The 144,179-nt window shown below is 37.0% G+C and overlaps 4 protein-coding genes and 2 long non-coding RNA genes across 8 annotated transcripts; 5 read left to right on the forward strand and 1 right to left on the reverse strand.

Annotated features, from left to right (window-relative positions):
• Positions 1-1,746: 1,746 nt before the first annotated feature.
• LOC145793901 (uncharacterized) lies at positions 1,747-2,211 on the forward strand. Its single transcript, XM_082876794.1, has one exon. The coding sequence runs from the start codon at positions 1,747-1,749 to the stop codon at positions 2,209-2,211; it is 465 nt and encodes a 154-aa protein (XP_082732920.1).
• Positions 2,212-34,409: 32,198 nt separating this feature from the next.
• LOC114316476 (uncharacterized) lies at positions 34,410-40,798 on the forward strand. 3 transcript variants are annotated; one of them, XR_014333645.1, is made up of 5 exons: positions 34,410-34,795; positions 34,947-35,083; positions 35,927-35,969; positions 37,530-37,704; positions 40,572-40,798. It is a non-coding gene; the product is annotated as an uncharacterized LOC114316476 (long non-coding RNA). The 3 variants fall into 3 exon arrangements; XR_014333646.1 differs by having other exon boundaries at positions 34,424-34,795; positions 35,004-35,083; positions 37,530-37,587; XR_014333644.1 differs by having other exon boundaries at positions 34,447-34,795; positions 35,004-35,083.
• A 1,306-nt stretch (positions 40,799-42,104) lies between these two features.
• LOC145793105 (putative calcium-transporting ATPase 13, plasma membrane-type) lies at positions 42,105-50,578 on the forward strand. Its single transcript, XM_082875641.1, has 2 exons — positions 42,105-43,143; positions 48,249-50,578. Exons 1-2 carry the CDS (start codon positions 42,268-42,270, stop codon positions 50,451-50,453), a joined length of 3,081 nt encoding a protein of 1,026 aa, XP_082731767.1. The 5' UTR covers positions 42,105-42,267; the 3' UTR covers positions 50,454-50,578.
• On the reverse strand, positions 49,365-105,192 carry LOC145793106 (uncharacterized). The gene is made up of 2 exons (XR_014333647.1): positions 104,870-105,192; positions 49,365-50,388 (listed from the first exon to the last, which is right to left on the reverse strand). It is a non-coding gene; the product is annotated as an uncharacterized LOC145793106 (long non-coding RNA).
• LOC145792484 (granule-bound starch synthase 1, chloroplastic/amyloplastic-like) lies at positions 64,105-66,710 on the forward strand. The gene is made up of 6 exons (XM_082873167.1): positions 64,105-64,814; positions 64,892-64,990; positions 65,106-65,195; positions 65,731-65,794; positions 65,889-65,989; positions 66,115-66,710. The coding sequence occupies exons 2-5, from the start codon at positions 64,976-64,978 to the stop codon at positions 65,987-65,989; spliced, it is 270 nt and encodes an 89-aa protein (XP_082729293.1). The 5' UTR covers positions 64,105-64,814; positions 64,892-64,975; the 3' UTR covers positions 66,115-66,710.
• A 35,300-nt stretch (positions 105,193-140,492) lies between the features above and the next one.
• Positions 140,493-141,443, forward strand: LOC114316451 (calcium-transporting ATPase 12, plasma membrane-type). The gene has a single exon (XM_082876795.1). It carries the CDS (start codon positions 140,493-140,495, stop codon positions 141,441-141,443), a length of 951 nt encoding a protein of 316 aa, XP_082732921.1.
• Positions 141,444-144,179: the final 2,736 nt, after the last annotated feature.

The raw sequence follows: 144,179 nt of genomic DNA on the forward strand, positions 1-144,179 counted from the left end.
TTTGTAATAATTAGTCTAATTAGTTTAATTAGATTAGTTAGTTAGCTTAGCTTAGTGTAGCTTAGCTAAATTCATTTGGACCCTCCGTCGAGAGGGCGAATTTTGTAATAAGTGTGCGTGTGTGTGATGCATGTCTTCCAACTCCCATTTCTTTCTCTCTCTTACTTACCTGCTTTCAGTGGTTAGTTTTAGGGCATGTTTCAATTAGCATCCTTATGCTTGCATGCACCGGGCTCGACGCATCATACTAACTGCATTGTATTTCAATTCCGATTTGAATACATGATTATCAAGTTGCATCTCACATGCCATCTTAGAATAGCCGAGCCTATTTCTAGTTGCATTTTGCATGTGTTGCATTAGCCATCTCAACATGAACTAGGATCATGCATTGATTTCTAACTGGTTCTTTATTTTGGCTCGGAGTACACTGTGAGTGTTTACGCTTTAGCATACTGCATGTGTGTTATTGATTGCCATAAAAGCATGCTTGCCATAAGGCTATTTGCATAAGTGTTTAACTGCCTGAATGCCTGTGGGTGAAGGTTGGATTACCTAAATTGGAATAATTCATTGAAATCCTCGATTTAGCCTACTTGCGAGTAGCAAACTTCAAACCATTTTTCAAACAAACGGATATATGATGCTTTGTTCCATAGTAAGCTAGCTAATAAACCGGAATAAGAGCACATGTGTTTTCAAAAACAAGATATCATGCTTAGTACAGGCCGATCTTTGATCGGGCGAGCGGGGGTGCTCATTAAATGACCTTCCCCAATCATACCCAAGGTCTCGAGCCGAGGCAACTTTGGTGATGACGGACACGTGGCCTTAGGCACGAGTTAGGGTTTCCTAAATTTCCCCCAAAATAAAATATTTAGGTGACGACTCTGTATCTGGCAAAGCAGTCCATGTTTGGCACTTCTTTACAAAAATCAGTTTTCCAAAACGATTTGCCGAATTTGGACTCTTTGGTGATTTATCGGTCTTGCATTGCACTTTGCGAGATTAGATTCAGAACCGTGACATTTGAGTCCGAACTGTAGTAACGATGCCTGATTCGGGCGAGTCTACAATGATATCCTAGTGTATTCTAAGAATGAGGAAGAACAAGGAGAACAGTTGAAAGTTGTGTTACAGACTTTGAGGAAGCAATAGTTATACGCTAAATTCAATAAGTGTCACTTTTGGGAGAAAGAAGTTCGGTTTTTAGGACATATTGTATCCAATCAGGGGATAACAGTAGATCTTGAGAAAATTGTTGCAGTCAAAGAATAGAAGCAGCCCATAAACCCTTCAGAGGTGAGGAGTCTTTTAGGACTAGCTGGTTATTACAGAAGATTTATAGAGAAGTTTTCCACTATTGCAGCACCCATAACCAAGTTGACCCGTAAGAATGTGAACTTCTTATGGACAGATGATTGTGAGAGAGCTTTTAAGGAGTTAAAGCAACGTTTGACTACAGCTCTAGTGTTAACTATACTAGTACAATGGGAAAATTTAGTAGTGTTCACTGATGCGAGTGGAATTGGGTTGGTATGTATGTTAATGCAGCATCAGAAGGTTGTATCTTATGCTTCTCGACAGTTAAAACCTCATGAGAGACGATACTTTACTCATGACTTAGAGCTGGCAACAGTTGTTTTTGCATTGAAAATGTGGCGACACTACTTGTTTGAGGAGCTCTTTGAGTTATATACAAATCACAAGAGCCTCAAATATCTATTTTCTCAAAAAGAGTTGAACATGAGGCAACAGAGGTGGGTTGAATTCATCAGTAGTTATGATTTTGAGATCCTTTACCACTCGGGGAAAGGAAATGTGGTCGCAAATGCACTTAGTCGACAATATGGGATTATAGCTTCTTTGATGATTCAAGAATGGAAGTCCTTGGAGTTAGTTTTGATGCATAATGTTCAACCAATAGAGAGTTTCGAGAGGGCATACATTGGTAGTTTGACTGTGCAGTCGACGTTACTGGGTAAAGTTCGTCAGATGCAGTATTTAGATGGAATCCTCGTTAGCAAGCTCAATGACCTTGTAGTGGATTTGATCGATGATTGTCCTACTGATTGGTCTGGAGACTCAGATGGAGGGTTGCGATTCAGGGACAGGTTGTGTGCACCGAACATTGTTGAATTGAGGAAAGAGATTATGGATGATGCCCATAGGTCTCGATATACCCTTCACCCTGGTGAGACTAAGATGTAACATGACCTGAAGAGGACGTTTTGGTGGGAAGGTATGGAGAAGGACGTGGGAGAGTATGTTTCTCGATGTTATGTGTGCCAACAGGTTAAGGCAGAACACCAACGACCATTTGGACTTTTGCAACCTCTCAAGATCCCTACTTGGAAATGGGACTACATCTCTATGGACTTCATGGATGGATTGCTGCGGTCTAAGCAAGGCAATGAATCTATTTGGGTGATAGTGGATCGACTCATCAAGTCTGCTCATTTTATTCTTATCAGTGTTCACAGAACTGCGAATAAACTAGCTAGGCTATATATTCAAGAGGTGGTGCGACTTCATGGTGCATCAGTTTCTATAGTTTTGGATCATGATCCGTGTTTGTGGCAGAGTTTTGGGAGAGTTTTTAGCATGCTTTGAGTGCTAGGTTAGACTTTAGCACGGCTTATCATCCTTAGACTGATAGGCAAACTGAACAAGTAAATCAGATCTTGGAGGATATGTTGAGAGATTGTGTCCTTGATCTTGGCGGTGGTTGGGAAGAACACTTGCCATTGATGGAGTTTGCTCATAATATAGCTATCACTCAAGTATTGGGATGGCACCTTTTGACGCTTTGTATGGAAGGCCATGTCGATCACTTGCTCATTGGATGGAGGTAGGAGATGCGTCGTTGTTAGGGCCGAAGTTGGTAAGAGAGACCACAGAGAATGTGAACATTATTCAAGAACATATTAATACTGCACAGAGTCGTCAGAAGAGTTACGTTGTTAGAAAACATAAGCGGGTTGAGTTGAATGTTGGAGATTTTGTGTTTTTGAAGGTTTCGCCGATGAAATGTATCATGCGGTTTGGAAAGAAGGGAAAGTTGGCATCTAGATTTGTAGGACCATATGTGATCACTGAGAGGATTGGTAATGTGGCTTACAAATTAGCCCTACCACCTGCTTTATCTATGATTCACAACGTGTTCCATGTATCTTTATTGCGGAAGTATGTACAAGACCCTTCCTAGGTAATATCCCCAGAAGTATTGAAGATTAGTGACGATCTAACGTATGTGGTGCAACTGGTTACTATTCTAGACCGGGATGTAAAGCAATTGCAGCACAAGAAAATTAACTTGGTGAAAGTGCAATAGAGTGAGGATGAGAACGATATCACTTGGGAATTGGAAGAGAAAGTTCGGCGTATGCACCCTGAACTTTTTGCTTAGTACTCTCTTATCGAATCTCGGAACGAGATTCTTTTGAGGTGTGTATATTGTAGCGACCCTGATTTTTCGTAAGTCATTATTTATTATTATTACTTTATTTTATTTTTGGCTTTATTAATTATGTGGTTACATGAGAATTTAATGTGATATTTAATTAATTTAATGTGTTATTTAATTATATATAATTAATTTGAATATTTATAAATTTATATTTGTTATATATATATATATAATAACCAAAAATAGGTGTTTTATATATTGATAAAATATATATCATATTTACATATATGTTGAATTTATGTTATATTTGTAAGATATAAATATAAAGTAAATTAGGTATATATAATGTACTATACCTAGGTTTAATCACAAAAGTGAAGTTCCTAGAGGAGAAGTAGCCACAGAGAGAGATTGAAAGAAAAAGAAACAAAACGAGAGTGCAGCTGAGAGAGAGAGAGAGAGAGAGAGAGAGAGAGAGGTAAAGAAAAAAAAAGAATTAGGATTTTATTTTGGTGGTTTCATTAATTTTCCAAATATTTCTTTGATCTTCAAAAAAATATTGTGAGTGCAAAACCCACTTTCCTTAACTTATGTTTAATTCGTTATTTTTATTTATTTATTTTTATTTATTTGATGTTGATGTTGATTTTGTATTTGTACGTAGATGATGAATTGATTTTAATTATTTTAGTTAGTTGTGTATGCAAGGTTTAGGGTTTTTGTTTATATTTATTTTGTAATTGTAACCAAACTTATGGATATATGAAATTAAAATAAATTAGGAACCCATAGATAAATTCTGAATACTCCACCATGACTCTATGGATTGTTGTTTTATTTGAGTGTTGGTGAGAAAGAGTGTATATTAAAAAAATGTGAGGATTATGAGATTTATTTGAATGCCTTAGGCTTGTCATTTTTATGTTTATTCTTATGAGTAGATGAGGGATTGTGTATATATATATTGTTGTCTCGTTCTTTGGAGTAGACAAGTACTTTGATTTATGCGCGTACATATATGCTAACCATCTGGGGAGTGTGGATCAAACTCGGGACGATATCCCCATACAAGTTTGGCTTCGGAGCAGTGTTAGGTATATGGGAGGCACATGGGATATATGTGTAGGTCGGAAGTGAAGGGCCGAAGTGGTGGAGTTAAGGTACAAAATATTAAATATAAACTTATTGGTATAGTTTGAATTGCTTTGATTTGTACATCTCGAAAAATAGTAAACGACCTTGATAAATTATGAAATTTAGGCAGAGGCATGTATACGTAATTTTAGACAATTTTTGTATTTTAACTTTGTGCTAAAAAGATCAATTAGAATTTGTAATCAGATGATCTTGGTTATAATTGTTTTTATTCATTTTAGCAATGCAGATTTTAGATGCTGTTTTAACCCACGAAACGAGCTCATTTTTATTGATTTTGCATAAATTAAAGTAAAACATTATTCTGAACATTTTTCGTGTTATGAACTTTTCCGAAAAAAAATCATCTTAGGGCAGTTTCTTTTCATTTTCAGCTTCAGATTTTTCGGTTGAATTTCGTCTAGGTTCTTCTATCAAGTTTTTCTCTCAACCTGTTCAGTTTCTACTAAATTCATTCGCATTACCTTTTAGGAAATTTGATTCTGTACAACTTTTATTCTTTGAGTTTTGGTCAATTCGAATGATTTCAGCATGAAACATTGTTTTTTTATACTTCTTCAACAATTTACTTATGATTAAATGATACTAATTTTAATTTTTTTTTGCAAAATGGTGGATCTCACTAACTTTTTATGCAGGGCTGACCCACCATATTTTTTTTTATGTTTATTTTGTTATTTTATACTCAATTTATATTTAGTTGTGTATGGGCAAGAAACTAAATGCCACCGTATCTTAGGAAACTACTTCTTCGTCTCCGTACGGATGGAACTACTTATCTTGTCCCGTAACGAGAATTAAATGTATTTTTATTTGTGTCCGGTGGGACACGTGGGTGTCAAATATTTGTACTCATACCAATATACTTGTATACTGACCCGTTTTGTCTCTTGGCATCTCGGGTACATTCTGTTTGATCGCATCCGAGCTTCTTTTGCAGGATTAATTGGGACTATAGTGGAGACGTGGAATAACTATAGTTGTTGGACATGTCGCTTGGACTTCTTTTGTTTTCTTGAGCTTAGGGTTGATATTAGTTTTTCTATTTATCATTTTTTTTATGACCTTAGTATTTTGACAATTTGACATTATGGGTTATTTTTTAACTTTACATTATTTAAGTTGTTTTAACTAGTTGTTGTTACTTTAATGTTGGATGTATTAGATAATTATGAATCTATGATTGATAGTTTAGTTGGCGTTTATTTTTTATTTTTTTATCCCTTTTTTTTTTAGCATTGAAATTTACTTAAACCTTATGGAGACGAGAATATTTAAATTTTGCTTCATCTCTAAGATTTGGATGACACAGGTTAAGATTTGGAGACGAGAATATTAAGAATATTTAGTCCTAATTTAATATTTAATTATCCAAATTTTGGGGTGTGACACAGGTTAGGCTCGGACCCGAATCCAAACGAGCCTAAACAAGTCCGGCCTATCCTAGACCATGGATCATTTTTACACTCCTACCTTCGACCATCATTTCATACAGTCGCCAAGCACTTTTGGTTACCACTTACGACAGTCGACAATGACGTCTGATTGTCGACAACAGCTTACGGTCATGTCGGTTGCTGATGATGTGTTTCAATTGTGTATACACCGTGTGCTTTTGCGACGGCGCCAAATTCATTTAATGGTCATATTTTTTTCTCATTGTCATTATTATTTTTTCTTTTAATGACCCTCATCGTCATATTTCTTTCTTTCTTTCTTTCTTTCTTTGGCCCCGTTTGGTAGAGCTGTGAAAAAGTGATTATAGATTGTAACTTAACAGATTATGGCTTATAGTTGTAAATATAAGTTGTTAACCTATTTGGTGTAGCTGTGAGATTATGGATTTAAGTAGCAGAGTAATGTTTAGTTAATAAGTTGTAAAATAACTTTTCATTGTGTAATTGTCATTTTTGCCCTTATATGATATAAAAATGATTATTTTGTCATTTTTTTCAATTTTAATTTTAAAAAATTATTTCATTAATAAAAGTTAATATAATTAGTATTACAAAAATTATCATTTCATTAATAGTATCAATTAATATAAAATTATTTCACGTTTTCATTATAAATTAATTAGTGTCAATTAATGGCTTAATTAGCATCAATTAATAATAAAATTATTAATAGTATCAATTAGTATAAAATTATTTCAGTTTTTCATTATAAATTAATTAGTGTCAATTAATGGCTTAATTATTATTATTATTATTATTATTATTATTATTATTATTATTATTATTATTATTATTATTATTATTATTATTTTATTAGAAAAACACTGAAAACCTCCACACACACACAAAAAAAAAAAAAAAACAGAAAACCCTAGCTTCAGTAGTCATAGTGGCGACGTAGCGGCGCTAGGGTTTGAGATCGCCTCGTACGGTCGATTGTAATGGGCCACAGAGATAGAACAATAATGTAAATCGCGAAGGAAAAGAGCTAGGGTTTTGTCACGCCGACAACCCCTTCTTCTTCTCCTCCTCATCTCGCCGTCGACGTCGATCGCGAAGAGGGAGAGAGAGCTAGGGTTTGTCACGCTGTCGATCGCGAAGAGAGAGAGAGAGAGCTAGGATTTTGTCACGCGATCGTCACCGTCAAGGTCTCTAGTTCAGATCGCGATGGAGAGATCGCGATGGTTAGGGTCTCTGGTTTAGATCACTCACTGTGAGCGATCGAAAAACACCGAAGAGAGAGAGAGAGAGAGAGAGAGAGAGAGAGAGAGAAAATGAGAAAGAAGAGACAGAGCTTTGGTGGCCGAAAATCGCCCTGGTTCGCCGGAAATCGCCTCTCCCCGTTTGTGTGAGAGAGAAAGAATGAGTATTCTTGGTTTGTATACATGGCACACTTGTAATAACTAGAAATTGTAAAGGGCATTTAAGTCATTTTACGCCCACATTTCAGTTATGCGCATAAGCTCAAATTAAGAAGCACTCCCAGAGCTGCTTACAAATTTAAGCTGAAAATGGCTTAATCAAAACTATAATCTATCCCTTTAAGTTTTACCAAACACACCAAAACAACTCAATTTAAGCTAAAAGTTGATTTAAGCTGCTTTTAAGTGCTACCAAACAGGCACTTTGTCTTGTCAGTGTCATTATCTTTGTATGGTTTTCTTTTAATAATTTTTTTTAAAAAAAACTTTTTGAAAGAATTTTTTAAAAAAAATTGACATTTTATATGTAAATTTCATTATTTTGTGTCTAAAAATAAGATAAAAAAATAAGATAAAAAAATAAAATTATGTATAATATTATTCATATCATTTACCCATCATATTGGCAGTAAAAATCAAACATTTTGCAGTAAGAAAAACATAGTTACAAATGTTAGTTTTACACTTTATTTTTATTTTTTAATTTTCACTGTCTATTGGTTTTTTTCTTTTCAATCAAATTGAGAGTTTGTTGAGAGAGATTAATGTGTAAAATAGGAACTGAGAAGGTAATTTATATGCTTAAGTTGGGCCGAGCTAGGTCCATGTGTTTTTAGAGTTGGACCGAGCTAAGTAAACTCAGTTCGTTGGGGCACACTTTCGGCCGAGCGAGGAGCTTCAGTAGTTCGGTCTTAAGGTGTACAAACATTAGGCCGAGGTCTAGAACAGATGAGCTAGATGTAATCAGCAGCTCGGACCGGGGTATGATTTGTATCGTACCAGACTGGGGTTTATCTCGGTCTAGTACCATCTTGGTTTTGTCCAACGTAGGGTAGGGCCATGCTAGCTCGGTTGAGTGTACTACCGAGCCGAGGTAAAAGGTTTGAGCCATCTCGCTTGGTTGGCAGTGAGTAGGGTGTTATCCTTGGGAGTGTGATTCCTAGCAGGACTCTGCTTAGGAGAGTTGAAGTCCTAGTAGGATTTGTGTCAAGTGGGAATTTATAAAAGCTCATAACAGGACCTACGTACAGGTATCACAATTCTTATTCTCAAATACATAGAGCTTTTGTGTCTATTGTCTATTTGCTGACTTATGCATCGGAGAGGTTTCCGGCACACACCTGCCAGCTAGCTCACGTTTGTGTTTTTGGGTGACAAAGCGACGACGTTTGAAGGAGATCAAACTTGATCAACAAGATTATATGAGAAGATTATTTCGTGCTCGTACAATTGGTGTCATCTGTGGGAATAATTTAAAAAGAGCAAACCTTTTGATTGAGTTCTCCTTCAATCAATGTCAATGGCGCATAACGAAGACTTACCACACTCTGCTATTGATGGGTAGACCCCGGAAGGGGGCGCAAGGCATGAAGGCTTGCCTTATGTACCACCCATGACGGAATTAGATCCTCAACGACAGAATCTGCGAAGAGAAGCGCGAGAAAGAGGGGGCTCAAGTCCACACTGCTTTCAAAGCCCTGATAGACAGAGGCGGAGGATGAATCCTCAGGTTCTGGAAGATCGCATAAGGGAGAAAGACGAAATAATAAGAAGTATGGCGGCTGACATGGAGACCATGAAATGCCAGATAAAAGGCAAAGAGGTGGCAACAGAAGAAGGGCACAAAGGCAACACGCGCTCTTACCACTCAGAAGATGGTGACAGGTAAGTCACATCGTCATAAGTTGAAAGTAGAAGCCTCGGGACAAGCGATACACAATTGAGGACTTCCAGGACTCGTTACTCCAGGTCTGAGAGAACGAGGACCAAACAACTTCTAGGCACACAGAGTTTCCTAGGTCGACAGACCTGCGGACAGTACTAGAGAAAAGGGCTCGGAAGAGAGAAGAAACTCAGGCTTGCGACCCCCCCCAGAGTCTCTGCACTACAACAGTTAGCTCCTAGGACACATGGAAGTGTCGAGATTGGAATGCCAATACCACGCCTTGCCTACGAACCAACAGACAAAGCGTTAGCAAGGTTGCAGAGATCATCGTTCGTTCCGACAATAGAGAACGTACCATTACCCTCAGGCTTCCACCAGTCCAAATTCACTACCTATGAGGGGAAGTCGAACCCCTACATGCACTTTCACCACTTTCGCCAGATTATGGCCGTATATCGGTGAAACGAGGCTCTAATGTGCATCATGTTTCCTTCTAGCCTTGGTGACCTAGGTTTAACATGGTTTGAAAGGTTGCCAAAAGGTAGTATAGCTTCATGGGCATAACTAGCGGAGGCATTTGTGACCAGATTCAGAACGAACATCAAGACGCCAGTGGAGATAGACCAGCTTCTCTCCATTAACATGGGCGAGAAGGAAACATTGAGGTCTTACAATAACCGGTATTAGGAGACTTTTAATCAAATTGGAGATTGCCCCACAAACCTAGCTATCGCACAGTACAAACAAGGTTTGTCGGCTGGCAATAAATTGAGGGATTCAGTTGGGTGTCGACCATTCTTCCAGGCACTGAAGGCCAAGTTTGAGTGGGATGATGAGTGCGACCGCGCCCTGGAAAGCTTGAAAGACTACATGGCCTCTCCTCCGTTGTTAGTGACCCCAGTACTAGGAGATGAGCTCTTTTTGTACTTAACAGTTTCCCAGCATGCAGTTAGTGCAGTGTTGGCAAGAGCTGAGAGAATACAACACCTACCCATCTTTTATGTGAGCAAGACATTGCTGGGAGCTGAAACAAGATACCTAGAAAAGTTGGCCTTAGCTTTGATGAAGGCTTCAAGAAAATTGTCGCACTACTTCTATATCCACATCGTGATTGTCTTAACGGCCTTCTCTTTAAAAGCCTTGTTTAAGCGGGCGGATTTTTTGGGACGAATTCTGAAGTGGGCAGTGGAGCTGGGACAGTTCAACATTAAGTTTCAACTAAGAACCGTAGTAAAGGCCCAAGTTTTGGTAGACTTCGTGACCGAGTTCGCACCAGGTATTCATTATGTTTACCCGATCAACTTGACCGAGGCAACTGAAAGAATGAAGGGAAAGTGCTGCAGGAATAGCGCATCCCTCAAGGAAGGACACTCAACTGCATAGCAAGCCATATAGTCTTGAAGAAAGGGGAGAAAGAACAGATCGCATCATTGCTAGCAAGGACTCACCCAAATGTGTAGTCTTAAGACAGCCTGACAGTGAGGATCAGAACCCAACAGCAGACATTAACCTGGAAGAAGACATCGGCAACGCCCCTGATCCCAAGACATCATCAGATCCCTCCACTTGCTAGAAGCTATATGTCAGAGAGATGTGGAAACTCTTCGTGGACGATCTAACAGGTACGGTGCAGGACTAGGCATAGTCCTTATCTCATCGGATGGCTTAACAATTGAACAGGCAATCAACCTTGGGTTTCCAGCATCTAACAATGAGGCGGAGTATGAAGCATTGTTAGTAGGTTTGAAATCAGCACTTCACATAAAGGCCACCGAGCTGATGGTGTACAGTGACTCTCAACTAGTAGTCAACCAAATTTCAGATAACTACGAAGCAAAGGATGATAGAATGGCTAAGTACCAAGAGTTGGTCAGAAAGGAGATCATGAAGTTTGAAGTAGTTTGGATAGAACAAATCGGTCGAAAGGAAAATAGTAAAGTAGATGAGCTGGCCGGTTTCGCGTCAATGGCAAATACATCTATCCCACACCCATTATTGATTGACTTCCTACCCAGACCAAGTATTGAAGAGCCCGAAGCAACCGATGCATGTTGTGCCGAGCTAGGCCCTTCCTGGATGGATCCCATCATAGTGTTTTTAAAAGATGACATTTTACTTGGAGAAAAGAAAAAAGCCAACAAAATTAAAGCAAAGTCACAGCGATTTTGGCTCTTCCTATCACTAGCATTATACAAAAAATCCTTCACAGGACCTTACTTGAAGTGTGTCCATCCTAGTAAGGTCGAGACATTCTTGTTCGAAATACACGAAGGCATTTGCGGAAGCCACTAAGGGGAAAGATCGCTGGCCTACCGAGCAATTTCACAAGGGTATTAGTGGCCATACATACAAGCAGATTCAGAGAAATATGTCAAGAAGTGTGAGAAATGTCAGAAATTCGCACACCAAATACATCAACCAGCCAGAGAGCTTCTGCCATTGACCAGCCCGTGGCCCTTTGCAATGTGGGGCCTAGATATAGTAGGACCACTCCCAACTGTTCCCGGCAACAGAAAGTTCTTCCTTATAGCAACAGACTATTTCACAAAGTGGGTGAAGGCAGAAACACTCGTATCCATAAAAAAAAAGATGTCAAGAAGTTCATCGAGCAGAACATCACAACTCGATTTGGCATACCCAAGGCTTTAATATTCGACAACAACACTCAGTTTGATGGAAAAATCTTTAGGGGCTTTTGCGAAGAATATAAAGTAGAATTCTACAACTCCACACCAGGGTACCCCCAAGCTAATGGCCAGGCTGAGGCTTCCAACAAAGTAGTCTTAGACAGTCTGAAGAAGAGGTTGGAAAGAGCAAAAGGCAAGTGGGCTAAGGAGCTTTCCCATGTCTAATGGGCCTACCGTACCACACCTCAACTGGCGAAACACCTTGTTCATTGGCCTATGGCATGGAGGTAGTAATCCCACTGGAAGTGGGCTTTCCCACTATTAGAAGCGAGAATTTTGATCCAAACTTGAATGGTGAGGCCATAGTCCTCGAACTCGACTTTGCAGAAGAAAGAAGAACAAGGGCATTGGTGTACGTTACATCTTATCAACAAGAGTTGTACAAAAAGTACAACAAAACAGTGCACCCAAGGCAATTCAAGATTGGAGATTGGGTACTACGCAAAATAATGGATAACACTTTGGTACCGAAAGATCGCAAGTTAGGACCTAACTGGAAATGACCTTACAAAGTGATTGGTCTAGCAGGAAAAGGGACATATCACTTAGAAGATATGGACAACAAAGCTATTCCCAGGCCATGGAACACAGCCAATCTCAAAGTATTTTATTTTTAGCTTTTTCTTAAAACGCTTGTAATTTTTTTTAATAAAACAATTAAATTTTTTTTTATATATAGTAAAATTCTTTCCTCTGTTTGTAAAAGTTGTTCATATTTATTGCCGACTGGAGGAAATCAAGAAAGTTGACAGGTTTGACCAACACTATTCTTCTTCAGCCAAGATAAGGATCTAGGCTCAAGAAGGTTAGCAGGTTTGACCAACACCTTTTTTCTTCTTCAGTCGAGATAAGGATCTAGGCTCAAGAAGGTTGGCAGGTTTGACCAACACTCTTTTTCTTCTTCAGCCGAGATAAGGATCTAGGCTCAAGAAGGTTGGCAGGTTTGACCAACACCTTTTTTCTTCTTCAGCCGAGATAAGGATCTAGGCTCAAGAAGGTTGGCAAGTTTGACCAATACCTTTTTCTTCTTCAGCCGAGATAAGGATCTAGGCTCAAGAAGGTTGGCAAGTTTGACCAATACCTTTTTCTTCTTCAGCCGAGATAAGGATCTAAGTTCAAGAAGGTTCGTAGGTTTGATCAGCAACTTTTTCTACTTCAGCTGAGATAAGGATCTAGGCTCAAGAAGGTTGGCAAGATTTGACCAATACTTAGTACGTTCTTCAGCCGAGATAGGGATCTACGCACAAGTAAGTGGACAGGTCTAATCAATACCTTTTTAGCCGAGATAAGGATCAAGGCAAAAATCTTGGTTACAAAAGCTTTGCGATTTCCCAAGTTATTTTTTAGCCGAGATAAGTATCTCGATCGAAAAAGGTAGGCAGGATGAGGAACGGCCGAGCCAACCAGGCCGGCTAGGCTTGCATTAAAGATTATACACTATAAAGAGGAAAAAGTGTTGTAACCGAACAAAAAAATGTGGAAAAATAAAGATTTCATTTGTAGGAGCCGAATATCTTTTATGTATAAGAGCCGAATGTATTTGGGGAAAATCATGATATAGGTTATTCGGCTCTGCCAAGGGAGATCATCAAGCCGAATAGATAAGTTGGCCATAGAATCAGTTGAACAAGTGGCCGTGTGGGAATTGGCGTACAACAGAAGGGCTGAAGGAGAAATCATACGATGGACTAAGAGTGGGCCCGACCCTAGGGCCCAAAAGCGAATATAAATAAAGGAACATCAACCAAAGAGAGGTAAGTGAGAACAGACTCAAGAAACTTAATACATAAGCAAACGAGAGATATATACTAACTTGTCCGTCGGAGTGCTAATTCCAGCACCCCCGACCGGAGTGTTAATCCCTTTTTCAGGTGGCAATCAGAGGATCAAGAACGTCCGTCAGGATCCAAGAGTATTTCCAAACCACTATCACCACATCATTCATTAGTAAGCAATTACAAAATGTGGGGCATTTTAGCCCAGTTACATTGCAAACAAGAACGGGAAAAAAAAAAAAAAGCCTTAAGCAAAAAGGTTGTCAAGATCAGTATCCAGACTTCACCGCTAGGTAGGCCGGTTTCTGCGGCTGCTTCCTTGGGTAGGTCGATCATAGGCACTCCTTCAACTGTACTTGGCACCGATTGGCTGAGCGAATCAACCCGAGTTGGCGGAGAAGGCTGAAGACTGAGGTCAGTATTAGCAGGGGGCATTATTTGGATCAGGGGTTTCTTTCTCCTCCCCCTCTTGAAGAAAGCTCTGTTGGACCACATTGGCGTAGTCTATCATGTAGCTCGGTATGAAGTGAGGGGAGGGTTTAGAAAGATCTCAGTGTCTTACCCCTGATCGAGCTTGACAGCCGTGGCCTTCCACCTGTATTTGAAGAAAATATCTTTAGCAGCTTCACACTGTAGGACGTAGGCTTCCTCCCCCTCTTTAAAGCCTTGGTCCTCAGTATCTTCCATCTTCTTCCTCAGCTCGGTGACCTTGGCATTCTTCTTTCTTTCCAACTTGGCCAGTTCATGTAGGTAACGGTCTTTTTTCTCGGCCAACGCTTTTTGCTTATTGGTTTCTGTCGCATTGACTAGTTCGGTCAGTTGCAAGTTTTTGGATCCCAGCTCGGCCAACTTCAGCTTGGCCTCCTTCAGTTTAGCCGCCTTGGCATTTGCATCTACTACGACCGACCGCGCTGTCTTACAGAGTTCAAGCACACGCTTGTGGGCCACATGGTTTTTCTGCAGGGCCTACGGATAGGAAAGGTAGCGGTTAGGATAAACCGAGCAAATAGATGGTTAATATGGATACAAATAGATGGGAGAAAACTTACAAGCACCATCGACTTGGTCGCCAAGCAAATGGCTTTGAGCTCGATCAGGTGGTCATGATGCTCCATGTTTGGTGGCAGACAGACACTCTTGGAGAGATTAAAAGCGAGCATATGGTCCTTGTCAGCAACCACTGAATCCGTGATGGATACAACACAGTTCTTGTAGGACATAGAAGGTGCCCATTCAGAAGGGCTTGCTCGATTGAAGCACGCAGGCTCTAGGCTCGGCAGCATAGATTCAGGAAGCGCAATTTCCTCTTCATCCACCAAGTGTTGCAGTTTGGTCGATGAGGTACGCGCACACTTGCTCGACCGAGACGTGGTGGCCCTAGTAGTTGGAAGGGCGACCATTGTCTCGTGCGGTTGACCAGATGGCGCTAGCTTGGTTTGAACTTCACCGGAGGTCTACTCGGTGATAAGAGCTTGCACGACCTTCCTTTTTGGCATTTGTTGTTCTTCTGTAAGGGGAATTAGGTTAATTTGGAGAAAAGTGGGATCTGGCTCAAGGGAAGGCTCCAAAAGGAAGTCAGTTACTCTGGTCTTTCTCTTACCACTATAATGGTAGGTCAGTTGTACGTCGAGTAGCTCGGTCTAATCGCGATGCCGGTATCGTAGCGTGTCTCGGAGTGCGTCTTGATTCTAGGTGGTTCAAATCTGCATAAAGAACAAAGAACACAAGGGTTAGTACGGTAGCTGTTTTGTTAACAAAGAAGATAGAACCGAGTTGTCCTTACCAGCTGTTCCCTTGTTCCAGTTGATGTTATAGCCCGGTATCTGGGCTTCGTGGTCTTCAAAGTTTCCAGACACCCAGAGAAAATCATCGTCATTCAAGTCTTTATCAGGTGTGTTCTTGACGATTTTTTCTTGGGCCCTTCTTACTCTAAGGTAGTAAGCCCAACCGTCGTCATTTTGGCCAAGCAAGTACTGGTGAAGTAGCTCGGCCAATCCAAGGTTGAGGCCAAGACGATGATTTAGCTCAACTATTCTGTTTATAATCCTGTAAGTATTGGTGGATAATTTGGTGGGGGCACAATCTGGTTTGCCTAAGGAATTCGCAAATAAGTGGTTGGACAGGGAACCGAAGTCCCCCCTCTACGAATGAATATCATGGTAAAGGGAACAAAATCGGATTTTCCCCATGGGGTGGTGTCTAGCTCGACTAAGGAAAGATGGATGTCGTCTGGAATGTAATAGTCTCTTCAAAATTCGGCCATGGCTCCTAGGGAGTCCACCAGAAACCAATATTTTCCCATTTAATTAAAAACAAAATTGCTGTGTTAAAGTGTTCATGGTGGCCTAGGTCAGCGTTGTTGTGGCTTTGGTTGGCTCGGTTGAGCAAAGTCGTCCAGAGGCAGAGTACAAGGGTGTGCTTGGCTAACCTAGTCAAGTCTGCAAAGTGGAAATAGAGAGGGGGGTTATGCCCAAGTGATAAACTGAGCTGAATAAAAAATTATTAAATAAATTAAAGACTAGCTCGGCAGAAGGTAGGCATGTACTAGGCAGCGAAAACGGTTAAAGTTTAAAGAAGGGGCTTCTAAGAACCGAGGAAAATTTAGTTCGGGTCATGGGCATTGACAGCATTGTAGCTCGGTTTGATGATCGTGGGATTTCTAGTCCGGTCGGAGGTGGGCCCAAAGTCGTGGAACAGGTTCTTATTCTGGTTGCAGTTTTATTTTCGATCAAAAAAACTGTTCTAGATTGATTGTAGTCCTAGTGAGTGTGCTTCCAGGTTTTTGGGTGGAGTTTTCAAAGGTTCTTGATGTTGGCTCAATATTTAGTGTATATAAACAGGCATAACTATTGCCAAATCGCTATTTTTTAAGCAAATAAGCAAAAGCATATCATTAAAAAAGGAGAAAAAGGCATGAGGAACTTGCAGATTAAAGGCGTGAAGATAGAATCCAATAGAACGAGCTGCTGCGACTGAGAGGAGCAAAACAAGCGATTTAGGTACTGGGATGGAGACTTGGCAGTAAAAGGTGAGGATTTGGAGTCCAAAATGCGAGAGGTTTTCTAGAGAGAAGATGAATAGTAACAATGGGTGTTTTATGTAAAATGGAGGTAAAAAGGCGGGACTGTTCAAATTTTAGAGTTATGTTTGACGGCTGTCGCAGCGGTAGGGGCAATCAAGAGGAGCCACCTGTCCCAGTAAGGACGTGGTGTCAGCGGCGTGGGAAAGCGGGCTGTACTATGTCAAAGATGAGGCAACTAAGTGGGTTTTTTAGCTCGACTAGCAGAAGTACTTCACTTCATGTGATATTTAGCACGACTTGAAGGTAATAATCCCAATCATGCTTCACAGATGAATTAAGAGGCAATTGAGAGGGTAATTTATATGCTTAAGTTTGGCCGAGCTAGGTTCATTTGTTTTTAGAGTTGGGCCGAGCTAAGTAAACTCAGTTCGTTGGGGCACACTTCCGGCCGAGCTAGGAGCTTCAGTAGCTTGGTCTTAAGGTGTACAAACATTAGACTGAGGTCTGGAACAAATGAACTAGATGTAATCAGCAGCTCGGACTGGAGTATGATTTGTATCGTATCAGACTGGGGTTTATCTTGGTCTAGTACCATCTTGGTTTTGTCCAGCGTAAGGCAGGGCCATGCTAGCTTGGTTGAGTGTACTACCAAGCCGAGGTAGGAGGTTTGAGCCATCTCACTTGGTTGGTAGTGAGTAGGGTGTTATCCTTGGGAGTGTGATTCCTAGCAGGACTCGGCTAAGGAAAGTTGAAGTCCTACTAGGATTTGTGCCAGGTGGGAATCTATAAAAGCTCATAACATGACCTATGTACAGGTATCACAATTCTTATTCTCAAATACACATGGCTTTTGTGTCTATTGTCTATTTGCTGACATAGGCATCGGAGAGGTTTCTGGCACACACCCGCAGGCTAGCTCACGTTTGTGTTTTCAGGTGACAAAGCGACGACGTTTGAAGGAGAGCAAACTTGATTAACATAATTATACGAGAAGATTATTTCGTGTTCGTACAAGAACAACAAAGAAAGAGATAATCCAATGCCAATGTGTAAGTGCATCTTCTCTTTTATCTTTCTTTTTCCAGTGAAGATATACACAAAATTGGTACGCATAAAAACACTTAAAAAATTATTATAATTCCGATTAAACTCATATATTGTTAGATTTATAAGTAAAATAAATCTGAGCCACACAACAATTTTCTTGAAATATTTTCTTGTATACCTAGCATTGTTAAAGTATCAAACTCAAAACTAATTGACAATAAGTGGAAAGACCCTTATATTATATTAATCAAGTTTGGGTAACTTAGATTGGCAATATGGATTAAGTCTAACACTCCTCCTCTCCTCCTCACATGCAGCGTGGAGGCGATTAAAAGATAGACCCGATGAAAGAAACAAAATCGGGCCAATACTACCACAGGGATGCAGCCACTCAAGACCAAACTCTAATACCATATTAAAATATCTAATTGAAAATCAATTAATAATGAGTAGAGAGACATTTATATTATATTAACAAAATTTGGATATTTAGATTTGCGATGTGCAATTAAACCTAGCAAGGAAAAAGTTTTTTCTTGCGTGAGAAGCACATTTTATGGAAACACATTTAATGGAAAGTAAATAAAAATTCTCTTTATAAGAAAAAGTTTGTAGTTTATAGGGTACTTTATTTATTTATTGGCTATCCTACGTTATTTACAAGTCATTCTTTAGTATTTTTAGTGAACTGAGTCAGCATATTACTGGAAATTGTAGCATTTCGTTTTCCCCTTACCCTAAGTAAATCGAGGTACTATTTGACATAAATTAAATAAGTATATTTATTTAGATAAGTATATTTATTTTGATAATATCATCTCTTTACTTTTTTACATATTTTTTCATAAAAAATTAGAAAGTACACTTATTTGAATCATCTCAAACAATTTCTTAATTCTAAAAGTTTTCTTCTTCCTCTTTTTTTCCCAACAATTTTTTATTTTTATCTACAAAAAATAAAAACAAAAAACATGTTTTACACACGTGTTTTAAATTTTTGTTTTGAAAACAAATAAAAGGGTTGATCGGCAGAAGGTGATGGTTGAAGGTGATTGTTAACTATCGGAGATGATTTGTTATGTGAAATCTACCTTATTAAAATTAATAAATTAGAGAATAAATAAATAGTAAATGAGGAAATACACATTTGTGGATATTGTAAATTTAATTAACTACAGCATGTGAATTCCAAATTTAATAAAAAAAATTGCTTGGTTACTATTAATTTTTTTAAAAAAAATAAGTTAAAAAATTCATTTTCTCTATTTTTTACACTTTTTTTTTTGTGTAAAAAATTAAAAAAAAAATCACTAAAAAAGTTTTTTCCCAAAACAATCTGACTATCTTAAATGATAGCTACATGAATTACTGAACCAACTATCATATCCTAAATGGACGTTTCACCATACAAAAATTGTATTTCAATCAAACATTATTGTTTTTTTTGAATATTTTTTTGTTACCGAGTTCTTAATATCTGAAAAATAAAAATAAAATAAAAAATAAAAACAGTTCTATTTTGAATTTTAAAAAAAAAAAAAAAAATCCGTGGTAGCAGTGATTTGAATACTATTTTCCTTTTCATAGTCGGCAAGGTGGCGACAAGCGTAAAGACTTTCAAAGTGATTTAAAAGGTTTCCCCTGAACCCAACTCCGCGTTGGAAGCAGTGAGTAAGTGGCATGAATGAACTCTAGTCTCTATTTCTCTGAGGTGTGTTTCTTTGAACCTTAGATTTCTAGTGGTTCGTGGTATAGGCCCACGAAACACGACTAACATTAAGGATAATTTGGAAAGTTAGCTAAAACTTAACATTTAGCTTTTAATTTATTTTAGGTCATATTATCTTTTATATTTTTTACATATAAAAGGATAAAAAAAAATCAAAAAATCAACTTTTAATTAATTTTCCAAATCACCCCTAAAAGTCTTAGACCACTGTTTCTTTGGTTGAGTTTGGATGTTTTCGTATTTTTTGAATGTCTAGTATAATAGAAAATGAAAGTCAACATAAAATATTTTCTATGATTAACAAAAAAAAAGTCGATTTAAATAGAAAATATTTTTTACTTCTAAAGTTATTCAAATTAAAGTCTTTCTAACGTCACCATATTACCACTGCTACTTTTACCTTCACCACCACACTACCATCACTATCACCATCACCGTCGATAACACCTTCACCGTTGTCCCACCATCACTGCCATCAAACATAGAAAAATATTTTATCCAAAAATTATTTTTTCAATTTTTTTTTTTTTTTTTTTTTTTTGCGCCCAATCAATAGAGCGTAAGAATTTGATTTTGTTCATATATTTAAAGAGTGTGATACTTAAAAAAGTGTATGAACAATACATAATTTTTAATAAATGCAAAATAGTGAGATTTATAATTTTGAGTAGGATGAATACACTAAAAAGGGGGTGGTTTAAACCCAAAACACAATTAATTAAGTAATTGAATGGTTTAAACTTTGGAATATAAAAAAGAAACCCAATTTATTTATCCCTCCACGTGTTGTTCGGCCTTGTTGGCCACTACAGGTTCTGTTTAATGATTCAAACAATTCATTGAATAGAGTTCCTTATGTGTATCATTTATAGAAAAAAATTAAATCAATCTAATAATTTTAAATATTTTTATTTTTATTGTATTTGGCGCAAAAAAATAAAAATAGTTGATTTATTTTTTAAAAGACACACTTGTTCTCTATTTATTTATTTATTTATTTTGAGAAAAATGTGATAAATTGAATTGATTATGATTATTGGATCGATCTCACAAAAGACTTTTATAACATAAGCAGTTTAAATTATCGAAATATGATCTGTGATGAAGTATGAACAATATCCTTTAGTCCAAATCTGAAATTGAAGGAAAGGCCAGCCTAATTTTTTTTTATTTTTTTTATTTATATAGTGCCACTCTGTCTAAAGTCATCATCATTTTAAGGTTTCTTCATCAACTTGAACATGATTCTCTATAAATAGCACCTATAGACGCATCTTTATCTACAAGTAATTAACTTCTTCTTTTTTTTATCAACAAAAGACTTTATTGATGAAATAGAGCATACAAAGTATGTGGATAGAGCATACAAAGTATGTGGATACATCAATAACGGGGAAGGAAAGAGCTAACAGCATCACGAGACTACAACTTGGTCCCAACAAGGTGGACACCAAGAGAGGAACCGAAACAAATGCTAGCTCAAGTCACAGATGTTGGTGATGAACCAACAAGAGGCAAAGGCCAAAAGCCAAGGACACACAAGACCAAACCACCCCTGCATAATTGGAACCTCAAAAGACAGCCTAATCTGGTGAAGATTGGACACAATGTCATGAACTGAATAATCAACCTCCAAGTGCCATTTGGTCCACAAAGCAATCTGCACTTTAATTTTTTCACATAATTCTTGAATATCAAGATGAGCCCCCTTAAACAAACATGCATTCCTCAATTTCCAAACAGACCATATAATAATAGAGGGGACAATCTGCCAGACTTTGAATACCCAAGACTTGAACTTAACTCCAGACCACCAATGCAACAGGCCCGTTACTGAACCTGGTATAGCCCAAGTCTGATCCCACCAATTTACCATATGAGACCAGCACTTCCAAACCAGAGGGTAAAACAGAAGCACATGATCAACAGATTCCGCCTCAGTTTGATAGAAGACACACAAATTATTAGCACTTACATCAAAAGCCCTAATCTTTTGTAGGAAGGTTGAGGTTTTAACCTTGCCTCGCCAAGCCAACCAACAAAAAAACTACACTTTTGGAGGAGCCAAACTCACCCACACCCCTGCTGGTACTGACAAACCAGGCCCTCTAGCTGCATCCCACCACTTCCACACAAAAGATACTGTGAACTGCCCTGAACTCTCTGCTAACCAAGAGCAAGAGTCCTCAAGACCAAATTTGAGATTAGGGGATAACTCCAACATGCCAATCAGCCTCTGCAACTCCTCTTCTTCCCAAGCTAATAGATGCCTTCTAAATTGAAGCTGCCACCCTCTGAGATACTTTTCTTTGCACTGATTTGCTATAGAGACTCCTTCTTCCCTGTGGATAAGTTGAATAATCCGGGAAATTCAGACTTCAAACCTCTGTTACTTAGCTAGGCATCATACCATAACTATATTCTCCTCTCATTGCCAACAATGATTTTAATCTGGCCACCATAAAACTCACCTAGTTGTTGATTAGCCACAGTAAGCTGCGTCATATCCTTTCGAACTATAGAGGCCCCTACTGACTGATTCACTGCAGGAATCCAACCCCCACCAACTCTGCCATACCTAAAACACACCACAGATTTCCACAGAGCCTTATTATCATTACCATACCTCCACCACCACTTTAGTAGCAAGCATTCATTTACCTCACCTAAGTCTCTCACTCCCAAGCATCATTGACTCTTGCTTTTAGTGACCTTCGTTCATTTGACCAGGTGCACTTTCTAGTTGATTGCGTTCCCTTCCCACAGAAAATTCGACTGAAGTTTAATTATAGTCTTGACAACCCCCTTAGGCATTTTAAAGATAGAAAGAAAATAGATTGGCAAATTGGACAGGGCTGATTTAATCAAAGTCAATCTTCCAGCAAAAGACAACAACTTTCTCTTCCAAGAAGAGAGCTTCTTCTGAACTTTATCCATAACTGGAAGCCATGTGCTCTTCCTTTTGGGATTGGCCCCTAAAGGCAGGCCTAAAAAATTAAAAGGCAATTTCTTTGATAGGTAGTTCAAAACCTTAACAAAGTCCTTAGTTTGGTCTTCTTGGAAGCCCACCTCACAAACAATACTTTTGTGATAATTGATCTTTAATCCAGACATCACCTTATAGCACCTCAATACCCTCTTTATGATCAGAACTTCCTCCTTGCCACCTTCACAAAAAATGATAGTGCCATCTGCAAATTGGAGATGTGAAATTCCTAACTAATTAGAGCCAACTGTAGCACCTTTAAGCAGACCCTTCTATATGGCCCTTTCCAATAAGAGATTAAGACATTTAGCTGCAATAATGAACAAAAATGGAAATAAAGGGTCCCCTTGCCTTAACCCTTTCTGTGGCTGAAACTCCTCAGTGGGTGCACCATTGACCAATATAGACACCATAACTGTAGTAATGCAGGTCTTCACCCACCTAATCCATCTTGCACCAAAACCAAAATTACCCAACATTAATAGCAAAAATTCCCAATTTAATGAATCATAGGCTTTCTCAAAATCCAATTTCAAGATTATACCTTTCTTCTTAGCTCTGTGCCACCCGTCTACAACTTCATTAGCTATTAACACACCATCTAGGATGTTCCTGCCACTGACAAAAGCTGACAACACCTCACTAATCATAGCTGGAAGCACCTGCTTCAGTCTTCTGGATAATACCTTGGCCAAGATCTTATAGATGGAGCTAACCAAGCTAATTGGCCTATAGTCTCCCAAACCTAAATGATTATCCTTCTAAGGTATAAGCACAATGAAAGAGCTATAACCCCTCTTGATAGTTTAGCATTTGTATGAAAATCATGAATCATTTGAACTATCTCACCTTTCATTACTGGCCAACACTTTTGAATGCATGCAAGATTAAAGCCATCTAGTCCAGGGGCCTTGTTCTCATCACAGTCTTGAAAAGCTGCCCAAATCTCATCTTCAGAGAACATTGCTTCCAAACTGACTACTACCTCGGAGTTAATAACAACAAAAGGACCTAAAATCATTGGCCTAACAGTCCAATTCTCTGAGAACAGCTACTTAAAATGCCTAACCACAGTTTGTTTAACCTGAACAGGGTCCTCAAAGCTCACCCCCTCCACAAGGACTGAATCTAACAAATTCTTTCTCTACCTCCTGCTGGCCATAATGTGGAAAAACCTAGTATTTTTATCACCATTTCGAGCCCACAGCATTCTGGACTTTTGATGCCACAACCTCTCCTTATTCCTACTTAGTTTCCATACCAAACTTCTGGCTTCTCTTCTTCTTTTGAGTTTCACATCAGCCAGAGGCCTAGATTCTACCTTCAAATTCCAATCATGCAACTCCTCTTCTACTGACTCTAGGAGAGAATCAATATTACCAAACACCTCTTTGTTCCACATCCTTAAATGAGCTCTTAAGACTTTCAATTTTCTCATTAGTCTATACCCTGCCCACTCTAACACTTGTGTGTTCTCCCAAATCTGTTTTACTTCAGGCATGAAAGTAGAGTGTGAAAGCCAAGGATTTAAGAACTTAAAAGGTTTAGGGCCCCAATCCCTTTCATCCTCCTTCAACAAAATTAGGCAATGATTTGATATGGTTCTAGATAAACCCTATTGCTTGAGAGAAAACTTTTCCAACCACCTTGAATCCACCAGAAATCTATTTAACCTACTCTATCTTTTCCCATCAAATGCATTACACCAGGTAAACTGTCTTCCTAGCATAGGCAGGTCAGACAATTCCAACTTATTAATAAGCTCATTAAAGTCCTTCATCCCCCTCTTTCTTCTTGAGCACCTTTTCCTCTCACATATGAACTTGATTTCATTGAAATCCCCACCCACACACCAAGGATTTGGATAATAAGGATATACATTTAGCTGAGCATCCCATAATTGTCTCCTTCTCAAAACCTCATTTGGAGCATGTATATTGACAATGACACACTCAAAAGAAAAGCATGAGGAACTTGATAGGAGAATAAAGTTCTTGCTGCAACAGCAATCTTTGAGCTTAAAGACATTTGGCCTCAAAATGCACAAAAGGCCACCTGCAGTACCTTCTGAGTCCACTCCCAAAAAATCCATCTCTTCATGAGGCCAAATGGTTTTCACAAAACAGTCATCCATAGAGCTTCTTTCTGTTTCTTGTAATAATAAAACATCCACATTCCTATCCTTTACCAGGTGCTTAATTTTCCCCATTTTTTCTAGCCTTCTCAGCCCTCTAACATTCTAAGATAAAATCTTCATAATTAAACTGACATTTAACCCCCACTACCCCTGCTAGCAAACAGTTAGGTTTTGTTTGCCCCTTCTACACCTACAAGTCTTGCCAAGTCATTCTCTTCTAATTCCACTATCTTGCTCACAACCTCTTCTTCTTGTCCATGGTATTGCATCCCCAGAATTGTACCCACATTTAGCGTTGTTTGTGCCTCTTCTATTAGATTTCTCCTTTTAATCCTCAAATGACTCTGAGAGGATGACAAAGAGGAGGCTACTACTGCTGTTGTAGCTCTGAAGATGGCTCATCTTTGGAAGCCAAGGCTGCTAACCACACCTTTCTGTCTGATATGGCCTCTAGCTAACCCGATACCCCTCTTTGAAACAGAGCCTTTTTTCCAAGTATTGTGAACTTTTTGAACTGTTACTTCCTTACCTTTTCTATTTACATCAACCCTCTTCCCCAAATTCCTTTGGATAGTTTGGACCAGATTGGGCCTGAGTCTAGGCTGGGCCACACTGTCACCCAAGTTCAAACCCACCATGTTATTTGATTCACTGGGCTCAAGCCTAACCTACACACCCTCAAGTAAGACTTCCAGGTTAGTGTTGGATCTTTCACCCTCTGGTCTACTCAACTCCCTTAAAAGCCCTAAATTTCCTATAGCCCCATCGAGAGTTTGAATTTTGTTCATCATTACCTTTTATGAGTTGACTGCCTGAATTGAACCTTCTTCCTTGTAGCATGCACCTACATTACCATTCCCCATATAGCCCTGTATATCAACTTGGTTGGTGCATCCTTGCCATCATTTCCCTTACCCAGCTCATCTAATCTGACTAGCACTGTCTCCAACACCCTACTTACCCCACCAGAGCCTTCCCCCACCTTCTCATTCCTTGCTGAAGTAGCTTGCTGAGCACTTCTTCTAAAACCACCATTGCTAGACAGTTGATCCATCTTTTCTTTGTCATTGGATTGAAGTTGAACATGGTCCTTTCCTCTGCTGGTACTGGGACTAAGACATTAACATCTTGGAAATTCCTCACAGTCTCTCATTAGAATAAGCTTGCCTATATACTCCAGATAAACAGTCGAATTAATCATCTACATACACCTCGTAAGCACTCTAACTCTGCCTTGCTGAAAGGTTTGAGGATTATTAATGTCTTCTTCAAATTGAACTACCAACCCCCAATGACTAGTTATACTACGGAAGGTTGTGACACTTCAGAGATTGATTGGAATGCCAAAACAATATAACCATACACACCTCTCTTGCTCTACAAATTGACCTTCCTCCTATTCTTCAACTGAGTTACACCACTTCTAACTCCACTTTCCTAACTGAACCTTCCCTTCCTTCATATGCTGAATTGAGCTGAAAGTTAGCAGCACTATTCTACCTCCACACTCCCTTGCAACCACATCCTTCATCCCTCTGTTACATAGCTCAGCTCTAAAGTCCTTGAAAGCTAGAAAACTACTCAGTTGCATTACTAAGCTTTCGTAGTCCCACCCATTACCTTCCTTATAAGCCTTGATCACCACTTTCTCACTTTCTTTGGATCCACCACTTACTAGTGCCTCTGCAAATGATTTCTTATCTCCATGACTCTGTCTGTGCTGCGAGTGTAGCCGCTGTTTTATCATCATCCCATCTACATCTCTACGTAGTCCCCTATGCTCCATTGGACCAAGACTTTGGAATTTTTGATACTCTGCTCTTTTCACCATCAATGCCTTATTATCGCACCATAGGCCATCTGCCTTCTGGATCGTCATCTCTATAATTAACTTTTCACCTATAGACACGTCATTCTCGATTGTTGATTCTGCATTACATTGTGCTATTGAAAACCCATCATTTCCCATCTCTGTTCCACCTATTTTCATTCTTTTTTACTAACCATGTCTACCATAATAAAAGCAAGCATGCAGTGTATCGACCATTTACACAACGTGCCAATCACCACCCTTAGCATACCCATCAAGAGATGGCGCTTGGCTTTCTAATCTATCTATTGTTCAAAAGCCATGTACTCTCATTTCAAACAAATCCTAGCAAACAAACACTCCAAATACCAACGTTCACCATCCTACACTGCCCTTAATGTCAACCTAGACCCACCCAACTCCTACAAGATTAATCAAAACAGCCTCACGCAACTCATGAAGCAAAAGAATGTAGAAGATCGTGCTCAACTTAGAGGACTTAAAGGCATAGCTTTGGCTCTTGACACTGACTTGGAAAATGGGATTCATTGTGATGATAAGGACATTGCATATAGACATGAAACTTTTGGCTCAAACACTTATTACAAGCCACCCACGAAGAGCTTGTTTCATTTTGTGTGGGAGGCTTTGAAGGACCCAACCATTCTCATCCTTTTAGTTTGTGCAGCAACGTCTCTTGGTTTTGGCATCAAACAACATGGCCCAAAAGAGGGGTGGTATGATGGTGGAAGCATATTTATTGTTGTCTTTCTTGTCATCACTGTCTCAGCCGGAAGCAACTTCAAACAGAACAAACGGTTTGACAAATTATCTGAAGCGAGCGATAATGGATATGCTGGAATGCTTGTGATTTTAGTGGGAATCAACACATGGGGAAACCGAATTAGATTAGTTACAAGAAAACCTGATGGATTATTGGTTAAAAGGGTTCGGATTATTAAGATAACTGAATTTTTAGACAAGATTTTTCCTGCAATAGCTTTCTTGATTGGAATCATGCTTAACAGATAACCTCTTGTCTATGTATCTGTTAGATACAGATTTTGAATTCAAATTGTTCACGTTACCCTTATTTTTTTTCTTTTTACTGGTTACATTTGAAGGTGCTTTCGGGGTTATGAAGTTCACCGGTCCACTTTGATAATTTGAATAATCCATTTTATAAGATTATTTATGTATATCATTCATAAACTTTTGGCTTAATAACTTTAAGGTTACGGATTCAAGTCACAGGACAACTACTTTGTACACTATGCCAAAGGTTAGATATACAATATTTTCTCTCTCAAATACACATTAATGTGCACTAATTGAGCATTGTTATTTATGTATATCATCCATACAGAAAGTTAGATCGTTCTGATAATCGTAACCTATTCAATTTATCATGTTTGCCACACACAAAAAATAAACAAATAAATAAATGGTCTATTTTTAAAAATATGTTTGTTGTCTATTTTTTTTTGGAAATAAATCTGATAAATTGAATAAATTATAATTATCAAATCGAGTTAATTTTTTGTGTAGATGGTATACACAAACGACTTCACAAAATGAACAATTCTAATTATCGAAATATGACCCATAATAGATCTCATGACCCGAACATCTCGACTGGAGGAAAGCTAACTCTTTTTTTTTGGGGAAACTTCCAGTAAGTCCCATATACAAAGTTCAAAACCCATCTAGTTCCAAAACAAAATACTTGCACCAATTAGTTTTACATATTTTTAATTGTTACCAAAAATTCTATTTAAAAAAAAAAAAAAATTCATAGATGCTGTTACATTCAACTACTATCAAACTTCCGTTAGATGGTCACTGGAGACTCGTCAGAATGTTCAACATTATTGAAAAGTCACCAGAGTATTGCTGGAAGTTCTCTGAAGTTTTCTAAACGTCATTGGAAGTCGCTTGAATGTCTAGAATGTTCGCTGGACGTTAAGAATATCGTCGAAAACTCACCAAAATGTCCAGAGTATTTTCGAAAAAAATAAATAAATGGAGAAATTAAAGAAAAAAAATATAACAAAATGTGCTAAATATTGATGAAAAAAAAAAAAACATAACAACAAAAAAACAACAATGAAAAGAAAAAAAAAAAAAAAAAACATATGTTATTTTTTTAATTTTTATAGGGTTTAAACAAATAATCTCCAATATTGATCAAATTAAAAAGTAAGTTTTGAAATTGTAAAATGTCACAATTTTAAAGTAAAAATCTATTAGGGTAAATTACACTGACACCCCATGAGGTTTATGTTTATTCCAGTTCCCTCCCTCACCTTTTGGAAATTGCATCTCCCATTCTGAAGTTTAAAGTTTCATTACAGATTCCCCTCTCAGCAATTTAATTTTTTTAAATATCAATTTTGCCCTCATTGGGTAAATTACATTGACACCCCTCACATTTTAGAAATTATAATCCCCTCCCTAAGGTTTAAAGTAGCATTACCAATTGACCATTCGGTTAGTATTAGTTGGAAAAAAAAAATTCATTGAAAAAAAAATTAATTGGAAAAAAAATTATTTAAAAAAAAATTAATAGAAAAAAAAAATTGTTAGTAAAATTTTTAAATTTTTGTTTAAAAATCAACGTGAACTCATTTTTTGAATTTAAGTTTTTTTTTTCTCAAATTTACAAACTGTGACAATCATTTATAAACCAAAAAAACTATCAAACAAGGTTTTATGACAATTTTTTAAATTTTTGTAAATATAAATTGAAAACTGAAAACGAAATAGTTACCAAACAGGCCTCAGATGATAAAAATGTCGTAAAATTAACAAATAATTAAATAAGTTACCAACGTAAAAAATAACTTATCAAAAGATTCTTAGGCTATGTATGGTTTGATTTTTAAATTTTTTTTTTTAAAATTAAAAATTAATTTGGTTAAGAAATAAAAAATATAAAATAATTATCATTTAAGGGTAAAAAATAATTATCATTTTAACTTTTGGGTAGGTTATATACATACGTATAACTATTTCAATTTAATTTGTAAAAAATTATTTCTAACCACTCGAAAGATAAAAATTATATAAAAATGATAATTATTTTTTATTTTTTATTTCTTAACTAAATTAATTTTTAATTTTAAAATTTTTTTTCTAAAAATCAAACTATACATAGCCTAAGAATCTTTTGATAAGTCATTTCTTATGTTGGTAAGTTATTTACTTAATTGTTAATTTTATGACATTTTTACCATCTGAAGCCAGTTTGGTAATTATTTCGTTTTTAGTTTTCAATTTATATTTACAAAAATTTTAAAAACTACCATAAAAACTTCTTTGATATTTTTTTTGGTTTATAAATGGTTGTCACAGTTTGTAAATTTGACAAAAAAATGTAAATTCAAAAAATGAGCTTACGTTGGTTTTTAAACAGAAATTTAAAAATTTTACTAACAAATTTTTTTTTAATTAATTTTTTGTTTCAAGTAATTTTTTTTCCAATTAATTTTTTTTTCAATGAATTTTTTTCCAACTAATACTACCCGATGGGGCAATTGGTAATGCTATTTTAAACCTTTGGGAGGAGATTGTAATTTCTAAAATGTGAGAGGTGTCAATGTAATTTACCCAATGAGGGCAAAATTGGTATTTAAAAAAATTAAATTGTTGAGGAAGAGAATTTGTAATGAAACTTTAAACCTCAAGGGAGAGATGTAATTTCCAAAATGTGAGAGGGGAACTATAATAAACCTAAACTTCAGGGGGTGTCAGTGTAATTTACCCAATCTATTAAGCATTTATCCTTAATAATCAAACTGAAAAACATGTTATGAAACTATAAAATTTTATAATTCTAAAAAATGTTATGAAATTACAAAAAATTTTAGTTTTAAACCATGATTCATTTCAGTACCAAACAAATTGAAACTGCAAAGTTTTACAATTTTCACTACTTGTAATTAAAACTTGAAGACAACTTGTTCAAAATTTGAAAATTCTTTCTATTAAAACAAGAAAAGAGAAGTGTATAGTAGAGAAAATGTAAAAAAATTAAAAGATCAAAGAAGAGAGACAGATATAGAGAGATGATCATACTCTAACAAATATTTTTTATTTAGATCTAGTCAGATTTGATGTAGATCTACATCAGATTTGAGTAGATCTACTTATCTTCTTTGTCGGAAACATATCCTTTTCACCGTCGGTGAAGGTGAATGTGAAGGTGAAGCAAGGAATCAATGGTTGGTGGTTGCCCATGAACCCTAATCGATAGTGGTCGTCGATCCCTGGTGACAATATATCAGAAATAAAAAGGGAAGAAGTAAGACTTGGTTGTCGGTCGCCGATCACCGGAAATCAAGAAGAGAAAGAGGTAGAGAAGAAGAAAAACATTACTTTGAATATAAACAAAAAGTTATGGGACTAAATAAACCACACCTCTTACAAAGAGGATTTTTTTGGTAATTTCCCCTTTTTTTCCATCTACAGATTTATATAAGGAACTAGGCCCATAGGTTTAAGGTCCATGTTGGACCATAGAGAAACATGAATACTACTATACTACTTTTCCCTCTTTGATTTTAAAAATTTTTAAAATAGTTTTTGAATTTTTAATATATATATTTTTAGTTTTTAGTGATTTTTAAAATTTAAATTATTATTTTTCTTTTTAGATTTACTTATTTTAGATTCACTGAAAAAGCACAAAATTTGTTTAAAAATATTTTAAAAATTCACTAAATATAAAAAAAACATACAAATATATATATACAAAATTTCAATACAATTTGTTAATTATTTTTAAATATCTTCACAAATATTTTAATTTTTTAATATGTTTAGATTTGGTTAGGTGCATCTAAAAAATAAAAATTTTGATTAAATATAATTAAAAAAAATTCACTAAAGTCCAAAAAAAAAATCAAACACTCAAAAATTATTTTTGAAAACTCAAAATCAAACAAAGTATTCTTTCACTTCTTATAATTTAAGAAGTGTAAAAAAACTATTTAGTAAATTGGACTCAAATATGTATTTACTAATAATCTGGATATACTTTAAACTCGTAATAATTTGCTTTGGATCTATCTAATAACGTTTATATTTATAATTTATACAAAATTATAAATTATAAATAAAACTTGTTTTGTATTTATTTCATTTTAAAAAAATTATAAACAGTTTGTAAAATTTATTAAAAAAATTTAACATAAAAAAATTACTTTTACTTGTTTAATTTATTTTTTTCACTCCTTCCTTCTCATCCCACCCCTTCCAACTACCACCCCCCACTCATCATCATTACCACTAGCTATCTTTACCTCTAGCTATCATTACCACTGACCCCCTTCCTCGTATCATACCTCCTTCAATCATCATCTCACATACAGTCGTCAAACACTTTCGGTCATCACTTTCGACAGTTGACAACGATATCTAGTGGTTGGCAATAACCTCTTATCACCACCTCCACATGACAATACAACTATAGTCTCTAGTAGTTGACTATCACCTTCAATTATCACTCCACCCCCCTCCCCCTCCGGCGGCCGCCAATCAACTCTTTTATTTGTTTTCCAAACAAATATTTAAAACACGTGTATTAAACATATTTTTTGTTTTAATTTTTTTTTTCGTAAATAAAAATAAAAAAATCGTTGAGAGAGAAAAAAAAAGAAAAGAAAACTTTAGAACTAAGTTCGATTTACCTAGGGAAGGGGGAAAATAAAATGCGACACTTTCCTGCAATATGCTGACTCAGTTCACTAAAAATTCGAAAGAATGACTTGTAAATAACGTAGGATAGCAAATAAATCAATAAAGTACCCTATAAACTGCAAACTTTTTTACTTTTCCTTGTAAAGAGAATTTTTAATTACTTTCCATAAAATGTGCTTCGCATGCAAGAAAAAACTTTTTCCTTGTTATAATCACACATTGCAAATTTAGGTTTCGTTTGAAAAATGGGTTAGTTTTTTGATTTTTTAACTTTTTTAACTATTTTAGCCTGAGGCTAAAAAATCTGGTTTAGGAAGGATTTTTAGCTTTTTTGACTTTTTTAATTTTTTTGTGAAAGAAATAATGTAATGATTATGGGTTAGATATGATATTTTGTCTTATTAGGCTAAAAAGCCTATTTTGTTTTTTGTGGCTATTTTAGCCAAAAAATCCCCAAAATCCACTTCCCAAACATAGGCTGGGGTGGTTTAGGATAATCTAAATAAATGCATTTTTTAACTTTTTATGAAATATGGGTTGGGTATGGGTTGAGTTTGAAGTAATGTGGTAGATAGGTGATGTGACTTAAATATGATAGTGACTTTTTGACTTTTGAACTTTTTTAAGTTATGAAAAACAATGCCTAAATATCCAAATTTTGTTAATATAATATAAGAGTTTCTATACTCATTATTAATTGGTTTTCAATTAGATACTTTAACATGATATCAGAGTTCGGTTTTGGATAGCCTCACACCAGTGATGGTATTGGCCTGAGTCTTTTTCTTTTGTCCAGGCTATCTCTCAATCGCCTCCATGTTGCATGTGGTGAGGAGAGGAGTGTTAGACTTAATCCACATCACCAATCTAAGTTACTTAGTTTTGAGTTTGATACTTTAACAATGTTTAGTACACAAGAAAATATTTCAAGAAAATTATTGTGTGACTCAGATTTATTTTACTTATAAATCTCACAATATATAAGTTAAATCGGAATTATAATAAATTTTTAAGTATTTTTATGTGTACTAATTTTGTGTACATCTTCACTTGGAAAAAAGAAAGATTAAAGAGAAGATGCACTTACACATATGCTTTGGTTTTTCTCTTTCTTCGCTATTCCTATTTGACACATTAATCTCTCTCAACAAACTCTCAATTTGATTAAAAATAATAGAAGGTGAAAATAGAGTGTAAAACTAACATTTGTAACTATGTTTTTCTTACTGCGAAAATGTTCGATTTTTATTGCCAACATGATGGGTAAAAGATATAAATAATGAAGGGGGCATAATTACTCAAAACCATTTTTATAGGACCAAGTCTGGCAAGAGGAAGGTCCCCACTCTGAAATGGGCTCCTTTCCCCACTCCGAAGCAGGCCGAGTTAAGAGCCAACCCTGGTCCATTCCCCACTCCGAATAGGGCAAGTCCATGGACCCAACCCAAGCTTAGTTTCTCACTCTAGTATGGGCCGAGATAGAGGCCTAACCTTGGCCTTTTCCCCACTCCGAAGTGGGCAAGGCCATGGGCCTAACTCTAGTACCCATCCCCCCTCCGAAGTGAGTAAGTCCATGACTTAGGCCCCATGGTCCCCACTCACTCTGAAGTGAGTCAAGCCGAGTTAAGCTAAAACAGAACAAGCAACACCATGTGAGTGAGGACGCGTGGTGCCCGCGAATAACGGAATCGCTCAACAGAGTCTTTCCTCTCCTCCAATGAAGAGCAATCTAGCATAATGACTGAGTATCAGGTGGCGGAGAGAGGAACTTGGTGAGCAAGTGAAACATTCCCTATAAAAGGTAATCTTACTCTCCCATGCAAGGGATCGATCTCTCTAAACTCTATACATACTCATCTTCTCTACCTCCTCTCCACCAGACTTCGGCACTGACTTGATCGTCAGAGGGGTTTCAACCAAACCCTGGTCGGGCAACCTAACCATCTGTTCCTTGTGTAGGCCTTCACCCAACAGTATTCCACACTACAAGAAAACAGTCCAAATAACACGGAGCTTTTTGTGACGACGCTTTCAAACCGTCGCCAAAAATGGTCTTTTGCGACGGCATTTTCAAACCGTCGCAAAAAATGGCCTTTTGCGACGGCATTTTCAAACCGTCGCAAAAAATGGCCTTTTGCGACGGTAGTGACCCCGTCACTAATGAATATACAAGAAAAATACATAAACATTTGCGACGTCTGGTGTACCGTCGCAATTTATTTTTTTGAGATGGTAAACATTTAATGTCGCAAATAGTGGACCATTTGTGACGGCAAAAATCCATCGCAAACTAACTCTTGTTAAAACAACATCGTTTTATTTGTTAGAATTTATCATTTGTGACGGTTTAAATATGCCGTCGCAAAAATTAATGAAATTTTTTCAAACCCGCTCAGTTTAGCCCATTCGCGGTCAATTTTCCCCCAAATCCCCTCAAACCTTTCTGAAACCAACCCAAAATCCCTAACACCTTTCTGAAACCGAAATCCCCAAAACTTTTTGAAGCAAAATCCCCAAAACCCTTGAGCCAAAATTCAACGATGGTGAAGGACGACGACGGCTAGCAGCGAGTGACGATGGGTGAACGACGACGACGGGCAGCAAGTGAGCAACGAGTGACGACGATGAACAACGACGACGAGCAACAACGAGTGACGGCTAGCAGCGAGCGACGACGAGCAGCGGTGAAGACGGCGACGACGAGTGATGACTATATGCCCTCTCTCTCTCTCTCTAATTACATCCAAAGACTTCTGTTTTCGTGGGCTAAGGTTCAATTTGAAGTTCGGAAATGGTACGAGTGTTATATTGCAGAAAACTATGGCATGCCTTCTCTTTTCATTTGATTCTTTCTTCTGGTCATAATATTTCCTTAATTGTCACATTTTTTTTGTCGTTCTCATGGTAGCTAGTTTTTGTATTATTGTCATGTATGATGTATGAAGACTTCATCTGCTTTTTGATGCAATGAGTTTGTGATGACATCCCTTCTCTCTCATAAGGAAAATTGGCAAAATTTCGAATAAAGGAGCTCAAAGATGTTCTCAATCAACTGGGTCTTTCAAAGCAAGGAAAGAAGCAGGTTTGATATCTGGAATATTTCCTATATTGCTTGTGGGTTTAGTTTCATGAATGACCTACTAGTTGTTGATATCTTGTGAACTTAAAAGAGTATTGGCTGTAAGCCTAATGATTCCAGCACATTGTTTTATGTTTGTCTTCTATTCATTTGACTACATTTGCATTTTGTTAAAAAAAAAAATACACTTGAAAAGAGATGACTTTTGGATTCCATTGTTGATGTAAGCATGTCAGAGAACCTGAAGTTTGCCCTCTAGTTTTAGGAAAATCTCACGTCCCAGTTTTCTTATTTGTCAACCATTCTAGGGGTTACATATGTGTGTGCTTGCAATTTATCTTCTGTAATTTAGTTAGCCATTTGTTCAGTGTTGAAAATTGTTTGTCAATAACATTCAAGCTTTCATTTGGTAAATCCCCTCCTCCCTTTGTCCTGTTAACCTCCTCACCCTGTCTCTTTGCCATTTTCAGCTCCACGAATGTAACTTCGCATTTCTTAAGCTTGCAACAGCTTGTATGGGTATTTGTTCATATGCCAATGTGACTAGAATTTGTTGATTTTGCATTATGCTTGCTTGGAGTTGAGTAAAACTGGCCATCTCTTGTATGTGTTTATCGTGAGGCAAGCTGCCAGAATATTATTTGATTATTTGTATAAAAAACTTAGCTTTAGGCTTATTTGTCCTTTCATTAGCAAAATTGAAGTTCTAACCCTCATCATATGAGTTGATTTTTGTCTGTGTGTTGAGCATCTCTCTTATAATCTTCATTAAATCTTTATTGGGCTTTTGAATTGGATTATGAAAAAAGCATATTAGGTCTGATTTGTGTATAATTGATTATGTAGGCCCTTGTAGACCGGATATTATCCATTCTCTCTGATGAATGAGGTAACTAACTGGTTCTATTTCTCTCTTTTTCTTTTTTTCCCTCCCTTCAAATATGATGGATACATTCTTGTTACAAGTCCTCTGTGTTAATCAAGTATGATTGTTTGGGCAGTGGAAGTGGTACAAGACTTTGGGGTTTGGCCAATGATGATGGCTTTGCTGGTAGCCATGGTGGGTGGTTGTTTGGGGCTATAGAGGAGGGATTCTTGGTGGGGGTTGAAGGGACTGGTGGTTTGGGCCAGTGGAGGTGGTTCAAAGCAATGTGGTTGGAGGGAGTGGTGACGATACAGTTTGGTAGGGTGTATAATTGTTTGATTGAATGATGATGTGGCAAAATATTATTGGTTATAACAATTTTGTTGTGGATTATGTTGACTTTGGAGAAAAACATTTTTAATAAATTGAAAGGGTAATATAGTGAAAAGCCACTCTATTAACAACATTTGCTCCACAAATCTAACAACAGTTATACACACAAAAAATGAAGTGTATAGTCTAGATTAAAATCTGATATGATGTAGACTACACATTTTATTATTTATATATTTTATTTTTCCATATTTGCAGCATTGTTGTTCGATGATATCCACTTTAGATAGACTAGTGTTAATTGTTTTTCGAGTTTATAGCCATTTGAATTGTTCTTTGTAATCTGATAAAATTCATCTCCGATAAAGTACTGGTTGTTATAGAGTTCAGATTTGCAGATTGTTTCTTTAGAAGAATTACCAACAATTTGATTGGCTAGTATCTAACCAACTAGGTAAGAGACCATTTTCTTTTCTTGCATTGTTGTATAATCTATGAGGTTCCATAAGTCAAAAGGATGGGAGGGGGATTTTATCATTTTAGAAGATTGTATGTTCTTCATATGGGATGTGAATTAATACTTTGGTTTGATTATGTATTTTTTATTTATTGTAAATGATAGATCAGCACTTCATCTGTAAAACAGTATCATGACAGATCATTATAGATCTGTCCTAGCAAATCATAATTCTCAAAGAAATCAGATCAAGATAGTAGAAGAAGCTGTGAAGCATGGGTATTTTGTAAAACATGTCGTACAATAGTCATACAAAAACTATTGTTGTTCTAAATGCATTGTATTTATGGGGTGAGCCATTCAAAGTAAGTACTACTAGATCTTCATCATCCATAGGTGAAGAAGCAAGAGCTAACTGATCACAAATTTCCAAATTGACGAAGATATTCTTCCACTGTATTGGATTTCTTTGTGGTAGAGTGAAGTTTATTCTTTTGTTGGTTGGTGTAAATGAGAGAATGAGACGTAAATCTCTTGCTAAAAGTGGACCATACCTCATGAGCATGTTTGAGATTGACAATAGAGGAGTAGATTACATCAATTATGGAGTACACTAAGATGGGCTTAATGTATAAATAAGCTATAATAAAACAATCTAGAAGTCTTGAAGACAGTGACAACAGTTATACAGAAACTAATCCCAACAAACTATCTTGATCTTTTAAGTTCTCACTAACTTGAGTTGAGGTGTTACTATTTTGAGACTAATGGTTTCATGTGCTACTATTTTGCAGATTGAGTGATGATGATCTATTATTCACAAGAAATCAGACCAAAGTAACTCCTGTTTTGGTGAGGACACACATATTGCATGTTAATAAACATATTTGTGGCACAAAGTTGGTAGACATATTGTTGTGGCGAGGACTCATCTTGGACTGTATTCAAATCATCAGAACACACATTTACGTAAGTTTTGTACAATATCCAAGAAGCTTGACTTTTAGCAATGACTAGGGATCCTTTTGTCAAATTCTAGGTGTCACTAGTTCCTTAAGAAACTTGAATTCGAAGTGTTGACGCCCTAAAATCACCAAACGGCGTAGGTTTAGCACGAAACTTGGCACACATGACCGCCTAGGCACGAAAGACTTGTGGGAGAAGACGGGACTCCAATCGGGTTCCTGGTTTGGGAGTTAGAGTCGTATTTCATTCTAGGCAAACTAGTTTCCTTAAGAAACTTGAATTTGAGGTGTTAACGCTCCAAAATCACCAAACGACGTCAGTTTAGCACGAAACTTGGCACACACGACCGCCTAGGCACGAGAGACTTGTGGGAGAAGACGGAACTCCTATCGGGTTCTCGGTTTGGGAGTTAGAGTCATATTTCAGTCTAGGCAAATTAGTTCCTTAAGAAACTTGAATTCGAGGTGTTGACGCCCCAAAATCACCAAACGACGTTGGTTTAGCACGAAACTTGACACATAGGACCGCCTAGGCACGAGAGACTTGTGGGAGAAGATGGGACTCGAATCGGGTTCCCGGTTTGGGAGTTAGAGTCGGATATCACTCTAGGCAAACTAGTTCCTTAAGAAACTTGAATTCGCGGTGTTGACGCCCCAAAATCACCAAACCGGGTTGGATTGGCATGAAACTTGGCACACACGACCGCCTAGGCACGAGAGACTTGTGGGAGATGACGGAACTCCTATCGGGTTCTCGGTTTGGAAGTTAGAGTCGTATTTCAGTTTAGGCAAATTAGTTCCTTAAAAAACTTGAATTCGAGGAGTTGACGCCCCAAAATCACCAAACCGGGTCGAATTGGCACGAAACTTGGCACACACGACTACCTAGGCATGAGAGACTTGTGGGAGAAGACGGGGCTAGAATCGGGTTCTCGATTTGGGAGTTAGAGTCGGATATCACTCTAGGCAAACTAGTTCCTTAAGAAACTTGAATTCGCGATGTTGACGCCCCAAAATCACCAAACCGGGTCGGATTGGCATGAAACTTGGCACACACGACCGCCTAGGCACGAGAGACTTGTGGGAGAAGACGGAACTCCTATCGGGTTCTCGGTTTGGGAGTTAGAGTCGTATTTTAGTCTAGGCAAATTAGTTCCTTAAGAAATTTGAATTTGAGGTGTTGACGCCCCAAAATCACCAAACGATGTCGGTTTAGCACGAAACTTGACACATAGGACCACCTAGGCACGAGAGACTTGTGCGAGAAGATGGGGCTCGAATCGGGTTCCCGGTTTGGGAGTTAGAGTCGGATATCACTCTAAGCAAACTAGTTCTTTAAAAAACTTGAATTTGAGATGTTGACGCCCCAAAATCATCAAACGACGTAGGTTTAGCACGAAACTTGGCACACACGACCGTCTAGGCACGAGAGACTTGTGGGAGAAGACGAGACTCCAATCGGGTTCCCGGTTTGGGAGTTAGAGTCGTATTTCGGTCGAGACAAACTAGTTTCCTTAAGAAATTTGAATTTGAGGTGTTGACGCCCCAAAATCACCAAACGACGTCGGTTTAGCACGAAACTTGGCATACATGACCGTTTAGGCACGAGAGACTTGTGGGAGAAGACGGGATTCCAATCGGGTTCCCAGTTTGGGAGTTAGAGTCATATTTCGGTCTAGGCAAACTAGTTCTTTAAGAAACTTAAATTCGAGGTGTTGACGCCCCCAAATCACCAAACCGCGTCGGTTTAGCACAAAACTTGGCACACACGACTGCCTAGGCACGAGAGACTTTTGGGAAAAAATAGGGCTCGAATCAGGTTCTCGGTTTGGGAGTTAGAGTCGGATATCACTTTAGGCAAACTAGTTCCTTAAGAAACTTGAATTCGAGGTGTTGACGCCCCAAAATCACCAAACCGGGTCGAATTGGCACGAAATTTGGCACACACGATTGCCTAGGCACGAGAGACTTGTGGGAGAAGACGGGGCTAGAATCGGGTTCTCGGTTTGGGAGTTAGAGTCGGATATCACTCTAGGCAAACTAGTTCCTTAAGAAACTTGAATTCGCGGTGTTGACGCCCCAAAATCACCAAACCGGGTCGAATTGGCATGAAACTTGGCACACACGACCGCCTAGGCACAAGAGACTTGTGGGAGAAGACCGGGCTCGAATCGGGTTCCCGGTTTGGGAGTTAGAGTCGGATATCACTATAGGCAAACTAATTCCTTAAAAAACTTAAATTCAAGGTGTTGACGCCCCAAAATCACCAAACGGCGTCGGTTTAGCACGAAACTTGGCACACATGACCGCCTAGCCACGAGAGACTTGTGGGAGAAGACGAGACTCCAATCGGGTTCCCGGTTTGGAAGTTAGAGTCATATTTCGGTCTAGGTAAACTAATTTCCTTAAGAAACTTGAATTCGAGGGGTTGACGCCCCAAAATGACCAAACGACGTCGATTTAGCACGAAACTTGGCATACACGATCGCCTAGGCACGAGAGACTTGTGGGAGAAGACGGGACTCCAATCGGGTTCCCGGTTTGGGAGTTAGAGTCGTATTTCGGTCTAGGCAAACTAATTCCTTAAGAAATTTGAATTCGAAGTGTTGACACCCCAAAATCATCAAACGACGTCGATTTAGCACGAAACTTGGCACACATGACCGCCTAGGCACGAGAGACTTGTGGGAGAAGACGGGGCCTCAAATCGGGTTCCCGGTTTGGGAGTTATGGTTGGATTTCTGTCTAGCTAAAATTATTTACTCAACTATCTTTGTAATTATATAGTAGTTAATTTTTTATGTTTTTTTGTAATTAAAATATTAACACATAATTATATTGTCATTAATTATTTTTATTTTTTATTTTTAGATATTTCCTGAGTAGCAGTTTGCTTTTTGTGGAATGCAGGCGTGTGAAGATTGCGACTAATTTTTGTTTTTGTAACCCACAGACGAATCATGACGAAAACTTTTATTTTTGATTTACGTTATTTAGATTTGTAAACATCATTATGTATGTATTATATAACATTATGTGGTGGGATAATTTTGCTGATGTGTTGTTATGAATAAAAGAATATTTTAATTGTGGATGAATTTCTATTTATATACTGGAATTTTTATATTATTATGTAATTATCAATTTCTTTTTTAGTTATTTTTCATTTAATACAGGTAATTTTTATATTTCTAAAAAATTTATTGCAATTTTTTTTTTTTTTTTTTTTTTTTGAGACGGCACGATGCTGTCTCAAAAAAATTAGAACCAGGTTTTTTGCGACGGTAGTATAGCCGTCGCAAAAGATATTGGCATTAGTTTAAACAAAAAACCTTTAGCGACTGTATTCTTTACCGTCGCAAATAATATTTTTAGAGATATTTGCCGTCTCAAATAATCCTTTTAGCGACGGCAACACAGTGCTGTCTCAAAAAATTCAAATTTCCATGCATTAATGCCGACAGCATTGTGCCGTCGCTAAAACCCTTTAGCAATCCCTTTTGTTGCGACTCCTCACCTACCGTCGCTAAAAGCTAGTTGCCATCGCAAAAAAGTTTTTGAGACTGCGTTTTGGGTAGTTACGACGGCATTTTGCCGTCATAAAAAAGCAAATTTTTTGTAGTGTCTCCAAGGTTCATCTACAAAGTTTCATCTTTCTCTATTGCGGAAATCAGTCCGCACAAATAATATTATACATAATTTTATTTTTTTTATCTTATTTTCTTAAAGTATTGAAATTTACATGTAAAATGTCAATTTTTTTTAAAAAATTTCTTCAAATATATAGAATAGGTAATTTCTTCTAAGAGATCAACTTTCAAAAAGTTTAAAAAAAAAAACAAAAAATTATTAAAAGAAAGCCATACCTTGACTAGACAAAGAAAGAAACATGACAATGAGGGTCGGTAAAAAAAAAAAATAATGACACTGAAAAAGAAATATGACCGTTAATTTGATGCCGTTACAAAAGGCACACGGTGTATACACAATTGAAACACATCATCAGAGCGACCGACACTACAGTATCATTGACTCCCGGTGTGGATATTATTTGTGTATCATTCATAAATATAAAAAAAATTAAATCATCTAATAATTGTAATATTTTTATTTTTATTATATTTATCATAAAAAAATAGATGATTTATTTTTAAAAAACACACTTATTCTTTATTTTTTTTTAAGACAAATGTGATAGATTAAATTAATTATGATTATTAGATTGATCTCACGAAAAATTCCTATAAAATAAATAGTTTGAACCATTAAAATAAGATATGTGGTAAAGTCTGGGCAATATCCTTTAGTCCAAATCTGAATTTAAAAGAAAGCCCAGCCTGAGATTTTTTATTTTTTTTAATTTATATAGTGCTACTCTGTCCACAGTCATCATCATTTTAAGGTTTCTCTATAAATAGCACCTATAGACGCATCTTTATCTGCAAGTAATTAACTTTTCACCTATAGACACATCATTCTCGATTGTTGATTCTGCGTTTCATTGTGCTATTGAAAACCCACCATTTCCCATCTCTGTTCCATCTATTTTCGTTCTTTTTTACTAACCATGTCTACCATAATACAAGCAAACATGCAGTGCATCGACCCTTTACACAACGTGCCAATCACCACCCTTAGCATACCCATCAAGAGATGGCGCTTGGCTTTCTCAACTATCTACTGTTCAAGAGCCTTGTACTCTCATTTCAAACAAATCCTAGCAAACAAACACTCCAAATACCAACGTTCACCATCCTACACTGCCCTCAATGTCAACCTAGACCCACCCAACTCCTACAAGATTAATCAAAACAGCCTCACGCAACTCATGAAGCAAAAGAATGTAGAAGATCTTGCTCAACTTGGAGGACTTGAAGGCATAGCCTTGGCTCTTGACACTGACTTGGAAAATGGGATTCATTGTGATGATGAGGACATTGCATGTAGACATGAAGCTTTTGGCTCAAACACTTATTGCAAGCCACCCACAAAGAGCTTGTTTCATTTTGTGTGGGAGGCTTTGAAGGACCCAACCATTCTCATCCTTTTAGTTTGTGCTGCAATGTCTCTTGGTTTTGGCATCAAACAACATGGCCCAAAAGAGGGGTGGTATGATGGTGGAAGCATATTTATTGCTGTCTTTCTTGTCATCACTGTCTCGGCCGGAAGCAACTTCAAACAGAACAAGCGGTTTGACAAATTATCTGAAGCGAGCAATAATGTCCAGGTTGATGTTGTGAGAGGAGGGAGAAGGCAACAGGTTTCAGTGTTTCAAATTGTGGTCGGAGATGTGGTTTTCTTGAAGATCGGCGACCGAGTTCCTGCTGATGGGTTGTTCATAGATGGGCAGTCGTTTGAAGTCGATGAATCGAGCATGACAGGGGAAAGTGATCTTGTAGAAGTGAATCGAAGCATCAATCCATTCTTGTTCTCTGGAATCAAGGTAATGTTGGAATTAATTTAGAATTTAGTAATTAAATCAAATATACTTAAAAAACAATCCAATTCTTGTATTAGAGTCTTCAAAAGTTTAGTCACAAGGGTATGTTCAAATTGTTAGAAATTGTTTTAGAAAAATCAGATTTTTCCTCAACTTTGGTCTAATTTTTAGGTGGAACCCATGTGCAAAAGTTAGCGGGTCTAAGTGGTAACGCGTTCTATGCCGCATTGTGATTCACGTGGTATATATGGTTGCTCGAAACCATTATTGGGTGAATGAGAAATTGAAACCAAAGAGAGCTCCATGGAAATGGTATACTGATGAAGTTTCCTTAAAAGTTTGAACTAAAGGTTTGTCCCACATTGGTTTGGTGGGCAAATTTTTGAGGGTTTATAAGGCTTGAGTTTACAACTTAGGGAGGACCCCAAGAGGCACCCTAAGTTTGTAGAAGGGAGAGGTTTTGTGCAAAGTGAGTTAGGCCCATTGGTCCCAAAAATAAACACAAGTGCGGCATCGCCACAAGTTAGGCTGGCCTGCGCATGGGCGCGGGTATGAGGTTAGGTAGTATGAGGTTGGGTTGGGCTTGTTCGGCCCAATACTAATTATTTTTTGTTCTAAAATTAAATTCGAATTTTTTGGAATTTGAATTTCGAAAATTAAATTCAAAAATTGGCTGCCACACCTGTCTAGTTTTTTCCTCACCCGAACAGATGTATATCTGTTTGAATTTAAACCAAACAGATTCATATCTGTTTGAAATTTAAACCCAACGGGTTCCTTACTTGTTCATTCAAACCGAACAGGTATAATACCTATGCAAACAGGTTTGCACCTGTTTAATTCAAACCAAACAACCACAAATTCTCCTATAAATAGATAGACTCTTATTTGGATTTTACATTGAGAAAAATTCGTTCTTCCCTCTGTAATTACTCTCTCCATTTTGCTGCATTTAATTTTCCTGAGAAAGAGTGTATACACAAAGTGTGTTCGTTGTGCGGATAATTTGTAGTGCTGCAATTATTCGTTGTTTGATTATTTTATCATGGGAGATAGAAGTCCACAATATGAAAGCACCGTGGAGAGGACGAATCTGTATTAAGGACATAGTGTTAAATACTGGACTTGATCAAAATTTTGTTCAATATATACGTAAGGTTAGTAATTAATTTACTTTCAATTTATTTATTTATATCAGATTTTGATTTTGTTTTTGTAACAAAATAAAAATCTGTTTTGTTTTATTTTATTTTATCTTTTTTACTGTTTTGATTTTTGTAATCAAACAGTCTTTCTTCTTTCTTTATTTCTTCTATTTGTTGTTAAGTACACAAACTTTAATATAGTGAAGAGTATCCAACACAAAGTAGACCTCTACATACACGGTTGACCAGCTAAGGCAAACAAGACTTGTGTCTTGGGTCTCAAAAATTGGCCCAAATAAGTCTCCCAATTTTTGGGAGAATTCTAATTGTACTCAAAAAATTATTAAGCACGTCTAATTTTTCATTACAATTATTCCTTTTATTCACATACAAAAACAATTGGTGTGAGTTATTCTATATAATATCATATTTATTTATATGTCTTCCTACTAATAACACATGAAACTCTTGATTCGAATAAAGGCCATAAAAACTCGTACTGAGGAAGGTTCTTTACCTCATACCAGGAGTTGAAAACAGACTCGTGCTCGTCGATGCCGAAGAATGGCAGTTGTATCCCGAGGCTACAATCTACAGAACTGCCACTATTTGCCTTTCCCCTTTCTTGAAACGTTTACTTTACCCTTTCTTTAAAAATAAAAATAAAAAATTGATTTAGCTGATTCAAAAAATTTATAAAAAAAGGAAAAAAATCTTGTAAAGCAAATTCACTGTGAAATGTTAACATATCTTTAGTTTTGTTCTACCCTAATATAATCATTGGTTTTTAATGAAAAATCAAGAGGCTTTTAATGAAAAAATAATGATACATATTGTGTTTTTATTTTCTTCTATTTGTAGGTAATAATACAATAAAAAACAATGATATTGATAATGATGAATTTTGATGGAATGGATTGGAGTTTTGAAGTGAGAAAGAAGATGAAGAGAAAATAATTAAAACTTGGATAAGAATGAAGAAAATTAAATATGAAGAATAAGTATAAGTGGTTTGGGTATACCATAAGAAAAAAATAATATTTTTTTATGATTTATTGTGTATTGTCCTTATTAGTAAATTTACATTAAATATAATAAGAACTAAAATTTTAAAATTTTAATTAAATTTATTGAGTTATTATTTGGGTACAAATAGAATCACCCCAATTTTAACGTTGCAGTATAATTAAAATTCAAATAAGGCCAATATCTTTTATTAATGGGCAAATTACTTGGAAATCCTATTTAAAATAAGATAAGTCTATTTAGTCTTACAATCTTTTGAATACTCTGAAAAGTTCACTACGTATTTTTCTTTTTTCTTTTTCTTTGTGTTCGTTTTTCTCTACCTCTTTCTCTTCTTGATTTTTGGTGACGGGCGACCATGCTTTACTTCTTCTCTTTCTTTTTCTAATATATAATCACCGGTAACCGACGACCATCATTGCTTGGGGTTCACTGGTAACCACCGATCATCGACTCCTTACTTTACCCTCAACGATGATGAAAGAGGTGAATTTCTGACAAAGAATATGAGTAGATCTATTTCTCTCAGATCTCATATCTGACTAGATCTAAACCAAAAATAATTGCCGGAGTACAATATTCTCTCTATATTTATTTCTCTCATTTGATTTCTCAATTTTTCTATCTTTTTTATGCTACACACTTCTATTTTTCTATTTCAGTGGAGAAAATTTTCAAATTCTGAACAAGTTGTTTTTAAATTTTAGTTATTGGCAATGAAAACTATAAAATTTTACAGTTTCAATTTTTTTGGTATTGAAATGAATCATGCTTTAAAACTTTAAAATTTTACGGTTTCATAACATTCTTTAGAACTGTAAAATTTTGAAATTTCATAACAGTTTTTCCAATTTGATTAATAAGAATAAATACTTAATAGAATCATATTTTGAAACTATAACATTTTACAGTTTCAAAGCTTACTTTCAGTTTGATCAATATTAGAGATTATTTGCTTAAACCCTACAAAAATTGAAAAATAATATATATTTTTTCCCATTATTGTTCGTTGTTGTTATGTTTTTTTTTCCCCCTTTCAATTTTATTAATATTTAGCACATTTTGCTATGTTTTTCATTATAATTTCTCTATTTTTTTGGGATAATATTCTGGGCATTCCGGTGAGTCTCTAATGATGTTCTTGACGTTTCAACGAACATTTTGGACATTCCGACAACTTTCAGTGACGTTTAGAACACTCTAGCGATACTTCGATGAACCTCCGGCGATATTCTAGCAACTTCTTGGTGATGTTAAATATTCCAACAACTCTTCGGCGACTGTTTAATGGAAGTCCTACGGTGGTGAGACATGATAGAGTTTTTAAAGTTATAAAAAAAATAAAAATTTTTTTTTGATAACAATTAAAAATATGTAGGACTAATTAGTGAAAATATTTTGTTTTGGAACTAGATGAATTTTGAACTTTGTATATGACACTTACTGGTAAAGAGTAATGCTAGAGATCCTAAAAGTTTTACCAAATGTCTTACATGGGTGTGAGACCCACACGGGACCCACATAGTGTAGGTCTCACACCCATGTAAAACATTTGATAAGAAATTTGATAAAATTTTTAGGATCTCTAATATTATTGTACTAGTAAATGCCCCTTTATTAATTGAGAAGGGTAAATTATAAATACACCCTTTGATATTTGCTTAAAATACAAATTGCCTCCTGTAGTTTAGAAAATTACAAATATCTTCCTGTCAGAATTTTTTATTTAACAGAATTAATTTAAAAAGTGAAATTTCTAACTATTCACTTATACAATAATAAAATTATCTGAATTATTAATTGAAATAATATTTTAACATTATTAAAACTGTTAATTAACTTGATGATTTATTAATAAAATGATCTATTTGTTATGAAATTAGTAACATTAAGGGATATAATATAATTTTTATAACCACATAAATAATTTGTAATTTAAAAATCTCATGAGGTGTGCTTGTAATTTATCCAATGGAAACCCAGTCAAGGGCCCAAAAAATAATGCTGGACTCAATTAAAAAAATAATTTATTTGTATGCTTTGTTGAGCCCAATCTGATTTATATGAGTTATTTAAAACAGTTAATAGGTCCTATTTAAATCAGCGTCCATACTCTACCATCAAAATAGTTTCTATTATATTCACCGATTGATCTATCAATTAGTATATCATATATATGTTATAATATTATTACTGATCTCATCTATTATATAAATTATAAATATTTAAAATCTCTAAAATTATGACATAACATCTGTTAATACACTAATTAATTTTTGCTATTATTATTATTATAATAATAATAATAATTATTATTATTTTTGCTTTGTATTTCTAAATCCGTTAAAGTTTTACTCTCTGTGTTATTATGCTTTGTTATCTTTATAAGTTTGGTTCAATCATTACTATGTTTTAATGTGCCTTGAAATATAATCTTTGCAAATATGTGGAATTTTTTCATTACATAATTTGCATTTGTAAGTTGATTTTTATGAATTGTGGATTGAAATATGAATGATTATATAATTATGCTTATTAGAAATTGTGGTTTTGCATATAAAAAAAGAAAAGAAAAAAGAAGTAAAAAATAGAAAAATTAAAGAACATGACTAGATTTTTATCTTTTTAAAGTTATTCTTATCTTAATCTATGTAACTAAATTTTAGTAATTATATATGTAAATAATTTTTGTGTGCATTAGCAAATATATATATATACAAATTGTAAGGGCTTAATATTTTATCTACAAATTCTTATTTTTGATAAAAGGACTCAATTTTATAAATCCGCCTAAGACTCGTAATACTCAAGGCCGACCCTTTATGTGTATACAAAGAGATATGTGGTCATTTTTTGTGATGTATAAAGAAGTAGAACAAAATTTGAAAAATAAAGAATACAAATTGCTTGCAGAGAATAAATGATTATTTTCAACAGGTAGCTGATGGGTTTGCTCGGATGCTTGTCGCTTCGGTTGGAACCAACACCACATGGGGTAAGATGATGATCAAAATCAGCCACAATTCCAGCGAGGAAACGCCATTACAGACCCGTCTCAACAAGCTGGCCTCAGCAATCGGCAAGGTTGGTTTGGCAGTGGCTTTCCTAGTTCTCTCAGTGCTCTTGCTTCGCTACTTTACTGGGAAAACAAAAAATGGTAGTGGCAAAACAGAGTTCAATGGAAGCAAGACAAAAGTCGATGATGTGATCGATGCCATGGTGAGAATGATTACTGCTGCGATCACCATTATAGTCGTCGCAATTCCTGAAGGCTTGCCATTGGCTGTCACACTTACTCTTGCATATTCGATGAAGAGAATGATGGCTGATCAAGCCATGTTTCGAAAGCTTTCTGCTTGCGAAACAATGGGCTCTGCCACTGCTATATGTACTGACAAAACAGGCACACTTACACTGAATGAAATGACAGTCACAAAGTTTTGGCTAGGCCAAGATTGCATAGAAGGAAGAGGTTCAAGTACCTCAATTGCAGCCAATGTTCTTGAATTGCTCTGCCAAGGAATAGCCTTGAACACAACTGGCAGTGTCTACAAGTCCACTTCAGGATCCGAATTTGAGTTCTCAGGTAGTCCCACTGAAAAAGCAATTCTTTCTTGGGGAATCCTAGAATTGAACATGGACATGGCAGTGTTGAAAAATAATTGTATGGTTCTCCATGTTGAGGCCTTCAATTCGGAGAAGAAACGAAGTGGGGTTTTAATGAAAAGAAAATTTGACAACACGGTCCATGTGCACTGGAAAGGAGCTGCAGAAATGGTACTCTCTATGTGCTCTCATTACTATGATTGTTCTGGAAACATGAAAGTTCTGGGTGATAGTGAAAGAATGAGATTTGATCAAATAATTCAAGGCATGGCTGCTAATAGTCTCCGGTGCATCTCTTTTGCTCATAAGAAAATCTCAGAAGCAGAGCATGCAGCAGGACAAGATGATCAGAAGCTAAGTGAAACCTGCTTAGCCCTATTGGGGATGGTGGGTCTGAAAGACCCATGTCGGGCCGGTGTGAAGAAAGCTGTGGAAGATTGTCAATTAGCTGGAGTAAGCGTCAAAATGATCACTGGCGATAATATTTTCACTGCAAGAGCAATTGCCACCGAATGTGGGATACTCAGGCCAAATCAGGACATAGGTAATGAAGCAGTAATAGAAGGTGTGAAATTTCGAAACTACACACCCGAAGAGCGAATGGAAAGAGTTGAAAAAATTTGTGTCATGGCCAGATCTTCCCCCTTGGACAAGCTTCTAATGGTGCAATGCTTGAAACAGAAAGGTCATGTTGTTGCGGTCACTGGGGATGGCACGAATGATGCACCGGCCTTGAAGGAAGCAGACATAGGCCTTTCTATGGGGACTCAGGGGACTGAAGTGGCGAAAGAGAGCTCGGACATTGTCATATTGGATGATAACTTCGCTTCTGTCACCACGGTGTTGTGTTGGGGTAGATGTGTTTATAACAACATCCAAAAATTCATCCAGTTTCAACTCACTGTGAATGTAGCTGCACTTGTCATTAATTTTGTGGCAGTTGTTTCAGCCGGTGAAGTCCCTCTAACCGCGGTCCAGCTTCTGTGGGTGAATTTGATCATGGACACATTAGGTGCTCTGGCTCTAGCCACAGAGAAGCCCACAAAGGAGCTCATGACAAAGCCGCCGGTGGGTCGAACCGAGCCACTTATCACCAACATCATGTGGAGGAACCTGCTAGCTCAAGCTCTGTACCAAATAGCAGTCCTACTGGCCTTGCAGTTCAGAGGCGAATCAATATTGGGGGTGAATCAGAGTGTGAACAATACTTTGATCTTCAATACTTTTGTGCTTTGCCAAGTCTTCAATGAATTCAATGCACGAAAGCTTGAGAAGAAGGATGTGTTTGAAGGGATATTGAGGAACAGGTTGTTTGTGGGGATCATTGGGATAACCATTGTTCTTCAAGTGGTGATGGTGGAGTTTCTGAAGAAGTTTGCAGGTACAGAGAGGTTGAGCTGGGGGCAATGGGGAGTGTGTGTTGGAATTGCTTCTGTGTCTTGGCCCATTGGTTGGGTTTTCAAGTGCATTCCTGTGCCAGAGAAGCCATTTTTCAGCTATCTCAAATGGCAGAACTTGAAATGCGTTTGCAAATAATCAGCTGGAGATTTCAGTGCTTAATTTGTAGGATGTGTAACTAGCTCTCTATCAATAAATTAAAATATTTATAGAAAACCACTGTTGATTATCCGAGCAGAAGGTTACTGCTTGATATTTTCAAACTTTGCTTGTATTGTATCTATATTTTGATATGTATCAGATGAGAATCTTTTGTTTAGCTCTTCACCATAAATTGTTCTATTTTATGTGTCCAAGACTCTGCATGGCTATAGATTCTCAAATTCAGGTCTTAACACTGTTTTCTTTCAGACCAAATTTGTGTTTTCTAAAAAATGAAAACAGAAACAAAAACACAGCCAAACAGGCCCTAAATACTTTCTGTGCACCACTGACCCCAACCCCAACCCCAAAAAAGAGGGCAGCCAAATGTACGAGGTGCACGCCATTGTGGGATTTAGGACTTACCACAATCCCAAAAAAATAAAAACAAAAATGGAGGAAGTCTATTAAAATGCAACACACAGTAAAATGTTTTCCATTTTTAAAAACCAAATCACAATATGGTACAGAATGCACACAAGTAGTGTGCAATTTCAAGCTGCCATGTTGGAGCTCTAATTACAGGTTGAGGCTGAGCCTTTCTGTCACTGTACCAGTGCTCCTCATATGAGTTATTAGAGAGTTGGACAATCTTTACAACATCTGGACAATCACAAATTGGAGATGAATAGAGTTCCAGTTTCTCCCAAACAGATGTGTCATTATTTATTGACACACCAAATCCATCTAAGCAGCCATAGGTTGAGTAGCTTTGCCATTGTCAGTGGGAACCAAACTGTCATAGTATTCGACCAACACTTACCAACAAGGTTCTGAAAAGCGGTTGCGGTAACCGGACCCGTGAATTTTTTTATTTTTCGCACAATTTGAAAAAACTTACCAATAAGCATATTTTTTTTTTCTATGGTCATATTTATTGGGTTTAAAATAAATATTGATCAATTTTTGTAAATTTTTAAGTATGATCCAATATATTTCATATTTTTAAATCACTATAAACTGAGTTTTTTACATTTTATTTTAATAATTAATGACTTTATATTATACAAAAAATCAATCACTAACTATTATATATAAGATAAACAATGACAAAAGTAAGAGAATAAATAAGAGCCTAAATTTATATATATACATATTTTAACCAAGCCAAATAAATAATGACCACACGTATTATTAGGGGTGAGCATGGTCCTGATTGGACCGGATTGAGATAAAACCAAGATCAATCCGTTATCTACGGTTCCTGAAAAATTGGAACCAATCCAATTCGTTTAGATCGTGGAACCAATCCGAACCAATTTATTTAAATACGGATTGGATCGGTTTAGGACCACGGATTTACATAATTAAATAACAAAAAAATATATATAACACATTAATTTCATAAAAATATAAATATAACACCATATTAGTTTCACAATAGCAACATGTTTTTTCATAATAGCGACATACTGTTCTAGAATTTATAGGAAAACTAGTTTCACCATAAGTATTTAGACCATTACAAATTAACACTAAAAACTAGCAAACAAAAGTAATAAAAAAAAGATAGGAGTATTATGCGAGTTTAGGTTTGAATTTAAGTTTTATATGAAATAAGAGAAGATACTATGCAGGAGGGTGTATAATAAAAATATAGACTATTTTTATACGGTCTGGATCGGTTCCAATCCGGAACTGTGGGATTTAATCTGGAACCAATCCGTGAACTACGGATTTTTAATTTTTCAATTCGGAACAGAACCACGGGTTCAAAAAACCAATCCAAACCTACTGGATTGGACTGGACTGGATCAGATTACGAATTTCACGGATTCCTTGCTCAGCCCTACTTATTATTATTATTATTATTATTATTATTATTATTATTATTATTATTTTCAAACAATATATAGATAGACGCACACAAATAAAATGGTTAAGTGATAGCAGCTGAATAGAATAGTATACGTCTTATAATTTCAACAAATCAATAACATGTTCTTCATCTTCCCTCTTCTCTCTCTTTATCTCTTGTTCCTCCATCTTCTCTCTTTATCTTCCCTCTTCTCTCTATCCCTCTTCCCCCTATTTTCAGCTTTTTTTTTGTGTGCTTTTTCGAAGAAACAATTTGGAACCGTTACGTAACGGTGCATAACAGGCTGTTACGACTGTTACGGAACCGTTACGACCGCTATGGCCGACACACATGTGAATCTCAATCATATTGCAAAAGCGGCCGTAACGGGTAGCCGTAACCACCAAAACCGTTACGTAATGGCATTACGTAACGGTTGTGGCCACTTTTTAAAACCTTGCTTCCCAACCACCTGGGCAAATAAATCCATCCGGATGATTTTCCTTGTTCTTTGCAAGCGTTCGCATCCAAAAAATTCAAGTGAATAATTAGATCAGTTATACCTCACTTCTTTTCTAGTTCAGTTATATTCATTCACTAAAACGTAATGAATTTCCCTCCTCGCTTCTTGGTAGTGAGATGAAACTATTGCCTAGCCTCTCGGGTTGTGAGAGGTTTATTTCCATCTGGGGAATCTTTTTTTTTTTTTTTTTTTTTTTTTAAATTCTCACAGTTCTCCTCCTTTTTTCTTTTTAATACCTATTTTAGCCAACTATCAGATAAAAGTGAAAAGTTTGCACTGCTTTTTTGAGAAAAGGTACCTTGGTGCCTGAAATGAAGACGAAATCCTGAGGCCTTGTAGGGTCAAAAAATGCCATCTTACCCTGAGTCTTATCGTATGCAGCCACCTGCAGTTGCGCATAATAATAATGAACAATTGGGGTAGTGTAACGCCCTCAAAATAATAACGTTAATCCCATCAATTTAGACATGCATTGATGTAAGAGATAAACATCATTCTATTCATCAGAGTAATTCTTTACAAAAGCATTACATGTTAACAACAAAAGCAAATGCCCTACGGGCTTACAGTTTTCCAAGTTAACACTTGGTTAAACCCTTAGCTTGAAATTACATGTAATACAACAAAAGATAACACAACCACAAACGTCTGCCTGCCTCTAGCCTCTCAAGCTATGTCCTTGGAGGTGGCATGCTTCTTGTACCTGAAAATGGTGTCCCATAAAGGGTGAGCCATAGCCCAGTAGAAATACACTAAACCAATTATAAACAATGACTAAAAGATTAGCAGTTGATAGATGGTCAACACTTGTACACTCGTTCACCTAACATTACTGTTCCATGACATTCGTGTCCGTGTTACAATTCACTTTCCATTTCTTATTCAACTTAGAGTTTGAAAACAAGGCTCAGTGCCCTGGCCAAATCATTTGATGAGATCATAATTCCCCACTAGAACACTATCAAAATTTATGATGGATATACATGTTGGTGTCATATCTAAGTCAAACAAAACATTTCCATATTTCTCAACGATATACATTTTAGTGTTATATCAAATCAAACAAACAATTCCATATTTCACGAATGATAATGATATATATTTTAGTGCTATATCAAATCAAAGCAAACAATTCCATATTTCACGAATGATAATGATATACATTTTAGTGCTATATCAAATCAAAACAAACAATTCCATATTTCACGAATGATAATGATATACATTTTAGTGCTATATCAAATCAAAACAAAAACTTCCATAAGTCTCAAATAATACACATGGTAGTGCTGTATTAATGAAACAAAAACACTTCTAATTCGCAGCCTGATACACATTGTAGTGCTGTATCACTGTCACACAAAATTCGGTTTAGAAGTCCAGCCCCATTCTTCCAATAAACTGTGGAGTACAGCCCCTTTCTCCTCCCACACAATACAATGTATATAAACAATTATCATATACAAATTCAACCTATCAATACAACATTTTGATGTATTAAACCAATTGCCATGTTCATTAGCATACTTAATAGATTAGCTTTAGTTTGCCTAATCATCATACATTGCCTACAACAATCAAGACTATCCTCCACCGATAGTGCAATACAGTTATTTCTAAATAGGAAATAAATGCACCAATTTGATCTATTATCAACAGTTTAACTAGGTGAGCGATAAGTGAGTCCAACTACACCCTTTAACCCCATATCTTTCTAATTTGAATATTTCCTATTCAATTTCTCAATTCCCTCAATTTCTTGTATAAATTAATTTATCAATGTAATTAGGGCTTTACCCATAATCTACATAACAACACTAAGGTTCCATTTTCTTCAATAGTTCAACATTAGCCTCATTTCTCTATATCAAACATGCATATAGGTTTATATATAACAAACCCCCATCTTTTTGTAAAATTACACAAAGACCCAAACTTTCTAAAAAATACCCAACAACCCCCAACATATCAAAATGCTAAAATTCAAAGACAAAGTTCATAAGGAGGAGTAGGATATCCCTACCTCAAATTCAGAGCTCAAAGGGAGAAGATGACGAAACTCAAAGTGCTCCAAAACTCAATATGCTCGGATCAAAACGTAGCCTTCGACGATCAACACAACTTTTGTAAAGGCTAAAGGTGAGAAAATCACTCCTACTAGATCAATACTTAGAGAGCAGTTGAGTTTTAGTGAGAGAAGCTCTCAAATGGCTTTTTCGAAAAAGTAAGAGAGAGAAAGGATGTTAAAATGTGATTAAAAAATGCACAGCTGTAAACTGATATATGCATGATCCGCTCGAGCGGAGAATAGAACGCTCGAGCGTCAAGCACAAAAACTGGACCCGCTCAAGCGCAAGAAGGCCCACTCGAGCGCCAAGACACAAGAACAAAATACATCCGCTCGAGCGCGAAAACCAGTTCGCTCGAGCGTAGATTACCCCCTCTTAGAACTTTCGCAGACAATGAACACCCCGCTCGAGCGCCAACAGACCCGCTTGAACGTGACCTGCTCGAGCTTAAGGAAACCCGCTCGAGCGTGAAAAACACATCTGCAGAAGTTTTGCAGAGGCACAGATACTGGAAGTGTGAAAACTCCGCTCGAGCGCAAGAATACCCGCTCGAGCGTACCACTAAAGAAACGAACTCCGCTCGAGCGCAGAATCATCCGCTCGAGCGTAACACCAAAAACCTGGGCAACAACACTAGAGACCAAAACTCATCCTACCAATTCGAAACACGCTCAACACATCCTAAAACTCAAACATAGAGAATTAAAGGATGTCAACAAGATATATAACTATCAATCCCACGGAACCTAAGTCTGGAACACTGTAAATAAAGAGAGGAAAACCGGGATCGCTATAGATAGGGGCTAGGAAGTATAGATACGGATACAAGATATGGATACGACACGATACGGGTACAGCGATACGACAAAACCAAAAAAAATAAGATACTGGTACGGTTAGGATACGTTTGTGAAAAATATATTTTTAAAATTATTAATAGTGAGTTACACATAAGCTAAAAAACGTTGAGAAACCATAATGTAATTTTATAATGCAAAATATTAACCTTTAAGAATTTTGTATTAATTTAAGCTAGTAGCTTATTTACTTCTTAAATTTTTAATAAGCCTTGCAAATATTTCATTTCAATATCAAGTTTAATATATTTATATTACAATAATAGAACAATTCACAACTTGTCCCTATGCTTTTTTCTTTGACACTAGTGAAAAATATTATATTCAAGTTTACTTGCTTATTTATTTATTGATAATTAATTTTACCATTGTTATATTCTCTTGTTAATTCTTACTTTCTATGTAGTTATAGGGGACATGCATGAAATAATTAGGATACATCAATTAGATAAATTCTATTATTTAACTCACTATGCTCTTCTTATCGAAAAACTTAACAAAGTATTAGAAAAATATTCTTATATTTATACTTGCAATTATATTATATTATATTATATTACTATGCAAGAAATGTTACAATTCTAATTTCATAAAACAAGTAAACATAACTTGGAGTATCCGATACTTCAAAATTAAGTATCCGATACTCCAAAATTAATGAAAAAATATTTAAGAAGTATCTGACACGTATCTCCGAGTATCTAAGGAGTATCGGCATCCGATACGGATATGATATGGATACGTCACCCTATTTGAAGTATCCGTGCTTCATAGGGTAGGGGTGCTTAGATATTTTGTCCCATTCAAATCGGTCTACCTGAACCAATTCGTCGTATTTTGGATGAATGCGTGATAACGAATGGACAGTTGCGGATTGATTATTTTTCAATTCGCTTAGTTTGAGACGGATGACGAATTTGAGATTCCTTTGACCGCAACCGAACTGTCAAACAGAGAGCACCCCTAATAATTTGTAAGATTTTGTATTTTCAATTCATTTAAATATTCTATTTGTGTTTTCAATTAAAAAAAACTTAGATATTTTGTTGTGTTTTTAATTTATTTTCAATTTGGAAATCTTTTTATCAAATGACAAGTGTTGATATTTGGTATTTTTGTGTAGAAAATATAACACTTAATTTTGTCATTTTTTAAAAAAATCATACTAAATAGTTGTTGAATAAAAAAAAAAAAAGAAGCAATGAAATAGTTTTTATAATGCATGATTTTCTTATATGTATTTATTATTAGTATTTGACAATTTACTTGATGATCTTTTGATTATGTTGAGTTGGATTGTTATCCAAAAAAACGTTGACAAAGTGTTGTATTATGTTCAAAATTTATAATAGTTTAAATTGACAAACCGATTTGAATCAATCCGTCAATCCGCTCAATCCACATCTGTCAATCCGACGGGCAGATGTGAATTAATTTTTTCTAATCCATCGATCTGATAGACAAATGGCGGATTAAAAATTCTTCAACCACAACAGAACTGCGAACTTCCTATTGAAAATGTCAAAATAGCAAAAGTCAAAATAGGACACTTGTAATATAATATATTTTTTTAAAATCATCATGATCCATTTCCTTGGACTGACGACGATTTCAAAAAAATAAAATAAAATAAAAATTCGAGCATTGAAGAAATCGAAGATTGTTTTCAACCCTCCTTTTTTTTTCTTTTCTTTAAGAGGGGCGAATTTCTTTATATGATCAAATTTTGTCAACTTCATTTATATTTCTTAAAAAATTTAATTTAGGGTTGGTTTGGGATGTTCTAAAAAAATATACTTTTTGACTTATTGGCTTATATGAGTTGGATTTGGATTGAGTTTGATGTGATGTGTTAGAGAGGTAATGTGATTTAAATAAGATGATGTTACTTAAATAGGATAATGACTTTTTATTCCAAACCAAGCCTTAATTTCTCGTCTACACCAAGTAATAGCACACAGATTAACCCAACAAAACCCCCTAAAAAAGATTTAAAACAATGTGGTCAATCCCTTGTCATTGGTGTTAGCAACAACATGTTGTGTATTGTCGATACAGTATTTTATATCAAATCACTGGCGGCCAAACCTCATCTAACAAGGTTAGTGCACACATTTAGAAACAAAGATCTGGAATATCTGAATCGCAAGTGTGGAGGCATCACTACAGGAAATATGGGGTTGGGTAGCGTTTTTTTAACGACGTTTTTTAAAATGCTATTGTTTTTAATATTTAACGATGTTTTATAAACGTCTTATTTATCTATAATTAAAACGATGCCTTTTCAGGAATCAAAGACGTTTTTAAACGCCATGGTTCTTGTTCAACACCCTCCTTCTCTCCTGTTTCACTTTTTTTTTTGAATCTGATAAAGCAAGTATAAGCGAAAATCTCACTCTCGCGCTCTCACTCTCACTTTCGCGCTCTGTGATTCAAAGATTCAGAGCCATTTCGAAGTTCTCTCTCAAAATCGAAGTCAGAGCCATTTCGAAGTTCTCTCTCAAAATCGATTCAGATCGGTGAATCGATTCAGATCGGTGAGCTACTCTCTCTCTCCCCCCCTCTCTCTCTCTCTCTCTGTGCTATCTAAACCCTAGTTATCTTTGTCAGTTCAGCTCTGTGATTCAGAGATTCATAGATTCAGCTCGGTCTCAGCGAAACAGATCGGTGATTCATCAGAGCCATGTCAAAGTTCTCTCTCGAAATCGAAATCGAATTCGAATTTCATCTCAGCGATTCAGATCGGTGAGCTCCATTGTCTTTGTCTCTCTCTCTCTCTCTCTCTCTCTCAAGCTGAACTGATATTGTGCTTGATTTGTGTATGTCATAACTTTGATTTATAGCTTGCTCTGCACCCTTTGATTTCAATTTTACTCACAATTCACTTGAATTTGTTATTGCTTTGGTTTTACAAGCTGATTTGTGCTTTTTTCATTTCAATTTCTTGACAAGTTTAGAGTAAAATTTAGTTTTCGTTGGACAGTTGTTACCTTACCTCCACACACTAGTTCAATTGGAATTGTTCTGGAAACACAGTTATTATGGCTTCTGCTAGGATTGTTTTGAGTGCTTTATTATGCATTTCCTTGATGTTTCGGATATGAAATGTAGCATGTTCTTTTGATAAGTAACATAGCATGCATTAAATTCATTAACATATGTTCAAAGATGTTACAGAAGTTAGCAGGTAAAAGCACATCTTCAAGTCAATATTTGTCTCCCATTCTCATACGTTTGTCTTCTTTGAAAAATCTATCATTTCTAGTAGTCAATGAAACTAAATTTGGCAGTGAGGTTTGTGCTTGTGTATAGAATCAATTTGGATCCATCTCCTAATCCGAATTGTTCATTTCACCTGATAAGTTCAAAAAGCATGCATGCTAAAAATTATAATAATCAAATATAAATATTCTCATGATCAAATCACATATATATTATAACAAATGAACAATCAATTTTTTAAAATATATACACTGTATAGATAAAAATGAGTTGATGGTATAACAATCTATGTTGATTGAATTTGATATTTTGTATAGATAATTTTCTCAGTTAATTATATAAGACAAGCCATTTAAATTACTAAAGTAAATCAAAACCAGTCCCATAATACTTAAACTTTCACAATCAAATTGACATTCTCAACTATAACATCTGTAGTTGTTACTGTTCCACGTCCTCAATGCAACTTGTATTCCCATAATATGTATGGCTCTCATATTTCCACAACCACCCTCTGAGATGTGTATTATATGTCTCGGTTAACACATTTACACTTGACAAATTTTGATGCTCTCCATTGATAAAAACAGTTCTAACCTCTATAGTATTCGTTTCATATTATTTTAGTCTCTTGTGGCAGCTTCAGTTTTGCTTGAGGGTGATCATCAGTTCTGCTTTAGCTCTGCTTTCGTTCTGCTTTAGTTCTGCTGGTGTTTTTGGAGTTGGTGTTCTGCTTGAGGGTGATCTGCTGTTCTGCTGCTGTTTTTAATTTGGCTAGTCTTTGGGTTGTCTGTTATGCTTTAAGTTTGGTTAGCCTTTTCTTAGGTGAGGTTGTTTTGGGTGTTTGTGGTTGGATCCTCACCAACCCTTGATGCTTTACACTCATCCTCTTTTTCTTATTGATGTAATAGTTTTCTTCTTTAACATAGTTCTCTTCTTTGCTGTTCAAAAAAAAAAAGTTTCAATTTTATCATTTTGGTTCTTAAAGTTGTCAATTTAAGTTAATTTGATCATATCTCTAATGTCCGTTTACATTGATAACGGGAAACGTATTTTATCCTTGGATAAAAGACAATTTTGGTCTCTAAAGTATGCACTTCTTGTCATTTTAGTTCCTTAAGAATTAATTTTATTATTTTGGTTCTTAGAGTTGTTAGTTTGAGCTACAAGTGGCCATTGACCCGTTGGCCCGCTCAGCTTGACTCTATTGTTTTTAGGGTTTGGGAAGGTTGTTTTAGCTTATAGTGTCTGGCTAGACCAATATTTTTAGCCCAATATATTAATGTGATGAGTTAAGAATTTTTACTTTCAATCCAGCTTGGCCCAGCTCAGCCAGCTATTAAATTAATTAATTATAATATATTAAAAAATATATATTTTTTTGTTGGGATGTAGACTTTATCTTTATTAATTTTATTGAAACTCACATTTGTAGTGATGTTTAATTCAATTTATTTAAGAAATCCTTCAATTTATAATGAAATTCTTCAATTTATAATGATGTCAGTATATTTATTTGAGAAAATATAATGAGTGATTAAATTTAATTATGAAATGTTTTAATTTTTGTTTTTAACATATAGGCCGATGGGTGGACTTAGGATTTGTAATTATTTTTTGGTCGACTTGGACAGATGTAAAGGCCTGATATTAGGACCGGGTCGGACTTGGGAAGATATAAAATCCCTTATTATGTAGTGACGGTCCAACCCGACAAATGCTCACCTCTAGTTTGAGCAAAGACCAAATTAACACAAATTGACAACCAAATAACAAAATCAAAATTTAAGGGACTAAATTAACAAGGAATACATACTTTGAGGACTAAAATTATCTTTTATCTATATTCCTGTTATCAATGTAGATGGACGTTAGACCTAAAACTAAATTGACTTAAATTGACAATTTTGAGGACCAAAATAACAAAATTGAAGCTTAAAGGACTAAAATGACAAGAGCGCATACTTTAGGGACTAAAGTTGTCTTTTATCCTTTTTCTAGATTGGTGAATAGTGATTTTATTTGCAATACACATTCCTTTCTTTTTTACCGAACCGATGGAATAATCAATACCATTCCAACATGTGTTTTAATCAAATACTAACTTAGAAGCCAAATGGTATGTAAAGCTCCAAGTGCTTGCTGGTTTTATATTTAGGGCATGTTTGTTTGGACGAACTTGGCCATAGGATTGGTCTAATAATCTAATAAAATGCATAAATACATAGTATCCCTCGTACAAAATAAAAGATTAATGAGAGGTTTGGACTATCAATCTCATTGTATAATCCCATATCAATCCAAATATAAGATATGATACACAATCCAAAAGAATTAATAATCCCAAACCATCCTAATAATGTTAATTCCATAAATCCAATCCACTCAAACAAACATATTACTGATTTTAAGGGAAAAACCATTGGATTCAAGCTATCCACCAATCTATAATGTGTATTTGTAAGTCATAATAGCAATTTGCATGCCACGTTTAACTAACTGCATGACAAATATAACTGTAATACTTTGGTTTAATACAAAGTAGAAATACAACTGTAATACTTTAGTTTATTACAAATATAACTGTAATATAACTGCATGACAAATAAATAAAAGTTATTGTAGTGAATTTTGCGACCTGCAGTTAAATACAAAGTAGAAATACAAAAACCTCATTTCATGACCCTATTTGAATATTGGCCAATGATAATTTGTGGATTGACATGGTGATTATGGTTTATAACTATGACTCTCATTATGTATTTCGTTTGCACTGACTAATTTATTAAAGGCTCTCTATTGTTTTATTAACTTTTAAATATTTTTTCAAATTTAAAATTTAAATACAACCTCAATTCACTACAGGAAATATAGGATTTAACGGCGTTCATTTAACGGCGCTTTTTTTAAACGTCACTGTTTATCATATTGGTGATTTGAGTGTTTTCCTTTCATATTGTTTTTCTTTTTTCAATGCTTTTTGGGTTGAATTGAATTTCTTTTGCCTTAGGCACCATGGTTGCAACGGTTGGACTCTTTGTTCTTTTCGTTTTGGGCACTAGCTGGGCATGTGATGCCAGAGAATTAACGACAACCGAACTTTCTAGTACAGAAACGGTGATATCTGATGTTTCAGGTAGTTCTCTTTTTTCTTTTTTCCTCTTCCAAATTTATGTAATTTTAAGATTTTAATGTTCGCAATGACTAATCTGGTAATGATAGCTAATTATTTCCATTACCAGATTTAATGATTTTAATCTAGCGACGTTTAATGTTCACATTACCAGATTTAATGTGAGCTTTAAATCTCTAATCTTTCCAATGTGTTTACTTTCTTATCAAAAGCTATAGTATACAACTTCAACTCCAAAGTATTTATTATGGTGGTACTTTCATTGGTCTATGACTATATATGTATATATGTAACTGTTAGCACAAACATGCCTTAGAAAAGGATTTTATGTTACTAGAGATGAGGTCCTTTCATCGTGTATGTTGATTCCCTCACATGTTGTTGCTTGCTTCTCCATATTTGAGCAACTAGAAAATGGGAGATTCAAGATTTGAACATTCTTGTTTTCTCCTTTAAATGTTCTCCAGCTCAACTATGAGGAAAAAGAAAGAAAAAAAAAAAAAAAACTGGAACAATGTTATTTACCTGCATTTGCATATCTTTTCCACTTTTGAGGCAATATAATGGGACATTGAATTACCTTCAGTTTGATAATTGTGAATGGTGGCAGTGTCTTTGTTGGAAAGTGTGAAAAAAAAAATTAAAAATTGTAATTTAGGATTTTAGGATCTGTGTTTGAAGCAGCAGTTGTAACGCATGCTAAGAAAACACAGTGAGTGATTTAACTTAAGACCACTTGTTTCTGCAGTATGCTTTTGAGAAGGGTCATTTTGATAGCATGAAAAAAACGTAATTGTGAGTTAAATGATTGTAATTTGTATGCCACTAAATAGATGCATCTGGCCATCCTGTTCTCATCCATCTTGTCCACTTCATCCCTTTTTCTTATTTTATATGCTTGAACTGTTACGACATTGCAATCTTTTTGAATAATTAAACAACTGTGCTTCTTTCTGGATTGTGCTAAATTTGCCTGTGAACTGCACTTGCAGTGCATGACCAACAATTGGTAGATGATATTCCAGTTGAGAAGCTATTAATCTATGATGTACCGGTTGACATCATATGCACTCCAACACAAGTAATTTTCACCAACACGCCAATCCCAAAGCCTCAAGGTTAGCGATATTCTATTTTGCCACTTCATTGCATCCCGAAATCATAATTTTCCCTTTAGTGGGTTGATCGCACAGCCTTAAACCCATACCATGTATGATTAGTTTTTGCTCGTGCTGTCTTCTTACCTTCACTTTGGTATTATTATATGTTCTTTTACAGTTATATGAATCGATATTTTTCTTGGCTATTTATGTTGATTGAGTTATTCCCCACTTTGTTTCTTTCTTTCTTTATTTTTAAATAAATGCATACTAGAATCTCTCACATGTGTAGTTTTTTGTCCTAGGTTTCCAACACCATCTATTTGGATTCCCCAGACAGTGTAGGCTTTTCTTACTCTGAAAACATGACATTTTATTCGACTGGTGATTTACAAACAGCCTTTGAAACAAACATTTTCCTACTCAAGGTAATTTAAATTAAGAATTAATTAATGACAACTTTTGACAATATTGTTAGGAATAACTCGATAATTTTGTGGAAGCAAGTTTGGAAATTTAGAATCTATTTAGAGAAAAAAAAATTGTTAATTAGTGAATGATGGTATTTTTGATGGGTCTCATCTTTGATGGTATTTTTGAGGTAGTCGAAAAGCGTATGCTGCCTAGGAAAAAGGAAAGAGACATGAAAAGTTACTCTTGGAATAAAAATATTTTGGCACCAGTGTTTATAGTAGCGAAAAGATTGGGTAGGGAAAAACCCTTTTCTCTATTGTTCCTTGTATTTAAACCTTTATTGTGTTCTTTGTTTGATATGCTTGCTTTTGTTTTATTCTTGCATGTAATTAATGTTGGTTTCTGTTGCAGGTCGCCACCTTGAGTTGCAAATATGGCAGATGGATCACAGCATCCATCAATTTCCCAGAAGATACATGGGCAATCTTATTTCTTATCTCGAGTTTCTCCTAACTTGCGCTCCAAGAATACTGGTTTACACTATATGACTGGTGCATATGTAAATGGAGGTCTGCAGAGTCCTCTGCCACCAACATTCCAAGGCATTGGCCTGGAATTTGCATCACCACTATCCTCTGTTTTTGTACAAGCTCCCGCAGAAAAAGGTTTTCGTAGTTTTATGATAGACTTCCTCATGGGAGGAGTTTCTGCTGCTGTATCCAAGACTGCTGCTGCTCCGATAGAGCGAGTTAAGCTATTGATTCAGAACCAGGATGAGATGATCAAAGCTGGTCGGCTGTCTGAACCATACAAAGGAATTTCTGACTGCTTTGCCCCGAACAATTAAGGATGAAGGCATTATTGCTTTGTGGAGAAGCAACACTACCACTACAGGAAATCATTAAATGCAGGTTTTGGAGTTGGGAATGAATTTTCAGACTGCAGATGATATGAGTGCAATACTTGCTGAAGAGACAAACCATAACTCACAATGGATTAGGATGATGAATTTTTAACTGATCTGATTTCTATGCCAAATCATCATCTAGGGCAATGGGCATCGTGTTATGACAGTTTCCCCACATTACGACCAGTACAAAGATGCATGGGATACTCATGTTCTTCTTCAGTTAAATTCTATTCTGTGCTTGTTTTGCCAAATTCCAACCATTTCAATGCAAGGTTAGGTTTTACTATATACTAGTCTAGCGAATGATTGTTGGGATTAGTTTCTTCAAAGATAAGTTTCTATATTGCAGATAAAAATTGGAGACCGAATAGAGACAGTTCGCTTCTTCCACTGCTACAAACGTGGAGTTGATCGTGTTTTTGTGGATCACCCAATGTTCCTGGAAAAGGTTTATTTCTGTCCTCAATCAACTGTTCTCGTATTTAGGGGTGAACTATATATACTTTAGCTGTAATAGTCAGCTTGATCTTAGTTCTGATGCTTGAATTTCTGAACTTTCAAAGGTTTGGGGTAAAACTGGATCTAAGATCTATATGGGCCTAAGACGGGAGGATTACCAGGACAACCAAATTCGATTTAGTATATTGTGCCAAGTAAGTTATTTGATTCAACCTGTAGTTTCAAGCCCGTAATTCCATGAATGATTTTCATTCTTTGAACACTTGATTCAAAATAAAAAGTGCAGTTGTTTTGTCGTAACTTCCTACTATATTATATATGGAAAATGATTGTCAAGTAGAAATTTTATACTGAAAACTCACTAAAAATGCTGTGGCAGTGAAATTTTTTGAAATTATAAACCACAGTGCTTGGTAGGAAAATATATATATATATATATATATTTTTGTATATCATTGCTCATTATATATTAGAGAAGTAATCGGTCGATGGGCTGTCAAGGCAAAAGGTTGGCATTGTGCTCCAAATTTACATGGTTTTGCATTCAACACGAGTCAATCATCCATGTTCTTTTTTGTTTTACATAATGACCACCTGTGGTATATCATTGTTTTATTTCCTCTTACTACCTACTCAAGATTTTTTTTAGCCTACGCCTGATCATGTATGCAGTTCTACACTATTGCTTATATAGTATATAGCTGCATTCATTTATTATGTTGAACTCAGGCTGCTTTGGAGGCACCAAGGATTTTGAATCTAAACAACAATAAATATTTCTCTGGACCTTATGGTATGTTCCATTCTCAAAGTTTGTACCTTTATTTATCTATTTATTTTGCATTCTATTATAAATGGTATAACATATCTGTCTCGTACAAATGCAGGGGAGGATGTTGTCTTCATTGCCAATGATTGGCACACTGCTCTTCTTCCATGTTATCTGAAGACCAAGTACAAACCTATGGGGATCTACAAGAATGCCTGAGTAAGATTGCTCAATTACGTCGTTAAGAATTTCAGGCAAAGAATAAAATTAAAACAGAAGAATTTTAGCCAAATGGCAAGGACTATTTGTTGGGATTTAACACTAGTGCTGACAAATGATGGCAGGTTGTTTTCTGCATCCATAACATTGCCTACCAAGGGAGATTTCCTTTTGCAAACTTCTCTCTTCTCAATCTTCCGGAACAATTTAAGTGCTCTTTTGATTTTATTGATGGGTATGTATGCAGATTTGAGTGTTTGAAATTGCTATTACCCGAGATGTCTTAACATCGGGTAACTCTTGATAACTCTTGGTCTTCATTCCTCTGATTTCTCTCAAAAGTAATTATAATTCAAGCTAAATTCCATCCGTTAAATTTCTCCCCTATTTATGTGATCACTTATGCATAAAATCTTCTTATTAGTGCTTCTTGGTATGTAATAAAATCTTATTGTTAGCGCTTCTTCAAGTACTGTTTATAAGTATTGGGTACAAATTTTTTAATGTGTGTTTATTTTGGTGAATCTGATTGCAGTTTATGTTTTGATGCAGGCATGTAGACCAGTGAAGACTACAAATTTAATGTTAAGACATGATTTTTGGATATATGTTAGTTTGTGGTTAATGTTAAAACATGATTTTTGGATTTTGGATATGTTAATTTTGTGGGTAATGGTGATTGGATATTAATTGAATGAGAAAGTGAATTAATGCTTTATTACAGGTATTTTTTTAGTTCAATCAAATAAAATTAGCACAATTTCAAAAAAAAAAAAAAAAAAAAGGGTATATGACGGCGTTTCTACAAACGCCTCTTAAACCTTACTGACTAACAGTTATATTTTTTAAAAAAGATATGACGGCGTTTTTCCCAAAACGTCGCTAAATATCGTCAGTGATGTTAGCGTGTGTTTAGTAGGATATTTTGCGACGTTTTTAAAACGCCACAAAGCTATAGCGACGGCCGTGTCCTCGGCGTTTGGTACTAAGCGTCGCAAAAGGAATTTGCGGCATTTTTGGAACTTATAGCGGCGTTCTTTAAATGCCATTAAAAGTCTGTTTTCCAACAGTGCATTGAAGAAGGAATCAACTCCTTGGGGCTATGTTAGTGAGTTTTGCTCGAGATGTACTCGACTCATGTGAAAGGGTGTTTTGAGTGAGTTTCAAGATTAGTCAAGATACATGTAAATTGATTCGGACACTTTGTTATCAAAATTGAACAAGGTATTGTTTTAGGACTCAACTCAAATATGCAACCACTGGAATTCGAGGACACACTCACGCTGTGTTTGATTTGGGGATTTGGGAAAGAATTTGGAAAGAAAAATAGAAAAAGACACTACAAAAAATAACATTTTTAGCAACAAACTTTTTGGTCGCATAAAGATAATATATGGTTGTTAATAGTATTTAGCAACCATCAAAATTTGGTCGCCATGTAGTTGTAAAAAGCCCGTTAGAGAATGTTTTTGGCGATCAAGAATTAAAATGGTCGCTGAAATTTAACATTAGCGACCATATTGTTTGGTCACGAAAAGGATTTAAATTTGTTGAAGATAGAGCATTTGCGACAAAAAAATTGGTCGTGGGAATGAAGGTTTTCGAGCAACCAAGAATTAAGTTAGTCGCGGAAAGTTACCATTAGCGACCACATAGTTTTGTCGCTAAAAGGATTTAAATTTGTTAAGAATGTTCATTTGTGACAAAATAATAGTCGCGAAAACGAAGGTTTTTGGCAATCAAGAATTAAGTTGGTCGCGGAAAGTTTATGGTTTAGTAATTACATTAGTGGTCACCAATAGTTATTCCTAGAACCTTACTGCGACTAAAATTTTATTGGTCGCATAAAAGCTTTTAATTTCAAAAATGAATTTTTTTAAATATAATGCTAATTTTTCTTAATACCTATAATACATTTGCAATTAACACATAATTCATGTCCATCCAATCAATTTCAATATACCAATCCATCAACAATCTAATCTAAAAACAAAAAACCATCAATTATAAAATCAAAATAGTAGTTAATGTGTGTAATTACAACCACTTGTCAACATGAACACATTACGCGTCCAAAATAACCATCAATCCTTATAACCCTCCAAAATAACCATCCATCCTTACAACAAATTCACCACATCAAAAAAATATTTAACAAAACCTTCAAAGATTTCAAATGCATGTCATATTTGTCCGATGCAAAGTATCTCAAAAACTCCACATATAAGCACAACGTAGAATTAATGAACCGGCAAACTCAGGTCCATAAACACGCATGACTACGCCTCTAGCTACTTGCAATAAAAAAATTGAAGAAAGCATTGTTAATTGTTTACATTTCTATTTTAATTTTGTAAAAATCTATGGATCTAACTCCACTCCCAAAACTAACAATCACACACAGCCTTATTACCCAATTCAAAAAAAAATAAAAAATACACACACATTAGTTTGTTGTGTATGATAGGGATGTCACTATAATCCTGAAGATATAGTTTTCAACTATTAAACGATAGTAAATAAATTAATGAAGTGCTACAAAATGCCCAAAGGAATAGAGTCCATGGACATATTCACTTTCCAACACATTAGATTGTTAGCATTTGGTTTTGCTCAACTGTTCTTTAAATATTGAGGAAGTTGACAAGATTACCTAATAGGGACTTGAAGCCCCGAGTTAAAACATATTTTTCCATTGAAAAGCAATTGGTTGAATATATGTCATGGTTATAGAGTGACACCCATATCACAATGTTAAAAGTGTTGCCTTACGAATAACATGAATAAAAAATGAGTACGCAAGTTTTTATTTTATTTTTTAAATTCTTGACATATCTAAAGTAAATTTAAAGGAAAATTTGACTTCTACAAATCACTATCTGATATGGCTTTGCTTCTTATCCATAGATTGTTTTACTGTATTCAAGACTTGTTTAACATGATTGAATGATTAAAATACAAAGGACAAAAAAGGAAAAAAAGAAAAAGAAAAATGAGAACAACTTGGTTTATCTCATGTTTTTTAGAAGTGATAGCAAATGTCAGTCCATTCAAATTTCAATATAAATTCAACATAATAACTAAAATCGTCTAGCATGCATCATCTCTGGTTCATCTTACCCAGCAATTTGGGGTTAAATAGAATACAACACATACATGTACATATCTAAAAATTCAATTCGAGGAATTAATTGTTTAAATAGTGAATAAATACTGAAATCCTCTATTCTTTCTATTCAAAAAATATTGATCGTAGTTACAGCGTAGGATATATATACAATGCAACAACTTGCCTAACAACTTGTAACTAACTCCAACAAATATCTAATAGCTAACTAATATCTAACTAACAACTATATGAGTTAAGATTGGATATGGTGGTGTAGATGGCATAAACTGCAGCAACATGAGCTGGTGCTGGTGCTGCTGCTGCTGTTGTTGTATATCTTTATCAGGCCCTGCAAGCTGATGAAGGGTTGAAACACCATAAGCTTGTCTTTAAGATAGAGAAATTGAGCCACTGGTAAAGGCTTAGTAAAGATGTCAACAAGTTGATCCATGGTAGGAATGTACTGCAAAATGAGTCTCTTGGTAAGGACTTGATCTCGTACAAAATGGCAATCAACCTCGATATGTTTAGACCTCGAGTGAAACACAGGATTGGAGGCTAAAGCAATGACAGAGACATTATCGCTCCATAAAATAGAAATGATGGAAGGAAAGATGGACAAATCAGTGAGAAGCATGCTAAGCCAAGAGAGTTCAATTGCAGTATGAGCTAAAGACCGATACTCAACTTCGGTAGAAGAACGAGAAACAGTGGGCTATTTCTTGGCTAACCAAGAGATGAGATTAGAGCCTAAGAAAATACAATATCCAAAGGTAGATTTGCGATCAAAAGAATCGCCAGCCCAATTAGAGTCAAAGAAGGCTTGAATATCAAAAGAGCTGGATGTGTATGAGTGACCATGACAGATGGTGCCTTTGATAAATCGAAGTAACCTTTTTACCGTAGAAAAATAACTCACAATAGGAGTATGCATATATTGACACAATTGATTGACAGTAAAAGCAATGTCAGATCGTGTGATGGTTAAGTACTGCAAAGCCCCAACTATACTGTGATAAAGAGAAGGATTGTCAAACAATTCAGCAGAAGAACTAGTAAGACTGGACTTGACAAACATAAGGGAAGAACATGGCTTGCACTTAGAGAGCCCAGCTCGCACAAGAATGTCATGAGCATACTTTTGTTGAGAAATAGTATAACCAGCAGTAGTAGATTGAATGGAAACCCCCAAGAAATAGGACATGGGACCCTACTCTTTCATAGAAAAGACTTCATGCATATGATCAGCAAGAGACTTAATATGGGCATCATTATTCCCTGTCAGCAAAATGTCATCAACATAGACGAGAAGAACTGTGATAGTGCGAGCAGTCTTCTGAATGAAAAGAGAAGAATCACATTTATTATTCTGAAACCCTTGAGAAATAAGAAAGGCAGAAAATGTGGAGTACCAAGCTCTAGGAGCCTGTTTGAGCCCATATAAAGCTTTGTGGAGTTTACAAACATGAGTGGACGACTGAGTAGGATGAACAAACCCAGGAGGTTGTAATATATAAATTTCTTCCTCAAGAACTCTATGGAGGAAAGCATTAGATATCTCAAGCTACTTGATAGACTAATTGTGATGAAGAGCAAGACAAAGAAGGATCTGAATTGTAGGCAATTTTGCAACAAGACTAAATGTCTTTTGATAATCAATACCCTCCTGTTGAAGGTATCCCTTAGCAACCAATCGAGCTTTGTGTCGTGCTATGGTGCCATCAGAATTTCTTTTTACCTTAAACACCCATTTATATCCAATAGCAGTTTTCCCAAATGGTAAGGGAACAAGAGTCAGGTATGCTGTTTATGAAGAGCATGAAGTTCTTCGATCATGGCCTGATGCTATATAAGAGCAAGAAAAGCCTCTTTGTGAGAGGGAGGCTCAATGTCAACAAAGGAGAGGGGTGAGTTAGTGGTGGAAGCAACTAGTGCAGCAACTTTAGACCTGGTGGTCATAGAATGAATATTGGAAGAAGGAATGGTAAGAATGGTGGATTGAGAAATAGGTAATTGGATGGAAATGGACTGAATTGGTGATGTAGGACAAGATTGTAAGAATTTTTATATTTTTAGTTTTAATATTTTTGATATATTATTTTATTAGGATTCTTGTAATTTAGTATAAATAATTTAGAGAATTTTTATATTTTTAGTTTTAATATTTTTGATATATTATTTTATTAGGATTCTTGTAATTTAGTATAAATAATTTAGAATTATTAGGTTTCTTAATTTTATTATTTTGGAATTAGATTTTGACTAGGATTTTAAATAGTTTAGAATTTTAGTTTCCTATTGTAAACACCTCATTTTTGACCGACCTTAAGACTCAGACGTCATTGATTGAGCGCTCGGTGATGGTGCATGTTGTGCTCGTCTTGAGGTTTCGGAGTTTCGGCTGAGAGCTTTACCCCCGGACCTCGGGACCCTTTTGTGCTTTTCCTCGGTTTACGAACCAGGTCTTGTTTTCTCTTCCTGAAGGGAGGGAGAGGTCTCTTAGACCATCTCTTAGTGGCCGTAGGCTACTTTTCGTGGTTGTAGGCCACTTTTCCTGTTTGGAGATCAGTTTCTGGTTTTCGGAGCCGTCGGCCGCGCGCTTCGATTCGAGACCGCTTAACCTTCTCCGTTTGGCACGATTTTTGGCACACACCTTGTTTCCTTTGTCTAGAGGGACACTGTGGCCTGGGAGACCACCTTTGTGGTCGCACGCCACTTTCGATGCTTAATAGCTTGTTTTTGGGGCACCCGACTGCGCGTTTTGACCCCCGAACCCTTGTTTTGCATCCGTTTTGGTTCATTGTTGGCATGGACCTTGTTTTCATTGTTTGGGAGGTGGTACAAGGGTGGGAGACCACCTTTTCTCCTTAGAGACCATTTTTCTCCCGCCAGCCGATTTTCTTGTTAGGAAGTTGGTCTCCTTGGTTTTTAAGCCACATTTGTTGGCCTCCCACCATACCACTAGCTTGCATTCAGTTGGGAGACCACCAAATGGGCTGGCCGACCACCTTTCTTTGACTTGACCCTTTTGAACTGGTCGGTCGACCACCTGAACTGGTCGGCGTACTCCCTCCAGTTCTGTCTCTGTGAGTTGTTGCCAGCTGTGCCAGCTGGAAGGCACAGAATGGATCCTTCATACATGTGTATAGAGGATCTTTAACCTTGGTTTTTAGTTTCTTTGAGAAGCTTGGGTCCCTTTTGGCTATAAAAGAGAGCCTCCCTCTCATTTGTAAAGGTTGAGATTTTGTTTGAAGGCAAAACATATATATCTCTCTATACCTCTCTACTTTGGTCTCAAGTGTGCCTTATTCTTGCACCTTTGCACACTACCTCATAGCCTAACACCCCCACCATTGCTTTGAGGTCCTTAGAGGTCATTTTTAGAGGTTGAAGGTCTGGGTTTTTGGTCTCAAAGTTGCTGTCTTGCTGAGCTTCAAGGGTAACATACTCTTTCCCTCTTTCTATCATCATTTTGATCCTTCTTTTAGCTATATTTGCATGCATATTTGAGCTTTGTTGTCAACTGGAAAAAGTCTTGTTTTGAGGTCTTTTTCATGTTTGTTTAAGGTCATTTTGTTGTTGGGGGTCATCTACCCCCTCGCATGCTTCATTTTGCCTTGTTTTGGGCCATGCCCTAAGGCTTTTGTATTGAGCTTTGCTTGGCCCTTTAACCACTGAAATCCAGCAGATTTTCAGTGGTTGGGATGTGGTTTTGAGGGCCAAAATCAGAGAGGGGCGACCCTCTCTCTTGTTGTCTTGTTTACTAGCATTTTTGGCCTTACAAAGGAGCCTTCATTTGCACACCTCCAAGCCTTGTTTCAGGCCTTTTTTAGTGACTTTTAGGGCCTGCCTAGGCTCTGTCCAGAGTTGGTTTTGTCACCTTGGGCGTGTCTCTTGCATGTGTAGAATAACCCCTCTTATAGCCTATCAAAGGTGCATGACATTCTTGCATGCATTGATCATGTTTCAGTAGGTTTTTGACTTTATTTGGCATGTCATGATTTTGTTTTTGGCTGGTTTGGTAGCCTCTCATGTGCTTCATATGGTTGTAGTGTAAATTATAGTTCACTAGCTTATAATGCATGTTGTCTTGGCCCTCCATTCTAGCATATTTTGGCCATGGTCCAAACTAATTTTATTCATATTTTGGGCTGCCTTAGCTCTGTTTGAAGTGTTTTGGGCCATGCATGCATTGTTGTATATGGTCATGGTTCAATCAAGCTTACTAGCTTTGTATATTGGGTCCACTAGCATGCGTTGTTTGGGCCTTTGACATGATTTAGCATCATTCCTACCATGATTTCAGTGCATATTACTTGGCCATATTCTCATGTTTGTCACTCTTTCAATGTGTTTGAGAATTGCATCATTATACCCTATTTATGAGCCTTTGCATTGAGCTTCATTCTTATGCCTTTCAAGCAACCATCTTGGCTCATTTTGCCACTATTTTGGGCCTGCATAGGGACTGTTTGGAGTTGGTTTGGCCATTTGGGCATTGCTTTGCATGCCTATAGTGTAATACACTTCACTAGTTTCGGCGTTTGGGTCATCCAACATGTATTGTGTGAGTTGTTTGCATGATTCAGAGCCATTTTGTATGTCATTTCAGAGCTGGAACATGTGTCATTGTATGCCATATTTCATTCATTCAATGCTTTTGTAAAGTTGCATTTTGTGCCTTAGGCTTGGAGCCCTCGCATTGTGCATGCTTGTGTGTTTCTCGGGGCCTTGTTTTCATCATGTTTGGCCACTGATTTGGGTGTGGCCAAGGCCCATCCATCTTGGTTTAAATCCATCTCACATTGTGTATGCCCTATAGTCCATGTTATCACATGTTTGATCATTGCATTGCGTATGCCTCGTTCATAACATTGCGTATGTTAGTGCATTGTGTATGCATGCCATATAATCCATGTGCATTGAGTATGCCATTGATTAGTTCATAGCATTATGTATGCCATTTGCATGCTTGCATGTCATTCCGTGCATCTTCGCATCACTTAGTTGCATTGCATTTAGACCGCATGCTAGAGTTGCATTTGTCCATACATTGTTTGTTGTATTGTGTTTGGAGTAGGGTTTAGTCCAAACACGGGAAATGAGGAACGTTTCATACTCCAAGTGATGAAACGTGCCTTGATTCTCGGTCACCGACACTCTTGACCATCCATGATGGAGTTGTTGGTTTTAGTTGCTTATATGTGCATTCATATCCCATTGAGTCGTGCAATTTGACTCCTCGGCCATCATGTATCGGGATGCGTGATAGGTGGCCCGAGGATCGAGGACTACAGTCCCTAGAGCTTATGCAATGATGGGGGGAATGGTCGAGCACACATATGTTGAAAATACCTTGCCTTCTCTCTCCCTTACCTTTGTTGCAGAAAAAGCAGAAACCAAGAGAATGAACTGTCGGCCGACCAGGTTTTCTGGCAGGCTGATCACCTTTTCTGGTCTACACCACCAAGGGTGGTCGGCAGGTGGTCTCCCTTGTCCATGGCTTGGTCGGCAGCCTTCCCACAGCTTCCTGGGGTGGAGTTTCATCTCTTTGGTGCCTCGTGAAACTTTCTGAAATCAATTGCAAACAAAGGCGAGCCGGGGCATCGCTATGGATTTCCCGACAAGACGACTCGAGCATGCATGCATCCTTTATCATTCGGAACAGAGCTGAGGCAGTCCATTTCATGTAGCTTGCATGCTAATTTATTTGCTTCCGTAGTTTAATTTGTTAATTAATTAATGTTGTGTAATATTTAGCTGTAATTCGTTATTCATTTCGGTTGTGTAATAGGTAGTTTAATTAGCTTAGATTAGCTAGTTGGTTCTGTATTATTTATTCGGACCCTCCGCGAGAGGGCGAACTTTGTAATAAGTGTGCGTGTGTATGATGTATGTCTTCCAACCCCACGTCTTTCTCCCTTTTATTTACCAGCTTATGATGGTTAGTTTTAGGACACGTTTCAATTAGCATCCTTATGCTCGTATGTTTGCATCCATTCATCTGTTTTGCATGCACCGGGCTCGGCGCATCATACTAACTGAATTGTATTTCAATTCCAAGTTGAATACATGTATCGATTGTTGCATCTCATATGCCATCTTAGAATAGTCGAGCCTATTGTAGTTGCATTTTTGCATGTGTTACATTAGGCATTCTTAGCATAGTTAGGATTCATACATGATTTCTAATTAGCTTCTTTCTTTGGCTCGAAGTACTCGGTAAGTGTTTATGCTTTAGCATCCTTGCATGTGTGTGAGTGATTGCCATGATAGCATGCTTACCATGAGGCTATGTGCTTATGTGATATAACTGCCTGAATGCCTGTGGGTGAAGGTTAGGTTGCTTGAGTTGGAATAATTCGTCGAAACCCGTGTTTTAGCCTACTTGTGAGTAGCAAACTTCAATCCATTTTCAAAACAAACGGATATGCGATGCTTTGTTCCAACTTAGGCGATCCAGTCTATACTTGTATACTGTGCGCATCACATAGTAATTCTAGGCTAATAAACTGGAATAAGAGCACATGTGTTTTCAAAAACTCGATTTCATGCTTAATAGTGGCCGATCTTCGATCGGGCGAGCGGGGGTGCTCATGAAATGACCTTCCCCAATCATACCCAAGTTCCCGAGCTAAGGCAACTTTGGTGATGACGGACACGTGGGCTTACGCACGAGTCAGGGTTTCCTAAATTTCCCCAAAACAAAATATTTAGGTGGCGACTCTGTATCTGGCAAAGTAGTCCATGTTTGACACTTCTTTCTAAAATTAGTTTTTCAAAACGATTTGCCGGATTTGGACTTTTTGGTAATTTATCGATCTTGCATTGCACTTTGCGAGATTAGATTCAGAACCGTGACATCAAGTCTGAACTATAGTGAGCCCAATGAACAAAACAGGATTTTCCCTAGACGTTCGGGGACGTCTACACCTATTCTCTTAGGTTCCTAATTTGTGTTGATTTAAATTTCCTAATTTATTTTAGAATTACTTTTCCTACAAATATTAGATTTAGTTTATTATAAATAGCTATGTAAGCCTCATGGCAAAGGGAAATTTTATTCATTCAATCAATAATATTAAGATATTTTCTCTTCTTTGTGGATTCAAGGTTTGATTTTTCTCATGGATTTGAGAGCCTTTTTCGTCTATTAGAACGATATCTAGTCCCCGTATATTCTGCTACGTCAATTGGAATATGAGGAGCAAGAGGAGAAAAAAGTAGAGGAAGAGAAGAAGCTATAAGAGATAAGGTTGCTGATTCTGATAGGGTAGGAGAAAAATGAGAGGGGGAAGAAGAAGAAGGAACTGAAAGGGAAACAGTAGGTGGGGAAATAGTAGACCAGAAAAAAGACTAAAGACAAGACAGGTTAGGAAGAAGAAGCTTCAGAGGGCTTAAGAGCAAGAGGAAACACTTGTACATTGAAGACCACATGTCTAGACAAATAAACCTTTCCAGAAAGAGGATCCAAGTATCTGCATCCTTTAGCAAAGGAATGGTAACCCAGAAAAACGCAAGGAACAAATTTAGGCTGTAATTTGTGAGAGGTATAAGGTTAAAGCCATGGAAAACATTGGCAACCAAACACTCTAAGCAGAGAAAAATCTGGAAAAGTTTAAAACAAAACTTCATATGGGGTTTTATGAGCTAGCTAAGAGGAAGGTAACCTATTTATCAAGAAAGTGGCACGGGCACTAGCTTCAAACCAAAATTTTAGAGGAACAGAAGAATGATGCATTAAAGCAATTGCCATTTCAGTAAGATGTTTGTGCTTTCTCTTAACCACACCATTTTGTGGTGGTGTATAAGGACATGAATGTTGATGAACAATTCCTTGTGTGGATAACAAATCTTTCATTTTATTATTCATAAATTCTTTCCCCCCATCAATGCGAAGAATCTTGAGCTGAGTACAAAATTGTTTCTCAACATATGCCTTAAACTCCAAAAATTTATTATAAACCTCACTCTTGTAGGTTAAGGGATACAACTAGGTAAACCTACTGAAATCATCGACAAAAAGCACATAATACTTGTAAGAAGAAGAAGACTCAAAAGGTCCCCATTGTAGACACCCCATTTTTGACTGTCCTCAAGACTTGGACGTCACCATTGGAACACTTGGTGATTACCCTTGTTTGTGTTCGTCTTGAGTTCCCGGAGGTCTCGGTTGCGCGCCTTGCCTCAGGATCTCTCGACTCGATCGTGTTGTGTCTGGTTTTGCACCAAACACTTGTGTTTTGCCTTGGAGGGGCAGGGAATGCCTTGTGAGGCATCCCCACACATCACCGGCCATGGCTCGAGGCCACCGGCCAGTGATTTTATGCCATCGGCAATGTATATTGCCGGTCGGCACTCTTCGTTGCCGGTCGGCCATTTATTTTGCCCAAATGGCAATTTTGAATGGCCGATCACTGTTCATCTTCTTTTAGTAGATATTTTGTGCCAGCTGTGATAGCTGGCACCCACTCTGCTCCCCTCCATACACGTATATGGAGGGATTTCCCTCTTGGATGGCTTGTTTTGGAAGCCTTACAAGAGGGAGTTGCCTATAAGAAGAGGCTTGCTCCCTTGGCATTAGGGTTACAAAAAATTTCAGAGGGAGTTCTGGATTAGGGTTAGAGTTGATACATATTTCCTATCTCTATATCTCTCTCTTGTGTGTGTCTAGTGTGTGTTTGTCCATACTATTGCACACAAACACATAGTGTTACACCTTCTCTTGGTTGTTGAGGGACCAGAGGGTTGTTCTTGGTGTTCTTGACTGGATTTGAGCTCAAGGAGGCAACAAGATCATCATTTGTGAAGGAGGACTTCAAGGGTAAGAAACTAGTCCCTTTTTACCCCATTTTTGCACACTACTTTTACCTATCTTGCAACTATTTTTTGGCTTTGCATATAATACATAAAAGTTCTGTTTTTAAGGCCTCTAAATAGTTTGTTAAGAGTGTTTTAAGCTTTGGGGTTGTTTGACCCCTCTTAAACCTTGTTTGGCCCTTGTTTTGTGCTATTTTGTGTGAGCTCCGGGACTTTGGTGTTTGGGCCTCCTCACCACTGAAATCTTGAGGGATTTCAGTGGTAAGGATGGTGCCTTGAGGTCCCAAGAAGGAGAGGGCCACCCCCTCTCCTTGTTGTCCTTGAAAAGGACCATTTTTGCCTCTTGAGGGAGCACCTAGCTTAGGCTCTTGTTGACCATGCCTTAGCTGTTATTTATGCTTATTTTTCCATGAAATAGCATTGTTTTAAGTTGGTTTTGGTACACCATGCTTGCTTAGCATACATGCCTTGTAATGCCATTTTGTTGCCTTAACATGCCTTAGGTTGTAAACCATTGTTCTAGCATGTTTTAGGCTTGGCTTTGTGAAGCTTTCATGTTTATTTTGCCATGATTAAGGTCTGTCCTTAGTTGTTTGGGTCGACTTTGGCATGCATTGTATAGCCCCTTTGCATTTTGGCTTGTTGGCCTTAAGGGTGTGAGTGTACAGCATACATTACTTGCTTTGATTTAGTGGGTTGGGACCATTTTCCATGTCATTTCAGTCCACTTAGTATGCTTGTATGCTTGCATTTCATGGTCCCTTTGATGTGTCAAAGGCTTGTGTTGCATGCTCCATGTTTTGGTCATTGTGCATGCTTTTGAATTCAAGTCATTTAGATGCCATCTAAGTAATCTTTTGGGCTTTGTTTTATGCGCTAAAACTCTATTTTGGGTCATTGAATTCATGCCATGTTTGGTCTTGTTAAGTGTGGTTCAATACCCCTTTAGCTTGCTTTGAATCTTGGACTTTGCTTGCATACCTTGATTGCATTGTTTGGGTTGGTTTGACACCATGTTCTTGCATGATTTTCAAAGCTTAATTTACATGCTAATTGTCCATGTTATGCCTCTTTCAAGTATGCTTGAGAGTTGCCCTTTTGTGCTTAAGTATTAGCCCTTTAACATGTGCATGTGTGTGCGTGTGTTGGCCTCCATGTTTGAGCACTTTGGCCACTGATTTAGGCTTGTTTGAGAATTGCCTAATCATGTTTAAGTCCATCTCTTTGCTTGTTTGCATGCTCACCTCGCATGGTTGCTTCCATACTTGCATGTACACATTGCATTGCCATGTTGCATCCTTAGCTCGCATGCCTAGGTTGCATTGCATTGTGCATGCATTGCCTCACCTCTTGAAGTGAGTCATGATAGAGGTAGAAGCCCCTTGGTTTGACTACGTGCATTGCATTACATTTGAAATGAAAAATGCACAACTTGGTCTCTTGGGCTATCACGCATTGAAATGTGCGCTTGATGGTCCGAGAACCAAGGACCATGTCCCTTTGAGTCATAAACATGATAAGGGATATGGTCGGTGCATACATTGCTTGAAATGCATTGCCATGCTGTGCCTTGCCCTCTGCTGCTGTCAATTGCAGGTTCTGCAGACATTCTTGGCCGACCGGCAGTGTTTAGTGCCGACCGACCATAAATCCGTGGCCGATAGCTTCATCAACAGCCGATGATCACATCTTACTGCCGGTGGCCATTCTCCTCAGCCGGTGGTGTCTCCCAATGTCCAGGGAAGCAATTCTGAGACTTTGGCAGTTTTTAGAGGGATAGAGCAAGGAAAACAGAGGCAGCCTACGCATGGCAGTGGACTTCCGAGCAAGACCCGAGCACGCGTGCATTGAGCCCTCTTCCCGAGGCCCTTTTTCTTGCTTTCTTAAATTAATTAATTTGTTTAATTAATTTAGTTGGTCTGTAATAATTAATTAGCTAGGATAGTTAATTCATTATTCGAATTGTATTATTCTTTTGGTCCCTCCGAGCGAGGGCGAATTTGTAATAAGTGTGGGTGAGTGTGTGCATGTCTTCCAACCCCCACTTCTTTCTCCCTTTTACTTACCTGCTTTGATGGTTAGTAATAGGTCATGTTTAATTTAGCATACCTTATGCTATGCATGCGTGCATCATTCATCAGTATTGAATGCACCGGGCTCGACGCATCATGCTAACTGCATTAGTATTTTAAATCTAACTTGAATACATGCTACTTGTGCATTTTCACATGTCATTCATAGACTAGCCGAGCCTACTCTAGTGACATTCCGTATGCGTTGCATTAGACATTTAAACATGGACTTGGATCATGCATTGATTGCTAACGAGTTCTTTGTTTTGGCACGGAGTACGATGTAAGTATTTATGCTTTAGCATCCTTGCATGCGTGTGAGTGCTGCCATGATAGCATGATTACCATGAGGCTAGCTGCTTATGTGATACAACTGCTTGAATGCCTATGGGTGAAGGTTGGATTATCTGAGTTGGAATAGCTCATCGAAATCCGTGTTTTAGCCTACTTGCGAGAAGCAAATTCCAAAATATTTTTCCAAAACAAACGGATATGCAATGCTTATTCCCAAATTAGGCAATCTAGTCTATACTTTTGTGCTGTGCGCATAACATAGTAATTCTAGGCTAATAATCGGGATAAGAACACATAACGTTTTCAAAATTGGATATCATGGTTAGTAGAGGCCGATCTTCGGATCGGGCGAGAGGGGGTGCTCATAGATGACCTTCCCCAATTGTACCCAAGTTCCCGAGCCGAGGCAACTTTGGTGATGAAGGACACGTGGCCTTTGGCACCGAGTCAGGGTTTCCTAAATTCCCCCAAAATAAAATATTTAGGTGGCGACTCTGTATCTGGCAAAGCAGTCCATGTTTGGCACTTCTTTCCTAAAAATCTGTTTTCTCAAAACAATTTGCCGGATTTGGACTCTTTGGTTCAGATTAAGAACCGTGACAAAAAATCGAGTCCGAACTGTAGCACGAGGGCCTCACGCGGGTGCGTCTACACCCATACATCACTATGAATCAAAGACAAAGGTTTATTAATAGTAGAATTAGAAAGATGAAATGGAAGTCTGTGATTCTTAGCAACTGAATAATCTATACAATCCAGTGATTTGTGCTTTGAAAGCTTAACTCCTAGAAGATGTGTGAGATGTTGCAATTTCAATGGAGATGGATGGCCTAATCTATGGTGCCAAAGAGAACTGGAAGTAGTGGAAGCGGAAAATGAAGTTGGTGTAGATGAAGTAATGTGTGTGTGTGGTGAAGTAACATGAGAATCAGAAGCAGCAAGAGGCAAAAAATGATAGAGGCCGTGAATGTTAGTGCCCTTGTGAAGCACTTTCCTCGTAATTTTGTCCTGAATCACAAAACCATGATCATCAAGAATAACAACACAGTTATTATCTCGGGCCAATTTTTGAATAGAAACAAGATTGGAAAACATGAAATCAGAGTGCAAAACATTTTGTAATAGAAATGAATGATGAGGTGTAGGTAAGAGACCATTATCAGTATGGTGGATGGGAATAGAGTTACCATTACCAATGGTAATTTGTTCTGAACCATGATATGGTTGATAGTAGCTGATGGTGTTTAGATCATTAGTGATATGATCTGTTGCAGCTGAGTCAAGATACCAAGGTACCTGAGATGAGGTAGATGAAGAAGGCACTGATGCAGAAGCTGCTGTCATGACCCAAACCCGCCCCTACAGGTTTAACGTCGTAACTGGCCAGTAATCCTTGGATTACCAAAGGCCTTTGAATAATCTAACACATATTGAGGGGCTGCGGAAGCAAATAAACATCAAACATACATAGTTCTGTAGACGCGCTCCCGGAGAACTCCCAAGGGAAATCTCATTTTGTTCTCTGAGCTACTACAGTTCAGACTCAAATGTCACGGTTCTGAATCTAATCTTACAATGTGCGATGTAAGACCAATAAATCACCAAAGAGTCCAAATCCGGCAAATTGTTTTGGAAAACTCATTTTTATAAAGAAGTGCCAAACATGGATTGCTTAGCCAGATACAGAGTCGCCACCTAAATATTTTATTTTAGGGGAATTTAGGAAACCCTGACCCGTGCCTAAGGCCACGTGTCCGTCATCACCAAAGTTGCCTCGGCTCGAGAACTTGGGTACGATTGGGGAAGGTCATTTAATGAGCACCCCCGCTCGCCCGATCAAAGATCGGCCACTACTAAGCATGATATTTTGTTTTTGAAAACACATGTGCTCTTATTCCGGTTAATTAGCTAGAATTACTATGTGATGCGCACAACACATAAGTATAGACTAGATCGCCTAATTTGGAACAATGCATTGCATATCCGTTTGTTTGGAAAATAGTTTAAAGTTTGCTACTCGCAAGTAGGCTAAAATGCGGATTTCGATGAATTGTCCCAATTCAGGTAATCCAACCTTCACCCACAGGCATTCAGGCAGTTATAACAAATAAGCAATTAGCCTCATGGCAAGCATGCTGTCATGGCAACAATAACACACATGCAGTATGCTAAAGCGTAAACGCTCACAGTGTACTCCAAGCCAAAACAAAGAACTAGTTAGAAATCGATGCATGATCCTAGTTCATGTTAAGATGGCTAATGCAACACATGCGAAAATGCAACTAAGAAAATAGGCTCGGCTATTCTAGAATGTCATGTGAAATGCAACTTGATAACATGCTGTAGAACACATATTCAAGTAAATGTATTGAAAATACAATGCAGATAGTATGATGCACCGAGCCCGGTGCATGCAATATAGATGAATGGATGCAAACATGCAAGCATGAGGTATGCTAAATGAAATATGCCCTAAAACTAACCATCGTAAGCGGTTATGTAAAAAGGAGAAAGAAATGGGGATTGGAAGACATGCATCACAAACATGCACGCTTATTACAATAATGCGCCCTCTCGAGGCAGGGACCGAATAAGAAGCTAACTAGCTAATCTAAGCTAATTGAACTAATTATTACACAACAAATTAATTAACTAATCCTAGTTAACTAATTATTACAAAACGAATTGAATAGCTAACGCATTAACTAATTAAAGGTACAGACCAAAGCAAAACCAAGCTATCTAAGCATGGTAGCTAAGGAAAGCAGTAAATCAGGAGCCTCAGAGGTAGAGGAATGCATGCATGTCTGGTCGCCTCGTTCGAAAATCTAATGCAATGCCCCGATTTGCCTCTGTTTTCATTTGTTCTCGGAACACTGCACCAAGCTCCTGAAAGCTGAAAATCTACCTTGGGAATCCTGTGGGAGGGTGGCTGTGATAACCCTGTTCTGTATTATGCTAATGGGTCCTTATTATGAATTTGATTATGTGTCTGATATGATTTTGTGTGCCAATTATGTGAATATATGTGGTTTTGAATTTCTATCTATTCACCGTAGGAATACCTGTTTGATTATCTGCTTTGGAAATTAAATTGAAGGCCTTATCGGCCGTAGAAACCGAAATTGACCGTGCCATTGTGATTGGCGTAATTTTTAAAGCCTACGGTGAAATTTGATTGAAAATTGATTTGGACCAGATTAAATGGATTAAATTAATGTTATGGTGCCCAATTATTTTATATTAAAAGAATGTATTTGAGGGAGCTTTTAAAAAGGGCCATTATACATACTCAATTCCTCTTTTTGTCCATTTTGGCTGATTTAACTCTCTAGAGATTGTCCATTTTGGCTGATTTAACTCTCTAGAGAGAGAGAGAGACCGGAAATTAGAGAGAGAGAAAAGGGAGATCATCTAAGTTTTGCTCTTGAATCTTGGAAGTCTTGAAGATTACTCAAGAATTTGCTATAGATTGTGAGAATTAAAGCTGCTAGGTGAGTATTTCATGGATTCTAGTTTGTAATTTTGTAAAATTAAAGTTGATTAATGATCAAGAGCAAAAATTGTGCCATAAGTGAAGGAATTGTGTAGTATTTGATGAATTTGAAGTCAATTGATGCATGCATGTAGGAAACTGCTATGAATTTCCATAATTGAGCACAATGTGTGTAATCCATATAGGGTTTTGGTTAAAGCTCATGTTTGTAATCACCATTTGCACCATATAAGTTGAAATGGGAGTTATATTCGACATGCATGTACAATTTATGGAAATATGAGTTGAAATACACGAAATTGTTATGTTGAAAATGAGTTTGGTGTTGATTGGGACATGCATGTGATTATATCATGAAATTGAGCTTCAAAATGTTGTAATTGGGTGTTTATACCATGTTAGTATATGTATATGTGAAGATTGAGCCAAAAACAGGCATTTTGAACCTTTGAATATCAAGTTGAAGCTCAAGAACACATTCTGGAAAACCCAGAAAATTTGGTGCCCGCTCGAGCGGAGAAACTGCCTCTCGAGCGTGAAAAACGGGCTCCCAGCATTTTCTGCAGACATGGTGTCCGCTCGAGCGGGGGAAGTTGACGCTCGAGCGAGGAGCCATGTAGAGAGGCATTCCGCTCAAGCGCCAGAGTGGACGATCGAGCGTAAATTTGAACTAACCAGAACTTTTGCAGACCTATTGGATTCACTCGAGCGGGGAAGTTGACGCTCGAGCGGGGACCCTGTTTTCTAAAATTTTGAAAAGACATTTTGTGTTTCATTTTCTGTTCTCTTTCACTTCCAAGTACTCTTAGGCATGCATTGAGCATTGTAATTGAATTAAAGACATAAGAATGAAGCCTAAAGAGGAAAATGTGAATTTAGAACGGATTCAATTGTTTGTGACCCTTTTTGTGTTCATGGAATATGTAGGGTCGAGCTCCAGGGCAAACCAACCAACCGATCACTGTGAGTAATATCTTAACAAAGATATACGAAATATGTTGTTGTCCAAATTTCTTACTTCTATGTAAGTTTTATAAGTTCATTGATTCGATTGGTGGACAATGGTTGTTATACTAAATGATTGGGCCAGAGGCCGTTTTGATAAGAATGAATGAATGGGCCAGAGGCCGTTTTGAGAAGAATGAATGGATGGGCCAGAGGCTGTTTTGACAAGAACGAATGAATGGGCCGAAGGCCGTTTTGACAGGAATGGATGGGCCGAAGGCCGTTTTGACATGAATGAATGGGCTGAAGGCCGTTTTGACAGGAATGGATGGGCCGAAGGTCATTTTGACAGGAATGGATGGGCCGAAGGCCGTTTTGACATGAATGAATGGGCCAGAGGCCGTTTTGACATGAATGAATGGGTCGGAGGCCGTTTTGACATGAATGAATGGGTCAGAGGCCAGTTTGACATAAATGAATGGGCCAGAGGCCAGTTTAACACGAACGAATAACAGTTTGGCACGAATAACAGTTTGACACGAATGATAGTTTGTCATGAATAACAATTTGACATAAATGATAGTTTGACATGAGTAACAGTTTGACCTGAAAGTATGAATGGGCCAAAGGCCAGTTTGACATGAATGACACGACTGGATTGGGCTCGAGGCCGTATGATGTGTTTGGAACCGCAGTTACTTAACTTACATATATCTATGTCTGTATGTTTTAATTAGAAATATAAATTGGGCCCAAGGTCGTTTGATACATATTGTTCCAATGTATATTCCTTATTTGATATTATTCACTGGGCTATCGCTCACGTTCATTCATGTGTTTGTAGGTGAGCCAGGAGAAGTCCAAACCCAGCCCCAGTGAAGTCTGTATGGAACAACTAAGGTTTTGAAGTGTCAGCCCTTGCATCTCACGCACGAGACATGTCTTCGCCCTTCTGCCATTCTATGTTGTTTTGTCATGTTGGCGAGGACTTTGGTGTACGTCTATATATAGCTTTGTTTTGGCTGACTTAGAATTGAATGATCCTGTCGGTATAGAACTTTATGTTACTATACTTTCTGTTGTGAGTTATTAACATATGTATGTATGGAATGTTATGATGTATTGCTTCCGTTTGGCCCCCGTTAACTCTGTTAAAATACGTCTGGTTTGGTTTGGGGCCGTAGGTAAGCTCATAATTGCTGGCCGGTTATGTCCTTAACCCACGGGGCCAGGTTCGGATCGTGACAGAGTGGTATCAGAGCACGGGTTAATAATTCACACACTTGTCCAAAAGAGCAATACGCATCTAGAGAAGATCTAGGATGCATTCATATGATAAGTATGAATTTGGAAGCATCGAGAATATGCCTAATTGTTTTGATATGAATAGTTATGTGTTATAAGCTGTGATCTGCTTACATTGTAAATTATTTAAATATGTATGCTCTTTAGTATATGCATACCTGTGAATCTTCTGTATAAAGTATAATGCAAGTTTAATCAGGTGGTGAGAACATGTGATTATATGAGATGCGAATTGTTACACTAATGTGTACAACAAGTTGTTTTGTTATAATGCACATACATGAACATATGAGTCATGAGAAGTTGCTTATGTGCATTCGATTTTGCAAATGGGGGTCTATGTGAAATATGAACATGATTTTAGTATATAACTACTTAGTAAATGTTCAGCATGCAATATCTGATAAGTATGCAATCATCTGTTACGTATGTGATTAATTGTGTCTTATCAATACATAAAATGAGAAAATAACAATGTGCCTATGTGCGAATGTACGCATGTGTATCGGTGTTTATCTTTGTATTGGGCATCCCGGTATTTGGCAAGGCTTAATAAGAATTGGTGTAGAACACGGATAAAGTAAGGGCATACGAGTTGGCAGACTCTTCTATAGCCCGATTTGATAGACTGGAAAGAATAGTACAAGAAATGACAGAGATTTTGAGACAACAACGTCAGTTACCACTACGGTGAGAACCTTTGCCACCATTAGTGTAAGAAACGCCGAGGGGTTTGTTATCGAACTTCTGGGCTCGTTATAGCTGTGGTAAAATGGACCATATGGTAAGGAACTATCCCTGAACTGGACAAAATGTGGATAAATCTTCTGCCTCAGCTAGATTCGTACCAATGGTAGGAATTGCTAATCAGGATAGAGTAATTACACTCATCCCAGAAAGCACTCAGAATACTGCGACTGTTATCCCAGGTATCTATATTGTTTATAAACGTATGCTTATGTGATGATTGATTATGAATTAGTACATATGCACATCTTTGCTTGTGATATTAATTGGTTAAGATTGGCATCTTCTTTTTTTTTTCGTATCTGCTGCATGTGTATCTAGATTGGTTGGACCCACAAGATCGAGACCGTATTCATTGAATGTATTGGGATATCGATTGACTTTGTACATGCACATGTACATCTGGACCCATGCTCGGGGTAATTTATTATATTACTATCTTTAAAGACTGAACCACTGGAATTATGACTCTGTGATTGTGTGACCGGGCTGAGCACCCCAAATAATGAACTCTATAAATTGCGAGATCACGTATTCTGATTGGTAAAAAATTGACTGGACTATGTGACTATATTAAGCTTGACTCGTCAACCTATGCTTTGTGACTGATTTGGAACCTCTGCGTGACAAATCCTATATTATGTGTAATCGAAGAACTTTTTTTAAGGTGTTACTGTGTACCATGTGCTTGCATCTAAGACTTATTTGAGAACTGCTATATTGATTATGATGCATACCTCCTGATATGAACAACTGCATGCATATGCAACTACACCTGAACTTATGTGGACAATGCTATATTGTACATGACTTGAAACACTTTGATATGAACAGTTGTGATGAATGACTCCGATATGACTTTGAGGACTGATGAACTTAGAACAGTTGTGAAACTATCAACCATGTACCTAAGCAAACGAAATATGCCTTACAGAACCAAATGTACTCTATTTGAGAAAATTTCTATCTGATTTGATACGATAGAACCTTTGTCTGATTTGGCCCGGTAAAACCCTCATTGGATGTAATTTGATGGGGCCTTTGTTTGACTTAATTTGGCAAGACCTTTGCTTGGATTGATCGATAAGACCCTCTATCTAATCTGATTTTGTAAAAAGGGGATTAAGAATCGTGTATAAATAAATGGCCAGATTATTCTTGGCCGAAAAACTGATAGACCCAAAACTTGAATCCGTTTGGAGTACTTGACTTACTTGAAAGACCTTTTGTGGGCTATCAACAGACCGATCTAACCATGAACACTATGAAGAACCGACCTATAGTTGTTGGAGACATACGTGTTACAAGTGAACGGGATTGAGCAAATCCTGTAATTGGGAGTTTTATGGAACAATGCTTGTGTATTGTCACATTCTTGTTTGTTTGACGCTATGGAAGCCAATGAAAATAGATTGATTTGACTGTAAACAGTAATGAATAATTATCCTCGACTAATCAGAATATGTTTCATATGTCGGCTTCAGTGTTATCGGATTTTGGGAAATCAGGTTATGGTGAGTGGTATTATGTTTGTTTTGATGACATTCTTGGGGCGTCCTTTCGTGCTAGGGGACGTTAAGCCTATGTAGCACGTTTGTTGAGATATCTCTTTTGCCACCGACGGTTTTGTACGGGTGGGTTTGTTTAATCGGTCTCGAGTCGGCCACCGACGGTCATGAGTGAGTGTGCTTTGATTCCGAGATGATTATTCCGTTGTTTTGTCTGGAATGTCATCCTTTGGTATTATGTGGATGTTATTAGCATCAAAAGAGTTTTTAAAAACCCTGATTGTCCGAAAGTATGTGAATTCAATACGCCTTGCGTAAATAACTGCTCAGTGCCATTATATTCTGTAATTGGGTCTCTGAGGATGTGTAAATTGTGATTAACATGTGATTAACTGTTTTGATATCATCTTTGACATCATGGGGATTAATAGACGAATTGCCTTCTGCTTTTGGCGACTATGAGATAGCGTGGAAAGACTCGAAAGAATAGGGAATTGAATATTGAGCCGAATTGTAAACTGTAAACTGTTGAATGAATTGAGAACACGTGTATAGGGGTAGAAATCGACTGCTTCGATGTTAGTGTGCTTTATAATTGGTACTATGGGGATATATGAGTTACGTATGTCATGTGATTGATTGTTTCGTTGTTATCTTTGTTGACTCGGGAATCAGTGTCTAGATCCACTTTATGTTCCTGAAGACTTTTGATTGATCTTGGATAACCGTGATGAGTCCCTAAACTAAGTACTGAATTGGATTGTGAATTGCGAAATTATTGAAGAACGAATTGAACTTCTGTGACAAGGATATGGACCGAACTTCTGTGGGAAAGTTAGTGGGCGTTTGAAGTAAATATGTTGGCGACCTGTTGTGAAAAACAAAATTATTGAATTGTGTCTAAATGTTTTCAGTGCCAACAAGTCAAAGTTGAATATCAGATATTGGCGAAACTACTTCAATCTCTCTCTATTTCGGAATGGAAATTGGGATATGTGACTACGAAGTTCATTGTGGGGCTACCTTGAGCACCCAGGGTATAAGTCCCGTTTGGGTTGTTGTATATAGGATTACTAAGTTTGCTAATTTCCTCCCTGTGAAATTTTCGTATGATGCTTATAGACTAGCCGTTGTTTACATCAATAAGATTGATTGGTTGCATGGGATCCTAGTGTCCATTGTAGCAGACCGGAATCCTAAAATGTGTCTGAATTCTGACAAGCCTTCGAGAGGCAATGGGAACTGAATTGTGAGTCAGCGCTACTTTCCATTTGCAAATTGATGTATAATTAGAAAGAAATTTTGGGAGAAATGTTCCAAATATATGCAGTAGATTTTTCAGGGAATTTGGAAGATCTATCCGTTGTTGGCAGACCTTGCTTACAACCACAGCCTACACTCTAGTTTTGGTGTGACGCCATACAGACCTTGTATGGGGGAAAAAGTAAGTCTCTGACCAATTAAGAACAGAGTGTCGCTTGATTTTGAGACTAAGTAATGGCTATAAAAAAGGATTGGAACCGTTGAACGAAAAGTGTTCTGAATTGCGTTCGACTAAAGGTGAAATAAGTTTGGAGGACCAAACTTCCTAAAGGGGGGAAGACTGCGATAACCCTGTTCCGTATTATGCTAAAGGGTCCTTATTATGAATTTGATTATGCGTCTGATATGATTTTCTGTGCCAATTATGTGAATATATGTGGTTTTGAATTTCTATATGTTCACCGTAGGAATACCTGTTTGATTATCTGCTTTGTTAATTAAATTGAAGGCCTTATCGGCTGTAGAAACCGAAATTGACCGCGCCATTGTGATTGGCATAATTTTTAAAGCCTATGGTGAAATTTGATTGAAAATTGATTTGGACCAGATTAAATGGATTAAATTAATGTTATGGTGCCCAATTATTTTATATTAAAAGAATGAATTTGAGGGAGCTTTAAAAAATGGCCATTATACACACTCAATTCCTCTTTTTGTCCATTTTGGCTGATTTAACTCTCTAGAGAGAGAGAGACCCGAAATTAGAGAGAGAAAAGGGAGATCATCTAAGTTTTGCTCTTGAATCTTGGAAGTCTTGAAGATTACTCAAGAATTTGCTATAGATTGTGAGGATTAAAGATCCTAAGTGAGTATTTCATGGATTCTAGTTTGTAATTTTGTAAAATTAAAGTTGATTAATGATCAAGAGCAAAAATTGTGCCATAAGTGAAGGAATTGTGTAGTATTTGATGAATTTGAAGACAATTGATGCATGCATGTAGGAAATTGCTATGAATTTTCATAATTGAGCACAATGTGTGTAATCCATGTAGGGTTTTGGTTAAAGCTCATGTTTGTAATCACCATTTGTACCATATAAGTTGAAATGGGAGTTATATTCCACATACATGTACAATTTATGGAAATATGAGTTGAAATACATGAAATTGTTATGTTGAAAATGAGTTTGGTGTTGATTGGGACATGCATGTGATTATATTGTGAAATTGAGCTTCAAAATGTTGTAATTGGGTGTTTATACCATGTTAGTATATGTATATGTGAAGATTGAGCCAAAAACATGCATTTTGAACCTTTGAATATCAAGTTGAAGCTCAAGAACACATTCTGGAAAACCTAGAAAATTTGGTGCCCGCTCGAGCGGAGAAACCGCCGCTCGAGCGTGAAAAACGGGCTCCCAGCATTTTCTGCAGACATGGTGTCTGCTCGAGCGGGAGAAGTTGACGCTCGAGCGAGGAGCCATGTAGAGAGGCCTTCCGCTCGAGCGCCAGAGTGGACGATCGAGCGTAAATTTGACTTAACCAGAACTTTTGCAGACCTATTGGGTTCGCTCGAGCGGGGAAGTTGACGCTCGAGCGGGGACCCTATTTTCTGAAATTTTGAAAAGACATTTTGTGTTTCATTTTCCGTTCTCTTTCACTTCTAAGTACTCTTAGGCATGCATTGAGCATTGTAATTGAATTAAAGAGATAAGAATGAAGACTAAAGAGGAAAATGTGAATTTAGAACGGATTCAATTGCTTGTGACCCTTTTGTGTTCATGGAATGTGTAGGGTCGAGCTCTAGGGCAAACCAACCAACCGATCACTGTGAGTAATATCTTAACAAAGATATACGAAATATGTTGTTGTCCAAATTTCTTACTTCTATGTAAGTTTTATAAGTTCATTGATTCGATTGGTGGACAATGGTTGTTATACTAAATGATTGGGCCAGAGGCCGTTTTGATGAATGAATGGGCCAGAGGCCGTTTTGATAAGAATGAATGGATGGGCCAGAGGCTGTTTTGACAAGAACGAATGAATGGGCCGAAGGCCGTTTTGACATGAATGGATGGGCCGAAGGCCGTTTTGACATGAATGAATGGTCCGAAGGCTGTTTTGACATGAATGAATGGGCCGAAGGCCGTTTTGACAGGAATGGATGGGCCGAAGACCGTTTTGACAGGAATAGATGGGCCGATGGCCGTTTTGACATGAATGAATGGGCCGGAGGCCGTTTTGACATGAATAAATGGACCAGAGGCCAGTTTGACATGAATGAATGGGCCAGAGGCCAGTTTGACACGAACGATAGTTCGACACGAATAACAGTTTGACACGAATAACAGTTTGACACGAATGATAGTTTGTCATGAATAACAGTTTGACATAAATGATAGTTTGACATGAGTAACAGTTTGACCTAAAAGTATGAATAGGCCAAAGGCCAGTTTAACATGAATGATACGAATAGATTGGGCCCGAGGCCGTATGATGTGTTTGGAACTGCAGTTACTTAACTTTCATATATCTATGTATGTATGTATTAGTTAGAAATATAAATTGGGCCCAAGTCCGTTTGATGTATATTATTCCAATGTATATTCCTTATTTGATATTATTCACTTGGCTATCGCTCACGCTCATTCATGTGTTTGTAGGTGAGCCAGGAGAAGTCCAAATCCAGCCCCAGGGAAGTCTGTGTGGAACAACTAAGGTTTTGAAAAGTCTGCCCTTGAGTCTCACGCACGAGACACGTCTTCGCCCTTCTGCCATTCTATGTTATTTTGTCATGTTGGCGAGGACTTTGGTGTACGTCTGTATATGGCTTTGTTTTGGCTGACTTAGATTTGAATGATCATGTCGGTATAGAACTTTATGTTACTATACTTTCTGTTGTGAGTTATTAACATATGTATGTATGGAATGTTATGATGTGCATATAAGCACGGCTCTATGGACAAAGTTTTAAAATTGCTTCTGTTTAGCCCCCGTTAACTCTGTTAAAACACGTGTGGTTTGGTTTGGGGCCGTAGGTAATCTCATGATTACTGGCCGGTTATGTCCTTAACCCACGGGGCGGGTTCGGATCGTGACAGAGTGGTATCAGAGCACGAGTTAATAACTCACACACTTGTCCAAAAGAGCAATAAGCGTCTAGAGAAGATCTAGGATGCATTCATATGATAAGTATGAATTTGGAAGCATCGAGAATATGCCTAACTGTTTTGATATGTATAGTTATGTGTTATAAGCTGTGATCTGCTTGCATTGTAAATTATTTAAATATATATGCTCTTTAGTATATGCATACCTGTGAATCTTCTATATAAAGTATAATGCAAGTTTAATCAGGTGGTGAGAACATGTGATTATATGAGATGCGAATTGTTACACTAATGTGTACAATAAGTTGTTTGTTATAATGCACATATATGAACATATGAGTCATGAGAAGCTGCTTATGTCCATTCGATTCTGCAAATGGGGGTCTATGTGAAATATGAACATGATTTGAGTATATAACTACTTAGTAAATGTTCAGCATGCGATATCTGATAAGTATGCAATCATCTGTTACGTATGTGATTAATTGTGTCTTGTCAATACATAAAATGAGAAAATAACAATGTGCCTATGTGCGAATGTACGCATGTGTATCAGTGTTTATCTTTATATTGGGCATCCCGGTATTTGGCAAGGCTTAATAAGAATTGGTGTAGAACACGGATAAAGTAAGGGCATACGAGTTGGCAGACTCTTCTATAGCCCGATTTGATAGACTGGAAAGAATAGTACAAGAAATGACGGAGATTTTGAGACAACAACGTCAGTTGCCACTACGGTGAGAACCTTTGCCACCATCAGTGTAAGAAACGCCGAGGGGTTTGTTATCGGACTTCTGGGCTCGTTATAGGTGTGGTAAAATGGACCATATGGTAAGGAACTATCCCTGAACTGGACAAAATGTGGATAAATCTTCTGCCTCAGCTAGATTCGTACCAATGGTAGGAATTGCTAATCAGGATAGAGTAATTACACTCATCCCAGAAAGCACTCAGAATACTGTGACTGTTATCCCAGGTATCTATATTGTTTATAAACGTATGCTTATGTGATGATTGATTCTGAATTAGTACATGTGCACATCTTTGCTTGGGATATTAATTGGTTCGGATCGGCATCTTTTTTTTTTCGTATCTGCTGCATGTGTATCTAGATTGGTTGGACCCACAAGATTGAGACCGTATTCATTGAATGTATTGGGATATCTATTGACTTTGTACATGCACATGTACATCTGGACCCATGCTCGGGGTAATTTATTATATTACTATCTTTAAAGACTGAACCACTGGAATTATGACTCTGTGATTGTGTGACCGGGCTGAGCACCCCAAATAATGAACTCTATAAATTGTGAGATCACGTATTCTGATTGGTAGAAAATTGACTGGACTATGTGACTATTTTAAGCTTGACTCGTCAACCTATGCTTCGTGATTGATTTGGAACCTCTGCGTGACAAATCCTATATTATGTGTAATCGAAGAACTTTTTTTAATGTGTTACTGTATACCATGTGCTTGCATCTAAGACTTATTTGAGAACAGTTATATTGATTATGATGAATACCTCCTGATATGAACAACTGCATGCATATGCAACTACACCTGAACTTATGTGGACAATGCTATATTGTACATGACTTGAAACACTTTGATATGAACAGTTGTGATAAATGACTCCGATATGACTTTGAGGACTGATGAACTTAGAACAGTTGTGAAACTATCAATCATGTACCTAAGCAAACGAAATATGCCTTACAGAACCAAATGTACTCTATTTGAGAAAATTTCTATCTGATTTGATACGATAGAACCTTTGTTTGATTTGGCCCGGTAGAACCCTCATTGGATGTAATTTGATGGGGCCTTTGTTTGACTTAATTTGGCAAGACCTTTGCTTGGATTGATCGATAAGACCCTCTATCTAATCTGATTTTGTAAAATGGGAATTAAGAATCGTGTATAAATAAATTGCCAGATTATTCTTGGCCGAAAAACTGATAGACCCAAAACTTGAATCCGTTTGGCGTACTTGACTTACTTGAAAGACCTTTTGTGGGCTATCAACAGACCGATCTAACCATGAACACTATGAAGAACCGACCTATAGTTGTTGGAGACATACGTGTTACAAGTGAACGGGATTGAGCAAATCCTGTAATTGGGAGTTTTATGGAACAATGCTTGTGTATTGTCACATTCTTGTTTGTTTGACGCTATGGAAGCCAATGACAATAGATTGATTTGACTGTAAACAGTAATGAATAATTATCCTCGACTAATCAGAATATGTTTCATATGTCGGCTTCAGTGTTATCGGATTTTGGGAAATCAGGTTATGGTGAGTGGTATTATGTTTGTTTTGATGACATTCTTGGGGCGTCCTTTCGTGCTAGGGGACGTTAAGCCTATGTAGCACGTTTGTTGAGATATCTCTTTTGCCACCGACGGTTTTGTACGGGTGGGTTTGTTTAATCGCTCTCGAGTCGGCCACCGACGGTCGTGAGCAGGTGTGCTTTGATTCTGAGACGATTATTCCGTTGTTTTGTCTGGAATGTCATTCTTTGGTATTATGTGGATGTTATTAGCATCAAAGGAGCTTTTAAAAACCCTGATTGTCCGAAAGTATGTGAATTCAATACGCCTTGCGTAAATAACTACTCAGTGCCATTATATTCTATAATTGGGTCTCTGAGGATGTGTAAATTGTGTTTAACATGTGATTGACTGTTTTGATATCATCTTTGACATCATGGGGATTAATAGACGAAGTGCCTTCTGCTTTTGGCGGCTATGAGATAGTGTGGAAAGACTCGAAAGAACAAGGAATTGAATATTGAACCAAATTGTAAACTGTAAACTGTTGAATGAATTGAGAACACGTGTATAGGGGTAGAAATCGACTGCTTCGATGTTAGTGTGCTTTACAATTGGTACTATGGGGATATATGAGTTATGTATGTCATGTGATTGATTGCTTCGTTCTTATCTTTGTTGACTCGGGAATCAGTGTCTAGATCCACTTTATGTTCCTGAAGACTTTTGATTAATCTTGGATAACCGTGATGAGTCACTAAACTAAGTATTGAATTGGATTGTGAATTGCGAAATTATTGAAGAACGAATTGAACTTCTGTGACAAGGATATGGACCGAACTTCTATGGGAAAGTTAGTGGGCGTTTGAAATAAATATGTTAGCGATCTGTTGTGAAAAACAAAATTGTTGAATTGTGTCTAAATGTTTTCAGTGCCAACAAGTCAAAGTTGAATATCAGATATTGGCAGAACTACTTCAATCTCTCTCTATTTTGGAATGGAAGTTGGGATATGTGACTACGAAGTTCATTGTGGGGCTACCTTGAGCACCCAGGGTATAAGTCCCGTTTGGGTTCTTGTATATAGAATTACTAAGTTTTCTAATTTTCTCCCTGTGAAATTTTCGTATGATGCTTATAGACTAGCCGTTGTTTACATCAATAAGATTGATTGGTTGCATGGAATCCCAGTGTCCATTGTAGCAGACCGGAATCCTAAAATGTGTCTGAATTCTGACAAGCCTTCGAGAGATAGTGGGAACTGAATTATGAGTCAGCGCTACTTTCCATCTGGAAATTGATGTATAATTAGAAAGAACTTTTGGGAGAAATGTTCCAAATATATGCAGTAGATTTTTCAGGGAATTTGGAAGATCTATCCGTTGTTGGCAGACCTTGCTTACAACCACAGCCTACACTCTAGTTTTGGTGTGACGCCATATAGACCTTGTATGGGGGAAAAGGTAAGTCTCTGACCGATTAAGAACAGAGTGTTGCTTGATTTTGAGAATAGGTAATGGCTATCAAAAAGGATTGGAACCGTTGAATGAAAAGTGTTCCGAATTGTGTTCGACTAAAGGTGAAATAAGTTTGGAGGACCAAACTTCCTAAAGAGGGGAAGACTGCGATAGCCCTGTTCCGTATTATGCTAATGGGTCCTTATTATGAATTTGATTATGTGTCTGATATGATTTTGTGTGCCAATTATGTGAATATATGTGGTTTTGAATTTCTATCTGTTCACCGTAGGAATACCTGTTTGATTATTGCTTTGGAAATTAAATTGAAGGCCTTATCGGCCGTAGAAATCGAAATTGACCGCGTCATTGTGATTGGCGTAATTTTTAAAGCCTACGGTGAAATTTGATTAAAAATTGATTTGGACCAGATTAAATGGATTAAATTAATGTTATGGTGCCCAATTATTTTATATTAAAAGAATGTATTTGAGGGAGCTTTTAAAAAGGGCCATTATACACACTCAATTCCTCTTTTTGTCCATTTTGGCTGATTTAACTCTCTAGAGAGAGAGACACCCGAAATTAGAGGGAGAAAAGGGAGATCATCTAAGTTTTGCTCTTGAATCTTGGAAGTCTTGAAGATTACTCAAGAATTTGCTATAGATTGTGAGAATTAAAGCTCCTAGGTGAGTATTTCATGGATTCTAGTTTGTAATTTTGTAAAATTAAAGTTGATTAATGATCAAGAGCAAGAATTGCGCCATAAGTGAAGGAATTTTCTAGTATTTGATGAATTTGAAGTCAATTGATGCATGCATGTAGGAAATTGCTATGAATTTTCATAATTGAGCACAATGTGTGTAATCCATGTAGGGTTTTGGTTAAAGCTCATGTTTGTAATCACCATTTGCACCATGTAAGTTGAAATGAGAGTTATATTCCACATGCATGTACAATTTATGGAAATATGAGTTGAAATACATGAAATTGTTATGCTGAAAATGAGCTTGGTGTTGATTGGGACATGCATGTGATTATATTGTGAAATTGAGCTTCAAAATGTTGTAATTGGGTGTTTATACCATGTTAGTATATGTATATGTGAAGATTGAGCCAAAAGCATGCATTTTGAACCTTTGAATATCAAGTTGAAGCTCAAGAACACATTCTGGAAAACCCAGAAATTTTGGTGCCCGCTCGAGTGGAGAAACCGCCACTCGAGCATGAAAAACGAGCTCCCAGCATTTTCAGTAGACATGGTGTCCGCTCGAGCAGGGGAAGTTGACGCTCGAGCGGGGAGCCATGTAGACAGGCCTTCTGCTCGAGCGCCAGAGTGGACGATCGAGCGTAAATTTGACCTAACCAGAACTTTGGCAAACCTATTGGGTCCGCTCGAGCGGGGAAGTTGACGCTCGAGCGGGGACCCTGTTTTCTGAAATTTTGAAAAGACATTTTGTGTTTCATTTTCCGTTCTCTTTCACTTCCAAGTACTCTTAGGCATGCATTGAGCATTGTAATTGAATTAAAGAGATAAGAATGAAGCCTAAAGAGAAAAATGTGAATTTAGAACGGATTCAATTGTTTGTGACCCTTTTGTGTTCATGGAATGTGTAGGGTCGAGCTCTAGGGCAAACCAACCAACCGATCACTGTGAGTAATATCTTAAAAAAGATATCTGAAATATGTTGTTGTCCAAATTGCTTACTTCTATGTAAGTTTTATAAGTTCATTGATTCGATTGGTGGACAATGGTTGTTATACTAAATGATTGGGCCAGAGGCCGTTTTGACAAGAACGAATGGATGGGCCAAAGGCCATTTTGACAAGAACGAATGAATGGGCCGAAGGTCGTTTTGACATGAATGGATGGGCCGAAGGCTGTTTTGACATGAATGAATGGGCCGAAGGCCGTTTTGACAGGAATGGATGGGCCGAAGGCCGTTTTGACATGAATGAATGGGCCAGAGGCCAGTTTGACATGAATGAATGGGCCAGAGGCCAGTTTGACATAAATGAATGGGCTAGAGGCCAGATTGACACGAACGATAGTTCGACACAAATAACAGTTTGACACGAATGATAGTTTGTCATGAATAACAGTTTCATATAAATGATAGTTTGACATGAGTAACAGTTTGACCTGAAAGTACGAATGGGCCAATGGCCAGTTTGACATGAATGATACGAATGGATTAGGCCTGAGGCCGTATGATGTCTTTGGAACCGCAGTTACTTAACTTGCATATATCTATGTATGTATGTATTAGTTAGAAATATAAATTGGGCCCAAGGCCGTTTGATGTATATTGTTCCAATGTATATTCCTTATTTGATATTATTCACTGGGCTATCGCTCACGCTCATTTATGTGTTCGTAGGTGAGCCAGGAGAAGTCCAAACCCAGCCCCAGGGAAGTCTGTATGGAACAACTAAGGTTTTGAAAAGTCAGCCATTGCGTCTCACGCACGAAACACGTCTTCGCCCTTCTGCCATTCTATGTTATTTTGTCATGTTGGCGAGGACTTTGGTGTACGTCTGTATATAGCTTTGTTTTGGCTGACTTAGATTTGAATGATCCTATCGGTATAGAACTTTATGTTACTATACTTTCTGTTGTGAGTTATTAACATATGTATGTATGAAATGTTATGATGTGCATATAAGCACGGCTCTATGGACAAAGTTTTAAAATTGCTTCTGTTTAGCCCCCGTTAACTCTGTTAAAATACGTCTGGTTTGGTTTGGGGCCGTAGGTAATCTCATTATTACTGGCCGGTTGTGTCCTTAACCCACGGGGGCGGGTTCAGATCGTGACAGAGTGGTATCAGAGCACGAGTTAATAACTCACACACTTGTCCAAAAGAGCAATAAGCGTCTAGAGAAGATCTAGGATGCATTCATATGATAAGTATGAATTTGGAAGCATCGAGAATAAGCCTAACTGTTTTGATATGAATAGTTATGTGTTATAAGCTGTGATCTGCTTGCATTATAAATTATTTAAATATGTATGCTCTTTAGTATATGCATACCTGTGAATCTTCTGTATAAAGTATAATGCAAGTTTAATCAGGTGGTGAGAACATGTGATTATATGAGATGCGAATTGTTACACTAATGTGTACAACAAGTTGTTTTGTTATAATGCACATATATGAACATATGAGTCATGAGAAGCTGCTTATGTGCATTTGATTCTGCAAATGGAGGTCTATGTGAAATATGAACATGATTTGAGTATATAACTACTTAGTAAATGTTCAGCATGCGATATCTGATAAGTATGCAATCATCTGTTACGTATGTGATTAATTGTGTCTTGTCAATACATAAAATGAGAAAATAACAATGTGCCTATGTGCGAATGTACGCATGTGTATCGGTGTTTATCTTTGTATTGGGCATCCCGATATTTGGCAAGGCTTAATAAGAATTGGTGTAGAACACAGATAATGTAAGGGCATACGAGTTGGCAGACTCTTCTATAGCCTGATTTGATAGACTGGAAAGAATAGTACAAGAAATGACAGAGATTTTGAGACAACAACGTCAGTTGCCACTACGGTGAGAACCTTTGCCACCATCAGTGTAAGAAACGCCGAGGGGTTTTTTATCGGACTTCTGGGCTCGTTATAGGTGTGGTAAAATGGACCATATGGTAAGGAACTATCCCTGAACTGGACAAAATGTGGATAAATCTTCTGTCTCAGCTAGATTCGTACCAATGGGTAGGAATTGCTAATCAGTATAGAGTAATTACACTCATCCCAGAAAGCACTCAGAATACTGCGACTGTTATCCCAGGTATCTATATTGTTTATAAACGTATGCTTATGTGATGATTGATTCTGAATTAGTACATGTGCACATCTTTGCTTGGGATATTAATTGGTTCGGATCGACATCTTTTTTTTTCCGTATCTGCTGCATGTGTATCTAGATTGGTTGGACCCACAAGATCGAGACCGTATTCATTGAATGTATTGGGATATCGATTGACTTTGTACATGCACATGTACATCTGGACCCATGCTCGGGGTAATTTATTATATTACTGTCTTTGAAGACTGAACCACTGGAATTATGACTCTGTGATTGTGTGACCGGGCTGAGCACCCCAAATAATGAACTCTATAAATTGCAAGATCACGTATTCTGATTGGTAAAAAATTGACTGGACTATGTGACTATATTAAGCTTGACTCGTCAACCTATGCTTTGTGACTGATTTGGAACCTCTGCGTGACAAATCCTATATTATGTGTAATCGAAGAACTTTGTTTAACATGTTACTGTGTACCATGTGCTTGCATCTAAGACTTATTTGAGAACAGTTATATTGATTATGATGCATGTTACTGTGTACCATGTGCTATATTGTACATGACTTGAAACACTTTGATATGAACAGTTGTGATGAATGACTCCGATATGACCTTGAGGACTGATGAACTTAGAACAGTTGTGAAACTATCAACCATGTACCTAAGCAAATGAAATATGCCTTACAGAACCAAATGTACTCTATTTGAGAAAATTTCTATCTGATTTGATACGATAGAACCTTTGTCTGATTTGGCCTGGTAGAACCCTCATTGGATGTAATTTGATGGGGCCTTTGTTTGACTTAATTTGGCAAGACCTTTGCTTGGATTGATCGATAAGACCCTCTATCTAATCTAATTTTGTAAAAAAAGGATTAAGAATCATGTATAAATAAATGGCCAGATTATTCTTGGCAGAAAAACTGATAGACCCAAAACTTGAATCCGTTTGGAGTACTTGACTTACTTGAATGACCTTTTGTGGGCTATCAACAAACCGACCTAACCATGAACACTATGAAGAACCGACCTATAGTTGTTGGAGACATACGTGTTACAAGTGAACGGGATTGAGCAAATCCTGTAATTTGGAGTTTTATGGAACAATGCTTGTGTATTGTCACATTCTTGTTTGTTTGACGCTATGGAAGCCAATGACAATAGATTGATTTGACTGTAAACAGTAATGAATAATTATCCTCGACTAATCAGAATATGTTTCATATGTCAGCTTCAGTGTTATCGGATTTTGGGAAATCAGGAGCTTACCAGAGAGTGTGAATGGAGCAGTTGCAAAGCTCTTAGAACCATGTCCCTTCTTGAAATAGATGTCGAGATAACAGTAGAGAAGCTTCCCCAACTGATTGCCGAGGCTGAACTATCGTTAATCGTCGAAGCAGATCAGTCCGACGTTCTTACTTTAGTCCCTAGTTCTTTGGGTCTTCATTCTTGTACTTTTGTTGTCTTTGCATATGTAACTTCTTTGCTTCTGAACAATGTTTGTTGTTCGCCAATGCGCCACTGCTTTGTATTTGAACAAGAAATCACTTTACCAGGTTGAAGTGTTTCTTTTAATGCATGTTTGTATTTTTCTGAGTATTGAATGCTTTCTTCTGCTTACTGCCTGCATGCTTCCCCATACTTTAGAATTTTTCAACTTTTTTCAAATATATCCTACAAATCACTTTGGGGCAGTACACCTCGGATACGCATCACTTCGGAATTATCATCAGGTAGACACCTTAGATAAGCATCAGTTCAGAATTATCATTGGGTAGACACCTCGGACTAACATAACCTCGGTACTTTATTTCTACAAGTGTGTTCTTTAACAGAGGTATTCAAGTGTTGTTTCCTCATTTGTACTTGCCTTCTTTTATACATGCTTCACTTTTCCCAACCTTCTAAGCTTTTAACAAGCTAGTTGGTCATCTCGGATGATCATATCTCGGAAAATGTCTTTTAGTGTGATCTCGGCTATACCAAACTTGTAAATTGCTAAAAAAATTTAACAAGTGGTAGACTTCGTAATCTTCAACTATTTCAACTTGTAAATTGTTTTAAAATTTCAACAAGTGGTAACATTATCATTCCTTCTCCTTGCCCACTAATGTGAACATAAGTTGCACTTTAGGATCACATTATGGAAGTTGGCTTCATGTCGCAGTCACAAATCCTTTCTAGCCAATATGTTTTTCTTTTTACTCTTGTATGGAAAAATAATTTGCATGTCTTCAATTTACACCTTAACTGTGTAATCTTCTCGAGGTGTAACACCTCGGTTGTACCCACTAATCGGTTTATCTCAGCCTCGGTTTAATACTTGAAAACAGTGTAACAAATGTTTTCACAAGTGTTGCTCAAAAATTCGCCACTTTTCTTTTACTTCTTAAGACTTCTGTCTTTCATTATCTTCCAAGTCCTGGCAACATGGTAATCTCGGCAAGTATGTAGATACTTCTTTCAGTACAACCTTGTCTTGACTTGTAAATTTTTCTCAAATTTTAACAAGTGTTAAACACCATCTCGGTTTAACTCTGCTTGTAAACTTTTCTCAAGTTTCAACAAGCGTTAAACATCATCTCGGCTCAACTCTGCTTGTAAACTTTTCTCAAGTTTCAACAAGCGTTAAACATCATCTCGGTTTAACTCTGCTTGTAAACTTTTCTCAAGTTTCAACAAGCGTTTGAACATTATATCAGTTTAACTCAACTTGTAAATTGCTACAAATTTCAACAAGTGTTTAAACAATGATCTCGGTTTAACTTCAGCTTGTAAATTACTACAAATTTCAACAAGCGTTAAACAATGATCTCGGTTTAACTTCAACTTGTAAATTGCTACAAATTTCAACAAGTGTTAAACAATGATCTCGGTTTAACTGCAACTTGTAAATTGCTACAAATTTCAACAAGTGTTAAACAATAATCTCGGTTTAACTTCAACTTGTAAATTGCTACAAATTTCAACAAGTGTTAAACAATAATCTCGGTTTAACTTCAACTTGTAAATTGCTACAAATTTTAACAAGTGTTAAACATTAATCTCGGTTTAACTTCAACTTGTAAATTACTACAAATTTCAACAAGTGTTAAACATTAATCTCGGTTTAACTTCAACTTGTAAATTGCTACAAATTTCAACAAGTGTTAAACAATAATCTCTGTTTAACTTCAAATTGTAAATTGCTACAAATTTCAACAAGTGTTAAACATCTTCGTCTTTTCTCTGCCCCCTGCATGGCTTTCACATGCTCTTTTGTGGACCTTATAAAAGGTCTTCAACCTGGCTAACTGCAGTCTGACCTTGCATGTTTTCTTTTTATCTTCTGGGATCTGAGATCTGCTCACTGAGCTCTTCTCTTCTCGTGCTTAAGTGCCGAGGTCTTGTCTACTGGAATCTTCGATCTGCTCTCTCAGGTTGAGCTCTTCTCTTCTCGGACCTACTCATCTAGGCCGAGATCATGCTTTTTGGGATCCAGGATCCAGGTTCTAGAATCCGGGATCTGCTCACTTGGGCTGAGCTCTTCTATACTTGAATGTCATCTCCTTGGGAGCACTCATGCCCCCTGTCTTTTCGTCCCTTCTGAAAGGGTCTTCACTCCGTTTATGTCGACACATTCTCTATCTTTGCTAAACTCGTCATTTCCAATACGTTGATCTTGTACAGTGACGGCCATCTATTCTTCTTTCTTTCCTACAGACGGTGCCAAATTATGTGGGTGAAAATCTGACCACACTGCAATCTTAGTATCCAGCTGGAGAGCACCAGCAGAATAGATGGCACCTAACTAACCTGCAACAGAAAGAGAAGACTCCGGTGGTGGTTCGCCACCCGGGGGTACTTCGATGATCAAGTTAGTACTCAATATCTCTCAAAGATAATCAATAGTGCTAAACTCACTAGCTTGAGCATGAAAAGACATACCTTAGACCCATGGGGGTGCCTCTCTTTTATAGCTAACTCAATCCTAGTCCCAATGGAAGCCTAACTCCAATGGACTCAGGATTATTGCTAATCTTAGACTCCCAATAGGATCAGGATAAGCTCTCTAAGAGTCTCATCTTTACCCAAACTGAAGTCTTCTCCCATTCTAGGACTCTTGTTCTTTATCCGCTTATCTCGGATTCCGATATCTTCGGAGATAGCCTCGGCATAACGACCAGGACACGTGGCACCTCGGCTGATACGTCGGCGTCACCTTGCCACGTGTTGGTACTCAGAAAATATATCCCCACAATATCTATATTTTGACATGTACCAGATGAGACTTTTGTTTAGTTCTTAAACATAAACTGTTATATTTTATGTGTCTAAAACTCTGTATGGCTATAGATTCTCAAATTCAAGTCTTAACACTGTTTTCTTTCAGACCAAATTTGTGTTTTCTAAAAACTGAAAACAGAAAATAAAAACACATCCAAACAGGCCCTAAATACTTTCTGTGCACCATTGACCCCAACCCCAACCCCAAAAAAGAGGGCAGCCAAATACACGAGGTGCACGCCATTGTGGGATCTAGGAGTTACCACAATCCCAAAAAAATAAAAATAAAAATGAAAATAGAGGAAGTTTATTAAAATGCACCACACAATAAAATGTTTTCCAATTTTAAAAACCCAATCACAATATGGTACAGAATGCACACCGAGTAGTGTGCAATTGCAAGCTGCCATGTTGGAGCTCTGATTACAAGTTGAGGCTGAGCCTTTGTGTCACTGTACCAGTGCTCCCCATATGACTTATTAGAGAGTTGGACAATCTTTACAACATCTGAACAATCACAAATTGGATATTAATAGAGTTTCAGTTTCTCCCAAACAGATGTGCCATTATTTATTGACACACCAAATCCATCTAAGCAGCCACAGGTTGAGGAACTTTGCCATTGTCACTGGGAACCAAACTGCCGTAGTATTCGACTAACATTCCCAACCACCCGGGCACATAAATCCATCCAGAGGATTTTCCTTGTTCTTTGCAAGCGTTTGCATCTGAAAAATTCAAGTGAACAATTAGATTAGTTATACCTCACATGCATGAATACATACATGATGCACTTCTTTTCTAGTTCAGTTGTATTCATTCACTAAAACGTAATGAATTTCCCTCCTAGGTTCTTGGGAGTAAGATGAAGTTATTGCGTAGCCTCTCGGATTGTGAGAGGTTTATATCCATCTAGGGAATCTTTTTTTTTTTTTTTTAAATTCTCCTTACAGTTCTCTTCCTTTTTTTCTTACCTATTTTAGCCAACTATTAGATGAAAATGAAAAGGTTGCTTTGCTTCTTTGAGAAAAGGTACCTTGGTGCCTGAAATTTAGATGAAATCCTGAGGCCTTGTAGGATAAAAAAATGCCATCTTACCCTGAGTCTTATCGTATGCTACCACCTGCAGTTGCGCATAATAATAATGAACAATTAGGGTCCTATCATACCAATTTAAATACAAAAGTACAAACACAAACAAGATGGAGGAGTGGTCAGGTGGAGGTGTTTGAATTGCGTTGGTGATGGTGATGGTGATGGTGATGGTGATGGTAATGGTAATGGTGACAGTGGTATAATGGGAGGAGGTGATATCCCGTGTAAACCCACATCTAACTTCTTTTTAATTTAATTGTAATTAAATATAAATTTACTGGTTCTAATATATTTAAATTTATTTATAGATTTAGACTCATTTAAACAAGTTTTAAATAGATGTAATTGGACGAATTCACAATTTCGGTTTAAATATGTCAGCTCGATGTGTAAATTAGGTGGTGTTTTCAAAAGTTGGTAAAAAGTTAATTTTTTGGCTTTTTGGCTTTTTTTGTGGCTTTTTTGAAAAAAAGCTAAATTGTTTTGGGTAAAAAAGCAGACTTTTTTGACTAAAAAAACTAAAAAGCCAAAAAATTGACTTTTTACCATTATTCCCTGTTAGGTTTTATTCTTGGCAATCCCGTTTGACAAAACTCCTTTGTGTTGTAATTTTATTCGTATTTTTATTTCAGTGAGGATATGAGTTGTTAGATGCGAATCCAACCCGAATTGTGCCTTGCAGAGAAGTTTGTAATGTTAATACTTTCAAAATTGCCACTTCGCTGATTATGACGGGGATCGAGCTGCCCGGTCAGCTTGCGGGGGTCTAGGGGGCAGTGCCCCTTGGTGGGTTCGGGGCAGCGCCACGGCGGGGTTGAGGGGCAGCGCCCCCGAAGCAAAATGCAAAAATACATTCCAAGTTGCCTGTCCACTCGAGCAGACATTCCCCCGCGCGAGCGGAGAATGCTGAGTTTCAGAAGTTTGTTCGCCTGCAAAAAAACTAGATGTTGTTTTTTCCCGTTCGAGCGGAACTTTCCGCGCTCGAGCGTAGGTCCGCTCGAGCGGCCAATCTGACACTCGAGCAGAGATCACGAGACAGTTTTCTATAAATACGTGTTTCAATCCAAATCTAGGATTATTTCTCCAGATTTTCTTCTTGGATATTAAGGTTTGTATCTGGGGATATTTTGTTGGTTTTTTTTGATGTTTTGATTGAGTATTCAACTCATGGTTTAAAGAGTATACATCAAAGGATTGGTTGTTTGTTCTACACAAAAGAGAGAGTTGTTCTTCGGTGGATTTTGAAGAATTTGAGCCTGAAGTTTTGGTGGATTCTGAAGTGGCTCATCGTCAAGACAATTCCGAGGTGAAGACAGGGTTGGAAGAGACACATAGAGGTTGGTTCAATTCGGGCGTGGATTCGCTAGGTAATTGAGAGTATACCTGTGTAATTCCTTTATATCTTCTTAGTGGATTGTTTTGTGGTTGTTGCCCGTGATTTTTTTTTATCACAATTGGAAGTGTCCAATTGTGGTTTTTCCACGTAAAATCGTTGTGTTGATTTGTCTTAATTGTTTGATTGGGATTATTATATACTGCTTAAAATTGATACATAATCACAAATCAACATATAGGGGATTTCTAGATTTTTCATTCCCAAAAGACCCACAGATTCTTTTGTATAATTTATCCTTTGATTTTGATTGAGTGTCCATATACATATTTTTTGCAAGTGGGGCTTATTAGATTTGAATAACGGAGTTGACCAATGCATTCCTTGTCAAATCTGCCCAACTAGGGAAATGGATTATGGGTTCTTTGATATGAACCTGAGCTGCTCGGAATCAGTGGGCTGGGTAGGGGTGCTCAGATATTTTGTCCCATTCAAATGGGTCTAACTGAACCAATTCGTCGCATTTTGAACGGATACGTGATAACGAATGGACAGTTACAGATTGATTATTTTTCAATTCGCTTAGTTTTAGACGGATGGTGGATTTGGGGTTCTTTTGACCGCAACCGAACTGTCAAACCACGAGCATCCCTAGTAATTTGTAAGACTTTGTGTTTTTAATTGAAATTTTTTTTAGATATTTTGTTATGTTTTTAATTTGTTTTCAATTTGGAAATCCTTTTATCAAATGACAAGTGTTGATATTTGGTATTTTTGTGTAGAAAATATAATGCTTAATTTTGTCACTTTTTAAAAAAATGAAAAAAATGTTGACAAAGCATTACATTATGTTCAAAATTTGTATAAATTTAGATTGACAAACTGATTAGAATCTATCCGCCAATCCGCTCAATCCGCATCTACCAATCCGGCGGACAGATGCGGATTGATTTTTTTAAATCCACCGATCCAATAGACGAATAGCAGATTAGAAATTCTTCAGTCACAATAGAACCGCGAACACCATACGACTGAGAATGTCAAAATAACAAAAGTCCAAATTGGGCACTGTCTGTAACTGTAATATAATATATATTGTTTAAATCATCATGATCCATTTCCTTGGACTGATGACGATTTTAAAAAAAAAAAAAAAAAATCGAGCATTGAAGAAATCGAAGATTGTTTTCACTTTTTTTTTCTTTTTCTTTTTTATTTTTTTTTTCAAAGGGGCAAATTTCTTTATATGATCAAATTTTGTCAACCTCGTTTATATTTCTCAAAAAAATTGATTTAATTTCTCGTCAACACCAAGTGATGGCACATAGATTAACCCAACAAAACCCCCCCTAAAAAGGATTTAAAACAATGTGGCCAATCCCTTGTCATTGGTGTTAGCAACAAGATGTTGTGTATTGTTGATACAGTATTTTCTATTAAATCACTGGCGGCCAAACCTCATCTAACAAGGCTAGTGCACACATTTAGAAACAAAGATCTGGAATATCTGAATCACAAGTGTGGAGGCATTGAAGAAGGAATCAACGCCTTGGGACTATGTTAGTGAGTTTTGCTAGAAATTTACTCGATTCATGTGAAAGGGTGTTTTGAGTGAGTCTCAAGATTAGTCAAGATATGTGTAAATTGATCCGGACACTTTGTCATCAAAATTGAACAAGGTATTGTTTTAGGACTCAACTTAAATACGTAACCACTGGAATTCGTGGACACACTCATACTGTGTTTGGTTTGGGGATTTGGGAAAGATTTGGTAAATGATTTAGAAAGGAAAATAGAAAAAGGCACTACAAGAAATAACACTTTAAGCAGAAAGATAATATATGCTTGTCAATAGTATTTAGCGACCATCAAAATTTGGTCGCCATGTAGTCACAAAAAGCCAGTCAAAGAAAGTTTTTGGTGACCAAGAATTAAGATGGTCACTGAAAGTTAACATTAGCGACCATATTGTTTGGTCACGAAAAGGATTTAAATTTGTTGAAGATGGAGCATTTGCAACAAAAAAATTTGTCACGGAAATGAAGGCTTTTGGCGACCAAGAATTAAATTAGTCGTGGAAAGTTACCATTAGCGACCATATAGTTTCGTCGCTAAAAGGATTTAAATTTGTTAAGAATGTTCATTTGTGACAAAATACTAGTCGCGAAAACGAAGGTTTTTGGCAATCAAGAATTAAGTTGGTCGCGGAAAGTTTATGGTTTAGTAATTACATTAGTGGTCACCAATAGTTATTCCTAGAACCTTACTGCGACTAAAATTTTATTGGTCGCATAAAAGCTTTTAATTTCAAAAATGAATTTTTTTTAAATATAATGCTAATTTTTCTTAATACCTATAATACATTTGCAATTAACACATAATTCATGTCCATCCAATCAATTTCAATATACCAATCCATCAACAATCTAATCTAAAAACAAAAAACCATCAATTATAGAGTTAAAATAGTAGTTAATGTGTATAATTACAACCACCTGTCAACATGAACACATTACGCGTCCAAAATAACCATCAATCCTTATAACCCTTCAAAATAACCATCCATCCTTACAACGAATTCACCACATCAAAAAATATTAAACAAAACCTTCAAAGATTTCAAATGCATGTCATATTTGTCCGATGCGAAGTATCTCAAAAACTCCACATATAAGCACAACTTAAAATTAATGAACTGACAAACTCAGGTCCACAAACACGCATGAATGCACCTCTAGCTACCTGCAAACTCAGGTCCATAAACACGCATGACTATGCCTCTAGCTACCTGCAATAAAAAAATTAAAGAAAGCATTGTTAATTGTTTACATTTCTATTTTAATTTTGTAAAAATCTATGGATCTAACTCCACTCCCAAAACTAACAATCACACACAGCCTTATTGCCCAGTTCAAAAAAATAAATAAATAAATACACACACACATTAGTTTGTTGTGTATGATAGGGATGTCACTATAATTGTAACAACTTCAATCCATGATTAACGTTAATCTATGATTTCATATGTCTAACAAGTTATTAAGATCAAATTTTGAATTAATTACATGTGTGTTGCATTATTTGTGTTTATATCTGTTTAACATAGGAAAATCTATTCATATTTCTGTTTTGATTTGTGAATTAAAGGCCTTATCTGCATCCAATTCAGAAATTGACTTGATTTATGAGTTATTTGGAATTTTTAGAACATTATGGTAGGTTTAATTAAAATTCAATTCGGAATGATTTAATTAGAATAATTTAATGTCTAATTGAGTATTTTGACCAACCACTCAATTAAACCATTACTTTAGCCTATATAAGGCATTGATAGACCCTCATTCATACCTTTACACTCTCATATCTTCATTCTTAGTGACAAAAACGTAAGAGAAGGAAAGAAAAGAGGAGACTTGAGCTCAACTAGGGTGATTGCTAGAGAATTTGGAGGAATTGACTTGAACTTAGCTAGAATTTGAGTCATTGGGAAGAATCACTCAAGAACTCAAAGAATTGAGAATTGTAGGTAAGGAATTCAACCATTGAATTGTGTAATTACCTCATTTAAGTTGTGAGTTTAGAGGAAATGAAAGATTAGTGCATGAAATGAGCTAAGGAAGTGAGAAGAAGAAGAGTAGAGCTTGCATGTGCATTTCATGGTGATTTCTAAAGTTGATTTCAAGTAAATTCTCCATGCATGTCATATTCTCAACTTAATTATGAAACTTCATCTTGTTTTCCATCAATTTGCCTCAATTGATCATGTTTTGGAAGCTTTGAAGTCAAGAAAGTGCTTGCATGTAAGTCCATGTGTTGTTTTATAATTTTCAAGTTTGATTTTACTCAATTGACTTACTCTTAGGCCTTGATTTTGTGAAATGATCTTTAATTCTTAATGTTTTCAAAGTTTAAACTTGTTTTCTCAAGTTTTGGGGCCAAGAGTTGTGTTTTGATGGGTTAGATTCGGGTTTTGAGCAAGGAAGAGCAATTTGGAAATTCTAGAATTTTGCTCTTTGCTCGAGCGTGAGATTCTGCGCTCAAGCGGCCACCTTTGTTTTTGCATCTCCGCTCGAGTGACCAGAAGTTCGCTCGAGTGTGAAATGCATGCTCCCAGAAGTTTCATGTTTTTGCAGACCGCTCAAACGGCGAGAGTTGCGCTCGAGCGGGGGCATGAGTCTCACGCTCAAGCGACCATCGAGCGTTCGTCGAGCATGAAAATCGCATAACCAGTACTTTTTTCAAAGTTTACAAAATGCTCAAGCGGAGGAAGTTGTGCTCAAGCGTTCCCTCATATTTTGCATGTCCGCTCGAGCGAAGAAAGCTACGCTCGAGCGGGGACCCTATTTTTAGAAAATTCAATGAAGTGTTTTCAAATGCATTTCCATCCTAGGCATTCCTAGGCCAAGATTAAGGCATAATAATGAGGGTAAAATGTAAAAACACACTATGAATAGAACGTACTAAGTTAGATATATGCCAATATGTGTTTCAAATGTGTATTTATTATGTGTTAATGTAGGTCACATGCCATAAACCATTTGATTAGTCTGTTCTATCTGTCTGCACCCGAAGCTAACTGTGAGTAATAACTTAGTAAAGTTATGTTCAACTTTATTTATTTTCTGTATGATGAATTAAGATCTGTTTTCTGAAATGATATGTTTTGTACAATGAATGATTGTCCAATTTCTGACAATGTATTTGTGGCATCCTTAGCATCATGTGATATATGTTAGCTGTTACCCAGTATCGGAGGTTCCATTATGAAACTTAATATGTCTGCACTATGTTACCTGTATCGGAGGCTCCATCATGGGGCTCAGTATATCCATTCTCTGTTACCCGGATCCAGAGGTTCCTTTATGGAACCAGTTATTCATAACCACCATATGTTCTGTATTTGTTCTGTTAGCGCTAATGGATGTACCACGTATGATTAAGCATGAGCTCTGATTTTTGTATATGATTTGAACAAGAATATGAATATGAATCTGTTTATGAATCTGAATTTATGATTTTTGAATTTGGTTTGGATATCATTCATTAAAACCCTTTACTTTGTTATTATTCACTAGGCTTCCGCTCATTATTAATATTATGTATGTAGGTGACTAGGCACGTGATCAGGGCCAGAGTTGATGGCTTGGGATTCCGTTTTGTCAGTCACCCTTTGCGCCTCCCAAGGAGGTTCCGGACCAAGTCAAGTTGTGTGGCCATGTCTTTTTGAATGTTCAACACTTTGTTTTCTCTTGTTAATGAACAGCTTGCTTTTGGTTATTTGTACATGGGGTGATGTATAATTACTGTATCTATGTGATGTCATGAGTATGTTTATAAAGTTTAAAATTATTTCGTCTCATGTATGTCTGCAGGGCTCAATGGACGTTGTATTTTATATAATTGCTTCTGCAGCCCCTTGATTATATATTATTCTAATCCAAGGATTACTGGCCGGTTACGATGCTGAACCTATAGGGGCGAGTTTGGGTCGTAACAATAATCCTGAAGATATAGTTTTCAATTGTTAAACAATAGTAAATAAATTAATGAAGTGCTACAGAATGTCCAAAGGAATAGGGTCCATGGACATATTCACTTTCCAACACATTAGTTTGTTAGCATTTGGTTTTGCTCGACTTTTCTTTAAATATTAAGGAAGTTGACAAGATTACCTAATAGGGACTTAAAGCCCCAAGTTAAAACAAATTTTTCCATTGAAAAACAATTGGTTGAATATATGTCATGGTTATAGAGTGACACCCATATCACAATGTTAAAAGTGTTGCCTTACGGATAACATGAATAAAAAATGAGTACGCAGGTTTTTATTTTATTTTTTAAATTCTTGACATATCTAAAGTAAATTTAAAGGAAAATTTGACTTCTAGAAATTGTTATCTGATATGGCTTTGCTTCTTATCCATAGATTGGTTTACTGTATTCAAGACTTGTTTAACATGATTGAATGATTTAAATAGAAAGGACAAAAAAGGAAAAAAAGAAAAAGAAAAATGAGAACAACTTGGTTTATCTCATGTTTTTTAGAAGTGATTGCAAATGTCAGTCCATTCAAATTTCAATATAAATTCAACGTAATAACTAAAATCATCTAGCCTGCATTATCTCTAGTTCATCTTACCCAACAATTTGGGGTTAAATAGAATACAACACATGCGTGTACATATCTAAAAATTCAATTCAAGGAATTAATTGTTTTAATAGTGAAGAAATATTGAAATCCTCTATTCTTTCTATTCAAAAAATATTGATCGTAGCTACAGCATAGGATATATATACAGTGCAACAACTTGCCTAATAACTTGTAACTAACTCTAACAAATATCTCAACAAATATCTAATATCTAACTAACAACCATAGGAGTTGAGATCGGATATGGTGGTGTAGATGGCATAGACTGCAACAGAAAGAGCTGGTGCTGCTGTATATCTTTATTAGGCCCCGCAAGCTGATGGAGGGCTGAAACACCATAAGCTTGTCTTTAAGATAGAGAAACCGAGCCACTAGTAAAGGTTTAGTAAAGTTGATCCATGGTAGAAATGTACTGCAAAATGAGTCTCTTGGCAAGGACTTGATCTCGTACAAAATGGCAATCGATCTCGATATGTTTAGACCTCGAGTGAAACACGGGATTGGAGGCTAAAGCAATGACGGAGACATTATCACACCATAAAATAGGAATGGTGGGAGGAAAGATAGACAAATCAGTGAGAAGCATGTTGAGCCAAGAGAGTTCAGTTGCAATATGAGCTAAAGACCGATACTCAGCTTCGGTAGAAGAATGAGAACAGTGGGTTGTTTCTTGGCAGACCAAGATATGAGATTAGAGCCTAAGAAAACACAGTATCCAAAGGTAGATTTGTAATCAAAAGAATCGCCAACCCAATTAGAGTCAGAGAAGGCTTGAATATCAAAAGAACTGGATGTGTATGAGAGACTATGAGAGAGGGTGCCTTTGATAAATCGAAGTAACCTTTTTACCGCAGAAAAATGACTCACAGTAGAAGTATGCATATATTAACACAATTGATTGACAGTAAAAGCAATGTCAGGTCGTGTGATGGTTAAGTACTACAAAGCCCCTACTATATTACGATAAAGAGAAGAATTGTTAAACAATTCAGTAGAAGAACTAGTAAGACCGGACTTGACAAACATAAGGGAAGAACAGGGCTTGCACTCAAAGAGCCCAGCTCGCACAAGAATGTCATGAGCATACTTTTGTTGAGAAATAGTATAACCAGCAGTAGTAGATTGAATGGAAATCCCCAAGAAATAGGACATGGGACCCAACTCTTTCATAGAAAAGACTTCATGCATATGATCAGCAAGAGACTTAATATGAGCATCATTATTCCCTGTCAACAAAATGTCATCAACATAGACGAGAAGAGCTGTGATAGTGCGAGCAGTCTTCTGAATGAAAAGAGAAGAATCACATTTATTATTCTGAAACCCTTGAGAAATAAGAAAGGCAGAAAATGTGGAGTACCAAGCTCTAGGAGCCTGTTTGAGCCCATATAAAGCTTTGTGGAGTTTACAAACATGAGTGGACGACTGAGTAGGATGAACAAACCTAGGAGGTTGTAATATATAAATTTCTTTCTCAAGAACTCTATGGAGGAAAGCATTAGATATCTCAAGCTGCTTGATAGACTAATTGTGATGAAGAGCAAGACAAAGAAGGATCCGAATTGTAGGCAATTTTGCAACAAGACTAAATGTCTCTTCATAATTAATACCCTCCTATTAAAGGTATTCCTCAGCAATGGTGCAGCTTAAATTAACCAGCTTATAGCATAAATCAAGCTATTTTCATCTTTTCTCAAAAGCTGGTCAGGGGGTACTTAAAATTTCAACTTAAGAGGGCAATTAGTGTGGGGGGCTAAAATTACTTAAATGCCCTCGTCAATACCCGACTATTACCAAAAACTCAATTATATAAATCCTACTTCACAAAACATTGTTCATTGCTCACTTGAGAGAGAGAGAGAGAGACAAAGGCGATTTCCGACAGAGATTTCCGACGGAGGCAAACCAGAGTTCTCTCTCTTCACTATCTCTTCTCTTTCTTTTCGCGATCTCCACGATCTGAAACACTCTCTCCTTCACCACCGCCATTGTAATCTGAAACCCTAACCGGAGCATCGTGATTTGGTCAAAAAACCAAAGCTCTCAATGAACCAGAGCTTTCTCTCTCTCTCTCTCTCTCTCTCTGTCTCTCTGTCTCTCTTTCTCTTCGCGATCTGGTCGGACAACCAGGCTAGGGTTCTAGTCGCAATCTACCATCTCCGACCTATACCCAACATTAATATAAAAAAATATATATATATATATATATAAAATAACAATTTTTATATTAAATCACACTAAAATAATTTTTATATTAAAAATACCAAATAATATATAATGAAATATATATAAAATAAAATTTTTTTTATTAAATAACAAATAATATGTAAAAAAATCACAGCATTAATTTAAATTAGAACATAGATATTAATTGGTATTAATTTTAATGAATTAATAAATTAAACAAAATTAACAAAGAAAGAAGAGAAAGGGAAAAAAAAAGAGAGAAAAGAAAATAAGAAAAAAAAGAAAATATTGATATAAATTTATTTCACAATTAATATTGATATAAATTGCTGTAAACACCCCATTTTTTACCGTTCTCAAGACTTGGTTGTGTTTGCAGGTACATCCAGCCACAAGTTCGATTGCTCGTCGAGTACTCGACTTTCACAGCGGAACGTCACAGGTTTGAGCTTTCCAAACCCTGTATCCTTTCTGCCCCTTTTTTGGACCATGTGTTGGTCCTTTCAGCATGCTTCTCATGGTGCACTGCCGGCCACTCTCTGCTACTGTCGGCCATGCATTTGTCCCTGCCTGCCAGTGATGAAGCCTGCCAGCCATCAATGAGGCACCGCCGGCCACCACTGATGGCCGGCAGAATACCTTGCCTCAGCAGTTTTCATGCCAGATCTTTTGAGCCAGTTGATTTTCATTCATCCCTCCTCTATACACGTGTATGGAGGGATGAAGCCCTTTTCAAGCTTGTTTAACAAGCTTTGCATTGCTTTTTTCTATATAAGGAGAAGTTCCTCCTCCATTTCAGAGGTTCAAAATTTTGTGGTTTGAGTTATACATACACATTTGTATCTATATCACTCTTTTGTTCTTGTTTTGTGCCTTAAAAGTGTCATTTTGTCTCACTTTTGTACACAAGCACACACTCAAACACCATCCTTGTGTTGCTAAGGATTCTTGAGGTTTGTTTTGGTGTTCTTGGATTGGTTTGAGCTCAAAGAAGTTGCTGGAGTTGCAGCTTTAAAGGTGGTCTTCAAGGGTGAGTTTCTAACCCTTAAATCTCCCATTTTTGCTTAAGCTTTTAGCCCAACTTGCATGCTATTTTAAGCTTAGCTCTTAACTGGAAAAATTTCTATTTTTTTGCATGCTTAAAAAGTTTGTTTAAGGTCACTTTTTCGTTGGGGGTTGTTTACCCCCACTTAGGCCTTGTTTAGCCTTGCTTTTGTGCCTTCTTTGTGAGCCTTTGGGACCACCTTGTTTTGGCCTTCTCACCACTGAAACTCAAAGGAATTTCAGTGGTGAGAAGGGTGTTTTGAGGTCCCAAAACGGAGAGGGTCATCCCCTCTCCTTGTGTCTTCAATACTTGCTTTGAATGCCTCATGTGTGAGCATGTTTGTTAAGCTTATGTTGGCCATATCTTAGCTTGTATTCAGGCTTATTTTGCTGTGGCATACCTCTATTTTTACTTGGTTTTGTCACTCCATGCATGCATAATACACTTGTAGTGTAAATCACACAAACTAGTCTTGTATGCTTCATGAAGTAACATGTCATTCTAGTTTGTTTTGTCTCCATTTCAATAGGTTTTTGGTGTTTTTCTAGTATGCCATGACTCTGTTTTGGGTGGGTTTGATGGCCCCTTGCATGCTCCATACACTTGTAGTGTAATTCCATGAATTAGCCTAGTGTCTCATGCTTTAACATGTCATTCTAGCATGCTTTAGGCTTAACTTCAAAAAGCTTTTGTCCATGTTTTAACATGCTTTAGCTTTGATTTGTGTTGTTTTGGTCATGCATGATTTGCCTTGTATAGCTATGGTTCATTCTAGTTTGTAGGCTTTGTGCATTGAGTCCATTAGCATGTATTACTTGAACTATTTTCATGATTTAGCATCATGTGAAATGTGATTTCAGTCCATGTTTCATGGTCATGCACCTACATCTTTCACTTATCCAATGCGTTGGAGGGTTTGCCCCTTTATGCCTTAACATGGATCATTGCGTATGCCATCATGCCTAAGCTTGAGAGCTATCATTTCAATGTGTTTTTGGGGTTATTATGCCATGATATAACTCTAATTTTTGTTGTTTATGTCATTCCATGCTTGGTCTTAATAGGTGTAGTGTAATCCACCATATTTGCCTTGTATGCATTGTGCCTTATGCCCTTCATGTTAGCTTGTTTTGGCTTCCTTCCATACATGTTTTAGTATCATTTTAACATGTTTTAGAACTGTTTTGGGTTGCCTTTCCCATATGTTTCATGCTTTGTATAGCTGTAGTGCAATTGGCCTTGCTAGCATTGTGTTTTAATGACTCATGCATGCTATCTTTGAGCCATTTAGATGATTTGGCATCATTTAATACTTAATTTTAGAGCTTATAGCATGACTATATTCCCACTTCTTTCATGTTTTAAATGCCTTTGAGTATTGTGCATTGTTGCCTTGTTTTATGGCTTAGCTTGTATGCTTGCATGCCTAGGTCTTTGAGCCCTTATCTCAGCATGTTTAGGTTTTTGTTTTGACCTATCTCAGCTCTGTCCATGTTTGGTTCATGCACCTATGCCATATATTGCATGCCCCCTTTATAGTCCTCTTTACTAGCTTCATGCTTTAAGAACCTTTGCATGCTATGCTTGTGTTGTTTGAATGATTTGGCATCATTTCATACCTTATTTCAATGCATTTAGTGTTGTCACACTTCCATGTTTATCACTCCTTGAGCACTCTTGAGAGTTGTGCTCTTAGGCCTAGTTGATTGGCCAATGCATTGTGCATTCATGCCTTGTCTTTTGGTGCCTTTGTTTTGGTGTTTTGGCCGCTGTTTTGGGCATGATTGAGGTCTGTCCATATTCGGTTTAAGTCCATATAGCATGTTGTTTGCATGTTGTTGCATTGCATTGTGTTAGCAAGTTGTTTGCATGTTGTTACATTGCATTTGGCTTGCTTTTGTTGCATTGCATGTCATCTCCACGTTGCATGCATTGCATTGTGTTTGGCTTGGGTGTTAAGCCAAACACAAGAAACTAGGGATGTTTCATACTTGAAGTGATGAAACGAGCCTCAATTCTCGGTCGCCGACGCTCTTGACGATGCATGATAGAGTTCTAGGCATTTATGTGTTTTTGTGCATTCATTTTACATTGAATTGCACAAGTTGGATCTTTGGCCATCATGCATCGAGATGCGTGATTGATGGTCTTGGATCCGATTATGCCTCTCCCTTGTTGTTTTGAGGTGATACGGAGTGACATAGTGCGTACATACCCTTGGGAGACCCTCAATTTCCTCTATTTTGTGCTCTGTTGCAGCTTGGTGTCACAGCACACCAGTGGCCGGCAGTGCCACACAAATGGCCGGCAGCTCTTCATTTATGGCCGGCAGTGTGCACTATTGGTCGGCAGGGAGGTCGGTAGCATCTTCTCATGGCCGGTAGGCCACTGGTGCACTTCCCAACATGTTTTTGGTAAGATTCAGTAGCTAGTTCTCAAGGACACCCTGCAGACAGAGCCTCTTGAGAGCAACCGGAGAGCTTTTCGCGGCAAAAACTGAGCATGCATCTTCTAACTTCAAGTAGAGCTGAGGCAGTATTGTTTATTGCTTTTCTTATTAGCTAGCATGAATTTGTAATTAATTAATTAATTTGTTAATTAGTTAAGTGATGTAATAATTAGTTGTAGCTAGTTATTCAATTTGGTTGTGTAATAATTAGTCTAATTAGATTATTAGATTAATTAGAATAGCTTAGCATAGCTAACTTAGCGTATTCATTCGGACCCTCCGTCGAGAGGGCGTATTTTTGTAATAAGTGTGCATGAATGTGTGAATGTCTTCCAACCCCACATCTTTCTCCCTTTTACTTAACCGCTTACGATGGTTAGTTTTAGGGCATGTTTCAATTAGCATCCTTATGCTTGCATGCGTTCATCCATTCATTTGTCTTGCATGCACCGGGCTTGGCGCATTATACTAACTGCATTGTATTTCAATACCAAGTTTAATACATGTATCAATTGTTGCATTTCGCATGCCATTTTAGAATAGTCGAGCCTATTTTAGATGCATCTTCGCATGCGTTGCATTAGCCATCTTAACATGAACTAGGATCATGCATTAATTTCTAACTAGTTCTCTGTTTTGGCTCGGAGTACACTGTAAGTATTTATGCTTTAGCATCTTGCATGAGTGTGAGTGTTGCCATGTTAGCATGCTTGCCATGAGGCTATGTGCTTAAGTGTTTAACTGCCTGAATGCCTGTGAGTGAAAGTTGGATTGCTTGAATTGGAACAATTCATCAAATCCCTATTTTAGCCTACTTGCGAGTGGCAAACTCCAAATCATTTTCACAAACAAATATGCAATGTTTTGTTCCAAATTAGGCGATCTAGTCTATACTTGTATGCTGTGCGCATCACGTAGTAAGATTAGCTAATTAACCGGAATAAAAGCACATGTGTTTTCAAAAACAAAATATCATGTTAGTAAAGGCCGATCTTTTGATCGGGCGAGCGGGGGTACTCATTGCATGACCTTCCCCTCTCGTATCCAAGTTCCTGAGCCGAGGCAACTTTGATGATGACAGACACGTGGCCTTAGGCACGAGTCAGGGTTTCCTAAATTTTTCCAAAATAAAACATTTAGGTGGCGACTCTGTATCTGGCAAAGCAGTCCATGTTTGGCACTTCTTTATAAAATCAGTTTTCTAAAACGATTTGCCAGATTTGGACTCTTTGGTGATTTATCGGTCTTGCATTGCACTTTGCGAGATTGGATTCAAAACCGTGACATTGAGTCTGAACTGTAGTAGTCCAATGAACAAAACGGATTTCCTGCCACATTTGTAGCACGGAGCCGTGGCGTTCGGGCACGTCTACAATTGCACAATTGATATTAATGAAAAAAAAATGAAATTATTTTTATTAAATGAAATAAAAAAAATTAAATAACAATTGTTGTAATGAAATGTATCAATTTTTACATTAATTGATACTAATTATATTAACTTTTTTTAATGAAATAATTTTATTTTTTTTAAATTAAAACTGGAGAAAATGAAAAAAATAACAATTTTTATGTTCATAAGGGCAAAAATGACAATTACACAGCAAAAAGCTATTTTACAACTTATTTACTAAATACTACTATGTTGTTTAAATCTATAATCTCACAGCTACACCAAACAGGTTATCAGCTTATGTTCACAGCTATAAACTATAATCTATAATCACTTTCTCACAGCTCTACCAAACGGGGCCAAAGTCAAGAGACTAATTACAATCAAACATAAGAGATTAGTAATGGTCTCGACCAACAAGATTTAACTGATGATGAACCAAGACGGAGTAAGAGAACAAGAACATCAAAATCCTTTAGTCTAGATTTTCTGACATACTTGTTAGAAAATGAACCTCAAAGTTTTAAGGAAGTAATGACAGGCCTGAAGCACCTTTGTGGAAAAAGGCTGTTAATAATGGAGCCATCAGAATTTCTTTTTACCTTAAACACCCATTTATATCCAATAGCAGTTTTCCCAAATGGTAAGGGAACAAAAGTCCAAGTATGCTGTTTATGAAGAGCATGAGGTTCTTCGATCATGGCCTGATGTTCTATGGGAGCCAGCAAAGCCTCTTTGTGAGAGGGAGGCTCAGTGTCAACAAAAGAGGGAGGTAAATTAGTGGTAGAAGCAACTAGTGCAGCAGCTTTAGACCTGGTGATCATAGAATGAATATTGGAAGAAGGAATGGTAAGAATGGTGGATTGAGAAATAGGTAATTGGATGGAAACGGACTGAATTGGAATATGAGGAGCAAGAGGAGAAAAAAGTAGAGGAAGAAAAGAAGTTATAGGAAATAAAGTTGTTGATTCTAATAAAGTAGGAAAAAAAGGAGAGGATGAAGAAGAAGAAGGAACTGAAAGAGAAACAGTAGGCGGGGAAATAATAGACCAAAAAAAACACTAAAGACAAGACAGGTTAGGAAGAAGAAGCTTTAGAGGGCTTGAGAGCAAAAGTAAACACTTGTTCATTGAAGACCACATGTTTGAACAAATAAACCTTTCTAGAAAGAGGATCCAAGCATCTGTATCCTTTAGCAAGAGAATGATAACCCAGAAAAACACAAAGAACAAATTTAGGCTATAATTTGTGAGAGGTATAAGGTCAAAGCTATGGAAAACATTGGCAACCAAACACTCTAAGCAGAGAAAAATCTAGAGAAGTTTGAAACAAAACTTCATATGGGGTTTTATGAGCTAGCTGAGAGGAAGGTAACATATTTATCAAGAAAGTGGCACGGGCACTAGCTTCAAACCAACATTGTAGAGGAACAAAAGAATGATGCATTAAAGCAATTGCCATTTCAGTAAGATGTTTGTGCTTTCTCTCAGCCACACCATTTTGTGGTGGTGTATAAGGACATGAATGTTGATAAATAATGCCTTGTGTGGATAACAAATCTTTCATTTTATTATTCATAAATTCTTTTCCCCGATCAGTGCGAAGAATCTTGAGGTGAGTACAAAATTGTTTCTCAGCATATGCCTTAAACTCCAGAAATTTATTATAAACTTCACTCTTGTAGGTTAAGGGATACAAATAGGTAAACCTACTAAAATCATTGACAAAAAGCACATACTACTTGTAAGAAGAAGAAGACTCAAAAGGTCCCCATACATCACTATGAATCAAAGACAGAGGTTTATTAACAGTAGAATTAGAAAGATGAAATGGAAGTCTGTGACTCTTAGCAACTGAATATTCTATATAATCCAGTGATTTGTGCTTTGAAAGCTTAACTCCTACAAGATGTGTGAGATGTTGCAATTTCAATGGAGAAGGATGGCCTAATCTATGGTGCAAAAGAGAATTGAAAGTAATGGAAGCAGAAAATGAAGTTGGTGTAGATGAAGTAATGTGTGCGTGTGGTGAAGCAACATGAGAATCAGAAGCAGCAAGAGGCAAAAAATGATAGAGGCCATGAATGTTAATGCCCTTGTGAAGCACTTTCCTCGTAATTTTGTCCTAAATCACAAAACCATGATCATCAAGAATAACAACATAGTTATTATCTTGGGCCAATTTCTGAATAGAAACAAGATTGGAAGACATGAAATCAGAGTGCAAAACATTTTGCAATCGAAAGAAATGATGAGGTGTGGATAAGAGATCATTACCAGTATGGTGGATGGAAATAGAGTTACCATTACCAATGGTAATTTGTTCTAAACCATGATATGGTTAATAGCAGTTAATGGTGTTTAGATCATTAGTGATATGATCTGTTGTAGCTGAGTCAAGATACCAAGGTACCTGAGATGAGGTAGATGAAGAAGGCACTGATGCAGAAGCTGCTGTCAAGACCCAAACCCACCCCTATAGGTTTAGCGTCGTAACCGGCTAGTAATCCTTGGATTACCAAAGGCCTCTGAACAATTTGACACATATTGAGGGGCTGCAGAAGCAAATAAATATCTAACATACATAGTCCATTGAGTTGTGATGACATACATGGGACGGGAAATTTAAAACTTATAAGCATAAAGTTACATATGATGTCATGTATACATCCATCTTACATTATCATTACACAAATAAAACAAAAGAATTGTTCACAAAACAACAAAAATCTTAGTCTTATAACTTGGTTCACAAAACTCGACCATTTGACTCTCCAAAACCTCCTCGGGAGGCACAAAAGTTGGCCGACACCAAAACAGACTTCCATGTAGTCAACTCTATGCTTGGTTACACGCCTGGTCACCTACATACATAAGTAATAGAGTGAACTGGAGCCTAGTGAATAATAACAAAGTAAAGATTTTAATGAATGATGCCCATGTCAAACTCATATTTCAATGTAGAAACATGGTCATAACCATATTCAAATCATGCATGGTACATCCATTAGCATTAACATATCATGTTGGTCAAGCATATCAAGCTCCATAATGGAACATTCAGTACCGGTGTCTTATCACATACGTAGGTCATGGTATTGTTTACTCCGGGCGAGGGCCTATGCCACGATATTATTTTCCCCGGGCAAGGGCCTCATGACCATAAGCCACAATATTATGTCCCCTGGGTGAGGGCCTCTGCTAAGGATAGCACAAATACATCTCCAAGAATTGAACCATCATTCATTCATACAAAATATAACGTTTCAGAAGACTGATCATTACATATCATCAGAAAATAATTACAGTCAAACATAACTTTACAAAGTTATTACTCAGAATTGGCTTTCAATCGCAGATAGACAGAATAGATAACCAGATAGCCTACGGCCCGTGACCTATACAAACACAGAACGGATATGCATTGAAACACACACTCTGAATTCATTAATTCATCTCTTTCTTGTTCTGGTGTGTTTCTAATCTTTATCCGCACTACTATGTCTTAATTAGGGCTTAAGGGTGCCTAAAATGTAATGAGGATGCCAAAATATACTTTAGAACACTTAGTCAAATTTTCAAAAATAGGGCAGTCCGCTCGAGCGCAACATTGGTCGATTGAGCGGTTTGTAAAGTCTGCAAAAGTACTGGTTGCTTGATTTTTCAGTTCGACGAATGCTCAATGGTCGCTTAAGCGCAAGACTGAGTAAAAAATGATATTCGCTTGAGCGCAACTTCGATCGCTCGAGCGGTTTACAAAGTTTGTAAAACTTCTGGGAATTCTCATTCTCCGCTTGAGCGCAGACTCCACCACTCGAGCGGATGGTGCAAATTCTGAAATTTCCAGATTGCACTCCCAAGTCCAAAACTCGAATTCAAACTAACAGAACACATCATTTTGGGCCCAAACTTGAGAGAGCATATGTAAACTTGTAAAACTTTGTGAATTCAAGATCATTTCGCAAAATCAAAGCCCAATAGTATGCCAATTGTATAAAATCAAGCTTGAAATATTGAAAACATAACATGCATGTAATTTGATGACTTCAAAGCTTCCAAATCATGATCAAATAAGGCGAATTGATGGAAAACATGATGAATTCTCAAAACTATGGTAGACTTGGTACATGCATGTAAGAATTCTCATGCTTAACTACCTTAATCCTCTTGAATTCATGCATTAGGTGCTACAATTACACAGGTAAAGGGGTGAATTCATACCTCAAGCTTTGAATTCTCAAGTATAGAAGCTTAATCTTTCAAGTTCCTTCCAATTCCTTCAAGTCTTTAACAATTACCTACAACTGAGCTCAAGTCTTCTCCTCTCTCTCCCTTTCTCTCTCTCTCTCTCTCTCTCTCTCTCTCTCTCTCTCTCTCTTACGTTTGATGGCAAAAAGGTGATGAAATGTGTGTATAGTGGTGGTGTGAGACTACATGAGGCTTATATAGGTGCCATTAGGGGGGATTAATTAATCCTTACTTAAATTAAACAATTATATTTATTTTATTCTAATTATCTGGCTTCGAATCGAATTTCAATTCAACCTATCATTGTCACGCCCCACTTTTTATTACTCGAAGTATTACCAATTTCATTTACGTAATTCCATTTCAGAGATAACATGCAGAAATAAACTCGTATATTCAACTCGTAGAAGTGAATAACATTGCTCTCATTCGAATGCAAGTAAATACAACATGAGTATAATAAATAAATTGCCCTTGGGCTTACATCATTAACAACAAATCAAGAAGAAGGGTGCAACCCTTTTACACATATGGCATTCTGCCCATATAAGAGAGGCCCGTGGCCAACAAATCAGAAGATCCAAATCTTGCAGCACAGTCAGCTCAACACCTGAAAAAGATTCAACAACGTGGGATGAACATATAGTCCAGTAGGGATCTCAACATGGCTCTCAACAATAACAACATACAGATAGCTATGATCATGAATACCCAATCTCATATTAGAATAGTAATGTGACAGTTTATACAAAATATACATAAGTATGAACTTTTCTTGAAAACAACCATTTCAATCAACGCCATAGGCGATTCAATTTTCTTTTCTTTTCATTAATCCCCGTTCCCAATCTTTCATAACATTAACATTACCTTAGGAAACAAATTCACTAAGCCCACTACTCTCTTCCATTTTCCTAACATACACAGATATGCCTTTTCAAAACATATATCTCCTTAAACTATCCATTCTCATTCATTCATTCCAAAAGACAAAAATGACATTTTGGCTTCTTCCCGGTACAATCAAATCTAGACATGCACCATTATAAAAAGGGAGATAACAACTCACCAACATGTATAAGATAAACCAACGAGGCAACTCGGCCCTCCAAAACTGTAACCGACACAATCCATGATATTCCTAGACACACTGAAATATCAACAACAAAACTTTGCTCTACTAGCTATGTGCGTAGTAAGCCAAAGATACACCTCTCACAACAACATACCAGTTTACCAGGCGCTAGCTGGAAGGGTGTGGTACCTTAGATTCTTAGCGCAGTCAGTTTACCAGGCGCTAACTGGAAGAGTGTGGTACCTTAGATTCTCAGTGCAGTCAGTTCTCCAGGCGCTAGCTGGAAAGTCACGGTACCTCTGATTTTTAGCGCAAGGCATAACACCACCAACCAAGATACAACAGGGCATAATTAACATGTATAACACATATACATAAACCATCAAGATACAAGCAATGTGTTGAAGTATATGAACACATAACTACCTCCTCCCGAGCAAGTATACATATATAATGTATCTCAACACTTCATCACATACGATGTTCAATCAACAATGGTATAATGCATACACGACAATTCAACACAACCATGTCATCCTCCACCGATGACCAAGGACAAAACCTCTAGATGTAAATATTTAGTACATCCATTAAAGACTCAATTGCTATGAGACCATAAACCCACCAATAACACTAACACGGCAGTTAAAGATACAACCCCCACGTGTGTGTTTTTAACACTCAAGAAACAACAAACCAATTTTCATACTTATCAAAGATACTTTTCTCATTTCATAAAACAAATTCCGTTCCCTTTTGTTTTCACAAAGCCAACTCTATCCCTTTTGTTTTCACAAAATCAATTCCATCCCTTTTGTTTTACGAAACCAATTCTGTTGATAATAGAGCCATAACTCACATTAATCCACTACATTTATTTCAAAACCATTACAAAAACCAAAGTTAACCCCTTAGGCATTAACACCTTCACCCAACTCGCATTAACAATAGAGATTTACAACATAGGTTAACTATCCTCCATTTTAATTTACCAAATCAAAATATAATTTAGGGCTTTTTCTTCTTTCAACTATAACATGCTAATTTACACTCCAATTAGCCCAAGACAACCATCAATGATAAAATAACCATTTTCAAACAACCAACCCTAGGTTCCTTCTCATGATTTCAAACAAATCCAACATGGATATGATTTTCATGCAATACAAAACTACCACATGTCTATCTATAGACGAAATATTGAAAAAGAACAAAGAAATCCCTACCTCAAGCTTAGGAGAGAAAACCACCCAAAAATCACCGGTGACGAAACCACGAACCACTCAGACCAAAAGGAAGCCCTTGACGAGATCTACAATCCATCTCAAAGGACCATGGTGAAAAGATCACTCTAGGTGAGTAGATCTAGAGATCTTAGAGTAAAAGTACCTTTTGAGAGAGAGAGAAGGTGTTTCACGGTTTAGAGAGAGGAAATGGAAGAAAAAGTGAAAGAAAATGTCAAGTGAGGGCCTTTATATAGTACTTAAAAATAGATATAAGTCCCAAAGTCAACTCAAAGTATCTAGTCAAAATATCCCCAAAAAGTAGGTCCAAACCGTGAGAAAAAATCTGGGAAAAAGTCGCAGGTGTCGACCCTTGCAACAGTGGTGTTGACACCAAAGAGGAAAAAAAATCAGGGAAAACTTGACTGCACTGCAGGTGTCGACACCACCCAAGACTGGTGTCTACCCTATCTTCCAGCAACCAACACATAGACAGAAGAGGGTCGACACCATCCCAGACTAGTGTCTACCCTATGTTCCAGCAACACCTCCAGAACTTCACCAACAGGTAAGGGTCGACCCTAGGAAGGCTGGTGTCGACCCTAGAATGGAATTTCTAAGTCTCCAAGGAACTTTTGACAAGAATAAGTGCGAACAACCAAACCCAACAAGTTTAAATCAATTTTTCACTCATCGAAAACCAAGGTACAACAACAACAAAGATTCTCAAAACATAATACATGATTCGAATACACTTCCCAAAAGTTTTAAAAGGGCCCAAGTGCTACAATCATAATTTTCTAAAAATCCCAAATAACACATAAACCAAGTCAATTTCACGTTCTGTGGCTGATAAGGCCTTCAATTCACAGAACAAAACAGAAACACAAATAGATATTTCTATGACAAACAGATAGAAACACAAATAATGTAACACACATGCAATTAATTCAGAATTTCATCTTAATTACTTATTAGGCATCCTTAATCATGATTTAACAATTAATCATAGATCGAGGTAGTTACAACTGTAGTAGCTACAAATGCTCTTGGTTGTTGAGAATAAGTATGAGAGGTGTACTGGTTTGAAGACTGATTGGAATTGGTATTTGAAGATTGATACTGCGGATCCAATCTATACTAGCAATCTAGGGCCAAATGACCAACAACTCCACAAATTTGACAGGTTTGTGATTGAGAGGATTAAGAATAGTGAGAGTATCTCCCTCTAGATCTACCATTACCTCGATAGCCCTGTGATTTGTCCTCTCTGCCATCTCGAGAATATAATCTACCTCTATGGTAGGTATATGTTTGACTTTTGGTAGGTAGATTGGTAGACGAGCCTTTAACAGTGCAAAAAGCAACTGTAGGCTCTGAGAGTTTCTTATTTTTGAAATCCATATGAAGTGTTTCAGAACATAATAAGGAAGATAGTTCCTCCATTGTAATCGTCTCTAATCTGGCTCGAATGGTGACTTTAAAAGCATCATATTCATCTGGAAGTCCATGCAATACGAGTAGCACTATGTCTTCATCATCAATGATCACAAATGCAAGTGCCAACTGGTTAACAATGTCTTTGATTTTAGACAAGTATTCTTCCATTATATCACATTTCTTAGTGATACTATTCAACTTATTTTTCAATTTATGAACATAACTTCCAGACAAAGTAGTGAATCGCTTGTGTAAAGAAGACTAGACTTCAGAACAACGGGAGAGATGAAAAACAGTAAAGCAGATAGAAAGAACTAAATTTGCAGTAAGATAACTCAACAAATGAGCATTGATTACCTTCCATTGTGAATAATCTGGATTTAGAATCTCTGTTTCAGCAGAGTCCTGGAATGAAGATGGAGGACATGGTAGAGTCCCATCAACAAATCCAAGAAGCGTTGTTGCTCGAAGAGCATTCTGGACTTGAGTCTTCCATATGACAAAATTCGAAACATGTAGCCTAACTGTGACAAAGGATGACAGATTAGTAATCAACAAAGCTAAGTTGGAAGGGATTTGATAAGCCATGGATCGATGGAGCTCGCAAGAGCATCACAAGCTTTGATACCATAAAGAAATAATAAAATCCTCTATTCTTTCTATTCAAAAAATATCGATCATAGCTACAACATAGAATATAAATACAATGCAACAACTTGTCTAACAACTTGTAACTAAGTCTAACAAATATCTCAACAAATATCTAATAGCTAACTAATATCTAACTAACAGCTATAGGATCTGGTATTTTTGGCTTTGAAAGGATTACTTGATGAGTACAACTCATTCAAAACCTCCATCCGAACAAGATCTGAAGCAATCTCTATGGCAGATCTATGTTCCTTATTGTGCTTAGAGGAAATTCATGTTGAAACTAAATTGAAGCATTCGTCTAGTGATCATCTCAATAGTGTTTATTCTGCAGCAAAAAGTTCTTCATCCTCCTCTAATAATGCATTTGATTGCTCCATATGAGAAAGTTGTTTGAATCCAGCTTAACAGTGACCAAAGAATTGAAATTCGACAAGAGCAAACTCATATTGGAGGAAGCGAATAACATGGATGAAGGCAAAGATGAATTCACCATTGGAGAAATCAAATGCTAAACATGCTCGAATTGTGCTCGTGAGAGCTAAACATGCTCTAATACCATATTGAAAATCACAAACTTACTTCTCATTTTATTGTTAAGATCAGATACTTACACAGATATTTATGTTATGAGATATCTAACTAACTCACTAATATTATGAGATATCTAACTAACTCACTAACTACTAACTCACTAACCAGCTAACAGACTTTACAACCAATTCGATTATAACAAGATTCTCGAGCTAGACATGCTTCTATGATACATGGTATGACAGACAGATCTGGATGATGCTGTGACTGGGACTGCACCTCTGTATTGGATGCGTGAGCTGTGTGAGCTAGTGGTTGATTTGATGGTGATAGCTTATCAAAAATACCTTTCCTACTGCCTTTCCCATTCAGAAAGAAAGGAATGCATCAAGTCGCAAGATCACATGAAGTCACAAGATCAAACTACAAATTTACACACACATACATATATATATATACACAAACACACACACACACACACACACACACACACACACACAGAGTGAGTGAGTGAGTGAGTGACCTGGTAAGCACAATGGTGGAGCCAAAGATGAAGAGGCAGCAAAACAGGGGATAAAGTGAACGGAGATAGTGGCTAGAGTTTCAATGAACTGATTGGAAATGTAGATAGTGAGGAGTTGCAAGATAGTAACCAATCTGACCTAGGGAGTTGAAAGAGGGCAACGATGAAAAATGAAGGTCAATCGATTATATATATAAACGAATAGAGAGAGAGAGAGAGAGAGAGAGACTGACCTGGTAATTACAATGGCGGAGGTGAAGATGAAGAGCAGCAAAAACAAGGGACGAAGTGAGGAGATGGTGGCTAGGGCTTCGATAAACCGATCAGAAGTGTGGAGAGTGATAAGAGAGGAAACGTGTTTTTGATTAAGAAAATAGGGCAACAATGAAGAACGCTCAAGATTAAGGAAACGTGTTTTTTATTTACAAATTTCAAAACTACGTAGTTTTGTTACACAATATATCATTTTTTCCTTTTTGTGACCACAATCTACTGATCATCAAAGGGTTTGACGTCTCGCCTTTTTTTTTCGCTCTCCTGTCATTACTTTCTGCAACCACATTTTGTATTTGGTCGCAAAAAATTGCCTATTAGCCACCAAAAAAATGTTGGTTGCGAAAACACAATCATCCGTGACCAAAATAAATGTTGGTCGCAGATTAGTGCACTTTTTGCGACCATCTCAAAAAAGGTGGTCGCCAAAAGTGTTTTTTCTCGTAGTGAGAAGGTGAAGTGTTAATAAAATATACTTACATTTTACTTAGTTTCACACACTTTTTTCTTATCATTTTTCAAATCCCTTCCCAAATCCCCCAACCAAACACAACATCAAGAGTTGCCTGGCCAATGCTGCGCCTGTGGTTCCAACACCTATCAACAGATCCCACAAAAAAGCATTTCTTAACTGATGCTTGAATAGCTCAACGACACCCTCATACTCATCCAATTGATTTATGTACTGGTTTATCTTGTCAAACTACATGGACTTGAACTAGGCTTTTATAGCATAAAGGTTTTTTTCATGACCTTAGTAACTTTTATGTTTCAATATGTTTTTTTAACAAATCAATGCAAATATACGATACATGTAAACAACTTGAAGAGTTATCCAAAGTTACCACCAATATACAGAGTAAAGTCATGAGAAATGGTAGCCTTAAACGAGTTCTATTGTCAGAAATTGTTATATGATTATATTGGTGGCCAGAGATGTGGTTCCGGCTGATGGGTTGGTTTTGGTTGGTTTCATGTTGACGAATCAATTTGTAAGGGAAAAATACAGACAACAACTAGATTCAAACCATTCATGATTTATTCAGGAAGCAAAAATAAAGAAAGCTATTGACCAAATATGCATGAGTGCATAAATAACAACAGCACCAAAGTCTTGCTCTACTTCCCAAATATTTCAAGTCTACCTATTATTTTGGGTTATCTGGTGCTTCCAAAATCACTACTTTTTGCTGAATGTTGTGTTTGGTTAACGAATTTAGAAAGATATTTGAAAAGAGAAAAGAAAAATGTGTGCGAAACGTAAGTAACTATATATTTATATTTTATTTACATTTCATTTATATTTTTTATTTTTATTTTTATTTTTAAATTCTTACTCAAAATCATGAATCAAATACAGTATTAGGGATACAATATTAACTACAAAGACATCATAGCTGAAATAATTAGGACAATTTGGGTGTGTTGGAGATGGTGTGGTGGAAGAGGTAGTATCTGTGTAAATCCATATCCAATTCTTTTTTAATTCAATTGTAATTAGATTTGTAAGATGGAACACATTTAAATTTATGTAATTGGATGTATTCACGATTTATGTTAATAAGATTATATTATATAATTTATTCTTTGATTGATTATGTTTCCATAAATTTATTTTTCACAAGTGGGGCTTATTAGATAGATTTGAAGAAGGGAATTGACCAATGTGTTCCTTATCAAATCCGCCCAAAAAGGGAAATAGATTATGGGCTTTGATATTGTTAGAAATGGGCACCCATGTGGCATGACCCTTTGAATCTTTTGAACCTTATCCAAATGAGTTTTGATGGCATGACCCTTTGAATCTTTTGAACCTTATCCAAATGGGTTTTGAATTCAAATTCAAACCTATTTGGATAATATATATATACATATATATCATATAATTGATATGGATAGATGATATATCTTATATTATCTCATATAACTGATATGGATAAATGAGATAAACATATTATATATCTGATAATATGAGATATGGATGATTAAGAGAAAAACAATGTATGTTTGAGCTTTTTCCTATATACTGACTCTCTCCCAAAAACCAATGATCAAAGCCATTTACACTGTGATTTGTGTGGGTGATATTCACTATTGAAATATCACTCCATTGCTGGGTTGACTGATCAGATTCAGGAAGCACGTGATTTACCCACGAGATCCTTCAATTCAGACTCTGTTCTAAACGTATGATCATAATTTTTATTCCGCTGCGTTATACTTTGTTTTACATTGGTATCAGAGCATGAATGGGTATTTTCGTGTTTTTCTTTAATCATGTGTGTATTTTTATATGTATATGTATACATTATATATATGAATGTTTATAAAGGAGGAAAAATGTCAACTTTTATTAGATTAAGAGCATAAATACCTATTTTTATGTTCATTAATGTCTTTTTTAATACCATAAATGGTTTTATTTTAAAAAATGGAGTCTAGCAGTACAATAATTAGACCGGAAAACACCCTGGAAGGCGGCACATGGGCCTCACGCGCCACTTGACGCCGTGAGCCGCTCCCACGTGCTTCCATGCGCCAGACGCCCTGCCGACGCGCCTGCACGCGCCCTCACGCACACGTCAGTGGCGCTGTCCACGCGCGCGCCGTCCACGCCACGCACGCACGCCGCGCGCTGAGCCGCGTTCTGAGCCACGTCGTTTTCCTCCGCCGGCTTGGCTGGCTTGGCTGCTGATGCATAAGACACTGTTTGTTTTGTTTTTTAATTCTGAATCGCGTTAAATGGTCATAATTAATTCATTATAGACTTGTTTTATGTGTGGTTAGTACTGTTAGACTCAGAATTAAATTTTCTATATTCTGTAAAATTTTGAAAATTTTATGAAAATAAAACTATTTTTCTTGTGATTATAATTCATTATTTATGCTTTAAAATGCTTCTGGTATTGCATAAATTATTTTCTGGAGTTGAATTTTTTATTGTAGACTTTTGAAATGTTTTACTATTTACTGGAATAATTTTTTCAGTTTATCAGATTCTGGAATTTTTTATTTCTAATTTAATGTGTGTTTATTAGTTATTTAGAATTTCAGAAAATTTCAGAATGATGTACTTTTTATTATGGCATAATCTGAATATTAAATACAACATATTTTTTAGGATTTATAATATGTTGCAATTAAAGAAGCATGATTAGTTATTTATTTATTTATTTGAATTCCATTATTAAATGAATATAGCATGAGTTATTTGTATATTTACATTAAGATGCTATTGTATGGAATTTATCATGCTTTGTATGTGCCATAAGTAGTGGGAGATTGATTGTTTTTTGCGCATGAAATTAAATTAAATTTTGATAATTATCACTAGAGGCGCAAGAGATGATTACAAGCATAGCAAATTTTCGATCTTGAGACATGTGTAAAATTATCATTATTTAATTTAGATTCTTTTGCTGCAAAATATTTTTTTTGTGTTGCTATCATTCATATCCCCTGCGCATTTGTTTACTCTGTATGTAGAAATGACTGCTAAGATAGTGGTGGCAGACTTAACTAAGGGAGAGAAATTGGATGGCGACAATTATGATATATGGCGCCGTAAGATCCAATACCTCCTCGATGAGCAAAAAGTGTTGACCACACTTAAACAAGTGATGGTTGAGCTAGAGCAGGGCAATACAGCTCAACATCGTCGTGATCTTGAAGCCTTTCAAACTTGGCGTAACAAAGATCGGTGTGCGCGCTTTACTATGTTGAGCAGCATGCACAACAACTTGATTAGTGAGTTTGAGTATTGGCCGACTGCATTTGAGATATGGGAAGCTCTCAAGCAAAAGTTTGGTATTACCTCTTTGGAAAAGCTACGTGGGTTGACTATGAAGTTTGATTCATATCAGAAAAGGGCGCATCACTCGATGAAGCAGCATTTGAGGGTCATGTCAGCCATGATACGTGAGCTTGCGGCTGCTGGGCACAATTTGACTCAAGAGCAGCAAGTACAAGCTATGATTCGCTCTCTGCCAAATTCTTGGAAGCAGATGAAACAGAATATGATGCATAATGAGAGTGTGAAAACATTCGAAGACATATCGCGTCATTTGGAGCTAGAGGCTGAGTGCCTTGAGGCGGTTAAGTCTGATGGTTCTGCTATGGTGGTTGAGTCAAGCTCACGTAGGACTTCTCAGTTCAAACGTGGAAAAGCAAAAGGTGCCCCTAAGAAGCAAGCAGCAGCTACGCTTAAGCCCAATGGCGCTAGAAATTTCAAGTGTAGGGGCAAGAGAGGTGGTAAGAAGGCAAAGGCTAAATTGACATGCTTTAACTGTAACAAAGAAGGACACTTCGCTCGGGATTGCCCTGAGCAGAAGAAGGTACTCCCTTACTTAATTTCTCGCATTCAATGCTTTGTGTCAAGTCAAGCATTAATTGCTCATTCTCCTCATTTTTGGGTTGTAGACTCCGGAGCAACAGACCACATCGCGAGGGACAAAGTAGGGTTCGTTGAGTATCGCCGAGTACCTGCTGGGAGCAGAAAAGTTTACATGGGGAACGAGTCCAGTGTGGAGGTGCTTGGCATTGGCACATTCAAGTTGGAAATGCGACGAGGGCGCACCTTGTATCTTCATGATGTTCTTTATGCTCCGGATATTCTGCGAAACTTAGTTTCAGTTATTAGCATGATGAGCCTTGGTTTTAGCTTTTGTTTTGAGAATAATGGTGTTAGCATTTATTTGGGAACAATTTTTTATGGTTTTGGTTATCTTTCAGATGGTTTTTTAGTTTTGGATGTGGGTGATTCTAGTCTTAATAAAAATGCCAATGGCTCTATTTCTAATATTGCATCTTTTTGTGATAATGATTCTATGAGATGGCATGCTAGATTAGGCCACATAGGGCAAGACAGGATGACTAGATTGGCTAGAGAAGGTCTTTTAGGCCCACTCGCTAGAGCCACTTTGCCTACTTGTGAGCACTATCTTGCTGGAAAGGGAACAAGGAAACCATTTAGGAAAGTCATAAGGGCATCTATCCCATTACAACTTATTCATTCTGATATATGTGGACCAATGAATGTGAGGGCAAGGCATGAAGCCCCTTATTTCATCACATTTATAGATGATTGCACGCGTTTTGGTCATGTCTATTTGATTTCTTACAAGTCAGAAGCATTGGATTGCTTTAGACGGTATGTTAATGAGGTTGGGAATCAATTAGACAAGAGCATTAAGGCTCTAAGGACTAATCGAAGACGTGAGTATCTATCTGAGCAATTTAAAATGCTCTGTGAGGAAAAAGGAGTTATCAGCAATTGACAATTCCTAGGACTCCGCAACAAAATAGTGTAGCAGAGAGAAGGAATCGCACATTGCTTGACATGGTTAGATCAATGATGGTGCAAGCTAATCTTCCCGTTTCTTATTGGGGAGATACTTTGTTGACTGCTGCCTACGTCCTTAATCGTGTGCCCTCCAAATCAGTTCCTTCCACCCCATATGAGATGTGGACTGGCAAAAAGCCTGATTTGGGCAATTTGCGGCCTTGGGGTTCGATAGCTTACATACACAATGCTTCTCATAAGTTTGGGAAGTTGGGCCCTAGAGGAAAGAAGTGTATCTTCATTCGCTATAGTGAGCATTCTAAGGGCTATGTGTTTGTTGGGGAGCATCTGGATGGAAGTGTAACTGAAATTGAGTCACGAGATGTGGATTTCCTAGAGGAGGATTTCCCTAGCAGAGGTGAGGTAACTAGAGAAGTAGAACTCTATGAGATGGAGGATCTACTTGAAGGCGCACCTAGTAGCCTAGTAGCGAATGAGGAGATAATTCCTCAAGCTCCTAAGGACAGTGGGAGTGATCTACCTGCCCATGGATTAGATCCAATGGATGAGGATTTTCAGGATTCTCAACTACGTAGAAGCAAACGTGGAGCTATACCCCGTCGTCATTTTGAGATTGAATGGGAAGCATTCATGATTGCTCCGAGTGATGAGATAGAGCCTAAGAATCTCAAAGAGGCTCTCTCATCCCCTGCTAGTAAAGAATGGAGTACTGCAATGGATGAAGAAATAGAGTCTATGAAGAAAAATCATGTCTGGGACTTGGTTGATTTGCCGCCAAGGCGCAAGACTATTGGGAACAAATGGGTTCTCAAAATTAAGAGCAAGGCGGATGGTTCCATAGAAAGGTATAAGGCTCGCCTAGTGGCGAAAGGTTACACCCAACGAGAGGGTGTGGACTATGAGGAAACTTTTTCACCAGTTGTAAGGTTTGTCTCTATTCGCCTAATCCTGGCCATAGTAGCTCAGTTGGACTTAGAGCTATATCAAATGGACGTTAAGACTGCATTTCTCAATGGAGAATTGGATGAAGAGATCCATATGGATCAACCAAAAGGCTTTGTGGCAGTAGGTCTAGAGCGCAAAGTTTGCAAGCTTCAACGATCTATTTATGGCTTAAAGCAATCATCCAGACAGTAGAATCTGAGATTTCATCGAGCCATTATTTCTAATGGGTTTACGATGATTGATGAAGATCGCTGTGTGTATGTTAAGCGGTCCAAGGACATTTTTCTGATATTGTCATTATATGTAGATGACATATTATTGGCTGGAAATGACAAGGAGATGATTATCGCCACTAAAATGTGGTTGTTCTCTACATTTGAGATGAAGGACATGGGTGAGGCAAGCTATGTGCTCGGTGTTAAGATCTTTAGGGATTGCTCTAGGAGACTTCTTGGTTTGTCTCAAGAGACTTACATTAAGACTATTGTAGAGCGATTCCAGATGCAGAGCTACAAACCCATTGACACTCCTGTTGCAAAAGGCGAGAGCCTAAGTCTTGATATGGGTCCTAAGACTCAAGAAGAAAATGAAAAGATGGCCCGTGTTCCCTATGCAAATGCTGTTGGAAGCTTGATGTATGCTATGATGTGTACGCGTCCTGACATTTGTTATGCAGTCGGATTGGTGAGTCATTACCAATCTAACCCAGGACCAGCTCATTAGAAAGCAGTTAAGAGGATATTACGATATCTTAGAGGGACTGTAGATTACACACTTTGCTACCAGAGTTCAGATCTACATCTAGTTGGCTATTGTGATGCTAACTGGGGAGGAGACCTAGATGAACGTAAGTCTACTTTAGGATATGCTTTCATGCTTAGCGATGGTGCTATTTCTTGGAGCAGTAAGAAGCAATCCTATATCGCCTTATCGACTATGGAGGTTGAGTTTGTGGCTTGTTCATCTGCCGTTTAGGAAGCCGTGTGGTTGAGGAGATTCCTTTAGCATTTGGATGTTGTCACACACACTTCAGACCCTGTGACTATCTATTGTGACAGCATGGCTACACTCGCTTACGCTAAGGATCCTAAATACCACGGCAGAACCAAACACATTGATGTGAGGTTCAACTTTATCAGAGATATTTTGGTGCAAAAAGAAGTGATCCTGGAGCACATCCCTACGAGTCGCATGGTTGCGGACCCTTTGACTAAGCCCATTGCTAGAGATGTTTATTTTACTTATGTTAGGGCTTTAGGACTACGTAGGTGGTGATATTTTTATGTGTATTCAGTTGAACTCATATTTTTTTGGGGATATTTATGCCATTAGTATTCATATTTGTTTCTATTGCACATTTATGTTTACTACCTTTTGCAATGGTTTGTGAATTAGCATACACAAAATAATTAAATTGATGTTAGCAGGCAAGATTGGCTCACTCACACGAGCAATCGCCCTTAGCGCTAGGTAGCGAGTAAGGATGAAACTAGTGGCTTATTGTATTTGGAGCAAATAGAGAAGCTAAAATTATCCACTAACTATGTCGCCTTGGTTGGAGCCAAGATAAGGTCTTGTTGGAGACCGATCATGGATATGAAAGTACCCACTTTTCCATGATGTGCCTGTTATGGATAGCCAGATGCGAGATCTCATTTGATGCCTGAGAGGCGAGCAAATAGAGAATTCGAGTTAGACGCTAGGAAGCGACTTGTGCGCTTAAGAGCGACAAGACTAAGATCTGTATGGTGTGTGAGTTTAACATCACTCTTTGGAAGAGTTACTCCACTATAACATGTATTCGTACTGCATGTGCTTATCGACCCGTTAGCGAGGTGAAAGAATGGATCCCTGCTTCTTCACCGTGTGAGTCCTAAAAGTCATTTTTTCCTAAATGACTTCACTTTGTGCCTTTTGTGACCTTTGACTATGTCATAAGATGAAGAGTTGATGTTCAGCTACTTTGGTATGTTGCCTGCGGTCATGTATGATTCGGCTTTAAGGGACATTACTGGGAAAGCGGTCAATTTCAAATTAAATGATATGAGGGTGAAGGGAAGATCATCTAGTTCTACATCTCTGCTCTATATTCACTGTCGACAACTCATATCGCTCTTAATAGGATGCTGATTGGGTGTGAATAATGCGGGACCTAGGAGAGTCAAACATGCTCTTTGAGGGATTATAGATGTTTTTGGACTGATGTAGCTAGATGGGTCTGGGTACACGAAACACTATTTCTATTTTTTTTGGGTTGATGTCTCTATGCTGACTCATATTGAGTTTCTAGTATAGAGCTCCCTCATGCAGGTGTTCTCAGCGGTCGCACGGTGCATTGGCTAGTATAAGATTGTTCATTTTTGGGGAGATTGAGATAGAGATGTGGCAGTGTCATGCCAACTCATGTGCGAGTGGGAGATGTTAGAAATGAGCGCCCATGTGGCATGACCCTTTGAATCTTTTAAACCTTATCCAAATGGGTTTTGATGGCATGACCCTTTGAATCTTTTGAACCTTATCCAAATGGGTTTTGAATTCAAATTCAAACCTATTTGGATAACCACTCAGGATATATATATATATATATATATATCTATCATATAATTAATATGGATAGATGATATATCTTATATTATCTCATATAACTGATATGGATAAATGAGATAAACATATTATATATCTGATAATATGGGATATGGGTGATTAAGAGAAAAACAACGTATGTTTAAGCTTTTTTCTATATACTAACTCTCTCCCAAAAACCTACGATCAAAGCCATTTGCACTGTGATTTGTGTGGGTGATATTCACTATTGTAATATCACTCCATTGCTGGGTTGACTAATCAGATTCAGGAAGCACGTGATTTACCCACGAGATCCTTCAATTCAGACTCTATTCTAAAGGTATGACCATAATTTTTATTCCGCTGCGTTATACTTTGTTTTACAGATATGAACCTAGAGTTGCTAGGAGTCAGTGGGCTATCAATGTCTTTTTTTTTTTTTTTTTTGGGTACATTGGAAATGAAAGACAAAATAGAGAAAGAAAAGAAAAGAAAAACAACATAAAGCAGGAAGGCAAATCGGGAATTAAATCCTCCGATAAGCGGTTCCAATCATGTCAACCACTAGCTGTCTTCTGACTTCTGCAGGAGGTTCCTCTATGAACACAAGCTGATCCGTTTGGTTTAAACCCATTTTTGCGAGTATGTCGGTGCACTTATTGTTTTCTCATATGATGCTGCAAATGGTGCAATTGCATTGCAAAATAAGATGCCTTGAGTCCTCAACAATACTGCAAAACAAGCAGTTCTGTAATGGCCCTTCAGTTAACAGATTTTCAGCCAAGGATGAGTCAGTTTCAATGATTACTTCATGTAATCCTTTCTCTAGCACAATCGTCAATCCTCTGTACATGCCCTATATCTCAACTTCCAAGCTTGAGCAAGAGTCAAGCTTTCCAAAATACCCGCTTAGCCAAATTCCTGTTTCATCTCTAAAAACTCCCCCAAATCCACCTTCTTCTCGGTCTCCTCTGGCCCTTCCATCGGTATTCAATTTTATCTTACCTGTAGGAGGAGGCAACCACTTAATTAAAATGGGTACACTTTTATGAGAAGATAAAGACATGAAAAAAGCATGTTTAATCTCATTAACATAATTATGAATAAAAACCAAAGTATTTTGCCAAGATGGGTCTATGTTATCAAAGACTTCTCAATTATGTTCCTTATAGATTTGCCAAATTGTAACAGCAAACATTAAACTCCAGCTTGGGTTCATGCTTTTCGGAACCCGTATATTCTTGGTAAGCCAATCGATTAAGTTGTACTGACTTTCCATATCAAACCAAACAATGCATAAGGAACACTTATTAGCCTTTGCCAAAATAAAATTAAAAAAATGAGACAATGCTGTGAACTGCCTGTAGTAAAAAAATAAAACAAACCATCATGATCCATTTCCGAGGACTGACGAGGAATTGAGAAAAAAAAAAAGAGCATTGGAGGAATCGAAGACGGTTTTCACCCACTTTTTTACAAGTTGTATAATCAAATTTTGCCATCTTCATTCACAATTCTCAGAAATTTTAATTCTCTCTTTTTCACCAAGCAAGCACCCAGATTTAACCCAACAAATGTGGTCCTTGAAATCCATTCTCATCGGTGCTAGCAACACCTTGTTGTGTATTATTGATACAGTATTTAATATTAAACCACTGAACAACCCCTACCTAACAAGCCTAGTGGAAGCATTCGACACCAGAAATCTGGACAACCTCAATCGCAACTTTGGAGGCATTGAAGGTGTTGTTTCACGATTCAACTCAAATGAATCCACTGGAATTCATGGAGACACTCAAGACTTGTCTCTCCGACGCCGCACCTATGGTCCCAACACATACCCACAGATCCCAAAAAGAAGCATTTCTCAACTGATGCTGGCAGAGCTCAACCACACCGTCAGACTCACCCAACTGATTTGTGTACTGGTTTATATTATTGTCTTCAGTTTCAAACTACACGGGCTTGGTGATGATGGACTAGTCTTTTATCGGGTAAAGGTGTTTTTCATTGTCTATTTACCTCTTACGTTCCAATCTTTATTCTTCAGATCAATACAAATACACGATGCGTGTAAACACATCGAACAGTTATTGCAAATTTGCAACACCGCCAATATCCAGAGTAAAGTCATAAGAAATGGAAACGTCCAACGGGTTCCGTGCCCGGAAATTGTTGTCGGAGATGTGGTGGTATTGGAGGCTGGGGACGTGGTTCCGGCTGATGGGTTGTTTTTGGTTGGTTCTGATTGCTTTCAAGTTTATGAATCAAAGGTTGGGAGGATGAGTGTGAGTCGACACCAAAATCCATTCTTGATTGTTGGGGGCAAGGTGATTCGTGGGTATGCTGGAATGCTTGTGATTTCAGTGGGAATCAACACAACATGGGGCAACCCTTTTCGATTAGTTACAAAAAACCCTGTTGGATTATCCCTCTTCCGGGTTCGGGGTATTAAGATCAACGATTTTTTAGACAAAATTTTTTCTGCAGCAGCTTTTTTCGTGGTACTCTTCACCAACGCTTAATATAAACTAATGTTAATGTGCCATGTAAAGTGATAAATAATAATGTGATATTCGAATGAGATGGTCGTTCTAGCACTTTTTTAATCAAATAAGGTGTTATGATATCTGTGTCAGTTTGTTACAGTTTTTGAATTCAAATTGGGCCATATAACATTATCTTATATATCTAAATAATGATGTTCCAATCCTAGACCTTTGTTGTTGATGTAATTCAATTGTATTACTTGTACCGTTTAATTCATCAATATATTTTTATTTTGCCGATAAAAAAAAATTGAAGATAATAGGAAGCCTGTACTCTTTATTTCACTTTTTTTTAGTTAACTATGCCCTTTGTTTCAAATTATTAAAAGAATAAATGCTTATGTGAAATGCTATTTATTACTGCATTTATTTAATTTTTTTTTACTGCATATATTATTTGTATTCATACAATAGAGGAGCTCATATTTGAAAAATAGTAAAGCCCATCATGTCATATGAGAAATTAATGAAAGTAAAATAAAAAATAAAAAACATTTAATTGATCTATAGAAACTTCTCCAAACCTTATATTTGCTCTAAACAAGCCCATATGAAACTTTTGAGGCCCTAAATGAATTTTTTTAAGTTGGAGTTTTCTATAATTAGAAGCTTTCCTAATTGGATTCATGTTGTACGTATAACAAATATAAATATACACTAATAAGAAGGAGAAATGATTAAACACTTTGTTGGAATTAGGTTTTAGTAACACTTTTTTGGATGGATTTGGAGGGCTAATGGACACAAGTGTCAGGAAACAAAAACAGTACTCATCTTCTTTTCATTTCAAATAAATATTGAAGTAGTAAAAAAAAAATTATTTAGGTCTTATTTGTTAATAAGTTGTTTTAATGAAAAATTCACTACAAGTTATCACATTATTTTTCTTAACTTTTTAGATAGTGAATTCCTAAATGAACTCTAGTATATTCAACTCAAATATTCATTACTAATAATCTGAGAACACTTTAAACGCATAAATTTTTTTTAAAGCTTGGAAAAAAAGAAGAAGGAAACTTTAGAAATAAGATTCCACGTAGTCAAAAATGCAGCAAAAATTCTAAAGAATTGACTTCTTGTGAATCAGGTAGAATAACCAACAAAATTTGAAGTAAAAAATAATAATAATAATCAAAATCAAATCAAAGAACAAGCCCAAGCCCATCCTAGGACTGAACCACTGGGTAGGGCCTGGGCCATCGTTCTAATCCGAAGCCTGACTTAGACCAGGTCAGCCAGCCTTGTTAAATTACAAAATAAAAAACAAAAAATTGACCTTTGGAGCAACTGTGAGATGACTATTTACGGAAGCTCCAAATTAATTGTTTTAGGAATTGTCATTATTGTTTGCATTTTCTTACAAATTAATTCTGTAATAGTAAAATCAAATCTCTTAGGCAAAATTTATTAAATATATCACCGGCTAAATAACTTGCCTGTAATCTTGTTTTTCTTAATGAATGAGAATCTTATCTTCATCAATTTATACAAAGTTCACAATATATTATAAGTTGTTTTATTTTTATCACCTCATCACATGTATAACTATTTAACCTTTTTTTCTTTTCTTTTTTTTTTTTTTTTTTTTTTTTTTCCCCTCTTCATGAGACAATGTTGTGTGGACTGTCTAGTAAAAACTAAAAATAAAGATCAAAAACCTCTTCATGAGTATATATTTTTTTTAGTACTGATGGAGATTTCTAGGCACAAGAGTTAAGAAATGTTGAACTCTTTTCATCCATTACAAAATTAATTATTTCATAGTAAAATCAAATCTCCTAAGCAAGGTTTTTAGATATATCACCCAACCGAACAATTTGTCGTGTAACTTATTTTTTTGAATGAATAAGAATCTTATCTTCCTCAATTTATGTAGAATTCACCCAAATTATTAATTTTAATAATCTTCCTTGTCAGTCTCTGAACAAAAATTCTAATTTACACTCTCTTCTTCACCAAATATGTGCTTCTTGAAATCTTCTCATAGGTGTCAGCAAAACCTTGTTCTGGTGTGTCGATACGGTCCTTAATATTAAACCACTAGCTAGAAGTCTGGACTATCTCAACAGCGAGTGTGGAGGCATTGAAGGTGTTGTTTTAGGACTCAACTCAAATGCAGCCACTGGAATTTGTGGAGACACTTTGGACTTGGCTCGCTGACGTTGCTCCTGTGGTTCCAACACCTACCAAGACATCCCACAAAAAGCCTTTTCTCATCTGATGCTGGAGCACCTCAAAGACACCTTCACACTTATCCTAGTGATTTGTGCGGTGTTTTATATTATTTGTTGTGTCCAACTACATGGACTTAAACAAGGCTTGCATGGCATAATGGTGTTTTTTATTACGTTTGTACCTGCTAGGTTCATTTCTATGATCTATAAATCAACAGAAACAAACAATACATGTAAACAACTCGGAGATTTATCAAAAGTTACCGCCAATATATAGAGTAAAGTCATAAGAAATGGAAGCCTCCTAAGGGTTCTAGTGTCGGAAATTGTTGTGGGAGATGTGGTTGTGTTGGCCACTGGAGACATGGTTCCGGGTGATGGGTTGGTTTTGGGTGGTGATGATTGGTGAGAGAGTAATTTATAAATAAATTAGGCCGAGCTAAGGTAGAGGCTTATTTGGAAGTTGGGCTGCGCTTCAGACCGAGATAGGAGCTATTGTAGCTCGGTCTAAAACTAACGAGCTTGGGCCAGGTGAAGT

The sequence above is a fragment of the Camellia sinensis genome, chromosome 6 (genome assembly GCF_055761805.1).
Source record: "Camellia sinensis isolate YWXY chromosome 6, ASM5576180v1, whole genome shotgun sequence".
NCBI classification, from domain to species: domain Eukaryota; kingdom Viridiplantae; phylum Streptophyta; class Magnoliopsida; order Ericales; family Theaceae; genus Camellia; species Camellia sinensis.

What these genes read in the sequence shown, in the direction of transcription:
- LOC145793901 (XM_082876794.1), top strand. Translation starts at nt 1,747, where the DNA reads ATGAGGCAACAGAGGTGGGTTGAATTCATCAGTAGTTATGATTTTGAG.
- LOC145793105 (XM_082875641.1), top strand. Translation starts at nt 42,268, where the DNA reads ATGTCTACCATAATACAAGCAAACATGCAGTGCATCGACCCTTTACAC. An exon ending in TCTTGTTCTCTGGAATCAAG is followed by an intron (nt 43,144 to 48,248) that starts GTAATGTTGGAA and finishes TATTTTCAACAG; the next exon opens with GTAGCTGATGGGTTTGCTCG.
- LOC145792484 (XM_082873167.1), top strand. An exon ending in GATTTAGTATATTGTGCCAA is followed by an intron (nt 65,196 to 65,730) that starts GTAAGTTATTTG and finishes TGTTGAACTCAG; the next exon opens with GCTGCTTTGGAGGCACCAAG. An exon ending in ATATTTCTCTGGACCTTATG is followed by an intron (nt 65,795 to 65,888) that starts GTATGTTCCATT and finishes GTACAAATGCAG; the next exon opens with GGGAGGATGTTGTCTTCATT.
- LOC114316451 (XM_082876795.1), top strand. Translation starts at nt 140,493, where the DNA reads ATGTGGTCCTTGAAATCCATTCTCATCGGTGCTAGCAACACCTTGTTG.